The sequence below is a fragment of the Arachis hypogaea genome, chromosome 15 (genome assembly GCF_003086295.3).
Source record: "Arachis hypogaea cultivar Tifrunner chromosome 15, arahy.Tifrunner.gnm2.J5K5, whole genome shotgun sequence".
NCBI lineage: Eukaryota > Viridiplantae > Streptophyta > Magnoliopsida > Fabales > Fabaceae > Arachis > Arachis hypogaea.
Window position 1 is genome coordinate 121,402,216 of NC_092050.1, and position 144,179 is coordinate 121,546,394.

At 36.6% G+C, this 144,179-nt stretch overlaps 9 protein-coding genes across 23 annotated transcripts; 3 read left to right on the forward strand and 6 right to left on the reverse strand.

Moving 5' to 3' along the window:
- Positions 1-11,165: 11,165 nt before the first annotated feature.
- On the reverse strand, positions 11,166-17,741 carry LOC112750543 (uncharacterized). Of its 2 annotated transcripts, none has more exons than XM_025799314.3 (8): positions 17,516-17,741; positions 17,294-17,390; positions 16,378-16,503; positions 16,114-16,272; positions 14,008-14,126; positions 13,202-13,393; positions 12,766-12,856; positions 11,166-11,352 (listed from the first exon to the last, which is right to left on the reverse strand). In XM_025799314.3, the coding sequence occupies exons 1-8, from the start codon at positions 17,677-17,679 to the stop codon at positions 11,272-11,274; spliced, it is 1,029 nt and encodes a 342-aa protein (XP_025655099.1). In that variant the 5' UTR covers positions 17,680-17,741; the 3' UTR covers positions 11,166-11,271. The 2 variants fall into 2 exon arrangements, with proteins under 2 accessions (XP_025655099.1, XP_025655100.1); XM_025799315.3 differs by having other exon boundaries at positions 17,294-17,387; positions 17,516-17,717.
- Positions 17,742-17,773: 32 nt separating this feature from the next.
- On the forward strand, positions 17,774-20,656 carry LOC112750544 (large ribosomal subunit protein uL15c). Its single transcript, XM_025799316.2, has 4 exons — positions 17,774-18,083; positions 18,165-18,510; positions 19,206-19,357; positions 20,226-20,656. Exons 1-4 carry the CDS (start codon positions 17,976-17,978, stop codon positions 20,445-20,447), a joined length of 828 nt encoding a protein of 275 aa, XP_025655101.1. The 5' UTR covers positions 17,774-17,975; the 3' UTR covers positions 20,448-20,656.
- A 469-nt stretch (positions 20,657-21,125) lies between these two features.
- Positions 21,126-28,448, reverse strand: LOC112750545 (pyrophosphate-energized membrane proton pump 2). Of its 13 annotated transcripts, none has more exons than XM_072216698.1 (19): positions 28,098-28,448; positions 27,749-27,839; positions 27,496-27,642; positions 26,311-26,619; positions 26,020-26,129; positions 25,768-25,902; positions 25,042-25,166; positions 24,788-24,921; positions 24,291-24,583; positions 24,013-24,216; positions 23,044-23,085; positions 22,741-22,826; positions 22,453-22,532; positions 22,312-22,372; positions 22,147-22,186; positions 21,908-21,994; positions 21,728-21,813; positions 21,521-21,598; positions 21,126-21,320 (listed from the first exon to the last, which is right to left on the reverse strand). In XM_072216698.1, exons 9-11 carry the CDS (start codon positions 24,387-24,389, stop codon positions 23,068-23,070), a joined length of 321 nt encoding a protein of 106 aa, XP_072072799.1. In that variant the 5' UTR covers positions 24,390-24,583; positions 24,788-24,921; positions 25,042-25,166; positions 25,768-25,902; positions 26,020-26,129; positions 26,311-26,619; positions 27,496-27,642; positions 27,749-27,839; positions 28,098-28,448; the 3' UTR covers positions 21,126-21,320; positions 21,521-21,598; positions 21,728-21,813; positions 21,908-21,994; positions 22,147-22,186; positions 22,312-22,372; positions 22,453-22,532; positions 22,741-22,826; positions 23,044-23,067. The 13 variants fall into 13 exon arrangements, with proteins under 13 accessions (XP_072072799.1, XP_072072801.1, XP_072072805.1 ...); XM_072216700.1 differs by having other exon boundaries at positions 27,732-27,839; positions 28,098-28,439; XM_072216704.1 differs by lacking the exon at positions 25,042-25,166.
- Positions 28,449-29,964: 1,516 nt separating this feature from the next.
- On the reverse strand, positions 29,965-31,434 carry LOC112750546 (large ribosomal subunit protein uL15c-like). The gene is made up of 2 exons (XM_025799326.3): positions 31,270-31,434; positions 29,965-30,395 (listed from the first exon to the last, which is right to left on the reverse strand). The coding sequence occupies exons 1-2, from the start codon at positions 31,417-31,419 to the stop codon at positions 30,174-30,176; spliced, it is 372 nt and encodes a 123-aa protein (XP_025655111.1). The 5' UTR covers positions 31,420-31,434; the 3' UTR covers positions 29,965-30,173.
- A 21,725-nt stretch (positions 31,435-53,159) lies between these two features.
- On the reverse strand, positions 53,160-54,322 carry LOC112748794 (protein FAR1-RELATED SEQUENCE 5-like). Its single transcript, XM_025797037.1, has 2 exons — positions 53,303-54,322; positions 53,160-53,216 (listed from the first exon to the last, which is right to left on the reverse strand). The coding sequence occupies exons 1-2, from the start codon at positions 54,320-54,322 to the stop codon at positions 53,160-53,162; spliced, it is 1,077 nt and encodes a 358-aa protein (XP_025652822.1).
- Positions 54,323-57,361: 3,039 nt separating this feature from the next.
- LOC112748795 (protein FAR1-RELATED SEQUENCE 5-like) lies at positions 57,362-61,224 on the reverse strand. Its single transcript, XM_025797038.1, has 3 exons — positions 61,156-61,224; positions 57,745-59,003; positions 57,362-57,377 (listed from the first exon to the last, which is right to left on the reverse strand). The coding sequence occupies exons 1-3, from the start codon at positions 61,222-61,224 to the stop codon at positions 57,362-57,364; spliced, it is 1,344 nt and encodes a 447-aa protein (XP_025652823.1).
- Positions 61,225-62,514: 1,290 nt separating this feature from the next.
- LOC112750547 (zinc finger protein JAGGED-like) lies at positions 62,515-65,503 on the forward strand. Of its 2 annotated transcripts, XM_025799328.3 has the most exons (5): positions 62,515-64,269; positions 64,352-64,431; positions 64,514-64,633; positions 64,736-64,814; positions 64,875-65,503. In XM_025799328.3, coding segments are annotated over exons 1-5 (648 nt in total). In that variant the 5' UTR covers positions 62,515-64,267; the 3' UTR covers positions 65,242-65,503. The 2 variants fall into 2 exon arrangements, with proteins under 2 accessions (XP_025655113.1, XP_025655112.1); XM_025799327.3 differs by having other exon boundaries at positions 64,736-65,503.
- Positions 65,504-90,130: 24,627 nt separating this feature from the next.
- Positions 90,131-91,015, forward strand: LOC112748797 (uncharacterized). The gene has a single exon (XM_025797039.1). The coding sequence runs from the start codon at positions 90,131-90,133 to the stop codon at positions 91,013-91,015; it is 885 nt and encodes a 294-aa protein (XP_025652824.1).
- A 20,368-nt stretch (positions 91,016-111,383) lies between these two features.
- On the reverse strand, positions 111,384-112,804 carry LOC112748800 (protein FAR1-RELATED SEQUENCE 5-like). The gene is made up of 2 exons (XM_025797043.1): positions 111,436-112,804; positions 111,384-111,397 (listed from the first exon to the last, which is right to left on the reverse strand). Exons 1-2 carry the CDS (start codon positions 112,802-112,804, stop codon positions 111,384-111,386), a joined length of 1,383 nt encoding a protein of 460 aa, XP_025652828.1.
- Between the last annotated feature and the right edge of the window lie 31,375 nt (positions 112,805-144,179).

The window sequence follows — 144,179 nt, forward strand, 5'->3', positions numbered from 1 at the left end:
TTTGATGCACATCTTGCAATTCGATGCTAGCCAAATGGTTTAAAAACTTGTTTTCAAAGGTACAAAAGCATAGGAATTGACTCCAACAAGTTTGAGATCAATCCTAAGTATTTTGAAGTGATTTTAAGCCATTCTTTAAGGTTTGCATCGATGCACACTCATCTTGCATCGATGCAAAGCATGCAACGACTTGCTGCATCGATGCAAAGATGTTTGCATCGATGCAACCTAGCTGAAAATTCAAATTTCAGCTTCAAAGACACATTTGCATCAATGCAAAGTGTTATGCATCGATGCAAATGATTCAAAAACATAAAAAACGGCTAGTTTTGACAAAACGGCTCCATCCCATTAACTCCCCAACGTTTCTAAGGTTTGGGGAGTCTATAAATAGATGGATTGAAGCCTTATTTCATACATGTGAGTATTTGCAAACTATCTTGTTTATATTCTTTCATTCTACACATTTTTAAGGTGTTATAATACACAATTTGAGAGAGCAATATCAATTGGTTCAATAGTGCTAAACTTGTAATCATACACTCTTCTAGAGAGTACTCATTTCATCTCAACAATTCTTTGAGAATTGTTTTCTTGTAACACTTTGTAAATTGGAGTGTGATCTCCAAGGTTGAGTCAAGAGTTATAAACACTATAGTCGGTGAGGATACCAAAGAAGTATACTAAGTACTCAAGGCAAATCTTAGAGAAGGTATCTCTAAGTGGAGTGGGTTAGTATACGAGTGGTGATCATATACCGTGAGGTGTTAGAAACTAAGGACTCGGATTGTAAAAGGTTTTGCGCGAGCACCTTGAAGCTTGGCAATAGTGGAACTTCTCAATAGCGATTGAGAAAGAAAGTGGACGTAGGACAAGGATTGTGCCGAACCACTCTAAATAGCGTTTGCATCTCTCCAAACTCATCTCTTCAATATTATTGTCTTTTACCTTTGAGCAAATAAATTGTGATCGAAAAGTAGCTTCGTAAGTACTTAAGGAATAGCTTAAGTCCGATTGGTGAAAAGCTTGATCAATTTATTTGAGTTGGTGTCTATTGGAAAGTAAAAGCTCCTTATAAATGCTTAGCAATTGAGTTAAGCTCTTGGAAAAATACTAGTACAATAACACTTTTATATATTGTCTTTAACTTTTGCAAAAAGATTCATTGTTGTTGCAATACTCAATTCACCCCCCCCTCTTGAGTAATTGTGCATAGGTTCTACAAATTTGGTGCAGAATTTTCAAACCACAACTTACTGACAAGTGCATTGGGTCATACCAAATAATAAACTCAGGTGAGTGAGTGTCGATCTCATGATTATTAATGGACTAAGCAAGCAATTGTTGATTAATTATTCTAGTTAGACAAGTTAAAATGAGAGTTTTGAGTATCAATTAGCATAAAAGACTGTGAGTTAAGAAATGCAAACAGTGAATGGTTTGAAAAATAGTATGAGAATAGAGTTAAGGCTTGAAGATGTTTAAATTTCTAGATTAGCATTCAAAGTCAACTACCTTGATTATGTAAAGATTGAGTTTATGGAAAACCCTAGGTGATTGAATTCCTGTTCCTAGGCAATTCAATCTCTTCAAACCCAACCAACCGTTAATCCCTTGATCAATCAATTTTATTAGAGGGTTAAGTTAAAATTCTGATTTATAAGCCACACAAACCCTAAGAACCCAAAAATTATGCGATTATATATCATGTATCATATCAAATCCAGACAATTAAGGAGTTGTGAGAAAGGGTTTCAAGCTTTAATTTTAGTGATGTAACTTTTTCAGGATTCAAAAGAATTCAATTTAGATCAGAGTTATTTCCCAATACACACTAATCCGTAAGGTAAAGAACAAAATCAATTCTTAAATATAAATCAGTTCAAATCCCTACCTATGGCGGAGGAGACCTCAAGTAACGTAACCAGGCCAACCCAGAAGCCAATTACACCCATGGGAAGCACGAAAGAAGCACTGGCTAAGACTTTCATGGAGATGGGGCATACAGGGCAAGTGTACTAGCATATGAGTTTCAAGCTTTTGAATTAAGCTTTGTCAAACCCTAAGCTGCTACTTAGAAAGGGGGCGTAGCGGGTAAGGCAAAATAAAAGGTGTCCGCCTAGACTACTGCCAAGGATAGGAAATCTACTCTATCTATTGATGCGGGAAAGGTTGTTGAGAAGGGGACATGTGATCAATTTGTTCTCCTTTCTAACCGATCCTGCATTAATCAAGAGTATAAAGACAAATAATTATTAATTCATCAAAGTAAACATAACTCCTAACCTTAATAGTGGAGGTTTAGCTCATGGTGCAGAGAAAAACATAGGAGTAAAAAAACTGTAAATTACGGAATAAGGAATCGGAAAAGAGAAGCTCTCGCAAGGGCGAATCTCTTTCCTATTTATAGTCCTAATTGAAATTGATTTAAAACTTAAATTAAAACCTAACAAATATTTTATATTGATTTATTTGATTTGAAAATAAAATAGAAGGCCTTCCGTGATGTGTTGTACGCGTGTGGTCCCCACTCCGATTTACACTCTCTACGCTAAATGCCGATGATCTGGCATTTAGCACCACCATTCCAGAATAGTTTGCATGCAAATCAATGGTCCCGATGCTAAATGCAAGTGAGGTGGTGTTTAGTGCCACTAGGCCAGAAATCTTGCACGCTTTACGAGGTCCTCGGCGCTAAACGCTGAGTCGTGGTATTTAATGCCACCTGTTTAGAGAAGAATTGGTCTTGTTGAGCCTGCGCAGTCGTGCGCACATGCAATAGATGCATACACATGAAGTTTCTTGGTGTGCTAGTGATGCGTACGAATGCATGATCTATACGCATGAGCCTCCTTTGCTTCTTTATGAATTTTCACCAAATCTTCATCTGAATGCTACCTGAAATCAACAAACAGCCACAAAAACTCAAAGTAGTATCTATTAGGGTATAATTCACTAAAATCCTCTAACAAATCCACAAAATACCCTATAAATTACATAGAAAAGACACTAATGATGTTCACGAATCATTGGTGCAGAATCATCTTTAATAATTGAGCTTGTTTCATGCTCAACTTCTCCTAATTCTTCAACCACTTCTTTCGATTCATTGATCTCAACTTCCTCCACTTGTTACAACTCATGCTTCAACTCCTCTTCTTCCTCTTGAGATTCCAAGCTCTCTTCCACTCTACATGCTTCAATTGAAGTTGGTTCTTCGGATTCACTCGTGGAAGTTCTTGGATTATTGCAAGTGCGTAATGAAGCTAAGCGAGATAGAGCTTTGGCTAAGGTAGCCATGATATTTCCTTGTCTCTTTTGGGTTTCTTCTTGCTCTTGGAGGAACACTTTGAGTGCTTCTTCCATTGAGGGTTATAGAGAAAAAGAGGGTTCATCAATGGGGAGAAGGTCTTCATATATGGAAAGTAGTTCATATTGGTAAGAGTGTTAAGGTGGTGTGTATGAATGTAATTGTTCAAGAGGTTCATGAGAGTATTGGTGTTGGAATGGTGGTGGTTCTAAGTATGGCTCATAAGGTTGCTCATAAGGCACATAAGGTTGGTGGTATGGTGGATATGAGTTATGATTATATAGAGGTGTTTGGTGGTAGAATAGGGCTTGAGAGTATTGTGATTGAGGGCAATGTTGAGGATAGAGTTCATATGCATATGGTGGTAGAGGTTCATTACCGTAGTAAGGCCCACTATATCCATTAGATTAGTATGTACTATAGGGAGGATTATGCTTATAGTAGTACGGAGGAGGTTGTTACCATGAAGGTTGTCCATGTGCATGTGGGTCCTCCCTTAATTGATTTTCATCCTATAATGCGAACCATCATTAAGGTTACCATTTCTTCCAACAATAGTTACAACCAGACTCCAAGTTAAAAGGGTGAGAATTTATAGAAAAGAGAGAAAATAAAAACAAAAGATATCAAGAAACAAATAAAAACACACTTCTAACTACTAACAAAAATTAATAATTGACCAAAAAGCAAACTATTTACGTATTCACAGTAGCCAATAACAAGCACACATTGCAATTCCACGACAATGGCACCAAAAACTTGATGAGGGCCAAATGTCGGTTTAGAATTTCTCAAAAAGAATTGCTTCATCAATAGTATAGTTCCAAACTAACAAATGACCCTAATCAAAGTTTAAATGATTGTACAATTCAAATCAATAAAAAACGAGAGTTTTAAATTCTGGGTTGTTCTTCCACGAAATCGTAGTGAGTTGTGCGTATCATTGGCTATGAGAAAAGAAAATTTTGATGTCAATTGACAAGAATTTAAAAGACAAGAAAGTAAAGAAAAGGGAATTCAAATGGCAAAAAAGGTCTTGGCAAGGGTTGGGAGTAAGGTTTTCTATCCTAGTCATTGACCACAAACATGACAATTTTGAAGAGTTAATTCCACTTAGTCAACCCTAACATCGAGGGTAAGTCAAATAGGCATAATTGATCTTAATCCACAAATCCTAACTAACTCACTAATTAGCTTAGTAAAAAACTAGCATTAGTAGAAACAAAATCAATTAACAACCCTAAATCACCAATCAATATTGGACATCAATGACTCAAGGTCACTTAAATCATCAATCCCAAGCCAAGAGTGTGAAAAACTACTCAATAACTAAAAGAGGTATTTTATCAAACATTTGAAAGGCATAAAAAAATGGTAATTTGCAATAATTAATAAAAAAATATAACTAACCAAAACAAGAAATCAATAACAATAATTCAAATAAGGAACAATTAATATGAAAAACATCAATTGCATTAAAGAAAATTGGAAATTAAACAAGAGAGTTTATAAACTAAAATTGACAAAATAAAGGAACTAAAAAGTAAAACTAGACAAATTAGGATGCTAGAACATGAAAATATAAAGAAAACTAAACTAAAATAATGATCAAAACCTAAAACTAAGAAGAAATTAAACTATGGAACCCTAAATTCTAGAGAGAAGTTGGAGCTTCTCTATCTAGAATTCTATGCTAAAACATGATAAAAACCTAAACTAACACTACTCTAACACTCCTTGCTTGATCCTCCCTTGGTCCATGCTTCAAATGCTTAAAAATGAGTTGGATTGGGCCCAAAATTGGCCTGAAATCGCGATCTACATGTTCACTTAAGTGAATCACGTGCAAGAAGTTGTGCGTACGCATCTGCCATGCGTACGCACAACCTGCACAACTTGCAGATGATGCGTACTTGCAAGGGATGCGTACACGCAACTGGGCAGATTTTCAAAACTCATTTTCTTCATAAATTCTCCACTTTTGCATATTTTTTCTTCATTTCTTCAATCTATTCTTCCCTTAAAAATCTTGAATCACTCAAACAAATATATCAAGACATTAAATGGGAGAAAAGTGAATTAAAATTGGTAATTTTAAGTATAAAAAATATGTTTTTCACAATTAAGCACAATTAGAGAGAGATTCACAAAAACATGCAATTTTAATGAATAAATGCAAGGTAAGTTAATAAAATCCACTCTTTTCAAACAAAAAATAATCGTAAAATATGAATTTATCATCATCCCATGTGGTTTACTGGTACAATCTGTATGGATCTATTTGGCCTTTTTGGATTCCTTGTGGAAGTGAATGTTTATTTGGACCATGCTTTTGGGCCATGGTACGAATAATTCTCCTGCTTGTGACTGAGTTTATGAAAGTCGGACTTCTAGCATAAAAGGTTGTCATGTTGTTGCCATTTTTCTTATTTGTTAAGTTGTATAGATGCAAAACTTCTTACTCTGATAGGTCGGGTAGTAATTTCGGAGAACTCGACATAATTTGATGAGACTGTTGCTTTATCTTTTCATAACTGTTCATGCACCTTTTTAGTTTTCTTGGTAATTGTGCACAGCATTTAAAACATGATAAAATTATCTTTTTTCCCTCGCTCACATATATATTTGGTCTCTTTCTTCTTTTTTTTCTTTTCGTTTCATTTGGCAAAAACTTTCCCTCTTCCTATTTATTAGAAGCTCTTCCTTTTCGTCACCCTATCGTGTTCTCTTCTTTTGCTTTTAGGTTCCCCTTTTTCTTCATTTCTATTAGTGCTTCCATGGTTTTTGAGCATTCTTTGTGTGTTTCTTGCCACTTCAATTTTAAGGTTGGTATTTTGTATCGTCAAATTGTAATCATGTCCCGAGCTAGGTTTTATTTTTTCAAAATTACAGTAGTTTATTAGGCATGTTCAGTTCTCAGCACGGAAATTACCAGAACATTATTCTTTTTTGGCGATGATGAAAATTTATTATGTTAATTAGATAATTAAGCATACAAAGTAGCATTATTAGATCTTAGTGAGCAAGAAAAGAATAGGACAATTAAAGAAATAACTTACCTTTTATTTTAAAAAAAAATTAGGTAGAATTCACCTAATTAAAATACAGAAAAGAAAAATAGGCGATTTAAAAATAAAACATTTTTCTTATTATTGCCGCAATACTTGATTTGAACTGATTATTAAAAAGAGGGTCACTCTAGTGTACAGATACAATTTTATTCAGATTTATAGATTTACATAGTTGAAGGACACGTGTAGCAGATGTTTAGAAATCCCGATAAGCTTGTCTGAATTCTTGTAAAGCCTTGTTGAAGAGTGCAAGCCAAGTCGCTTTACATATCCTCCTACTTTTCTAATCGACCGACAAGTAACGTGATTTTTTAGCATGAATTGTTGTTCATATCATGTGGATTACTTTTTTTTTATTCTTTTCATCTAAAATATTATTTTAATATATAAATCCGGTAAAAGAATGATGCGAGATCTGATTCCCACAGTCATGTCCATAAATTATTATTATTATTATTATTATTATTATTATTATTATTATTATTATTATAAAATACAAAGAGTTAGTTACAATATACAATGAGATGTTGGACTTATTTAAAAATTAAACATAAGAGTTTTATTAAATAGATGGTACATGAAATTTTAATTCAATAAAATCTAAGACATTTAACATTATATAATATAACTATAAAATAAAAGTTACTGTTTTAGTATAATAAAGTGGAGTTCAAACGAAAAATTTTAAAAATGATTCAATAGATGTTTATACTCTATACTAAATATAATATTTAAAAATTAAAAGATTATCTAATTCTTTTATGAAATAATAATTAAAAAATATATTAAAATATTTCTTCTATTTTAATTTAACTATCTCTTTTCTGTTATAAAAATTCTTTAAGACATAGAAAATAAGGAGTTGAATCTATAGTATTCTTTTAAATTTGATCAATTAATTCTTAAATAAAAAAATGAAACTTAGCTTTTCTATCTTCACTCTATAAAATTAATTATGCATGAGACAATTTTATTTTATCTTTTAAAAAAAAATAAAAACAAAATAAAAAAGAGAAGAAGACACAACTATATATCCTTATTCAACTATTTTCTTGTGCCATGTAGCCTACATGTAGTCTCCACCACAACAGTGGTAAAATTTTCAATATCTTTTCAAATATTATAAACACTCATTTTCAAGGATCCAATATAATCTTATCAGAGACAAACCAAACTTCTAACCAATCTTAATTTGGTTAGGTACACTCTCTAGACTTATAATACACTAAGTGCTCACCCAACTTAACAAGAGATACATCATAGATACAAGATTTAAAACAGAAATATAATAAAAAAAAGAAATTAGACATAAACTTTGGCTTTTCTCTTTAAGTATCTCTCTTTGCTCTTTTTTTTCTATAATTTTTCTTAATGTCTCACTTAAATGCCTTTTGTAACACCCTCACTATCAAAAGTCACGCTTCCGGCTACGCTACTCTGATAGCAAGAAGTATTACGACTACTTTACATACTAAATATTAAAATAGGAGCCTATGACTCGACACTGTATCGCTGATTTCTTTGAAAAACCAGAAATAAATACTTTATCTTAAGAAAAATACAAACCGGCATAGATTCATATACAAGAATCCTTACATAATAATTCAATATATTATACATATAAAACATACAATTTCTATCCCTCTTACAAACTTGTAATAATAAAGATGAGGGAAGAAAATAATATAATTAATACAACAGCATATAAACCAAACGCATTATAACTCTTCTTAATGCTTCTTCATCTGGTTCCTGAAAAGGTAAAGCTGTAGGGGGTGAGAACCTAACCACACGGTCTCACCACGGTGTTACAAAGTTGTCATAAAAAGATATTTAATAAGAAAACTATTTTCAAGCTCAGTGATTATCATTACCTTATGAATCTTTTAAAACCAATAGGAAATCGTTAAAAACTTTTTCAAAGAAATAATGTTTAATCTTGTAGAAGTCCGAAACCTTTCTTTTTTTATAAGAAAATCTCAATCAGAAACCAGCCACGCAATCAAACAACACAGTCATTAATTCAGCACCAAAGTTCATTCTCAAATAATGTTTAAGAACTAAATCTTTTTAAACAATTACTTCAAACAAAACTTTCAATTTTATAAAATTTCGTCAACATCTCCTCTAAAACTCAGATTCTGCCACCCTTTTTGGGTCCTAACCAAACCAAACCAAACACCTGTTAATTAGTCAAATCACTTCCAATAACCGTTATCACAACAACAGCACTCAACCCAAGAAAATTACAAAATCCAGAATTCAATCAACCAATCCTATAAATCACAATTTAAACCGACTTCAACCAACAGCATCAATCAATAGTTAAGAATTCTCGGTCTTCTTAAACAGTTTCAAACCAAACCATCCCTCAAACACTTAAAGTCTATTATAAAATTATTCAATATTATAAAATTAAGTAAAATTTTTAATTTAATTATCAAAACTTAATTTAATTACTTTTAATACAATAATTTCTAAAAATAAAGTCTTTAATGAATTAATAAATTAAAATTAACTCATAATACTATTTTTCGAAAATTCTGGGTCTTACACCTTCTTTATTGAAGTGAAATAAATAAAAAAAATAAATCTTACAAACAAAATATTCAATGATAAACTATGATGGAGATGATGTTGAACAATTCTAAAATTATAGAATGAACCAAATTCAACACTCTCATATATCTATCTTAGCAGAATATTTCTTTGATATATCTTAGCAGAATATTTCTTTGATATAAAAATATTTTCCAAAATATTAAGCAAAAACAATAGAAAAACTCTCAATGAAACTCAAATTTTCATAAGAATAACATACAATACTTTTAGATTATCAACCTATTAAAATTATGTTTGTCATTATCAAAATTATTATTATTATTTACGAAACTCAACAAGTTATACATAAATAAGTATTAAGATAATTATTAAATTTTATTAAAAATATAAATAATAAAAACATATTAAAATATTTTTAATAATATTTTTCTTATATTAATTCTTTAATTTTTAAATTTCTCTTTCTATTTAATAATAATAAAAATAATATATAAAAATTAATTAATGACCTTTTAAAATTAAAAAATGACACTTAATTTGCAAAAAAAAAAATAATAATAACTAATATGAATTGAAGAGAATACTAAATACAAGTGGTGAAGTTTTACACTGATTCACTATAAATAATATATGAGTGTATAATTTTAAATTCTATTAACTCATTAATTTGAGATTTATCATAAAGGTGCACTGATCAACCTACTGTTATGACTTCTCTTTTACTATTTTAGATAAAATTATTGACATTTTAGGTTAGGTGAATAACTGATTTAATATCTTATTTAATTTTTTGTGTATATTAATATGTACAATATAAATAAAATAATTTTGGACTTAATACGTTAAATGTTAGTATATTAATACAAACAAATATTAATACATTTAAAAAAAATAAAATAAAGAGTGCAGCACTTTGTGAAATTAACTTCTTGTTAAAAATAAAAACAAAAAACAAAAAATTAAATAAATGATAATACACTTTAAATCTAAAAGTTTAAAACTTAAACCTTACAAAATCATAATAATTATAACCCTAAACTTAAATTCAAATCCTATACTCTCAAATCTTAAACTATATAAGCTAACCCTTACCCCCTTAAATCATAAAATTTCATACTCTTAAAGTTAATTTAGTTTATTTTAGAGATATAAATTAATTAGTTAATTTTATTTTTAAAAATTTTCCCCACACAAAGAAGTAACAAAACATGGGATTGAATTGCAAGGATTGCCGAAAATATCTCATCCTACTAAATGCTTTCAACCATCTTCAATATAAATTAAAAGAGAATTGGACTATAACTAAATATACTATACTTATTGCACTATAATCAGAAAATAAAATGGACAATTTGATACTTTGTTGATATGTTCCACCCAATTGTCATGGATTTTGATCCTCTAAATTTTAAATTTTATTTTAGAGAATAAAATATAATTTTCTATTATTTATTTTATAGGTGGGATCAAGAGAAAATATAAAAGAAAAAATATTTAAAGATAAGAAATCATACTTTATCCTCTAAAATAAAAATTCAAACTTTAGAGAATCCAAATTCAAACTATCATACTTTTAACTAAATGTGTTTTTAATAAAATATTTATTTCATAGTATGACTTTTTTCTAAATTTTTGTGATAATAAATATTTTATTCAATAAATATATTTCATTAGTTAATATTTCAATTATATTACACAATATAAATAAACTGATTATTGATTTATTACAAAATAATTATTTCAATAAACTCAAAATATATACATTAAAAAATTATTAATTATTATGTATTAAATCAGTTGTGAATAGATTTTTTTAATATATCAGAATAAAAATTATTGATCTCAACTTAATATGGTTATTTAAACGGTGAACAATTTTTTTATAATATTAAAATATATAAAATCGTGTATTCCTTATTAAAAGGCTTGGTTATAAGGCTTTACTATCTCACATATGACTCCATCACAAGTATCACTAGCCATTGTTAGGACAAGCTCTGCCAAGCTTAGTCAAGCTGCTCCCTACACAAGGAAAGAAGAGCTAGGTGTCGAATAACCATTCCACAAATGAGAATATCTTTATCTCTTTATGAAATAACATCTGTATGCTATAATCTACCTTAAAAAGAATATTGTACATTAAAGATATACACATCTCAAAGTTAAATAAAAATCTATTCTTCCCATATACCCAATCTGGATTGTTATACTCTGACCAAGAATGAAAATTAATCATTTTTTTTATTAATGTTTCATTGTAAATAAAAATCTCCATAGACTATATTGTGAAATAGTGAATTCATTACGTTACGTTGTTACATTGTATCTTTAGTTTGCTGAAATTTCTAGTGGAACGCCAATGGCAGGCTCTATAAACTTTGCATCTGGTAACTCTCTTGATAAAAGATCCTGCATTGGTAAACATTTCAAGACAAATCATTCACAGAAGATAAAGCCAAATCAAAAGTGTTACATAACCATTGTAATTAGCCAATTACAACTACCTCTAGAGAAACTTTAATGATACATTCTATACATAAGACCAATACCATCCCAAATCATTTGTAATGAACCGAGTCATTATGCCGTTGTTCTTACAGCAATACTTTCATTGTCATTGTACATGAGAAAATCTAAGGGTATTACTATGGTAAAGAGGACAATTGGATGAAAAGTGAAAATTGTTTGTTTTACAATAGAAAAAATATTAAAAAATAAAAACATCATGTGCAATGCAGACTCCCTTTAATAATTTAGTACAATCTTCACTTTTCACCAAAGAAATTCTTAAAATCTAATCTTTCTGTTTCATTTCATTTGCTGAATTTAATTTTGATACACTCTCAATGTCAAGTAATTTTACACATGCATCCAATTACGTAACGTCATATTAGTAAAAATAACTACCTTACATATTAATAGAGTGAAAGGTCATCCAAAAGAACAGATGTGATTGCATGACTTTACACTGTGTATCAAAACTAAACTCATCATTTGCTACCGATTGTATTAAGATACGATGATCCAATGATATATAAAAGGTAATAGCGACATCCAAAATAAAGGTAGTAACCTTTAGTAATAAAAAGTGGTATTTTGAATTGAATTTTAACTCCAAAAGAAACACCAAACTATTGTAAGAGGTTTAAGCCTCTATAATAGGGTCTATCATGTTCACTAGCTTTTTTATTTAAATAAAAAAATTCCCTATTTTAGAATTTAAATAAGAATAAGAAATTTACCAATTTGCGCATTTAGTGTCATTTTTGCTGCTAAAATGATACATTCCATTTTCGGTTTTTCAGTCTACGAAAATGGAGAAGGGAAAATGAATAAAAAAAATTCCCTCCCATTTTCGGTTTTTCATTTTCGATTCTGATGCCTGCAAAAATGAATCGAAAAATTCCCTCCCATTTTTGGTTTTGATGGCTGCGAAAATGAACAAAAAATTCCCTTCAATTTTCTTTTTGGTGGCTGTGAAAATGGGAGGGAATTTTTTGTGCTTCATTTTCGTTGTCTATGCATGCAAAAATGGGGAGGCAAATTCTTTCACATATTCCCTGGGCAGCCACCAAAAACCTTTTCCAAGATAAATTGGTAAATAAAGAATTTTTCTTTTTTGAAAAAAGGGCCATGTCCCTATCCTGATTTTAACACCAACCATAATGATCAACCACAAGGCCACTTCTTTTCCAAGTAGTTTCCTCCTCCGTGGTCTCCAATATGTTATTGCTACTTACGTAAAGGAAGCAAATTCTTTTACATGCAAAACAAAAATGATACATTGAGCAAATTGTCAACAGAAACTGAAAGAAACCTAACCTTAAATGATTCTATTGTTCCTTCAGACTGAACTAAGCTTGCTAGTACTCCTTTGCTATCTAGGTCTCCATTTTTCATTGGCACAATGAACCTATTAAACAAACGGAAAAGAATCGAAGTTGTGTAAATCGAAATAGGAAAATCCAATTGAACTTTCCAAGAACAAAAATTGATCAGAACTCAAATATATCATTCCAAAAGAAACCAAACTACGCAGCTAAAGGAATTCTTGGATGATATTGTTAATTAATGAGTAACTACAAAAGTACAAATTGACTTAATCACTTGGATGATTACTTACTTGTACAAATTGACATTCAATTCAATTTATTTATTTAGTAAATTCTGGTTCTATTCCTACTAACCAAAGTTACAATTTTGGTGATGTATTCTCTTGACCTCTCCGTGGTTATCTCTTTAAATACGAAAATTTTACCTGGCTTGCAGCAGCTTAGCAAGTTTCACAGCATCTTCTTGTCCTGAAACCAGGGTGAAATTCGGCAAAAGCTGCTTTATCACCGGCGTGATCACGATATCTACCTTTTCCTTCTCAACCAGATTTTGATTGTACACACAGTGAGGTTCATAGTAAAGAGACAATTGCCCCTGTGGAGATCTAACAATATACCTACATAACACATGGAGCAGAAAATGTTAAATTCTGTTAAAATTTGAACGAAAAGAAAGGGGAAAATAAGCTTAATGGTAACTAGTGGATCAATAGGCTCTAACAGGCCTATTAATCCACATTTTTTATTTGCTTTAATGAAATACAAAACTACTACATGCACACCAACAATCAGCCACTATGTATTCATATATAAATACATGTATTGTTTAACTCATTTTCAATGTATATTTTGGATTTCAACATATATTTTATAGGGATGGCTGATTTGGTATCTGATTTTTTGTGTATAGCTAGCATGGTTGAATTAAAAAGTATAAATGAAAAAATAAATTATTAAAATTTAGTGTTAAAACTATTGGTAGTTATTCTATACTATCTTCTTTGGTAGTAGAGAAGTAGAAAATTAGAGTAGTTATCTCTCAATGCCAGTGAAGGGGCACAATGGGACAAAAGCAATTGTAAATTGTAAGGTAGTTATTCTATCCGAATTCCGTTATTAGTAGGGACAACACCACATTTTTCTTGTATATACAACCAAATACATAAAAGCAAAAGCAACAACATAAAAACGTAAAAGAAGAAAAAATGCTCGAAAAATTTACAGTATTTACCCGTTCTCAGGGCGTTGCCAAGGAGGTCCAAGAACTGGTCCTGCTGTAGCCTTAATGCAGATGTTGGAACCATTCTTTGATTCAATAACAGAGCTCTCTCCAGGTTCAACATATGTAACCTGAAAATAGTTAAATTACATGGAAAGTTTAGTGGCAATGACTTGTCAACACTCAACTAAACATATGACATAAGGCTTTGTATATACTAATGGGTACAATTACGTTCTTAATATAGAAAGGATACAACGATAAGCATAATCGAACGCATTACAATAAACTACATGTATTTAACAGTTTAAAAGAATATATAACTGAATGCACCAAGACACTATTTTCTGTGTCATAATGCTAAAACTAGATTAGGGTACAAGTGTATATTCATGTATAGAAGTTTGGGACGACAAATTCAGCAAGTATTTTAAGCATTGCGATTATCTTTTCCTGTCGAGAACAATGCTAGAGAGCAGAAAAAGATTGAGACAATTTTCGTGGTTTGTTGTTCTGCGACGCCGAGCTATATGTTCCCAATACACACAATGTAGAGAAGAATCACTGATAAAACCTATACTTTACATGGGTTGCCACATAAAATCGGAAATTGGTATTTCCCGGCCATCCAATATGGGACTCATGCTTTAGGCATCAGTATGATAAAATTTGTATCTTTACTTCCCTCTTTCTTGTCACCGTTTGCACATTTTATGATATGGATCAAGATCCTCTAAAGTGAGGAAGTTAGTAAAGTGGTAAAGTGAGGAACACATTTCATGGAAGTTACAAAATCAATGATGATTAACCATTCACCTTAACATTTTACCAACTTCCTCACTTTAGAGGATCCAAATTCTTATGATATAATGTTATCATGTTACATGCTCCTTTTTTCCTATGAATGATCCCAGAGCAGCACACTTTGTGGTGTGTTTCATATAAAAAAGAGACATAAAAAGGGAAAATCCTCATTCCATACTGACTATTTAGAGAAAGGATGCATGCATTGTCATCATCTGCTATTTACAGTCTTTAATCATCACACTAAAACATTTTTGGACAAGTTTAAGAAATGTCCTCTGTCAAAGAACTTCCCTCCCTCCTTATACATGCAAGTATTTTACTCAGGAAACACGTATATACATACGAACCCCACGAAAAAATAATGTTAGGACTCACTACACCCATTGTAGCTGCTCTACCTCAAAGCCACTACGACTTCCTAATCCTACCTTCAATTATTTTTAACTGAATAGCATAGCATTTACTCTTCATTTTAATTTTGATTTTTGAAAATCATGCTTCTTATTGAGTAGTACAATCTTGTTCTACAAAGAACTATGAGAAAAATGGGAAAAAAATATATTTTTCTACTATAAGCCAAAGATCCTGAACAGTCTCAGGATGCCAAAAGGTCAAAGAAGCACTTTTTTGCTAGTCATGTGAGTACCCAGAATAATATTCATTTGTTGTTTCAATAGATGTTGCTACTCATTTTCAGGAACTTATAAATTCACAGGAGATGACCACCATTCCAAGTATACCAATATAGACAGGTACTTGTGAAGTCCCAAAGCTAAACAGAAAAGGGGCGGAAATTGGGACAAAATTGACAAAATTTGTGAAAATTTGACTATCAAAATTATAATATGGAAGTGTACAAAAGGTCTTTTAAAAGATATGCATTCCTCTGCTGAAGAAGGTATTCACAACATGAAGGAAATAAAAGAGGGAAATTGTTTAAATTTTAGAAAATAAGGAAGATAGAAACAGAAAGATATTTATTTAAAGGTGTAAGGTTCTAAATTCCAGTGCTTCCTCCTCATTCCGAAGACGGAATGCTAAGCAACATTGATATAAAGATGTTTTACATTGCAGTACCTCAGAGCACAACAAATGGCTATAACAGTAAAGGTTCTCTTTCAAACCAATTTAAACCACCTCAGTATAATCATATAATTTACCAAGTGATATCATATCAATAAAAAGCTTCAAACCTGGTTTTATTTCCAACCAACCCATCTATATAGATTAGATATGCCAAGATGAAGCAACGGAAAGGTTTAAATTCAAACATACATGGTACAGTTTTAACTGAATGGAATACTTACTTACATTGTTGAACAGAGGATCAAGCAAAGTTTTGGCGTTAGGAGTTGCTATAACTCTAACATTTGGGAATTTCTGAGAGAAAGGGTTCAAGGTCTTCAAATGGCAATGATCATCAAGGCTTTGTGTAATGAGTAGGCAATCGATTTCAGGAAGATCACTGAGCTGCACTACAAAATTACATACACCAGTGAGAAGGAAGAAAAAGAAAGCACCATAACAAATGGGGAAGCAGTAAGTATTAAGTAACTATCATCCATCAAAAGATACCTGGAACTTCTTTAACACTTTCTTAGCAGCATCATATAGCCAAGGAATTCCAAAATCCAAGTTACCAACCAAAATTGGATCAACCAATATGTTAGCCCCACCAACATTCCACAGCCAACTATTTCCCTGAGAGCCAAACATCACCCATGTCAAAAGAGAGAGAGAGAGGGGAGGGGGGTATGTAAGTGTAGATATAATGCGCGAAATACCATGCTGAGTGCAAACTCACACCCAGGAATAGATCTTCTCAATTTTTTCTCCTACATGGTGTTGTCAAGTGTGATCTCTTACCATACAAGATTCTTCTCTCACATATTTTCTCTTAGTCTCACGTAAAGTGTATCGTAAGAGATCATATTTGATAACACCACTTGAGAGCCATGCCCTTCACACCCCCCATCTACCATTGGATGGGATGTGAGTTGAAATGCACTTCTGCACTTAGAGCACGTCTAATTCATGCTCTAAAAAAATATTCAAAGCCACTTGTTTAAATTTATAAAGTTTAATACAAGTTACAGCAAAAGAGTAAAGACTAAATAAATCAAAGTGAAAGTGATTGTAGATACTCTTGGAGCACATAATAAGAATGCTATGTTGTATGCAATAGGATCATGAAAGTAAACATCACTGATTTTTTAGTTAACAATGTTAACTTTTTCAGCTAGAATTATTAGTAGTGTTTCCAAAAAAATATTATAATATTCCCGGGCATATAAAAATTAACTAACATAGGAATGTTGATTCTCATATTTTGTAACATTCCAGCAATTTTTAATATTAATCTGTATGCCAAACATCATCAAATAGGATTTTTGGGAAAGCTATGCTAAAAAAATAGCATTCAAACGAAAGTGAAAAAATAATAAATAAATAAAACTTAAGGCAATTGAAGGGAAAGAACCATAAAACCAACCTCCAAATATGTCAGTTTGAAGACCTCAGTCGCAGAAAAACTCGCCCCAACGGCGCTCCCCTCTGAAACAACAGCAGAAACAGTCCCACTCCACCTGCTAAAAAAACCAAATTTATAATTCCTAATCTGAACTAAACAGAAACATTGAAATCATGGAAAAATGCTGTTTACAACTTTCTAATGCAAAACTATAATTAGAGAGACCCACAAAGCTATAATTACCTGAAAGAAGTTGAGGTCTTGAATGACCTAGAGGTAGAGGATCCAATATTTGGTACAAAACGATTGGATGAGAAAACGGGGTACAAGAAGGGTGGTCTTGTTCTTGAGGATTGTTGATAAAACGGTTTATTAAGAGTGAGTGAATTGCAGTGAAGCGTGGCCATGGTGGTTGATGATGGTCTTGAGAGCTTTTGAGAGTTCGTTGCCACTGTGAACCGCTTCTTATGTACATTCGTGTTTCGTCACGTGATGACATATGAACGTGAATGTGCCACATGTCGAACTATGACTCAAACATCACGGTGGTGGTGAATTCTGCTTTTTCTCCGAGGCTTTTCTATTAAATATAAATATAAATTATAAAAGAAATAATTAAATAAAGAAAGAAAAAAGTGGGAAAAGAAAACTTATCCTATCTATCGATGAAATTATTGTGAAGCGTGTGGAGTGAGTGATAGACATGGCAGTTTCAGCTTCTCTAATTCCGGTATCATCCACCACCACGACTTCGCTCGCATTCGGCACCAGAAAGCCACCCGCATTTCCGTCTCTTGCTTGTCCATTCAAGGTGGCCACCTGTTCTCTTCATTACCGCTCTCTCTGTTTCCTTTCACTCCATGCTCATGTATTTCATGGCTTCAACTTGCAGGGATCCCTCAAGAAGTTGAACTCGACACCATGCGGCTACACGGCAACGCTCAGGGTGCAGCTCAGAAGACCCCTCTCGGTGGTAGTGAACAAGGCGGCTTCTGCCCCTGCCCCTGCGGCGGGGGCTTCGAGCGTGCGGTTCAGGCTTGACAACCTGGGCCCGCAACCGGGTTCGAGGAAGAAGGCGAAGAGAAAGGGAAGAGGCATATCGGCAGGGCAAGGCGCAAGCTGTGGTTTTGGGATGAGGGGTCAGAAGTCACGGTCTGGCCCCGGCGTCAGGAAGGGTTTCGAGGGTGGTCAGATGCCCCTTTACCGTCGAATCCCCAAACTTCGAGGAATTGCTGGCGGTATGCTATTATGTTTAAAATATAAAAGCTTTATGTTTTATTTCTACAGAATAGGGGCTTCTAGATTGGATTTCATTAGATTATGACCTGAACCTCAGAGAGATGTTCAAGGCAATTTTGTCATTTCTGCAATGCAATTATTGCAACTTAGATGAGGGCTACAAGAAACAGTAAATTATGATTGCCATGTATAGCTTAATCGGTTTTTTTCATTGCATCTATTGCATGGTGAGCTTTGATCCAACATGGTAACTAAACAATAGAGAACATTATTAATGTATCACTACTAGATAGAGTGTAATGCTAGATTGTTCACTTCTGTTGGTAGACCAATAATCTGGTGGTTGGTCTTCGCCTAACAAGGAAGGTTATTTCGGGTGATGTGCTGCATGGAGTTTTTTCTTTCTAGCTGAAAATAAAATCCCAGTTAAGAGAACTGCTATATACTGGTTTCATATGCACTGTTTATGTCTAGCTGTGTGGTTCTACCTTCATGGCTCATAACCTTTTGTGGAGTTGGCCATACTGCGCCTGGTTCCTACAACCGGATCATGATTTAATCAGCGCTATCATGATGTTATAGTATCTAATAAGGAAAGCAAGTATTCTTGCAACAGATAATTTGCATGTGCATGTATCTCTTCCGGAACCATTTTTTGATGCCCCTTTTCTCCCTTCTCTTCTCTTTTGATAAGGTATGCGTGCTGGGCTACCAAAATATGTCCATGTAAATCTGAGGGACATAGAGGATGCTAGATTTAAGGATGGTGAAGAGGTGTCTCTTGAAACTCTAAAGGAGAAGGGTGTGATTAATCCATCAGGAAGAGAAAGGAAACTTCCTTTGAAGGTACAGATCATGTATTGATTCAATTGCATATAAATCATGTGGCATATTTTTCTCTTACTTTCCCTTCTTGATGATTATTTTTGTAATGAGTTAGGGTATTAGGATATATGATCTTGAACAGCAAATGAGGATGCCACATTTTCTTAGCACAATCTACCATAAAAGAACTATACCATTTTCATGCTTAGAGTAAATTTCCTTGAAATTTCCAGATGTTCTTGGATCAGACTCATGTTTAATGGATTTGTCTATAAAGTCAAATTTTAAATGACATTTTAGTGGACATGTCAATGACCTGAAACTCTAAATATGAAATATCCTTCCCCTATCCAAATCGATCTTTGATAGGAGACCAAACACTTGAAAAAGATTGATATTGAAATAATGAGATCTAATGACATTTCTGTCACTGCACAGTGAATTATTAAAGGATCATTTTCTACAGAAGGCAACAAAATTTGGGTGAACCAACTGTATTTTCACATTGACATTGCTTTCAATAATATTTTGAAGAAGCCATTTGAAATAACTCTAGTAATTAACTTCTATTCTTCTGAAAGCATATTGGCTAGTGTTTAGGGACTGAAACTATAGCACATGGAGCACCATGCATTTGTTGATTAAATTCTAGCGTATTCATATCTGTAATATGCAAATGCTTTTCTGGTTTTCCAAGAAGCACACCTTTGCAACAAGTGTATTTAAGAAAGCCTTTGCTTCGAGTTAATGATGCAGTGAATTTAACTTCTTCTGGTCCAGAATCTTGTTTTGACTTTTGATAGATCAACAACCTGTACAAAGTATCTGAGATAGAGATTACGAAAGAAGAAAGAAAATAATGTGTTGCAAACTTGTGCTTTTGTTTCAGATTTTAGGTGAAGGAGAGCTTAGTAAGAAGTTGACATTTAAAGCCCGTGCTTTTTCAACATCCGCAAAGGAGAAACTAGAGAGTGCTGGTTGTTCCCTCACTGTGCTTCCTGGCCGTAAGAAATGGGTTAAGCCATCTGTTGCTAAAAACCTTGCGCGTGCTGAAGAATACTTCGCCAAGAAGCGAGCTGCTGCAGCTGCATCTGAACCAGCTTCCACATGAAGTTGAAACATTCATGTGCATCACATGTAGAAATCTTGTACGGTGAAAAGTAGTTTCATAGGAACCACCACATGTTTCACGTTCTTTAGTATCTATGTGCTGCTTCATTTAGTTATTTTTCTACATAAAGGCAGTAATTCTTTGTTCATTTTGCATTGTAATGTATTATTATGCAAATTCAGTAATTCAATGTTGTATACCTCATTAAATTTTGTCCAGCCATCACCGATTTAGTTTTGAAAAGTATAAAGCATTTTTAAAAAAGAAAATGTAAGTTTTTTTTTTTAAATCATTGATTCAGGGTTAACGATTGGGGGTTGTAGCCTGTTTAGTTTCATAATAATATAAATGAAACCATTGCATCTGTGACAACTAGCCGTAATGGATTAAGATAACAAGATATTTTGCTGTTTCTACTTTCTTGTTGAAGGTGGATGTTGATTACTGAAAGTTCCTCTTACTATTGCCACTAAAATATTAAAACTTTACTTATGTTCACTCTTTTAGAAATGACAATCTATCATTTTTTTTAAATTTCAAATTATTTTTACCAACAATTATTATTATTGTACGTAATATAAATACACTAAAATTAATTAATACAAAATGAAATATTTCATTAAATTCAAAATATTTATACACAAATTTCTCTTGAAAAGTAATAAAGCATAATACAAATTTAAACAACACAAATATTACAAAAAAAAAAGAATTTAAAAGTAAATCTACATTATATATTTAGAAAACAAAATGGACTTTGTCCCAACATGTTTAGACCAAAATGCCAAAGTGTGTACTCCATTTGCCTGACCAAGTCTTTTATTGGTGTGGTGCCAAAGACAAGATCCTGGTTCAACAGAATAGCTGCCTCTGCTACAATAATAACCATATATCATTAACACAAGTAAGTAAAATCATCAAAGGATCACTAGTCAGAACATTAAGACATGCTAAACCAAGTATCTGATAACAAAACAAACTTAGTGAGATTTTAGAACATTAAGACATGCTGAAACACTAGTCAGTGATATCAGTTAAACCTATCAACAGTTCAGTGCAGTTAGAAATCACACCAGAACTATCTCCCAAGAAAAATGACCAGCATTTTGAGCAGCTATTCCTCTCTCAAAGCTTTGAATGGCATACAAGTCCTAACAGATATACATAGAAAAAAAGAATAGCAAGATGAATACTTGATTCAACTAAGGTTTTCAATGAGTTGAAATAATATATTCCAAGGGATAGAGTAATGTTATTTGGCAAGGTAAAAAAGTGCTTACATGAGCTCAAGGACAAGTGCAGATGCTCCGCCTCCGCCATTGCAGATGCCAGCAACGCCATATCTCCCATTCTTCTGTCTCAATACCTAAAACAGCCGAACCCAAGTTGGTTCATATACATGCGAAAGTATGTAAGGGTGAAGGAATAAGATGCTTAGAGTAACCAAGATAGCAATTTACCCCTATTAATGTAACTAGGATTCGAGCCCCGCTGCAACCCAGTGGATGGCCTAATGATACAGCTCCACCATGTACATTAAGTTTGTCCTGCATTTAATAAGAAATGCATAAATTATATACAATATTTAGTCATGTAATGGGGCAGAATGAAGGAATCAAATTGGAGAAGCAGCCATGCTAGCCAAAAGAAAATGTCAGATTAATGTGCAAAGAACTAGTTTAGTCACATGAACACTCACAGGACTAAGACGAAGAAGCTTCTGATTTGCAAGAGACAACCTGTATAGAAGAAATTAGAAGAACAAAAGATAAAGGAAATAAGAATGAATGAGTAAAGGGTGCTGTATTCCTTATAGAAAAAGCTTCATTTATTTCATAATAATCAATTTGAGAAGCCTCTAGACCAGCATTTGATATAGCTTTTGGTATTGCAAGGGCAGGAGCAGTTGTAAATAATTCAGGTTCCTGTAAGAATCATTTTGATTCAGCTCTACATGATCATATTTATCAAGATCAAAACAGTTTAGAATAATCAGTCACAAGACCTGAGCCGCATCCGCGAATCCTCTTATCTTTGCTATTACATGCAATCCGAGCTCACGTGCTTTCTCTTCACTCACTAGCACTATCGCAGCAGCTCCATCATTAGTCAAATCCATAAACCAGTTCATTATCAATAAAAGGGCATGCACTTGACAACCTTGTGATTGCTTTATCACAGTTTTCTAGAATGGTATGATTAAAACTAATCGAATTTCTTGCAATGATGCATGGAACCATTCCCATGAATTCACATAAGAATAAAGAATGCACTCTAGATTTTAGAGACAGACCTTATGCTAGAAGCATTGCCAGCAGTCACAGTACCACCATTCGGCTTGAAGTTTGCTCTAAGCTTCTTTAACTTTGCAGCATCAAACTAGCCACAAGAACAATAATATAGATATCAATCAAAATGCACAAGTCTCCACCATAATCCAATGCCAAGCAAGTCAGAAAGACCATAAATCAAGTAAACTGCGAATCATAAAAAGTCAGAAGAACTTCTGAACTAAATAACAGAAGTAATCACACCAACATTAACCATTGTATGATACCATATTAACAGAGCTTAATTTTAGGGTGTTCAGAAGAACCTTAACCTTGGCGGTACCAAAAGGCTAGATGCTGAGATAACACTGAAAACACAAATAACAAGAACGTTAAATCAATAATTGCACCATTAACATCCTTTAAACACAAGAATAATAATCCCTTATAAGTTACTAGTACTATATTAATTCAAATAAATAATAAATGGTAGGGGGTTCCACATAGTACATAAGAAATGATAAAGAGTGCTCTAACACTAATGATCATTGTCATTATGCGAATAATAAAGGTGCATGAGCTAATAAAGATATAAGTAGTAATATAATATATCCATGAAAAAAAGATATAATAATAATATAATCGGCAGTAACTGAAAGTACACTTGTGGATAATTAAAGAATTCTCTACTAGGCCTTTAGGTTAGAGTATTTAATTTATTATTTTAATATGATGTATTGTAATTGTTTGACAAGTATCCTAATGCATTATGAGAAAATTATAATAGTAATTGAAAACTTAATTTTAGGGTATTGCACTAGTGCCTTTGTTGCTTATTTGTCTTCTTCTTCCAATCAACTCTCTAGACAAGTTTTCATCATCTTGTCGTATATAGGTGGCTACTTAACGCTCAGTAACCCGAATCAACTAAATTTGAGAAAATTGAATGAGAATTCTAAATTTTCTACTATTATAAAAACCACATGAAAGTTATATTAATGCTAAATTGTTCTGTCAAAAGACTATGGATGAAATACCACTTTTGTTTTAGCCAGGGATGCAACCTACAGCAATCGACCTCATCCTCTCTTACAGAATCCACAACAATCAACTTTTCTCTATTTGATAAAAAAGATATAGTTGTTCTACGTGATTCACATCACATTTTATATCAACATTTCATATTGATAAACCCAGTAACCGAAATGAAGACCAGAATTCAATAAAAGGGAATATAAATCTAGAATATTTGTGGGAGCAGGACATAAAAAGTTAAGCATAGGAAATAGAGTTACCTGAACCATTTCAGGGGGGCCCTCATCCTTTGCAAGCACCCACTTTGTAAGATATATAGACACAAGGAAGCTGAGAATACAAATAGAGATGACAAAGACAATGATGGGAGATGTACTGGCTCCCATGTAAAAGATAGCCCCAAATCCGAGGAGCAAAAGAATGAATAGAACACGGACATTTATTCCCAGGAGAATACGAAATATCTGCAGAAAGATGGGAGTGAGAAAATGGTTGAAATTAGATGATGAAGGAAGCAGTGGTAGTGGAGTTAATTTACCACTGGGGTGTAAGGTTTGGTGCGCATGTTGGGGAAAGTTCTTGGCCTGTCGTGGTAAGGCCCCAAAGAACCAGCCTCCTTGTCGTCATCGATCATCATGCCGTGGCTGGAATTGACCCTGCGCAGCGCGCGATAAGGATTGTACTCACCACCAGATTGGGGCAAGTCACCCCCTGACCCCAGTCGCTGAATTTTGAATTCCCTTTTTTAATCCCACACTCACTCTCCACAAACTCTTACTCAGAATGCAATGCAATGCACTTGCTTCTTGGATTCCTCCCTTGTTCGCTTCACTATTTCATAAAATAAAATAAAAAAGTAAATAATAAACGCTAAATGGATATATCGTGAACCATTTGATTGCCATTCTAATTACAAGAAATTAGATAGAATATGCAGTAGATCTGAAGTGATCGGCAACACGATCTATGCCTAAGGGAGTGAGTGAAACCATTAATCGTAACTGAAATAGAAATTGGAAAAGATCTAATACTTACGGGTGTCAAGAGTGGTGAATCCCAATTGACCTTCAGCTTCCTTCCTTCCAGTTCACAGCAAAACAGGAAGGAACCTCTCCTTTATTTCTCTTCTCTTTTTCCCTTCTTTGTCTGTGTCTAATCACTGTTACTAACTGAGCACGAGCAGTAATAATTATTAATACTAAAATCGTCGGTTTTGTTAACAGGACAAGATATTGAACAACTCAACTAAACTCAACAGAAGAGAGCCTGCGTTTTCAAGTGTCACTCACCACTCAGCACCGAACAGAGCTAATTATAAGATAACTTGCAAAACAGTATTGTAGTAGCATGATTTCTGTCAAGATTAAGGTAACTCTTCATCTCTCACATAGATGATAATGCATCGAACATAAACCTAAACCATCAAACTATTAGCCACTGATATTTAAAAAGTACTCACAAGATCAGCCGATCAGGGATTCCATGAAGGCCTGAAGTTTAAGTTTCTTACTTTCTTTTCAAAATAATCAAGCAACTGGAGCAAAGCTATAGGAAGGTATATGAGGAAATTAAAGTTCAACATTAAGGCATATGGAGCTATCAAATCAATAATAGCAGGTGCAAGTATGCATTCTATTCGTTTATGATACAATGAAGGACATTCTTTACATTTAAGAAGGGGGTAATTCCATCACAGATTGCTCTTCTCAATACAGATGTCAAAACAAATGTGAACTGTGTACTAAAATTTAAAAACATCAAAACCTTTCTTTGATTAAAATTTAAAAACACATTATCAATATAATGATGGTGCATGGCATTCCCACGATGATGATATTCTTATGACAAATCGATAAAGGAACTCATTTACACATGTTTTAGTCAAAGATGAAAACTAGACAGTACAATGATGACAATCTTAGAACTACACAAAGCAAACAAGAAGCAGTCTAAGAATGTAAATTTTAGCTTCCAAATCATTGAACCACAATCCATTGGAAAAGAGCAATACTTACAAGCAATTGATAGTACTCAGCCTCCCGCAATAGTTCATTATATTCAGAGTCCTCCAGAATGGGAACCACACCATCTCTCAACCAATTAAGAATGTGATGGAAGTGCTTACCATCCATGTCAACAAAGACATATCCCTGCAACCAGTCATTGCAATTTTCACCAAATCAATAAACAAAGCCAAACGTGCATAATTGAGGAAACCATATACAAGTATAAACAAAGAAACAAAGAAAGACAGAATTTGACATTGCCTTATCAGAATCTAGGAAGAGAGTATGGCGACCACTGAACATAGTAGCCAGCATTGGATGAGGCTCCCGCTGAGTCAACGTATCAGTTGTGGTGCAGAATTTCTTGCCCCCTGCAAAAAATTTTCACGAACAAGGACCAAAATACATAATTATGACAGATATTCATCTTTCCTCAACCAAGAATTGAACGGTCCAAACTCCAAAATAATAAATTCGCAATTACATAAAATCCCTAATTCTAGAGAATTGGGGAAAAAAAGATTGGAATGAATGAGAGGATAAGAAACATACCGATGTGAGGCGAACGACAGAAGGCGAATGGGATTCGGAGTCCTTCATTGTAAGCAGAGAAAGAAAGAGAAGGAAGAGTATTGCAGTCGCAGGACTCACACCAAAACTACGAGCTCAAGCTTCCATGGCACAACACTGACACTATTTTTTGGTTTTCCGATTTGGATCAAAGGAATCAGGAATTTACAACGCAGATCTGAGGTGGAGGAATAGAGATGCGGTTTGAATGAGTGTAGGACGATGGACAGCGGCTGTCAGCGGTGGCAAGGCCTATGGCGGTGATGGTCGATGATGGAGGGAAGTGAGTTCCTTTAAGGTAGTGACGGAGGGAAGTGAGTCTTCTGAAGAACCAAACCCCAACACAGGAACAGTTTTTTTTTCTTTTTCTTTTTCAATGAATTTAGTAAGGTTTTGAGAACCGAACTGGTCATCGAACCGTTTTAGTTACTGGTTTATTAGTTTATTAGTTCAATTGGTCCAATTGTGATTCAATCGAAAAAATCGTTTTAAAATAAAAAATATAAAATAATAAATAAATTATAAATAAACATTTTAAAATATAATTATAGTTTAATATATATCTTAAACTATCTTCTAAATTTAAAACACTACATGAAATGTCATCGACCAAAACCATATGATCTTATTAAAATATACTATAAAACTAAAATTAAACATAGAATTACAAGTCATTATCTAGATTTTCAATGATACAAAAAATTAAACAATTTTGATTCCAATAAATCAGAATAGAAATTGAAACTCTATATTGGCTGACTTGTGTTTCATAACCCTCTGGAAGTTTGATAATGAAAGAATGAACATTGGCTACTCTTGTAGCTTCTTCAATCTCAACTTGGTCAACATCAGATCTTTCTAAGAGCATGTTTTCTCTAATTGTTATCGCAAACAAAGCCAGTTCTTGACTCACTAGTCCTATTTGCTGCCTCAACCATTTTAGCTTCAAACTCTTAACATCATTCCCATCTAGCAAAACTTGTCTTACATACAATTTCTTCAATTAATTACTGCACATAACATACTATACCATATCATATGGCTTTTGATTAATATGCATAACTTCAGTTCCAAATTTTTTAACAAGCAAATAAACTACATACTAAACAAGAATGCAACTTTACTTAGCCATCACTCAAATTGAGAAATTGTAACTTTTAAGTTTACCTGATAGAATCTCTCTATGAGGGACACAATCATGCTCTTTTCAGAGCCGCTGCTGAGTAATCCTCAGTGCAGATGAGTAACCTTGCAATGCTCTATTCTCCCTAACAAATGCCAACAGCCCAACACCACTCTGATTTGAACAATAGTCTGCAAAAAAAAAAAAAAGCCTCAACATCATCAACAACAATCACAACACCACCCCAGATGAAAAAAAAAGAAGCTCCCAAGATTAATACTTTGGTGTATTATTGACCTGTTCAACAATGTTGCCTGCTGGAGAAAGAACTTCTTGCCTTTTAGTAGAGAGCTTGGCCAAAGTGGTGTGTGAATGGCTCCAATGACAGCTATAGAGTAACAAATCCATTTTTAGCAATAATTTCAACAACACAAAATCAATTATTTGATTTCCATTCACAATTTCACATTCAGAAATTAAAAAAAGCAGCAACAGAGTATCAAATTCATTTTTAGCAATAATTTCAACAACACAAAATTAATTATTTGATTTTCCTTCATAATTTCACATTCAGAAATTAAAAAAAGCAGCAACAGAATAACATAAATCAATTATTCAACATTATTATTACAAAAAAAATTAATACCTAAGCTAGAAGCTGGATCCTGGAAGGCTGGAACAGGGCAGAGCTGGCGAGGGTATGGAAGTGGTTGGGGACAGTGGCTGGGAAGATAGTGGCCGACGTGGTGGTGTGGAACAGAGTTGCCACCGGCAGGAAGTGACTGCGCGACGGAGGCAAGAGGCGAGACCGGCGATAGTTGATTCGATTTTCGAAGCTCAAACGGTGGTGGCTGGACAGACGTTGCGCCGTTGCCTTCGAAGCTCGAAGTTGGGACGGCGGCGGTGGCTGGACTGCTGCTTCGCGTTGTGGAGGCTAGAGACTAGAAGGAAGAGGGGTTATGGAACTTAGGGTTGCCATCCCTGCACAGCGAAACACAGCGTTTTTGTTAGATTCAAAAACAGGTCGAGTCACGGTTCGGTTCGACCGGCCGGTTCAACGATCCAACCGCGATTTACAAATTTGTCGGTTTTGTCTTCTGTCTGAATCATAATTGATAGCGGTTTGTAGTTCGAACGGTTTTCAGAACCTTGCAATTTAGTTTAGGAAAATAGGAAAATGTTTACTGGCAATAATAACAATGGTCGTTATTAATTTAAAAAAATAAATATAAAAGTAAAAAAAATAATAATTTAGTGGCAATAATAATAAATTAATAATTGCCATTATAACATATATTAATAATGGCAAATTTGTAATGGCTACAAAAATATAAGTTAAATAAAGGAAATAATAGCTATTGTATTATTACCGCTAAAAGTTTGTCGCTAAAAATAAATTTTGTTGTAATGAATCATGATCCGGTTGTAGGAACCAGGCGCAGTATGGCCAACTCCACAAAAGGTTATGAGCCATGAAGGTAGAACCACACAACTAGACATAAACAGTGCATATGAAACCAGTATATAGCAGTTCTCTTAAGTCTTAACTAGGATTTTATTTTCAGCTAGAAAGAAAAACTCCATGCAGCACATCACTGGAAATAACCTTCCTTGTTAGGCGAAGACCAACCACCAGATTATTGGTCTACCAACAGAAGTGAACAATCTAGCATTACACACTATCTAGTAGTGATACATTAATACTTTTCTCTATTGTTTGGATGGAAGTCATTCTCATCAAATTTCAAATATGAAAAATTCCTAGGCTTTCAACTTTTAAGAGAAACTTAATAGGTTATTTTAAAAGCGGTAAATGACACCATAATGAGGAAAAAAAGTGAGGGAAAAACGTTGTACAAAAGCAACAAACTAATTGAACACCAAAATTTTCAACTTGAGGTTATTTTATAGAGAGCATAGGAAAAAGAAAGGGAAAAGTAGAAGAGGGAAGGCTTCTAGTTTTGGAAGGAATAAGGACCATAACGTTGTAATTTAAAGTTGTATTTGGCAACAGTAAGAAAAGCAGTGTTCCTGACGCATGGATTCTACTAGGTTTGGAAATTGGAATGAATTTTGCATCACTGAACAAGGAAACTTGCACCTAAGAGGAACTTTCAGTAATCAACATCTACATTCAACAAGAAAGTAGTGTTAGTGTTGCAAGTGTGAGGAGTGTTGAAGTTAGTCCCACATAAAAGAAAGCAAGGAAGAGTGAGAGTTTATAAGATGAGAGATTCATTAACTTGATACTTTAAGGTTTTGAGTTAGATGTGATGACATCAAAGAAAGCAAGGAAGAGTGGGAGTTTATAAAATGAGAGACCCATTAACTTGATACCTTAAGGTTGTCGAGAGCTCCCCACACAATGATTTCATTTATATTATTATGAAACTAAACAGGCTACAACCCCCAACCGTTAACCCTGAATCAATGATTTAAAAAAAAAACTTACATTTTCTTTTTTAAAATTGCTTTATACTTTTCAAAACTAAATCGGTGATGGCTGGACAAAATTTAATGAGGTATACAACATTGAATTACTGAATTTGCATAATAATACATTACAATGCAAAATGAACAAAGAATTACTGCCTTTATGTAGAAAAATAACTAAATGAAGCAGCACATAGATACTAAAGAACGTGAAACATGTGGTGGTTCCTATGAAACTACTTTTCACCGTACAAGATTTCTACATGTGATGCACATGAATGTTTCAACTTCATGCGGAAGCTGGTTCAGATGCAGCTGCAGCAGCTCGCTTCTTGGCGAAGTATTCTTCAGCACGCGCAAGGTTTTTAGCAACAGATGGCTTAACCCATTTCTTACGGCCAGGAAGCACAGTGAGGGAACAACCAGCACTCTCTAGTTTCTCCTTTGCGGATGTTGAAAAAGCACGGGCTTTAAATGTCAACTTCTTACTAAGCTCTCCTTCACCTAAAATCTGAAACAAAAGCACAAGTTTGCAACACATTATTTTCTTTCTTCTTTCGTAATCTCTATCTCAGATACTTTGTACAGGTTGTTGATCTATCAAAAGTCAAAACAAGATTCTGGACCAGAAGAAGTTAAATTCACTGCATCATTAACTCGAAGCAAAGGCTTTCTTAAATACACTTGTTGCAAAGGTGTGCTTCTTGGAAAACCAGAAAAGCATTTGCATATTACAGATATGAATACGCTAGAATTTAATCAACAAATGCATGGTGCTCCATGTGCTATAGTTTCAGTCCCTAAACACTAGCCAATATGCTTTCAGAAGAATAGAAGTTAATTACTAGAGTTATTTCAAATGGCTTCTTCAAAATATTATTGAAAGCAATGTCAATGTGAAAATACAGTTGGTTCACCCAAATTTTGTTGCCTTCTGTAGAAAATGATCCTTTAATAATTCACTGTGCAGTGACAGAAATGTCATTAGATCTCATTATTTCAATATCAATCTTTTTCAAGTGTTTGGTCTCCTATCAAAGATCGATTTGGATAGGGGAAGGATCGATATTTCATATTTAGAGTTTCAGGTCATTGACATGTCCACTAAAATGTCATTTAAAATTTGACTTTATAGACAAATCCATTAAACATGAGTCTGATCCAAGAACATCTGGAAATTTCAAGGAAATTTACTCTAAGCATGAAAATGGTATAGTTCTTTTATGGTAGATTGTGCTAAGAAAATGTGGCATCCTCATTTGCTGTTCAAGATCATATATATCCTAATACCCTAACTCATTACAAAAATAATCATCAAGAAGGGAAAGTAAGAGAAAAATATGCCACATGATTTATATGCAATTGAATCAATACATGATCTGTACCTTCAAAGGAAGTTTCTTTTCTCTTCCTGATGGATTAATCACACCCTTCTCCTTTAGAGTTTCAAGAGACACCTCTTCACCATCCTTAAATCTAGCATCCTCTATGTCCCTCAGATTTACATGGACATATTTTCGTAGCCCAACACGCATACCTTATCAAAAGAGAAGAGAAGGGAGAAAAGCGGCATCAAAAAAATGGTTCCGGAAGAGATACATGCACATGCAAATTATCTTTTGCAAGAATACTTGCTTTCCTTATTAGATACTATAACATTATGATAGCGCTGATTAAATCATGATCCGGTTGTAAGAACCAGGCGCAGTATGGCCAACTCCACAAAAGGTTATGAGCCATGAAGGTAGAACCACACAGCTAGACATAAACAGTGCATATGAAATTAGTATATAGCAGTTCTCTTAAGTCTTAACTAGAATTTTATTTTCAGCTAGAAAGAAAAACTCCATGCAGCACATCACCGGAAATAACCTTCTTTGTTAGGCGAAGACCAACCACCAGATTATTGGTCTACCAACAGAAGTGAACAATCTAGCATTACACTCTATCTAGTAGTGAACAATCTAGCATTACACTCTACCAATGAATTTGCCTTGTGAGTACATGTGAGTATACAGCAAATTCATTGGTTCAATATCAAATTCTTAAATAAAATTTAAATCTATGCTTAATCCGTCATACTCGAATGTACTAAAACATATGTAAGAAATAAATAAAAATTCTAAATTCTTAAAAAAATAAGTTTAAAAAATAATTTGACAGTCAAAATAATTGTAAAATGTTATTTAATTAAATATTGGTTCTTCCTTACTAATTAAATATTGTAAATTTAACTATTTAGTTTTATTAATGAAACTTTGTTTTTTAAAATATATTGTTAGGATTTTTCTAACAGCTATATTTATTAAAACTTTTAATTGAAATCAATTTAATTTTTGTATACTAGTCAAAATAATTTTAAATTATAGTGCTACTAATAAGGTTTATTAAATCTAATAGTTACAGTTAAATCGTAGCATTGTAGTTGACATCAAATTGTGTTCAAGCTTTTTCAAAATCTTTATGCTCATCACTATTTAATTTGTTGAACATTAATAATTTTTCTCATAAACCGTGACAGCCTACATAGGTTTATGAATTTAAAAAATCCTTCATAAATAGGTAACAATGGTTAGCTCCTACAGATTACATAATAACAAAAAAGGACATGCAGGTAAGGAATTTTCAATTGTTGCAATCACGTAAAGCTTTCCCCCTTTTATTTATTTGAGTACATTGCCCTACTCTTTATATTAGAAATACATACATAAGAATCTAATGAATAAATTTATCATTATTTTTGTCCAAAAAATATAAAAAAATTATGGTATAATAGTAATAATAATTTTTTTGGATGGAGGACTGTTATGTCTGACGGAGGAAAACGTTGAGAATTGATCGGTATATTAATTTTCTTTGGGGACTAAAATGTCCGATTTTAAAATCTTTGGGACTGATCTGGGTAATTACTTTGCCGAAAAATGAATTAAGACTTTGTCTGTCGAAGTAAAACCTTAGAGATTGATCTGTGTATTAATTTTTTTTAAAGATTAAAATGTCCACTTTTAATTACGATTTTAAATGAGTTTATCGATTTTACGAAATTTGTACTAAGTCTGACGATTTTACGATTTAAATCTTGTTAAGATTTTACGTTTTACGTTTTTTATTTACTTGTTCGATTTCACGTAAAATCTCGATTTTCTCTACCTACTGTTAATTTATTCTCCCTTTTTCTTTTCTCCGGGTCGGTTTATTTGTTTTTGGGCTGGGCACAGTATCGTATTCTCACTTGCAGTTGTTTTATTCCTGAATCTCAACTCTCGTGCAGTGATTTGGGCTTTTGATGTTTTTGGGCTATTCCTCCTATTTTATTTTTCAATAAGATCCAGTAGTTGGTCCTGATATATTGGGCTTTTAAACGTAAGAGAAACCATTCAACGTAAAAAAAAGTTAAACTAAAAGAAAAACAAATAGATGAAACATGTATTGGACGCAAGAAAAACAAAATCATACGAAAACAATCAGTTATTTTTATAAAATATATAATAAAAATAAAATAAATTAAATAATTCATATATTTATATAAATATATAATGACTGATATTTTGTATCTATATAATATTTTTAAATAAGTCATGTTAATCACTAATTGGATTTGGATGTATTTAACGTCATCCATCCTAATCTTTGTTGTATTATGTTTTTGAAAGCACTATTTGACTACACTAGAGAGCACTAGTTATTAAGTTATTATTTAAGAGTTTAAGCATATATATTGGCTTAGAAAATACGTGTTAGCAGGCAAGAATAGCACATAGATAAAACCTGGGAGATAAGATGAGGCAGGTAACAAACTAGCATACTTAAGCGAGAGCTCTTAGTAGTTAGTAGGTACTGGCATCATAAATTGAGTATAAATATAGAATAGGAGAAGAATGACACCTCTTATTAGGTTGGTGTTGGTGAGTGTGCCCTCGGGGCCCGAGTGTGATTACCCTATGTCCATACCTAGCTTACTTAGAACATACCATTTCAGGATATTTTTCCAAGTTCATCATACTAGTTAATCCACCCCAAATATATCATGTCATTTTTATTTAGCTTCGCATCGTAGGGCGTGGTAAATTAAATGTCACCCAACACCATCATGACATATGCGTTCTCTTAAGAGGTACACACTATGCTTGTTTAGCCCACTGTAGTTCTTTGTTTCAGCAAATTGAGGTTACTGTAGTTGCAATTCTTAGCTTGGAGTCCATTTCTAACTTCATTTACAACCACCACCCAACAAAATTAACCACTTTGCTATTCTGGATTTCTCAACTTATATTGTAAGTAGATAGATTCCCTATAAATTTTGTTGATGTATGTCACCTTTTTCTTATTTCTTATTTTTGCATTCATATTCTTATATTTAGATATTCGTAAGGCTAAATTTTTTTTATTATAAATTATAAATGCGTGTAAATTAGGACTGGTAATTGGTAGGGTAGAGTAGGGTTTAACTCTATTTGCGAGTTGAAAATTTTATTAAAACTCTATTTTACTTTATCTGTAGGTCGAGAATCTCTCAACACTAATTATACCTGCATCCTAAAGTTCTAAACCCTACCCTACTCTATTCTACTGGCTGAAATATCAATTTTTTTCAAAACAAATATAAAATTCAATCATTCCAAATTTTATACATATTAATAAAATAAAAAATAAAAAATTAATGCTTTAGATTACTAAATTAACTAATTAGTCTAGTGGTTGTTCATATAAGGACTAATTTGATGAAAATGACTCATGTCTGAACTTTTAAGGACTATTTTTATTATAAAAATTTTTTTTACATGTCAAGTGCATTGACCTGCAATGTGGCGTGCCATGTGTCATTGACCTGACACGTCAACCAATCATCTTATGACACATGGCACTTAACGTGACACGTCATCATCCAACTGACGGAATGACTAATTTGACTTACATTTTATCTTTAAGGGACTAATATAACTAAAAAAAATTATTTGAGGACTAATTTAAAGAATGAGTGATCTTTTCGGGATGAATTTGAGTATTAACTGAGTATTCTTAGATTATTATAATTTAGTGGAACCAAAGACAATAGAAATTATTTAAAAAAATGATTATTGAAGATCATATCCGAGTCCTATGATTGTTCTGATATGCATGCCGAAAAAGTTGAAAATGATTTTATATAGGGGGGTTTAATTATATTTGTTCCCGGTTGGGAATGAAGGCAAGCTACGATAGAGAAGAAGAGATAGGAAGTGGTAACATTATGGTGAAAACTATGGAGCTAGATATATATTAGGAGGAGAAGCTACTTTTATAAGAATGAAAAAATGGCTATATGCAAAGGGAAACTGCAACCGAAATTTCGAAGTAATAACTAAACAGCTATTCGATCACAGAAAGTTAGATGGAGGCTGAGCCCCCAATGAAGTGGCAATGAGGGAGGCACAGTACTCATTGCGGAAGACTAGTGAGTAGTGAACAATATAATAACCTAACTCTTTGACCTCCATTTTTGGGGGTCAATATATAATAAGACCAATCAATCACTACTATTGATCCATATGGTAATGGGCACATAGGGGATAAAGACAATTATCTGATTCTTCTTCTCACCATATACCAGCTTTCATTTCGTTTCGTCTCGTAACTAATTACTTCCAAGCTCATCAATTATTTTCTTACCATAATACTCTTCTCTCTTCACCTTTTCCTCCAAACATCCCATTCCTTCTTGTGTTCTTTTCTTTATGTTAGTCCCAACTCCCAACCAAAGTCACACCAGATCGAATCACTCCATATTCATTCATGTGAAAATAATAACTAATAACTACTAGTTATTAAATGATTCCACATGTTTTATTAAACTGTTTAATATATAATTATATATACATCTTAGCTATTATCGTCATTTTACCAAAATAAAAATAAAAAATATTAAAAACTAATACTTTTTATTAATTGCATCATTAGTTTATTTTTATACTAATAGGATTTAAGATTTAAAATTATTTAAGTTGGCAAAATATTAATCAAATAAAAAAAAACAAAATTTATTATTTTTTATCAATATTTTTAACTATTGGTAATACTTTTTGTTTAACAGTCTAATAACATATTTTTAATTTATACTTTAAACATGGTTGGTTAATTACTAATAAAAAATAATAAATTTTATTAGTCAGCGTTCCTCTAAAAATAATATCCTTAATGCTTAGACATCAAATTTTGGAAAAATTACTATTATTCTTTAAAAATTAAAAATATTGTACATAATACTTTAATTTCCCTTGGAATTTAAGTTATTATTATCGAATAACTTTAAATTACAACATTAAATTACTGCCTTCGAAAAGATTAATATGGACATACATAACAAAACAAAATGTACATATATACAATAATAATAGTTAAACCCAAACTTTTTATTCCAGGTATAGGACTAATTTTATTTCTAGTACTAATTTATTTTTTTAAGTTTTCTTCTTTGAGAATGCTAGTTGTAATTTGGAACTTTTTTTAATTATATTTCTTGCTATTACTATTGACCCAAATAATCCTACACTTAGAACCGCTTGTTCGTACCAACAAATACCCAGAAACATAAATACTAACTACTTCTTCAATAATGATAACTAATTTTTTTTGTATGTGTTAAAAGTGAACACCAACATATATTTACAAGATGAATTATTAAACAAAAATGTTACATGCACATAAAACAATAATGATAACTTATTTTTTATATATATTTTGTATAAATATTGATGCTTAGATAAAATAAAACTTTATTAGCTTGAATTCAAAATTTTAGGTTCCAATGGTTATTGTATCATTTAACATTAAAGAGAAAGTAAAACTAGAACAATGTGATTAGGAAAATAAATTATGTTTGAAGAAAAGCATCAACATCCATCTATAGATGCTTTTCGAAAATAGATAATGAGTGGTAACTTGAAATTGTCTTTTAACTAGTCAAAGAGTTAGAGAGTTTATAATAATTATGGAACATGGTTGAAATTCCATTAATACATATAAAAATTTTCACCTGCACAGCTCCTATTGTTAGCTGGTTTTACTAGGTGGTAGGCTACATTGCCATTTGCATACCAAAACAAAAGAGGTTTGTTTGTTACTAATATGTCAGGTCCTTTTCTTTAAAATTTCATTCATTGTTTCAATGATTCATTTATTCTTTTAACTTAATTTGCAAAAAGATGTTTATCAAATAGTCTTGTTCCTGAACTCGTAACTAAAAGCATGGGAGTTATTTGCAAATAAATACACATCGTTGTCTATTATTTTTTCAGCAATTATTATTGCTTAGAAGTTATTACTCAATGTTACTATTTAATCAGGTACCAAGATTAACCGTACATATGAATATAAGTTTAAATTTGGTTGAATTAAGATTGGAAATGGATACTTATTTTCTTCAATAATTGGTATCAGAACATTCAAACCAAACTCAACTACCATGACTCAAAAAGCAATAAACTTAAACAATAAACATGAAGTAAATAAGAACTTCACACAAAAAATAACTACAGACCCAATTAAAACTAAAACAATAGCATTAACTATTAAACTAAGAATATTAGACTGCTGAATGCTGACTAAAAATATCAACCATCATAAATTAAATTGTTTATCCTTGAGACTTTCTCAAACTAAAAACCCAAGACTTCGTATACTTGTTTATATAAGCAGGATATTGTGGACACATGATTGTTGGGAGTATTACAAGTTAGCACCTGTTATTAGAGTTATTTTGCTTAGCAGATAAAAATCATGTAGTATTGTGCTTATATATTGTATGGTCAGGAAAATGGATGAAGATTAATTACATAAGTTACATTGGTTTGTGTCACAAGATTGGAATGTATGATTGTGGGGCACGGATTCGGTGTGCCGAAATTCTTTGGCACACCAGTGCACATGATACTTATGTTTGGCTGACCGGTGCGCCATTTGATGTTGGCCGTCGGATCTCTCTGCTTTTTCAATCCAATGGTAGAGATTATTCTCTCTCTCCTCCTATGATTGGTTAGTGGTTTAGGTGTGTCAGAGGGGTTAGTTTGTAAAATTCACTTTGTAGCTGGTTATTTTTGTTACAATAAAAAATTATTTGGGTTTATGTAGAATTAGTTTATCATGTTTTAAGAACTAAATTAATGGCTGTTAGTGATTCTGTTTAACGCTAAATCATACATGATAGAGGAGGGTTGGGAGGGAAGGAAAAGCGCCATGGACGTCGTTTGACGCATACAAGATAAGCTGCGATGGATACGTATCCGTCACTCACCCGTCAATGGAGTAATGGAGTTGCAAGAAGCTTTCTCCCGCGGAGTCACACTGCAAAGCTGCCTGCTCTCCGAAGTGCGGCCTCTGTCGCGACTCGTTGGTTCGGAGGATGAAGATCTGCATAGTGTCCTCGCCGGAGATGGATTCGATCACCGTCGGATAACAATGAGTGATGTTTCGGCTAGATGTATGGCTTTGCCGGAGACGTCCAACAAGGAAGGATCGAAGCGGCGCGGGGATGGTGGGCGAGAGGATGACGAAGGAGAGGCCGATGGTGTTACGGGTCGGGCGGGTTAGGTTAGAACACAGTTGGTTGAACTTGGGTCAATCGTGATGGGCCTCTGGACTATTTTTTTCCCTGAGATGCACATTTTTTCTGAAACTAATGCTGGGCTCAAGTGTTGGGCTATTAAAAATGTTGGTGCGGTGTCGAAAGAGGCAAAGAAAGGAAACGGTGAAGGGGGTGAAGAGGTGCGGTCTTTGTCGCCAGACATGGCATAATCGAGTTTCCTGCCACTTAAATCCCAGCAGCAGAATGAACACACAAGAGGGTGCATCATACTTTGGTGGTGAGGGCGAAGGTGAAACTGGCACAAGGGAGGACTCGTCTGAGGAGGATGAGGTAAGACTTTGTCAACAAATTTGTTTAGTCGTCCTTTTCAATTAATGTATTGACTGTTCATCGATTCGTAGTTCATGGCTAACTGAATGTATCGTTGTAGTTGGCATGGGATGATGCATCGGATGTTGCCTTGGACGAGGGTTATGATTCACAGGGCACAATTTGGTAACCATTCCTTATTTTTAGTGCGCTCACAGCTCAATCCAGTGGGAACGTGGGTCTTCAAATTAGGCAAAGGTTTGGTGATGCAGCAGGTGTTTTAGAAGATCATGCGTGATATTCTATGTTTGGACAAACAATGGGTAGCTATAGAAAACTGTTTTGGACTGTTATACTTCCAATTTGACTATATCCAGGCCGCTATATGTCGTTATTTTGTAATGCGCTATATTTAAATTGGAAATTATTCTAGAGCATCCATGGTGCTGTATGAATTGAAATTGCAAATTAGTGTAGAGAGCATCCATGGTGCTGTGTGAATTGAAATTGTAAAGTAATCTAAGGAACACTGATATTTTGAAAAGTACTTAGTTAAACCGTCATAAGATTGTATTATGTACAAAAAGAGTTAAGTCTAGCAGTTGCAACACATCAACAATCACAACACATAAAGTTGTTGCCAAATCAGAAAAGGCAATCCAAAATAACATGGTCAGCTTGTTCATAAACTCAGTTGGATTCATTCAATATCAACAAATTGGACCAACAGCTCCACGTCGGGTTGGTCCTGGAGATCTCAAAGACAGCCAGCTTCTCCATAGTTACGTTGCACTTGCGCAAGAAATCCGCCCATCCTCCGCCGATGGTGCCACAATTGCGCCTTCTATTGCCCCCGTATCTGGCGTAGTCCGCCCGGACGGAAATCTCCCCCGCTCTCAGAGTGACCATGACATCATCGCCGACGTCGTCTCCAAAGTGCGGCACATTTGGCTGGGAAAACCAAAAAACGAGAATGAGATGTACTTAAAGGCATGTGTAACATGAATGCAATGTGCATGAAGTCAAGAAAATGAAACGGCAACTATTGATGATGGCATTATGAACAGTTAGCATGCAATTGGGTGCTTGTTTCCCAAAACATTGGATATTGAAAAACAGCATACGAGGCATTACCAACAAATTTGTGTAATTAATTTCAAGTCAACCACGGCTCCTCCAGATAACCAACCATTAACAATTAAGCAACAGCACAACACAGAAGACGTGGACTACTTACAACGGCACATAGGCCAACAAAATAAGGACCAGGAAAACAACAACACTTACTGTGGACCACCTAGGCCGCCACATTACTTTCAATAGAGGGAACAGCAGGGGAACAAAACAGATAATGTGGACCCCAAATACTGCCAACGTAAAAGGTGTATATCTAGTGGAGAGGGAAAGTCATTACCATGAAGTGGACGCGCAACAGCCTTTTTGTGATGTGCATAATGAAGTAGGGGTGCTCGGACTGAAATGTCTGCTCCACCTCAACTGCAGCTGCGCTCCTGGGGACATTGATGCACCCCGTTCGACGGCGGGGCTTTTGAGGAGCGCGTGGACGGTTCCTTGGCACTTGGGGGGTGTGAGGTCGTCGGAGTCATCACCGGACATAGCATACGTCCTCTCCACACCCGGTGACTGAAAAATGCGAACGTTGAAGTCGTCTCTGCCCCTGTGCTTGAACAGCAGAAGGTTAAATGGTTGTAGCTTGTAATCATGATAAAACCTTTGTCATCCCCTCTTGAGAGTGATCTCTTTCCACCCCTTGGGGCTGCATGCAATCTTGTAAGTATGGTCTGACCCGTCGGCGACCGTGATGTAGATATGGTTGCTACCCTTAAGGAGGAGACCATTGGGTAATGGTAGACGCTGCAGATATGGGCATACCAAGACACAGCGTAAGAGATAGAAGAAAATGCAGAGAGCAGAGTCAGAAATGAAGGAAAGAACAGAAGAGCAAGTTTTAACCTACCATCGGTCGCGACGGCTCTCCTGCCGCTTTGATAACCCTAACGACGTCACCTTTCGCGTGTTCTTCGGCCATTTTCTCGTCCAGGCACCAACAGAGAAGAAGGGGATATTCTGAGTTAGGAAAACACCAATAGAGTGGACAGCGTGTGAATCGAGCGGATATGAAGGGTGAATCCTGTCTAATTAATTAATTTAGTCAGAGTTCCACCCCTTAGAATTGTGTGCCATCACCCTTCCATGAAGTCTTCTAGAAGCCAAAAGGTTTCGTGCCTGATGGGTCAGATGGGAATGTTTTTTTATTTTTTTTGGTTGTGTTAAGCGAGACTTTGGATTTTAAAACAATTTTGTCCTGGATCCGTCTCCATTAAAAGGCCATAACCAATCGGTATGCACAAAAAAACTCATGGAACCATATATTGTGGGCATAAAGGAGGATATGAGTACGTAGTGGTTAGTGGGCTCAGGTTATTGCGTTGGCCTGGCCCATGAAAGCGTAAATCATCCCCTGGCATTTAGTATTGTCCTTTTCACTACACGAAAAAAAAATCCTCACATGGTCGGAAAAATCCTCACATGGGAAGCTGCTTGGAATACTTTTTTTCCGTAGAAAATGAGTAATTAATGTACTTCGTTTATTTTCGGAAAAATAAACGATTTACGTTTAAACTAGTTCAATCGAAGAAAAAAAAGGAAGAGATAATTATTTAGTTACATAATAGCTTTAATTAACATTTAGCGTTAATATAGTTTTAAGTTTATTTTTCAATTTCAATGCTCAGCTTTAATAATTACGTCTATGATCTCTTCGATTCACGTGCCAAACCCACAGACGGAGCATCAGTTACAGTGGGCGTAAATGAAGGCGTATGTGGCAGGGTACCTGACTTATCCGGCGTATGTTTAGGAAATATTTATTTCAATTTAAATCAATTCAAACTATTACTAATAAGCAAGGAGATGAGAAGATATTGATTGTTAACTGCATCTGGATTAAACGAATTTATACTGGCTATGAAGTATAGAATATTAATCTTCCGAATCAATAGCAATCAAAATGGAAATAACTCAGAAATTTTGTTCTTTTCGTGTGATAATCACTGACGAGGAAGGATAAACCGATTAACAATTGAGGATAAACAGATTTTTAATATCGAACCGATGAAAGTAGATATAATAATCGCTACAGACTTTTAATTAGCATTTCATAAGAACAAAAGGACGACCAAACAAACAAACCAGATGGATCATTCAGAGCTTCAGGCCTCGGCAAAAAACCAAAACAACATAAAGATATCACCCATGTGCACCAGGTCAAATACCTCCGTCACTATGTTCAATCTGCACCGGTTGAACGCCTGCTTGGGGGGCCAAAGATTTCTCCTTAGCCTCGAAAACATTGACGACCCTTTGTGCCAGGTCACGCCATTTTGAGCTTTCCGCCATCATCTCGTTTGCTTTGTCATACATTCGGCGAACGGTCGCTTCACAATGTTGCTGCTCCCTGCGCAACAACTTCTCCTCCCGGCGTCGTGCCTTCTCCTCTTCCTCCAGTTGATCCTCCTTTTTCTTCAACTTGACCATTAAGTTCACCCTCTCGGACCTGGCCTCGAAGAGTTTATCTGAGATTTTTCGAAGCCTAGCCTCCCAAATTTCCTCCCTCCTGACAAGTTTGGCCTCAACGAGGTCACAATCCGCGGACTTCTCATCTGTACGGACGATGTCGATCAGAGTGGACATCGGGTGTTCTGCGAGGTCGACGGGACTAACGGCGTAGTCGGTGACGGTCTCCTTCGACATTTTCTCGATAGTACACAGAGGAGAGAGCAGTGGATGGTGGCAGAAATAAGGAGGGGGATAAGGATAGACGGAGAGGTTAGAGAAGGAGTTACACAGAGAAGAACTGGGAAAGAAGCGATAGGAGGGATAGGGTTTGTCATTAAAGGGCACGTATGCATATATAGTGTAAAGTGGGAAGCTGCTTTGAATACCTTTTTTTTTTGTAGAAAATGTGTAATTAGTGTACTTCGTTTATTTTTGGGAAAATAAACGATTTATATTTAAAGTACTTCGATGGAAGAAAAAAAACAGGAAGAGATAATAATTTAGTTACATAATAGCTTAAATTAACATTTCGCGTTAATATAGTTTTAAGTTTGTTTTTCAATTTCAATGGTCAGCTTTAATAATTACGTCTAGGATCTCTTCGATTCACGTGCCAAACCCACAGACGGAGCATCGGTTACAGTGGGCGTAAATGAATGCGTAGGTGGCACGATACCCGACTTATCTGGTAAGGCGTTTTACAGTATATAATCTCCCTCCCCAGCGTTCCCTCATCGCATCTGGTCTTCCATGCTAACAACGCAAGATAATTCCCTATTTATGTATCAACCCCTCAGATGAATTGTTTTATATTGGATGATTTTCATCCCCCATTTTTTGATTGGGACTGTGAACTATCTGATACCGTCACATTTAATTCATAAAAAACAGCCCACAAAACTGGTAAGTCAATGGGGAGTCGCCGAAAAGTGTGTTTTGTGTATGTTTAGGTAATATTTGTTTCAATTTAAATCAATTCAAATTATTACTAATAAGCAAGGAGATGAGAAGATATTGATTGTTAACTGCATCTGGATTAAACGAATTTATACTGGCTACGAAGCATAGAATATTAATCTTCCGAATCAACGGCACTCAAAATGAAAATAACTCAGAAATTTTGTTCTTTTCGTGTGATACTCACTGGCGAGGAAGGATAAACCGATTAACAATTGAAGATAAGCAGATTAATTTTGTAAGCCGACACAGAGTCACCGCATTCAAAGGTGAGTGGCCGAGAGACATGTCTCTTTAGCGCGTTATAATTGTGGGGGTGGGTTGTCTAGTTCCCTGACGGAGCGGCCGCTTGTGTGATTCGATCGCATATGCGGCAAGTAGGCTGTCATTCCGGAAATCCGTCGCGAGTACGTATGGACCAAGTGTAATCATTGTTTGTATTCCGGGTATGTTTAGATTATGTTTTTCCAATGGATTGATGTGTATCGCGGTTTATTTTACTTAGTAGAATGCATAGGGGAAACGAAAATTATATTAAAAACACAGTGCCAATGCAATCAAATCCACGCTACAAATAAGGCTAAACAAATTAATTGAATTAATTATGTTCTCCAGTCGTGAAGACAGAAAAAAAAAAGGGTCAGCTAGCGACTTCGATCGGAAAAAGAAAACCAACAAAACGATCACGGATATCAGCACGATGATCACAACCCCACGCCTCCTCGTCGTCGCGACACTCGCAACCATGTTGTCTTCCATGTCCATAGAGGCTGCAATGGCAACCTCGAGCTCTGCCCTTGTTTCATGCACACTCTGTTGCAAATGACGCAGCTCGTCTAGGAGTTCCTGTCTTGTCTTCTTCAACTCTGTGTTCTCACTTCTAATGCACTCGTTCGTTTCCAGCAACCTGCGAATGACATCGGAATAATGAGCCGGGGGCTCTGGATCGTACCACTGAAAGAACGAGCATTTCCTGCTGGTTCCGTACCCAGAACATCCATAAAACCTTCTGCCTGGATAGTTAGATCTCCAAGCGGTTCTGATTGGCGATGTCACGCCACAGTGACAGCGAGGCGTCGGTGCATCGACGGAGGAGGAGCTTATGGAAGAGGATCCCTGCATTGTGTGTTCAATAGTTCACGGGGAGAGTGAAAGAGTGGATTTTGAAAAATCAGTGCACAACGAGGGTTCATATTTACCTCTCTGCTAATGGAACCATGTCCTTGCATTCCAACGGTCTTCTTGTTGACTGACACCTGTGACGCCAACCTGGCAGGGAACGGTCGATTAAAGCCCCTAGCCACAGGGCGGAGGCATCTTCCCCCATGGAGTTGTTAGCTGACGATTCAAATTTCAAACCATTAACATTAAATATGTGGCCTGTTTTCTCCGTTTGGTATAATCTTTCTCTACGAAAAATGTTACAAAAAAAATAATTCATACGTATATATCTTTCTACTGTTTTGAATCGTTTCGGACTGCTGGCCCAAAGTAACGTTTTAAAAAAAAATAAAAAAGGCTTTCCATGGTCATTATTGCGGGACTCTTCCCAATGCAATCGCCGTAGGTTGATTGAAACTGAAATAAAACAAATTTATTGTCACCTAATCTCTTGTTATTCATTGAAAGACGATGTTACTTAATGAGGTGTTTCATATTTTTTTGTATTTAAGGGGCATTTACGTTTTTTTATGTGACGTGAGTGACAGACCCATCATGATGCACAGCCGCGCGCCAGAGCGATAAGGAAGTGTATATTACACGCATCTCTTAGTTGTTTACTCCATTTTGTTCTGGACGTTCTAAGTCACGACATTTTAAAAAAAAAGCAGAGAAGGAAAGCAGCTGAGATTATGGCAACTCAGTTGGCGGAGTCGTTGGGTGAAATAGGTGTCCAGGTCTTTTCGGACGATATATTGATGGAGATATTCACCCGGACAGACCCGAAGACGGCGACGAGATGCAGAGCCGCAAACACAACTTGGCGTGTCCGACTGTCGTCCGACAAGTTTAGGAGGGACAACACGATCACAAACATCGGGAAACACCAGAAGGTGTTGCTCCAGATTGGTGACCAGGAGACGCACTGTTCAAGAGTATATTTCTGTCTTGTGGACTGTCTACACGGAGGAAGAGTACCCGCGCCAATGCCAGAACAGCTGGGTCATCGTGGATGGTGGAGTGTCATCGGCTCCGATTGCGGTATGATCTGTGTCCGGTATAGCCGGGCTAGTTTTGATACGGGTCTGTTGGTATGGAACCCATTGTTGTGAGTAGCTCGGCAACTGGATGATCCGACAGACACCCTATGGAAACAGGCCGTTATCGGATACGCATTTGGTTATCGGGCGGGAGTTGAAAATTACTACGTCGTCCAAATTTCAAAGAGGCATCTCAGAAACAGGTTTTTGCACTGCAATGTTTTCAATTCCGCAGATGGATTCTGGAAACACGAGTACATTAACGATTTGCATCTCACTCATCTCGGTGCGAGCTCAGTCTTCCACCTTGGTAAGGCCTTGTGGGTCAACTGGGGAGGACGTGATGCCACGGTTGCAACGCATGTGGTTGTTCTGGATGCATGCAACCTTCTATTGAACAAGATAAGGATAAATCGTAGCTCAATTCAGCACGTGCAGGCGATGCGTGTGCTCGACGGCATCCCACATCTGGTCGGCTGTGAACGATCCCCGCACGGACTATCGACCATATGGTGCAAGATTGACTTGGAGTCAATGTGCGTGGTCCCATTCATCAAGCTAGGAGTTGGTGGTCAGTTGGGTGTTCCATGGAATCCTGTGACGATCATGGGTGATCGTATGATCACAGTACGAGAAAATATTCATAGACGGGTAGCAACAGGTGCTAACGGTACCTCTGTGACGGAGATTTCGTTGGATCAGATTAATTTTGTTAGCCGACGCAGAGTCACCGCATTCAAAGGTGAGTGGCCGAGTAACATTTCCCTTCAGCGTTCTTTAATTGTGGGGGTGGGCTCGCTAATTCCCTGAAAGAGCGGCCGCTTGTGTGAGACGATCACGTATATCTGAATTTTTTTTTAATATTAGGTCTGTATTGGTATAATTCATCAAAGTTCCAAGAAATTGTATTTAACATCTTTGTAACAATTAAAAAAAATCAGCGTTTACATTATTATAAGTTATTGATTCTTATCATTTTGGATTATTAACTTTAACGCGTCATTATTAATTTATTATGTAGAATAAATAATAAGAAGAAAATAGATCGTTCTCCTTGTCTTATTTTTTTTGTCTTGTTTGATATCGTAATTCAGGATTTCTGTTAACTTTTTTTTTGTCCTATTTAAAATTGTTACTCACAATTTCTTTTTATCCTACACCAAAACATCATAATATTAATAAAGTACACCAATAATAAACTAATATAAAAAAAATTTAGCATATTCGTGTAATCTATCAAAATGTCAAATTAAAAAATATAAATCTTCTATTTTTTAAAATAAAAAACTGCATCAACGTTTTGTATTTAATAAATTTAAAAATTATTTTTTCATAGCAAACAGCGGTGACGTTTTATGTCTCTTAAAAAGTATAAAAAAAAATCAACCCCTTGGCCTTACACTTCACGTAATAATAACAATGTTAAATGTTCTCATTAGAATTTTTGTCATTTTACTTATTAAGTTTTTATCCTTTACATGCCACACAATTTAATTACAATAGATTTTAATATCGTATCGCCGTGTGCAGACGCTACTGATCTCATGCAATGGCAGGTCACATTTTGCTATGTTAGGAAGCAATTTGCAAAGGCTTGAACATTGGACGGCACCCGAGGTTGCCTAACGGGTGCAATTTTAAACGCATGTGATGCATCCTGCCTCGATGGAGCTGACCGTCTTCATAGTCCAAGGAAGGTGTCTGCAGACCCAACTTTTTGACCAGGCAAAAGCTAGCCGATTCCATCCTCTTCACAAATCAAGCCATCGCCAAAACACAACCATCCCCACGCACAACCAACGCGGACCAACCCATCGGATGCCGACGACCGATACTGCAACTAACAATGGCCGATCATGGGACACACGTGTATTCAACAACGTGAACGACGACACGGCCCAGGTACGATTGTGGTGTATTGGCCTGTTTTGACTTTTTATTTATTTATTTTTAAGTTATGCTTATGTTGCTCCCGAATCTACTGAGTTAGTTGTATACCACAACGTACTAACAAGCGCCCAATGCCAGGAGGACCAGAGAACACCGAACCCAGACGACAACACTTCAAACGACGCGTTGCTGGAAATAATGAGAGAGGTGCTCGAGAACACAAAGGTTGGTAACACCCGTCTCAATTTCCGCTCTAACTGTTTCGGTAACTCCAACCATCTGACAGATCTGTTACGATTTTCCATGGAAGAACACGCAACGCCGAATGGACAGGGTCGAAGCGGAAATGGTGACGATTCGGTTGTTGGTGGGCGGTCTCAGAGAGCCTATCACCGAGGCGCAAAAGAGACCTGCGAATAAAGTCAACGCAACGTCCGATGGAAATCGGATTGAGAAACAAAGAATACCGGTCGCTGACAGGGAACACATGCACAACCCGATGTCACGCGCCTCCATTCCCAACTGTAGACAGTTGATGCTTCCAGGAGCGATTAGGAAGAGACTGCATCAGTCGTCTAGAAAAAGCAGCGGCGAAGACGTCGACATATCTGTTTACGATGACGACGACGATCAGAAACGGGCCATGTACCCAAAGATGTGCAGGTCAAACACGCACGGCATCGAACATGGGCCAAAGGGTGGCAAGGCCACATTCTTCTTCACTCGATTAAAGGAGAAGGTATACGGGGGTAACCGGGCAACTATATCGCCCCAACGAAGCAACAATGCCGACAACCCGACAGGGCACAATGGACTGCAGCCAACGCAAAACAGAAAAGGTAGTTTTCCCTTTAACACGATGATGTCATCCGACGAGAGCTCATCGAAGCCGGAAAGCGGCCACGGACGGACAGCCGACACCTATAAGCAGATCCCGCGACGACCCCGTCAAACTTGACCAAGAAGGGAACAAACACCACCAACGCATGGCCCATCTCTCAGCACGATATGGACATCTGTAAGTACGTCTACGACCATTATGCCGACCCCACGTAAGTATTCAATCTGAACATCAACGACTGAATCTGCCGTGTGGCGTCATTAGTGCCGGAGGGCCGCAGTTAAATTGGGCTAGCGTGTGTAACATCTTTCATTTGTTGACGGCAGGGAGATCGTTGTACGTGTCGGGTCACAACATGCAACTCGTTCTGACATGGGATGCCTGTTAGACAGACGGCAACCAACTGCGAAGGCATGTGGCAATCCATCATATCCTCTTCAAATTAATGGATTTTTTTCCGCTGACCCGTGTTTATTATTTCCATTCGAAGTCTGATTTTTTTTTGTGTTGGGTATGATTTGCAGATAATGGAGTTGTTCACGATCATGGTTGCATCGGAGGGAGAAACCGATGGAGATCACCCTCGAGCGGTGTGGTGCTTGCATCCTAATTTTGCGGTACGCCCAAATCCTAATTCGGAAATTTATTTGAATGCATAACTATGATTTAACGTTCTCTGTTTTAACATGAACCATGTATCGTTGACATGCACGGTGACTTGTTTCAACTTCTGAATACTCCCTGAGTAACCAGGCCGATGTAATGGACGGCGTCCACCCTGAAATTTTGGCGCAGCGATACGGCAATGACCACATACACCCGACAGAAGACCTGCGCCTTGTAAGCTACCGACCGATAAGATTATTGTACGCAAGTTCTGAACCTGGGCGGAGTGAATTATGACTCTCTTATCGTATTCGGCTTTTTCCATCAATCGCAGGTTTATATGCCAGTACTGGAAGAAGACTGTGAGAAGCATTGGTTCTTGGCTGTGGTTGACCTGTCGGAGAGGCAGGTCTTCCAATTTGACACGAATGCAACTAAAGAATCAAAGGCAAGAAGGAGACGTGTCATACAATGCATGGTAAGCGACGCACATAGGTTAATTCAGCGTCCTATCCGAATACGCTAATATTTATTATCTTGGCGAATCTGTGCCAGCTGACTGCGCTGGATGGAATCGTTGCAACTGACGGGTCTAAAAACTCACACTCTAAGAGCGCTCCGAGTTTTCCAGTTTGGACATCATGGCCGCACCGGGAGTGCCAAAAAACAGCAGCAGTACAGACTCTGGCTTTTGGGTCATGCAGTGGATGGCAATGGGACGGAGGTTCACCCATGCGGTGTTGCCAATTGTAAGTTAATGCTTGCATACAGGTAGAATGCAATTGCACTGTGTGTCTCTAATAAACACCGCGTTGACCATTGCAGCTGGACGAAGAGAAGATCAGGATCAAAATGGCAATTGCACTGCTAACGGGAAGATGCAACGAGGAAAGTGGTGCATTGCTTGCGAAGGCGGCGGAAGCGGCCAGGACGGGGGAACCGTGTCTAAGAAACGTGTGAAGGGGCCGAATACAACGTTTTTTTCCTTCCACTGCAATTTTTTTGGTTTTTGGATGCATTGATACCGGTTATGTTATGTGACATTGTTGGGTCTCCTCAATGGACAGACAGTATTCGTGGGCTGATTATATCATTGGCCATATATCCTATAACTGTTATTGTATCTTTATGTTGGGCCCTTTATGTTATATCATGTTATTTTCCAGCATGCATATTCGCTGAGGATGATCGGCTGTGTCATCACCACCATGCATCAAGTTTTTCGATTCCTCCGAGCTTCGATCGGAGGTGGAATTGACATCGGCGGAGCCATGAGTTTTGCCTTGGATGAAGAGGAGAGTAGCTTCAATTAGGGTCGGGCATTAGGGGTTGTGTCGCTATGCGAGTTCCGTTTCTGGGTTTTGGGTCGAGTCAGTTTCTCTGGCCCAACACCAAGTCCAAAAAAAATGTTATTTTCCAACATGTCAAAAAAAAAAAGTTATCTTCCAAGAAAAAAAATTTAAAAACCGTAAATATACCAAAAAAAAGTAATTATGAACAACTTACCTGCTTCCATCGCCTAGATCAATCCGTCCATCCATCGCCAATGCAAGGCTGCCAATACGAAGTGACTATTCGCTGACCCACGCAATGGAATAAATGATTGAATGATAACATTTAATTAAGGCTATGCTTAAATCTTGAACTCATTCGGTGGTTAGCGCTTTTTTTGAAATCCGGTTATTGCCCTTGGTAATTGCACCAATATTAATGTCCCATTAATGCCCAGTCTAATAAGGTTTAATAGTTATTTATTAAAAAAAACTTAAAAAGGCGGGAGTTGTCTCGCCTATTTAACGTGCGTATGTTTCTCATTTACCAAAAAAAAATGCAAACTTTTCGAAGAAGGGAAGCCATTGTTGGAGACTCAAAAACTTCCGGTAGTAAAGAACCGAAAACTATCAAAGAAATCACAGGCGAGGTATGACAATGTCGACGCTCGCTGATTTCCGCTTCTTCAGATTCATAATCCCCAACACGGAGAATCAATTTGTAAGTTTTCATTTTTTTTGTTCTACTACCATATCCCCAAGGCCCGCATGCAAGCCCACATCAATATCGATTTCTTACTCGTGTAAAGAATGCTAGCGCCCTTCTCCAACGCTGTCCGGGAGAACATGAGCAATCCCGTCGAGATAAGTACCACAAATGGTCAGTCGTGGAGCATCTCCTGGGTTGTCGAGGAGGAGCATCCGCATCGAATCGTCTTCACCGGAGGGTGGCGAGCCTTTTACGAACACTACCATCTTCGAATCGGTAACACAATGCTATTTTCGTATCACCAACCAAAGTTTTTCTATGTGGCCATCCATGACGCAAGATACTGCGAGATCAACTATGGAAGGTAACAAGATTATTCTAGCGGGTTTTCTGTATGCACTCGGCTAAGGCGTTTGTTTTATGCTGTTTTACGTTGTACCAGAAACTTGCGTAACGGAAGTCTTCCAGCAATCCCCGCACATGGCAACTATACAGTCCAGTTCTTCGCAATAATCCCGGTGAACGACCCTGATACACTGGTATAGACGCCAATTTCAATTCCTTTACTACCTGCAATCATCAATCCATCCATGTGTGAGTGTGACACATTGTAAACCTTTTTTTTCCACCATCCGCTACAGATGCTCCCGCTACGCTTCTCGTGGGATTATAGCCGGTCCCTACCGCGACCCCTGACTCTAATAACGCCTACAGGACATCGTCATCGCGTGGGCTGGAATATGGAACCTAATGGAAGGATCGTGCTTCATGGAGGATGAGATGCTGTCCGGAAACACTACGGACTAAGAGATCAGTGGATGGTGCTGTTTCGTTATCACGAAGCTCAAAACACCATGTATGTCATGTTCTTCAACGGCCATACAATGGAAATCAACTACTTGGCCCATGCGGAGCCGGGGACGGACTCCACTTGTATAAGCTATCCGACGGCCCCCAAGTCAATGCACATAGCCGATGGGTTCAGATCGACCAATCCGTTCTTTGTCAGTCCAATCGTGCACCGCCTGGCAACCTGTTTTCTCGTAAGTGTGCCGACAATTATTTTTAACGGCAACTATTTCCGGTACTATTGTTCTATTCAATTATTTCATTGCTCTCACCCTAAAAAATATGTCCTCGTTTCCAGTCGAATGTCCCCCTCTGCCGGGAGTATACGAGGATAGCCCAATTTCGATTACCAACGAGAGGGGCGCTGGACCGTTCAGTATACGCACTATGTCGGGAGGACGAACGGATGTTTTGGAATGGGCTGATGTGCCTTAGCAACAGCATGTCAACTAAGACACGGCCATGTGTGTGTCTTCAAGCGGCTGGCGCCGCAGGACTACTGGCTGCATATATATTGAGAACTCCTGTATCCTAAACCCCCCAGCCACCGCCCCCCAACCCAATCAAAGTAACTCGATCGGTCCATGGTGTTTTCTTGCCTCAGTTTGTCAAATACAATGATGCAAGCTGCATGTCCATATATCTGTATCTTTAATCTACATTATATTTCCAGGCATACAATTCTACCTTGCCCTCATTAACTTATGCTTTAGATGATAAACACGATAATCGTTTCTGTTGTTAATGTGCGCGTAGCATTGCAAATAGACTGATCTCCCATATTAGAAATGTATGTCAATTAGTGCCTGTGAAGTTTGAATGTAATTTGAAGATGTGAATCTTGAATGTAATTCGATTCACTTTACCTACCTTTTGTATGTTTGAATTTTGAATTTTGAAACTTCACACTGACTTGTTAATACCCTAAAAATGAGAATTAGTAGTGGTTGTTTATTGATTTAGAGTTGTTGCCGTGCTTCATTTAGTATTGATTCAGATTTGTTGCCGTGCTTCATTTAGTGCATTTTATTCATCACGTCCGGTGTTTTAAGCGTGTGTTTTAAATTACATCCAGAAGCCATGATCCTTTACAAAGAATTTCAAAACCGCGATTGAACCACATGGATTTTCCAATGAACACACAAGGTAGTACAAGACGTAACCAGTTCCGAATGTCTGCTGCAAAGAGGCGGACGACGAGAGTTTTTTTAGGAGACATCCATCTGAATATCCACTAAACGTTACAACCAAAATATCCACATAAACGTTACATACAAAATATCCACTTACCATACAAAAGCCAACATACCAACGAAAGCCAACATAGCAAAAACTTGTTTTAAGGTCGACGACATATAGACGGTTCTGTACCCAGATGAAATGGAGACAATATTCTGTGTACGGCTATAGCCTACCGGAGAATGTGAAAGGATTCGACCAACCTACCGTTGCAACACACAGTCGTGACGAAGGAAACCCAGCCTGCGTGTCACTATCGGAGCATTAGAACGAAGGAATCTTGGCGGTCGCATACAGATCGCCGGATAGGTTATCATAGAGCTGACTCCAATGTGAAAAACAAATGATTAGAACCATTTAACAGGGCAGAAAACTTAACTAGATCATCTATAAAGCGACTAACCCACCATGTCAGTGTCCATCGAATCCATGTCATCTGCAACTGCGCTGGATGACTCCATTGTGCGGCGGTCTGGAAACGTCGTCCTGTTGTGTCCCACCTCCCGGCACAAACGACATCGCTGGATTTTCTTTCCACCATGAGCACCGTTACCCTTTGTATTGCGCCTGGGTGGATTCCGCGCCGGGCCACTGCCACCCTCGGTAGGTGGCCCCTCGGGTGGAAAACTGGTGTCTCCTGCATCTTCGTTCTCGAAGTGCTTCAGCATCAGCATGGCAATGTCTCTTGCAAACTGGAACTTTTCAGTGTTGTGACATGCAATCTTGCACACTTTCCGGTACCAATCCATCAGGCACCAGTGTTGTGTCAGTTGTACAGAATCCCAAATCACGCCCATCGACTGCACCGCCACAAGCTTTGCATCCTTGGTCCATCTCGGCAATATCAGAGACCTCGGGATCTCATGAACATTGTTAAGAACAAGCATCGCAATTATATGTTCACAGGGGACCCCGAAACATTCCATTCTCATGCATGTGCATCGGACCTCCCTCGTATCAGACGTTGTAACAACACGCCAATCCTTTCCCGGAGTGCCGTATCGAGAGACGGTGTGGATAAAATAGGAACCATTGTCTTCAGAGTTAACCACCCTCATTGCACAGGCCCTGTCAAGAATGGGAACAAACAAATAAAATATTGCACGAGTGTAGTTCTCGGCTGCACTCCGCTCCAGCTGTTTCAGGTTGGTGGTCATAACAGGGTCACCCTTTGCACACTCAAAATCAGCCTCCAGCTCCTTTGCACGCACGAACATCAAGCATCGATGGAAATGACGTAAAAACTCAGTGTAGCTGTATCGAGACTTAATATACCGTGATATCACAGCGTGCAAGCCCTCGCACCTTGATGTTGTTCGAAATCCGGCAAAGAACTTTCCCCGTATGTGTGCTGTGGCCCAACTGTGCCTTCTCTCGTACATGTCCTGTACCCATTTTTTATCGGCGACGCCAAATTTCTCAACCATCTCAAACCACTTTCTCTGGAATGTTCAGACCTCGTAGTCGCCAAGCATGCAATCCCTAAAGTTTGTCTTCTAGCTTGATAGTGAAATGATGAATTTTTTAAAAAGGGTCTTCTTCTGGTGTTGTGTTGTAGTCTTCAATTTCTTCTGGTTCAGCCGTGTTTCATTGGTCTGCTGGCGGTCTGCTCTGCTCATCTCCTCTGCTGAAGGTAAGTCCAGTTAAAAGTAGTATTGAACCTTGATTCTGCTGATGTTGTGACTGAAAATATTAGTTTTTATATCTGTTTGACTATATTAGTGTTATTAGCTTATGCTTTCTTTTTATTCTGTTCCAATATTTTTTTTATACTTTTGTGTTTGTGAATTGAGTAAAGTAGGTAACTATTTGATCCTTAGTAACATAGAGATATTGTTTAAATTCTGTTAATAATTTTGTGTATTTTACATTGCATTAATCTAGGATAGTTTATGCTGCTCTGCTCATCCGGCGTTGTCCTTTGCCTCTGCTAAGTTCTTCAATCTTTATTCCACTTGTTTAACTTTTTTGAAAACTATAATATATTTTGAATCAAGTACCAACTTTTATTGATGTGCTTTCCTTTGTGTAATTGTATATTAAACGATGTTGCTATTTTTTTATTTCATTTTTCTAATTTTATCTCTGTTAACTTTATTGTAGATTGCGTAACATAATGGCTACACGGAGATTGACAAGGGCTGCTGCATCTGGTTATACACCACGAGCACCTGCCACGGCCCCTGCAGCGCGTGCTCCTACCCCCGCCCCAGCCCCGGCAGCCCCTGCAGCACCTATCCCAGCCTCTGTAGCCCCTGCAGCCCCTGCAGCATCTGTCCCAGCCCCGGCAGCCCCTGCAGCCCTGGCAGACCCTGCCCCAGCCCTGGCAGCCCATGCAGCCCCTGCCCCAGCCCCTGCATCATCTGTCCCAGCCCCGGCAGACACTACTTCAGCACCACCCACTGCCCCTATTGATAGGCGTATTGGTAAAAGGGGACCTTCGCGTGGGATTGCAACAAATAGGGTTATCAAAACAAAGACAAATGGAAAATTGGAATTGCCGATCTCTTTGGAGAACTTAGCTCCTAATGGCATCCATGCTGATTTGTTTGCATCTGAAGTGGGTATCGTTACAAGACAAAATGCTCCTTTGGATGTAGAGAAATGGAGCCAAGTTGGAGATGATGTCAAGCAAAAAATATGCGACATCGTTTTGGTAATAGATATTTATATTTTCTGTTATTCAGTTTATTATAGAAGTTATTTCTGCTAACTAACTTTGACAAATCATTTGTAGGAAAAGTTTGATATAGCTGATACGCAAGTAATGCGCAATATGATTTTAGCTAAGGCTAACATATGTTATCGAAGTTGGCGCTCAAGATTGCGTGAGCACTATGAGTTGTATCAAATTGATGAGGAGCGCCTTCAAAATCCACCAAACAATGTTCTACCGGAGACATGGGAGACTTTGGTGTCCTACTTTGGAAGTCCTTCTTTTCAGGTTTAAAATTTTTATTGTGACAACCATTGAGGTTTTTTTTATGTTGTTTTGCTATTTTAGGTCAATGCAAATTATTATAGCTGACCTCCTTTTGTCTTTTGTGAGTTTGGTCTTCTATAGGAAAAAAGTTTAAGAAACAAAGATAATAGAAAGCATCATATTGTACCCCATATTGTTGGTCGAAAGACATTTCAAGTTGTTAGACGTGATCGGATAAATAGTCTTAAAGTTTTAATTTGGTCTTCTATTTTTTGCTATGTCATGTTTGCACTTAACTACATGCTATATTTTACACTTCCAAAAAATTTGCAGCGCCATCCTAGAACCGGTGTCGAGCCTGACATTCAAGAATTATGGCAAATTACTCATCAAAAGAGTAATGGAGAATGGGTGAATGAAAAAGCTAAACAAATTGATGTAACATTCTTAAGCTTTTCCTCTTTTTGTTGCATGGAAGTTAAATATTATCTCCATTTTCAAATTACAAATTGGATTGTGTAGGATGACATTAGCACTATGCTTGATGACTCCTATGATTTGGAAAATCCTCTCACTCCAAATGAAGCTTTTCTAATTGTGAGAGGTGACAAAAGTGGTGCAAGTTATGGCATAAAGGCTTCAAAGTCTAAGTTAAGGATTCAAGCACAACTTCAAGAGGCAATGCAAGACCGTGAGGAGCTAACAAAGGAAATAAATGTGCTCAAAGAAAAACTTGAAGAGCAACGAACACGGCAAGAGGAAGAATTAGCTCAAATGAAAGCTCAATTGGAAGCTCAACAAGCTATTGTCAACTCTCTCATAGCGCGCTTTGACAATGAAACAAACTAGACCCTAAAGGTACTCCTAAAGTTGCTTATGTTTTTAATATATTTTTGTAGATGATTCCCATTTTATATTAGTATACTTTAATTTGTATATGGATCTTTTTATCACATTTTACTTGTGTCATGGTTGAAAAATGACAAATGTCCTATTGATTGCTTTGATAAATTTGGTTGGGTATGGCTGAGACATAAGTTGCATATTGGTTGTGTTTGTTGGAACCGTGAACGGTGGAAATATCCAATTTTTAGGGGAGGTTCTGCCGAATTTTTTATAAACATTTTGGATAAAACTTAGTGGAAAAATGATAGATAGTGTTATATCTTGTTTCTAACTTTTTGGTTTCGGTTTTTCTTATTTACAGGAGTGCTGAAAGGGTGACCATATGCAACCTTGAGGGCTCAAGAATGTTTTGATGCATAGAGACACTAATCTATGTTAGAACTTTTATGTTTTGGTTGAACTTTTATGTTAGAACTTTGATGTTTTGGTTGAACTAATCTATGTACTCACTAGCTAATGTTATTTTGTTTCAAGACAATTTTAGCTAGAAGGATCTTGTTTGACTTATGTATGTTTTTGCATATTAAATAGATGTAAACTAGCTTATTAAAAGCGTTATTATATTAGTTAATTTAAAAACTAATTTACTAAATTATGCACGTAATTTGTAATAAAAATAAAGTTGTTACAAAATAACTTATTCGCTTTCGTAACTGAAGAAAAAAATGTTACCAAATCATGTTACATTTTGTAACAAATTTTTTTGATAGAAAAAAAATTTACTGTCACGAAAAATACCTTCAAGATCAAAATTTGTTACCATTTTTGTAACGGCTTCTGGTTTTTTGTATCAGAAAAAATTGTTACAAAATATGGTATTGAATTGTAACAGTTCCATTTTTCGTTACAAAAACTTTTTGTAACGGGACTTACTGCAATGGACCCTTTTTTTGTTACAAAAAACTTTTGTGTCAAAATATCGACGTTTTGTAACAATATTTTTTGTTACAAATACGCCTTTTTTCTTGTAGTGTGAATTTGGGCTTTCCGATGTTGCTCGTGGCGTTTTGGAGTAGATGCCAAGCGCAGAGTCGATGGTGAGCCTCTGGAAAAACTTGCTCGATCGCAGACTTCATTTGCCTGTCATCGTCGGTTATTATGGACACGGGAGCCTTCCCTTTCATTGAAGTTTGCAACTGTTGAAGCAGCCAGACATAGGTCTCTTCTTTCTCGTCTGCCCCCAGTGCAGTGGCAAAGACAACCGTTTGGTTGTGGTGATTCACACCGGAGAATATTACAAGAGGTGAAAGGTAAACGTTTTTCTTGTACGTTGCATCAAATGCAACCACGTCTCCAAACACCTGGTAATCAATTTGGCTGGTGCCGTCACACCAAAACAAATGTTGCAACACGCCCTCACCATCAACAACTTCCTTGTAGTACAGTGCTGGATCATTTGTCTTGCACTCTCGGAGATACCTTAGGCACGATTCCGCATCTAGGCCACCCTCCCTTCGTTGCTTCGCATTTACATTGTGCATGTCCCTTGTTGTGTACGGGACATTATGATACCCGCCGGCTAGGCTCGCCATAAAATCGTGGATTCGGGAGATGCTAATGCCCCCTTTGCGCATGTCGTTCATCTGCTCGATGTCCGCTTCGCTCATCCTCCGATGGCCTGGGAGCATGGAAGAAAATCGCAACTCAAGAACGTGGTGGTTATGCGCGTCTGAAAAGTACGCAACGTGCCAACGTCCTGATTCATCGTCCATGTGGAGTAGCATCCTTGCAGGGCATCCACAACGTGTCTCAGCCCTCGGCCTCTTTTGCCGGTTAGGCATCGAGTAGAACTTCGGGGATCGGTACCCTTGTCGGTGGCACACGAACTCCTGCCGTATCCTTACTTCGCCACGTTTTTCGCTTCTGGAACGTCTCGCCCCGAAGCCATGGTGCTTTGCATATTGCTGGTAGAACTCAAATGCAATGTCAACATCTGCGAAATTAAATCGGAGAACATCCTCCTCGCTCAAGTTCAAAAAATCAATCCAACCTAACGACTCCACGGAATCAACAGCGTAAAACTCGTCTTCCGCATAATTGTCAGACATTCCTACGGCGCCGTCCAAACTGTCTTCCAAATCAACCGCATCCCCATTGTCGACATCGGCCTCTGCATGATGGTTGTGTTCTGTTTCATCTTCCTGAAAGTCGTACTCGTCCGACTCCATCCCTACAGAGCCTTCGCCCTCAAACGATCCAACTCCGTGCTCTGCTTCGTCAGACATTTCTGGTTCATCGGCGACACGCACGCCCCCAGTGGTATCTTCATCCCGGCAAACCTGTGCCAAACAGCAACAATGCGGTAATTTAGCGAAACACGCAAAATTGGGGGATGTCCTCCAAAGAAAATTGTAGTCCTATGAGGAAGAAAAAGGGGGATATTTGTAAATCAAGTGAATGGTGATAATACAACGGGTACCTTCTTTCGATTGATGGAGACGGCGAAGCCATCAACTGCCGAAGACAACCGACGTCGTCAGAGGTGAGGCTGTTTGTGTGCTTGCATCCGCCTGAACAGACTCGTTAGCACTGAGTGGGGTGGGAGAAGAAGTTAGCTCAGTGTGAAGGTTCCAGTCGTTGTCGGTGGTGGAGATAAGAAGAGACGGTGCGATTGGGTCAGAGGGAAAGGGGAGGAAGAGGGTGCGATTGCGACGGAGGGGAAGGGGGAGGAAGAGGGTGCGATTGCGACGGAGGGGAAAGGGGAGGGAAAGGGGAGGAAGAGAACCTGGGCTGGAGGAGGAACTTAGCGGCAGTAATAGTTGTTAACCAAATGCTGATTGTCCACCTAATTCTGACCATTAAATTAAATGTATTTATTTTAAAAATTCTAAAAGTACCCCTCTAACTTATACGAAATTGTAGAAAAGACCCACCAAAATAATACATTTTTATTCCTACCTCCTTCGGCTGATCGGTGTGCCAAACAAGAAAATGATATTTTGGTGCGCTATGTATAGCCGCGTACCGAATCCGTGCCCATAATTGTAGTGATGCTTTCACTATATATATATAGCCTCAGCCATCTCTCTCTCTTTGAGCATTTCCTCCTTTGAACATTTATAACATAATATATAAATATAATAAAAGATATTGTTTAAACAAATAAATTTATCATCAATAATTAATTGAATCTCTAATTATATGTGATTCATTTAAATTCTATGTCTATTTATTTGTTTTACAGTATTATCGAATTCGGTAAGATAGAAATTTTTCTATCGTAAATTAAAATTATATTTAAAAATTTATGATTAATTAATAAATTATTACATATTAATAAATTAATCACTAAATTGGTTAAAATTAAGTATTTTATCTCTATCTTTTGCAAACCTGTCTCAGATAAATATCTATTTATGTCTTGGTAGTTGGAATGTAAATATTCTTATTAATAGTGGACACTGTACTGCTTGAAGTAAAGAGAGAAGATATAGAGCTTCATTTTAATTCTTTAACACTAGAAATCTTCTACTAAAAAGCTTAAGGCAGCAATTTTGTTTGTTACTTTTAATCAGCTAAAGAATTATGGTGAATATTATAGTGCCTAAGACATGGTGCCTAACTTACTAAAAAAGGCAAAGAAATAATATTTAATAAATTTTAAAAATTTTAAAAATTTTATTTTTATTTTATATATTTTATTTTTTTAATTATAAAAGTAAGTTAGACAATTTAAACACCACAATAAAAGATACCATAGAATCCACCAAGAATTATAGGCCAAATTGTGGCTACTTTAATTAAGCATGCATGTGGAAGTGTGCTTGAGGTCAAGTTTGACCTATAGAAGAAAATTTTGAATACTTGTTGCATACAGGGGTTTTTCCTTTCCAAACTATATATCGGTTTCGCAATATAAAACTATATGGTCAGTTATATTTGGGATATTAAGTTTTAAACTAAAGCTATTCAAATTGTTTGATGCTGTTGATGATGATTTATTTTTGGGTTAAGTACTGAAATCGTCCCTAAGGTCTGGGGTGAAAATCAAAATCGTCCCCGACCTTTTTTTGTTATTAAAATCATCCCCAACATTACAAAACGTTATAAAATCGTCTTTTTTTACTTTAATTTCTTTTTATTGACCAAATTACCCTTAAAATTAATAAAAATAAAATTAAAAAAAAAAACCCAACACCCCCTCCCCCAACCCCCATCCTGTTTCCGTATCTCCCTCTCTTCCTTTTCATCTCCTTCTTCCTATCCCTCTTCGAACCCTCCCTCCCAACCACAACTCCAATTCTTCCTCTCTCTCTTTTCGCCACCGTATCATCTCCGCCCCCACCTCCTTCTCCACCTTTTTAGCTTCTCCCTTTCCATCACCAACCTCAACCCTTCCTCCATTAACGTTGGCCTCACCTTCCTCATCTCCTTCTCCACCTTCTTCTCCCTTTCCATCACCGACCTCAATCCTTACTCCTCGACGACAACCATGTTCTCTGACTCTTCTTCGGCGCCGACTCCTTCTCCGTCGCGCTCTTTCTCTCGCAGCGCCGGCATGCGTTCTTCCTCTCACAGCGCCACGCCTCCGTTCTGCCTCCTGCAGTGTTGCGCCTCCGTTCTGCCTTCTTGCCGTATTGCTCCTTCTAGATTCAGATCTATTCTTCTTCCTGTTATGCTTCTTTGATTCTCTGTTTTGCTTCCTGGAGCTCACCACTTTCCATGGGGATCGATGCGGGTAGGAGGAGTGAGGTCAGTTGGGAGAGGTTGGGAAGGTGGAGAGCAGAGGGTGGTGGGATCGATAGAAGCGTCTTCGAATTTGTCGTCTTCAGCCTCGAATCCCTCTTTTTTTTGTTCTTCAGAAAAAAAAAATTCTTTCTTTTTTTTTATTTTTTTAATTTCTGTTGCTATTGAATTTGGATCTGAAGTTGCAGATGATGATTGCTGAATTGTTGTTAAATTTAAAATTTTTGTTGATTTATTTTGTGGATGTTGTTGTTGATGTTGTTCATTTTGTGGTTGCTGTTGCTAAATGTGTGTTAATGTTGCTGAATTTGTTGGTTAATTTATTGTTGCTGTTGTTGAATTTAGTTTGTGGGTGTGCGATAGTGATTTAGAGAGAAGGAAAGTGTGATAGTTCTGGAATCAATGGTGATGGCCATGAGAAAAAGAAGAGGGAGAGGAAGAAAGTTGCCTAGATGCAGAAGTTATGAACAGAAGCTGATAAGGATGATGAAGATGATGCATAACATGATGCGTAGGTGTGATAGTGAGGGAGTTACGGGAGGGGAGAGGGGGGGGGGGAGTTTGCTTTAATTTTTTAATATTAATTTTAATTATTTTTATTATTAATGAAGGGTAATATGGTAAAAAAAATAAAATTGAAGTGGAAAAGGACGATTTTATAACGTTTTGTAACGTTGAGGATGATTTTAATAACAAAAAAAGGTTGGGGACGATTTTGATTTTCACCCCAGACCTTAGGGACGATTTCAGTACTTAACCCTTTATTTTTCATGTAGTTTTAATTAGATTCAAAATCTGATCAAACTGCATGATTAAACTCTTAAGTACGTACACCCCTCAGCTCAAAATTTAATTTAGCAAGATTCCATGTCTTTGTAATTTTTGTTACCTTGTTTCAAAACATACTACAATTTAATAGAATGAAGCGAATTGTGAAGGTTCTTGAACAATGAAAACGTGCACTTTTGATATATTTTGTTATTATTGCATTGGCCTAAAAAGAGGTTCTGATTTTGTGTCGTTTATCTTGAATATTTCCTTGTCTCCCTTGCAGTACAAATAATGAAGGGGTTTGGTACCCGTTTACATAAAATAATTAATTAAGCAGGTATTAATAATAATGTCAGTTACGTTACGTTGAGTCATCATAAGTGAAAGAACTTTTCAATTAAAATTTTGACTGCTTGAAGTCGAGGACTAAAGGTAGTGGAGGCAACATGATGAAGACAATTTCCTCTACAGGTTTGTAAGTTGCATTGTTAGACTTTCTGCACACACAAGAGATGTTTGTTGGATTTACTGCTTAAAATATTGAAGGACCACATGAAAAGTAATCATATATATACACACAAATACACGTACACTTGCAAGAGATCTTCAGAATTCAGATAGATAGGGCGCGGTCATTGCATGATTCTTTATAAAATAAAATCAAGTCAAATAATTATTGTTATTTGTGTATGTGTATGTGTGTCACATAAATTAAATAAACAAATGATGAATTGAATCCACGGCCTTCATTCATAGTACAAATTAGCAGCTAGTCAATGAGGCTAGTGTGGTCCATGAATATCACCTGATTTTAATGCTTACCCTTCTTTTTCCTTTATATCCATTTCAGGTGTAGTAGTGTGAAGGCGAACGAACCACTATTCAGTTCATCACCACTGGCTTGTGGACAATATTGCTTCTAACTATCTATTCTTCTGCTTTTGCCATTTACAAATAGTCAAATACTAATACCTACAACTTGCTTGCTTTCAAAGCTTGCTTTAACTTGCCCAGTTTATTTATTAAGCACCTGCTTTAACTTAAACCATTATTTAAGTCATCTCTCACAGCTTTAATTAATCAATGGTCCCAACCCCATTATTTTATTTCAAACAGTTAAGCTACTGCTTTTGGCTTTTATTTGCTACCAATTTCACACTTTTTTTCTGATAATTATCTACCAAAATGAAAGGATTAATTGCAAAGCATTATAAGTTAGAATTGTCCTGATGATGAATAATGGGATAGAGAAGAAAAATTGAAATGCACTAGCTAGGATGTGTATGCATATATACATAGAGAGGAGCAGTGAAAAGGACTATGTATATGTGATGTAAGAGATATAGCATAAGTTTCAAAGAATAAAACAATAGATGTGGGGTTGAGTCTATCTCAACTTAGATTGCAAAAACCCTAATGATAGATACTGATAGCAACCGTTCGTTGAAGCAAGTCTAAGTCCCCTGGGTAGAATTTAACACCCCAGAAAGGAGGCATTGAACATGCCCCCCTCCTTTTAGCACAATAACAACGCAAATTGTTCACGTACCCTATATAAATGCCTTCTTTCATTCTTAGGGCAAACTTTAATGCTCAAACATGTGTGCTTTGCCACCCTTTGTTGGCAAAACCATTTTTCTTTTCCATTATTTCAATATCAACCTCAGCTCTAGGGCAAAAGAAACTATATAGAGCCAGAAAAAGTATATATAATTCTTTGGGCTTACTTCCCTAAGTTTCCAAACTAGATTGGAATAATTAGTAGTAAACACTTGTGATTAAGCGAGCCTTCAATTCCCACACTCACCCACTCTTTTTAAAGTCACGAGACCCACTGTCCCATTGTTCGTTCAATTGTGTGTGTGGCGTGGCAGAGGAATTGATAGAGAACTTTCAAAGCTCTTTATCTTCTACCATCACTCAACTAGCCTCTATATCGCAGTTCCAAACTGAAAGTGTGTCTCGCAAAAGCTTTTAGTTCTATCTTCCCTTCATCTGAAAGAAAGAAAGAAAAGAGGAGTGCTGGCTGGCTGGCTTGCCCCTCATATTTATATATATTTTCTGTCTCTCTCTGCGTGTCGGTACCATGTAGGTCTTCCCCCACTACTACTACTACTACTCTATCTCTGGTTCTTTCTTCTATTCATGTGATGACTTGTTTCCTTCACAGGAGACCAGACCTTAACAATTTGCCTGATGACTACAATAGAGATCATGGCAAACAACTCCTCCAAGACACCTTCTCTCCCGGTAAATACTTGTCCTAGTCTTATTTTTGTTATACTAGCTAGGTAGGTGAAACATATGTGGAAGTTGGTTTAATTGGGTGCAGGTTGCAGGAAAAAGAAAAGCGGAAAAGAGGAGTGTGGGAAGGTGTATGAGTGTAGATTTTGTTCCCTCAAGTTCTGCAAGTCCCAGGCTCTTGGGGGACACATGAACCGCCACCGCCAAGGCTACTCTCTACTCTATTTCTTGAAACTTTAAAGAGATCAGAGGGCCCTGCTAGCTGCTATTTGCTTCTTTTTATTTATTTAGATTATTTGATTTTCATCAGAGAGGGAAACAGAGACGCTGAACCATGCCCGTCAGCTGGTGTTTCGTAACGATCATCATCAACCTCCACCTCACTTAGGGTATGTTTGTCATTTCCATTATTTCCTTCTTCCTCTCCTTAATTCATCTTTTGAATTCAGATGCTGTCAAGACCCAACTCTCAGATTCCCAAGATACTTCTCTGCGTCATCCACGTCATCAACCGCTGCAGCATCTCATCATCAGCCCTATCTATACGCTTCACCATCCAGGCCACCGCCGGTCTCCTTCCCGGGGGCTCCTCACGATTACTACGTGGACCATGTCCTCAGCACCGCAGAGTCATCAGCAGGAGCAGGAGGAGGCAGTTACACGTGCATAGGTGCACCGGTGGTGGGACAAGCAGGGAAGGAGAGGGAGCAGGAAGGGTCGCTGAATTGGGGAAGATCATCATCAACATCGGGATCACAGCCTCATCATCGTTTGGATCCTCCTTCAGCGATCAATCGGTTTCAAGATGGGTTCTAATATAATATATATGAGATGAGATGAGATTCTTTGTTTATTATATATATTTGAGTAAGTGATGATTATGAAATAGAGTTGTAGTATGCTATGCTATGCTATGCAGTATGAGAATGAGAGAGAGACATAACAAGACAGATGGGGTCATGACTCATGAGTGAGAAGAGAGAGAAAGTTATCACTACTTTGTTTCGTTTGCTTTTCTTTTCTTTTCTTTATCTCAACAGTGACTTGGCTGCAGCTTTTGAGCTCATGTACACGCTCAGCTACTTTGGCTTCTTCGTTTTCCTCTTCTCTTCTTCTCCTCCTTCTCCTTCTCCTTCTTTCCAACTTTAACAACTAACTAATAAACCATTGTATGTATAGCCTTATTATTATATTCATTGAATGTGTGTGTTGCCCTTTTCTTACTCTAATTGGTGGTGGCTTTCGCAGTTTCACTTTCACTACCTGAATCTTTGCCGCTTCCTCTTCTTCTCTCTTGCTCTCATTCTAATTTCTTGAAATGCTTATGCTATCAGTGTCACACATGTCTGCACAATTAGGGTAATGACATACACACAACTCCGACTCCTCTTTAATTTAGACCCATCTTGCTAATTGGGATCCATGCTTATAACAATCAAACCTGCCAAACAGTGGCGGAGCTTGAAACAAAATTTTGGGGGCCAAATAGAAATAATTGTCAAGGTGCTTTTGATATGGACTTCACTAGAAATAAGTTTGTCTAACCTCATCTCTCTGATTTGGGTGATATTGTCAAATTTGAAGCCGTTTTCTAGGGTCTCGTTCCAAAGAATTAAGGTCAAACTTATCGGATGCAACTCTTTAAACTTTTGAAGGTTATATCTCGCTTTTTTGTGATTCATTAAAGTAGAAGAACTATCTACATGTGTTGATATTGTAAAAGTTATATGTTCTCCTTCTTGAATATTAGCCTTCCTCTTACAAAATACATCAATTCTTTGATTTTTCACAATTATTTTATATAAAAATTTGAATATATATCCTATAAAATATGTAGAAAAGAAGTTAGAAGCACAAATATTAAAATTTATAATATTTATTGATTTTTTTATTAATTTATACAAATACAATAATATCAATACTTATTGAATATTCTAATTTTTTTATCATATAAAAAATAAATTAAATAAACAGTCAAATATAAAATAATATTAAATTACATAAATAAAAAATACCTAATTTTTATATTTGAACTCGAAGGTAGAGAGAGTGTTGCTTATTGAATAGAGAGTTGTGAAATACAAATACACTCGGTTCGGTCCAAATCCAACATGTTTTAAATGTTTAAAATTAAAAATTATTGTACAATAAAAGCAAGAGATGAAGATTAAACTTTGGTATTTTAAGTCATAATAAAGTATTTGAGCCAATTGAACTATTTTTTATTTTTTGAAGAAGTACTACTAATTTTTTTAACAAAAGTTTGGGGGGTCATAGCCGCCCTTGTCTCAACTAAGCTCCGCCACTGCTGCCAAATATCTCATTTTCTTCTTAAACCACAAACCTTTTATCTCTCAAATTTTCTACTTGCACACAACATATAGTAATAAAATCAACCTCTTATATTTGTTTTCAACATTCGTGAATGAAACCAACCAAAACTACCATCAAACAGTTTTGTCACCGTCATCTTTGGTGCTAACGTATAGTATAGATACACAAATTTTCATTATCCATATCTTGAGTAATGAGCTTATGTAAATTAAATTTCCATGAGATAGATGGTTAAAAATTTTATATATTAAAAATGTTTTGATAAAAAAAATATATTGATAAAAAATTGTTAAAATTTATTATTTTTTATTTTATTTAATATATTATATAATAAATAAATACTAAATAAAATAAATTTAAACTGTTTAAGCGGATTATTTTTTATTTTCTTAACATATTACTGCTTATATATTTGTGTTTTGTTGATATAAAGAGGGAGAATGAATACAATTTCTAAGATAAAAAATAAAAACATATGATAAGTTTTTCTTTTCCTAATTAATATTCTTTATTAAACTGATTTATTTTATTATATATATAAATGCGAGAACTAAAATATAAATATATAAAAGTCTTAACCATCTAATAAAAAATATTCTCCCTCAAACAATAAATTCTTAAATAAGGTTAACTTTTCTAAACCGAATCTTGCAAACACATTGTTGTAAATAGAGCTTAGTTAGTACAAGTATGAACTTTTATTATTTGAACTTAACAAAAGCCTGCGTTTTTAATTTTGGTTTGGGGCTCAATAGCCATGCAGCCCATGCTTTAATTATTTGGATAAGACTTGCTGCTAAGTATTTATCAACCATTATAAAAAAAAGTATTTATCAACCATTATAAAATTAAAAGCCTTGTTTAGATAATAAAAAAATATATTTTATACTTATAACTATTTTATAATTGATTTTCTATCCAAAGTTTATTTAGATTTCTAAACGAGAAATCAAATATATAGTGCATAGATGGATCCCATCGATCCAAAGAAACGAAACTGATGAGATATCCAACGAAAGTTCATTTATTTCTTGGTCAGATAACGATTTTGATGAAAAGGAATCAAAGATTCAATCACTACTTAATGCTTTAGTTTTAGTTTTAAATAATTTTATATTATTAATTACGAATTTGGGCTATATCACTACTTGAGTCCAATTGAAGGAAAAAACTTGTCTAGCAAATTGAAACTGACATTGATAGTTGTGTAAAAATAATTATTAATGGTAAAAATAAACTCAAAAAGTACCACTGGCTGATCTGGTAATCTCGCATTTCAAGCTCATAAATAAAAGATAGTACTAAGAAGATAATAATACTACTGTTTAGTTTAGTTTGGGTTCTCCGTATCTTGAGACTAGAAATTATTAATTTGAGAGCAGTATAGTATAGTAGGGTAATAGCAATGTAAGGGTGTGTTTGGTTTTGAGTTAGAAGAACAAGAAGTACGTTTGAATGCATTGAATGCGTTTTTTTTTGTTTGGATTATTTTTTTTAAACGCCAACGTGATTTTACATTTTTAACGTGTGTTTATAAAAAGTTAAAAATTGTAGTTTCTGCGTTTAGATAATCAAGTTAGGATTGAATTTATTTTGTTTTATCAATTCTATCCTTTATTTTCTTGCTTGTAGTCCTTTTAGTATTCAAATATTTTAAATATATAATTATATTTTTTATTAAATTTTTACTTTTTATTTTGTATAAAAAAATATTTTTGTTTGACTTTGTTAAAATTTGTAAGTGTAATTCTTGTATATTAATTTATTATTATAATTTTGTTATAATATAAATTATTGATCCCATTAAAAAGAACAAAATAAATAAAAAATTAATTATAACTAATAAATAAAGTCATGAATAATTAAAATTATAGTTTAAAATAGTATTAAATAAAAGAGTACTGAGAGTATTAAAAAAATTATAAATAATATAATTTAATAAAGTATATTTTGATATATTTTTTATATATTATTTTTATTTTTGATATAAAAATATATTTTGTCAATTTTTATTATTATTTTTATTTTAGTAAGTAAATATTAATTTTATTATAAAATTAATTAATAATATTTATTTAAATATCTAAATTAAAATGATAGAATAATATAAAAAATTTATTTAATTTAATGTCTATTTTAGTAATTTTTTATTTAAAAGTAATTTTGAGTAGTATAATCCAAACAATATTTATTTTACTATAATCCATTTTGATACAAAGATTACAAAACATAAATCATTTTAATACAAACTTACTTTTCATTAAAATTAAATTTGCAAAATTAATTTTATATAAACTCCCATTTACAAACTGAAATCCAAAGACACACTAATAATCTAACCTTTTAAAAGGTCTTATATGCCTATAAAGAGGAGGTAGTAGCTAATAGGTAGCTGTTGAGGTGATTAGATAGAACCCAAAGATTACTAAGACACTTCAGGCAACCTAAGATACATAGGGTTGAATTTCTAGACCAAACCCATTTTTGGACAAACCATGAGCATGCATGTTTGTGGGGACAGATATTAGGGTTCCAGGTGCTTAAAAGTACAAAAAACTCAAGGATTGGTGGTGAGTATGAATCAATAATATAATAGCTCTATGCATTAAGCTATAGAGTTTAGGATGGAGCTACAAGACAAAAAGATACAGACAAATTGATATTGGTGATGCCAATTGCCAAGCCAACCATGAGTAGAGCAGTTAACAGCTATAGCAATTAGCCCTAAGTCCTAACAATCAAAGCTACTAGTAATTAACTCACCATCTCATTGTAATTGCAATATTAGCTTTATCTTCTTCATTCATGCCTATCTGGCTCCTTATGTAGCCACTAGCTTCGGTTCATTCAGCTTATCAGATGCACCACCACAGCACCACTTGCATTGGCTTCTCACCTTCAACACTTAGGAATTTCTTTTTGAAATAAATTAAATTTTTTTTATTTCCCAAAACAAATAAAAATGTGTGTGTGTGTGGACATACAAAATAATTTTGTTTTTATTCATTCCTTCTACAATATATTTATCTTTATTCTTCTCTTCTACACTATATTTAAATATTTTAATATAATTTAAATAAATAGAATATTTATAAAATAACGTGTGAATAGGCCTGTTTTAGCATTCATTTTATTTTTATTTCTTGTAATAAGTTCTAGATTATTTGTTTAACTCTTACTTTAGAAAACAATTGTATTCATAATAATTTTACTTAAATTTAAATTATATTAATTAAAGTAGACTTTAAAATATCCTAAATATAAAATTATGAATACAAACTTAAATTACAATAAATTAAGATATTTAAATTAGATTAAAATATTTAAATATGATATAATAAAAAAATAAATATATTATAAAAAATAAAAAATTGTCTTTTACCAGACACTCACATGCAGATTTTTTTCTAAAATAAAATAAAAAATTAGTATTTTCTCAAACACGATCGTTAATTGTTGGACTTTAATTCTCCTACGATTTTTTTTGGTATTTGGGCAAGTTGAACTCTATAAAAATGAACAAATTTGCCTTCACCCCATTAAACTTTATAAAAATTATAGAGTTCGTCTTATTTTCTCCCAAACTCTCCCTTTAAAATTTTCAAATCACATATTTTTAATCTATATCATCGTCTCCAAAAGAGTATATAGATCTAAAAACAATACATAAGAGTACAAAAAAAATACATAAACAACAAGCATGACTTTTTTAAAAAATTTTTTAATTATAAATTTAAAAAACAAGCCATATTTAACAATGACAACAATTATTATCGTCTCCAAAAATATATGGATAGAACAGAATAAGTCATATTTAATAAGAACTTTTTTAATTATAAATTAAAAAAATAACTATTTCTAAAAAATAAAATACGACTTATTTCTGTGTACTCTTATGTACTCTGAAATACATAAAAAAATACAAAAGAGTATACAGAAATACAGAAAAAAATAAAAAATTGTCTTTTACCACGCGCTCACATGCAGACCACACTTTTTAGGAAAAAAAAAATAAATTTTATATATAAAGATGTTTTTATTTATTTTGAGAAATAAAAAGTTCTTTAATTTATTTCAAAAAAATTCACACTTTCACTCTCTCCACTAATCATGTCACATCTTCGGCACATTCTTCTTACATTCTATTTTTTAATTTTAATTATTATTTTAAAGTGATTGATGTCTCAAATGTTTTTATAAATGTTTTTATATTTATGGTTGCTTTTCTGCCTCTCTATACTATTTCATATGGTACTGATCTTATAGGGTCAACTTTGTAAGAGAAATTATCTATGAATCCGTAATCAAACACACACTTATATATACAGTGTACTGATATACTTGAAAGTTTATATATATATATATATATATAAACGATTGTTGAACCAATGCTTTCTCAACTATAAATAATACTGTACATGAGATAAAAGAATCCTAGCTAGTTGAATAATCAACTCTTCCAATGATGGATGGCGTATCCGCTATGTATGTCAGTAGAGACAAACGTGAATTAAAAAAATGGATTCCATTATGACAAAATGCATATGGAAGAAAAGCTAGAAGCAATTACTCTTCAAGATGAAATGTTCTAAGTGTACTAGATTAATAATACTGTACTCTTAACTTTGAGTAACCCACTTCTGTGGTGTTTGACAAAAGAAAAAAAAAATGTATTCCAAGATCTATAAGTTTTTTTTTACTTGATATATATTTTGCATGTGTGTCTCCTTATTCAAAACTTAGAAAACATAATGCAAATATATGACTTCTTTTTTTTTTTTTTGGTGACAATATATGACTTCTTTTGAATACGTACAAATTTATCACTCTTATATTTTAGTGAGCATTTATTTTAAAATATTATAATTGAGTATTATAAAATACTTTGTTTATTTAGCGTCACGAATAGTTGAAAATTGTTTTAAATATTCTCAAAATAAGTTCTTAGACAAAAATATAATAATTAAGATATAATAATAATTTTATATCTTAATTTTTGTTTACTTGACATGGGAATATCAAATATTTACCGAGAAAAAAAATTATATTTTAAGTAAGAAATTATTTCTGATAGTCAAATTTTAAAATTTCAAACAAATATAAAATAATATATTTCTTTAAATAATACTTAAAAACAATTGATTTTTTTAGTAAAATACTAAATCAATCTATAAAAAAATTTTAGTTAAACATTCTAATTCTCAACAAATTTTAATCATCAATCAGTCTCTAAATTTTTATTTTATTAGTCTCAATGTCAAACTATCCACTTAAATAGAAAAACTCATCTTAAAATTTTAAAAGATTTTAGAAACTTACATGTCTTTATTAAATAAACGAGGATTATTGATTTGTCTAATTTTTTATTAAAAAATTGACTTAGAGATTAATATGCCAAACAAAATAGAAGGTTAGAAATTGATTTAGTAATTAAAATTTCTAGAGTTAAATTGTTCAACTAAAAATTCGTTGAGAACTGATTTAACATATTTTTTTTTTAAAATGTTCAAGTAAAATACAAATTTTCACTAAAAGAAAATAACCGGCGGATCTTTTTTATGATCACATAAATATTTTTGGTGATAAGAAAATGTAAACTTTAAATGTTAATAAACCCATTGTCTATTTTTAAAATTAAATAATAATTATTAACTTGTTCGATAAATATTAATAAATGTTAAAATATTAGTAAAAATTCATAATTCTTGTAATGATTAAAAATTCTCATTTTTTTTCCATATATATATTTTGGTTTTACTGTATATTTTTTTACCATATATATATTTGATAAGAGACAAGATTGAAAGTTCACTTATTTAATGATAAAAGCAGTTTATAAAAGAAGGCATTGGAGCTTTAAAGAGCATTAAGCCCCACAAAAAACACAAACAAAAATGGAAAAGGAAAAATGGGAAATGGTACAGAGGATACAGGCTTTGGCTCACAAGTCACTGAGTCTCTCCGGGTCCCCCTACTTTTTCATTTCAGTACTTTTGTATTTGCACAAACTGATCAAAAGACATTATCAAATTGCAAACGCATAATCTATAGTCTTTGACAAAAGATATTCACAACACTGATAAAAAAGACAGTACATATGAGATCAAATTTTTCTTTGATCCTGATTCCTGAAACACTGATCCCCAGTAAAACTACCTTCGTTATACCTCACATTCCTTTTTCAACAGAGAATCCAAACATCGTTTCTTCATAGCTAGCTTAAACACAATAATTAATCTTGCTATGTACATATGGATACATATTTTTCTCCGTTACGAAATTTCTATGGTTGCAATTCACTACACACTTTAATGCATGTAATCATCCTAGTCAGTCTAATGTACTCTTCAGACTTTAATGCCTCTCGGGATCAGAGAGAGAGAAAGGGCTTTGAGATGCTGTTGGATCTTGGTGATTGATGAGTATAATATAGGGCCACAAAACTGAAACAGCTTGAGAAAGAGAGCAATGCAGGGCCTTAGTTATATCTTAATCTTAAATGCAGTAAAGCGGAAAAAATTTGAGAAAAAGGTTTTGATTTTTTAATATATTAAAATACCCCTAATTAATTGTAAAAAAAGTTCTGTTTAGCATTGTTAGTGTGCATAATAATAAGAGGCAAAGAATAATAATTTGAATAAAAGAATTTAGAAGAGGTTTGATATTATAAAAGTTGATGAAGAGACAGAAGCAGTAGTTTTGGATGTCACCGACTGTTAATAATAATTATGAAACCGTACATGAGATAAATAAATGAATGAGAGAATGTTTAAAGTGGTGAGTGAGATCTATCTGTGCAAATTAAGTGCTACTTTAATTAATCTTTCATCTTCTTCAATCTATCAACCCTTCTTTAAAAAGAAAGGGCAGCCTGCTATACTCTTTTTTTAGTTGTTTCCATCGTTCAAGAACTCGTGAATTAAAAAGAAAAAAGGTAGAAGAAATCATGAAGATGCTAGCTTATCCTCTCTTTCTTGCAGCTTTCACAGTAATTTTCTCCGTCACTTACGCCGTGCTTTGTCTTGCTGCGTGCTGTGTCACAATTATTATTTCTTTCGTTTATATCTCTCTACTCTCTGCCCTTTCAAACAAACAATAATGTGTCTTGCTTTTCTTCAATATGCCACAACTCATCTCACTTGAACAAAATAATTTGCTTTTAACATTAATTAATTATGGCTGCCAATCAATTTTGAATTCATAATGTCCTAAACTTATTAAATCCCTGGTTACTGTAGCCTATTTCTAGTTTTATTTTTTTGACCATTGTAAATTATTTATAAATAAAAAAAAAAGTGAAGTTCTAAATCTAATAGATAGATAGATAGATGTTTTTATATAAATATTATAAAAAAATCTTTTATATATATATATATATAGTTAGTAGAAATATAAATAAAAGCTTGAATTATTTATAATACATGGATTATTCTTGTATTAATTTTTTTTACCGAAAATAAAAAAATTGAAACCCGTAGTTTTTTAGGTAAGTATGGAAAGATTATGTTATTTGAATTATAACTCATTGGCTGTTACATTTAAAAAATTTAATTTATACTTATAACACCAATTATATTTTTGTCGCATAGGTTAAAAAAACTATAATAGGTGATTATATTTTTTTAAAATGAGATGGCACACAATTAAAATTTTGTACACTAATAAAGGAAATGCAAGTTAGGAGATTATTATTTTTTAGTCAAAATATTAGTCACCTAATTGAAGCAGAAAACTGATTTCATTCGAGAAGTGTATTAATTAATTAATAAAGTCATTAGTAGCTACATGCAGAAGTGATGTTGAAAGTGAGGATAATAGAGATGCAATATTAGAGAGAAAGAGAGAGAGAGAGCTTTCAGGTTCCGTCAGTGTGTTGTCGACGATGAACATTATGCAATAGGAGAAATGAAGAGGAAACATATTCACCGAATCTGTAAAGAAACCTAAAATCCTTCGTCACTATCTCATCACTTGTCTTATAAATTTTAGAATATAACCTGCATTTGAAGGTTGGGTGCCTTAAAAAGAGACAGCTGATGACTGCACCTGAGTTAGCAATGGTGGTCCATGCAATAATGATGCTCACATTTAAGATCATTCAATATGCATTAACAAATAATACTTACACTATTCAGTATGAATTATTAGGATCGCGTGTCATGTCCTTGTTCTATATTATATGTTTTTAATATACACTTGTTCTAATAAACACATATATTAAAGTTATTAATTAGACAATTTATATAAAAATTTAAAGTTTTAATGTATTTATTAAAAGAATTTAAAGACACGTATTAATTAAACCGTTTTTCATTATGTTTTTGCATTTTTACGAAATACAAAAATATTTAATATCTTTTTAATATTAAACAAAAATTCAACTGTAGAGAGCCAAATTTTTTATTTTAAATTTTAAATTATAAATTCTAACTCTAAATTTTATACTTTGTAAAAAGTAAAAGTTAAAAAAATAATTTAAAAAAATATTAATTAATTAAAGATTAAATTTTTATACTTTAACCATGCATATAATATAATGTTTAATTTAGTTTTCGTTAATTATGTGAGAAGGTTTTTTTTAAAAAAAAAAAAGAAAAAGAAAAAACATCTACTGATATATATACAGGAACTGTCTAAGGTGTAGTAGCTAGGTGGTGAAGACCTTAGGAGTTTTTTTTTTTCGGTTTTTTTAAGGGTGATTTCTTTCAAATCTATGGTAATTTTGTGGGTAAGTTACCTTTACACATGTGTCATTATCTCAGTCATTGATCAAAAAAATTTTTAATCTTTCATTAATTGATTCATTAAATACTTTTACACTACATTGTATTTTATAGTATTTACATTATACCACACTAAGTATTTATACTGTAACATAAATGGGTACAATATACAAATAATTGATTTTACAAATTCCTCCCCAAATACCATACAAATTAAAACCTTTTCCAAATACCATTTCAATGTGTACAACTTCTTCTTCTTCTTCTACCTCTCAAAATACAGTTCGAAGGAACTGCTTCTTCTTCAACCTCACTGCTTCTTGTACCCTTGTATCCACTACTCCTTCTTCTCTACCCTTCCTATAGATGATGGGTGTGATTTTTCTGGCGATCCACTCGAAAAACCTTCCCCTAATACCCCTGTAATGTCCACAGATTCCTCTTCGACCTCACTGCTCCTCCAACCATTCCTGTAGGTGAAGCGTTTGATTTTTCCGGCGACTCACTCGCAAAACCTTCCCTCAAAAACCGCTTTAATGTCCACAGCCTCTTTTTCTACCTCATTTTTCTGATTTCTTCGGTGACTCATCGTTAGTGAATCGACTTTTTCGAACCCCATCGAAGATCCTGCCTACTGCTTCTTCGTCTAGGGTTACGCGGGTGTCCTTTATTGTGACTCACAGGCAGAGTGAAGTATTTACGAAACCGTTGAAGAACGTAACTCATCCCCTAGGCAGAAAAGATTCCGGCGACCCACGAGAAAAACCCTCTCGAAAAACCATTGTAAGGACTACTGTTTCTTCCTGTAGCTAATTCGTTTGTTTCAGTTGTCAATTTTAACAACCAAATTTGCATGATTTGTTCTGTTATTCACTTTCTTTAATAACCGTTCATCGAAGTAGATTGTTTCAATTTTGAATGCAATAGTTGAGAATATTTATTCATGGTTGTGTTTAATGTTAATCAGATTGATGGCCAGTGATGCATGCTCCTCAAACACGAGACGAGGCATAGTCGAAGCCGGCGGACAACAGGAACTGATAGCTGGATATGCAAGTTCAATTTCGCTGCAACCTGGGAATGTAAAAGATGGTGTGGCCCCAAAATACTTCTGCGAAAAATATGCCATCTGTTACATGTCTAAGATAGACACTAACCCGAATAGGCTATTTTTTGGATGCCCATTGTTAAAGGTAAGCACGCAATTCTTCATGTATGATCACTAAGTTTATGCTAAATTTTGGTTGATTTTGAATTTTTGGAATGGAGGTTTAGAATATAAATTTTGGTTATTTTCCCTAGCTCAAGTTGTTGTGGATGTGATTTTGAATTGTTTGGAATGGCATGCCTATTGGTTATGAAAATGATTTGATTTTGTAAGCGATTTGCTGTTAAATTGGGTTGATATTGTATATAATTTGATATTGGTGCTGGTTAATTTTGAAGAATGATTGAGGCATGAATTGACATAGAACCTGATATGATATAAAAAAATTGCTTTAAAATTTGAAAGGATTTTTAAGATTTAGCCTTTAGGGATTATTTACAGTCACATATGTGGATTAGATTGAATTGGAGTATTTTGTACAACCATACATTCATTGTGTTCTATTTGATTTAGGTGACAGAAGCACATTGCAAATTCTTTCTCTGTGTTGATGACCATATTGTAAGGGTCAGAGAGGGGGAGGCTACAAGGGGATCGAGTGATGGGAAGCAGAATCATGTTGAAGAACATTTCGGAATGGATAACCTGATAGCACATGTAGAGGAAAAAAATAGTAAACCTAGAGAAGCTACTGAACAGGAAAAGTATACAAGGAGAGTTGAGGAAGAAGACTAGAGAAGCAGCTGCAAGAGAGAAGGAGGCTTCATCAACAAAGTCTAACCATTAGATCAAAACCGGAACCTGAAGCACCTCTATTAGGTTGAGAAACTTAAGAATAATTTCCTTCTTTCAGAATTTTTCTGCTAGAATGTAGACACACAATTGCTTGAAGCTTTTAAAGCAAAAATTGTCGATGTCGTTTATTTGATATGGGCAACATGGTTGGAATTTGATTATGTTTTACCTATAGATACGTATATATTTTATGGTATTTATTTTTGTGACTTAGTTATCAAAGTTCCCTACTAATTTCAGTAGCATATGAAGGCTAATATGTTGTAGTAAGTCAGCCTGAATACCAGAAAATAGCAACCTTTTTATTAGTGAAACGAATGCTTAAGATTGCAGTCATGTTATAACTCAATCTTCGGCAATTCTGTAAGAGTAGGAAGGAGAATGGCATGACAATATACACCGATGATTTGGTGACTTCCATGACAAATCATGTAGCCACCACAATAGATAATTGACAAGATCTGTTTTTCTTCTTATATACTAGTGTGCAGCATAAAGTTTAAGTTGTCAGAGAATGAAGAAGCTGAAAGTAAACTAGAATGTTATGTTAGGCTTTGGAAATTTGTTGAATTGCAACTTGTTAGTCAAGTTTAATTGCTTTCCTTTCAGAAAATTTCCTACATAGGTTTCCAAATTTCTAATCCCTTGAACCTAAATAAATCTTAACACTTGTAGTTTATTTGATCATGATGAATGACCACTGCTTTGTTCTAATACACATCAATTGTTCAGCAAAGGAGAGCAGCTATGATGCTTAAAATAAGCTAGCCTGTCTGTTAACATAATGGATTTTAAAGGCTTCATCTCATCAGGTATTGAAGTTGTAGATCATCATCTTTATACCCTTGCACATGATGTATAATACTCCAATTGAAAGATCTGACTTTTTAAAAAACCATAACTTCCCATTATTGCTGAATCCTTTGTTTGCTCAATTTGTTTGACTTTATTCACCCCTTCATGCACGTGATTGAATTCCTATTACTCTATATGCCAAAGTAAATGAACGAGTGCTAATGGGTTGATCATTTCAGAGACGTGGCCGTGGAGGTAGAGTGCAACCTGGAGTTTGTTTATGGAGTGCTAATGGCTTATTGCAGGTCTTACCAAGTTACCATGTACTGGGTTGCTCTGTTTTTCTTCTTATAAAGTAATATTCAACGAGTATATGGCTTATTGCAGGTTTTACTGTGCACTGGGCTAGGTTCTGCCATCGTCCAACAAAGCAGTGGTGTATACAATTGTTCTCCTGAAACCCAGGGCCATCATGTAAGTTTGTCTTGTAACATTGCCCGTTTATATGTCTGTTTATATGTCGTCTTTTTTGGTCGAATCGTGTTACATAGGAAAACTTTGGTCGAATTATAGGTCGAATTGTCTCGATTCACGATTATCCCGGATGAGTTCTGGTTAGGTATTAAGGTGTAACATAGTATATGATCAAAGGTCATCGAAATTTTTTTCCCCAGCATTAGTTACTTTAATTAACTGAATATTTAGTCTTTCTGTCATACTTGGGATTGGGCTCGGTCAACTAACCTGGAAAGACATTTATTTTTTGGTAGTTCAAGTCTCTCTAAAAGTAAAGTGGGCTATCTATCAATTTGGGCCAGCTACAAAAATAATTAGTTGATAATTCAAGTGAGGATTAATGCAACAACTGGCTTGAAACCGGTTAAGCCCAACTCTCTCCGGAATTTTAAAAGAAAACCAAGTTTTTCCAGGTAACTATTTATTCCATTCATGTGTGTGTTAACCGTTAATTTGATCAATCTTTTTTTGGAATAGCATTTCTTGATTGAATATTCGCGTAAAATGTTAGTAGGTTAACTGATATTTCTCACATAATCCCTATACTAGGATGGTTAGAAACAGAATAACACTATTATAAATCTCCTGTACATGAGGAACACTACATGACACATCGAATTAGATAGATTGAAGTTGTTATGCAACCATTTCTCTTAATTTTGGCTCTTTCAAACCAATGTAAAACATACACTAGTAAAGACAAACTGAAAGAAAAAACACTAGGAATTAACCAGTGTCATAACAGTTCTGGGGATTTCATTAACAAAAAAAAACATAATTAACATCAACCGGAATACTAAACATAGAGTTTCAACCAAGTTCCACAATACATGTAGTCAGAGTAGATCTAAATGTCAATTATTTCTAGACAGGAAACATCCCTGTAAAATACTTGAGTGTAGACCTTACTGTGATCGGGTGTGGCATTTCTGGGTATCGCCATGCCCTTCTCACCAATAGATTTCTAGTGCCATGTTCGATGTCATATTCTGTCAACACAAGCTCTCTGTACCTGTAATTGACGAGTAACTCTCTTTCCTTTGAATTGTTCACCAACAAAAGTAGGTTATCATCCACGAATAGTATTGGATTTTCTCTGATGCTTCGACTCGCAAACCTACAGTATTGCTCTAATATTCTGTTTCCACTGTCGTCTTCATTCAAGTGCCAAATTGTTGCGACATAACCAAATTCATTGTGTGTATGAGCGAGAAGTGAAACTTTTTCCTTGTGGGTTAGTAAATTGTGAACGGTATATATTGCACCTACTGGAATAGACACCTCACTAAATGATTCATCTTCAACACTGTAACATAAAACAGACTTGGGTGTAGCATAGCTATCTCCTGTACCAGTTATCCAATACGCATGACCATTATTAAAAACAGAGTTAGGGTCAATTTTTTCTACACCAGGGAGACAATCAACGCAGTGAAACCATGTAGAACGCCTTGAACAATATCTAGAGAAAAAAACGTAGGCATCAGCTATGTCCCTTTTGCACATATGTATGATTGTGTATGCATCTGAGTTTGGTACATGACCGAAACCATATACTGGGAAATACGATCTACCGTGGTCCCTGTGGGGGTCGAAAATTTCTCTAGAGCATTGTGTTGTCGGATTCCATACCAAAAATCTTGTTTCGTCTTGTTCACGGGAGAACTTGAAACATATGTTCCCGTTTGACACTCCCACAATACGAAACCACCCATGGATGCCAACTCCGAAAGGTTGCTGAACATGCACTTCTTCTCCAGAAGCAGCATTCACTATATATAGTGAATCTGAACCCATTAACAGTTGTGGGTATCCAACATGAAACAAAACATGTTGATCTAACACTTTCTGCCTTCGCATGTGTTGTATGCATGTCTCTGGTTGGCGTAGCTGTCGGTGCCAGAATTTATTCAAGCACATACATCTCCCTACAGCTTTGGCACTACTTCACAGGAAGATTTCTTGTAGCAGTTCATCCGGAATAATCGGCAAGGGAAGTTGGAATTTAGTCATTTTACTAGACGCGCGTTTCGTAGTCTTGATTTTCGGTTGTGTTTATTTTGTAGTTTTTGTATGGTTGAAGTCTGTTGCTCTCTTTTAAGTAATGAACCTAAATTTCTCTAACTTATTAATTGTGTGAGATGTTGCATCCAACGAGAATTGATGTGGCAGAATATTGTATTTACCAGTGTTATCGTAACCAGTTTGAACTAGGTGTTGTGTACCATTAAATTTGTCTCGTCTACCAAAGTTTTTGCCTATCCTAGTAAATAAATTCCGTTGGAATTCCAACATACTCCAATAAGCTTATCTTTGATTTTTTGTTTATTTAGTTTGAAATTAGAAGCAGCCGCCAATTTTCCCTATGTGTCTTGCATGTGTATTTACCTTATCTTGCTAAGTTTTATTTTGCTAATATAGTCACTCATCTGTTTACTTGATTTTCAATATTGTTGGCCTTATCACACCATTACAACCCCTCATCCTAAAGAAAACCATGTTACTCCCAATTTAATCATTTTCGCAGATTCAGCATAAAGTATTTCCAATACCTAATTAGGATGTTACCAGTTACCACTGCCACACCCTCATCCATGTAGCCACAGGAAAACAACAGTCAAGTTTTTCACATGAAAAAGTATTTGTTACCAAATTTTCTTACAAATAATGACTGGAATAAAAAAATTCTTCTGATGGTAGACTTGTGTGAGAGTTGATAAAAAATAAACCAATAGATGTATATACATTAACAAAATAACGATTTCCAACACGATAATTTATATTCAAAAAATTAAAGCTATTACACAGAATACTAATCGAAGATGTCCACAAAAGTAAACATGTACATATAGACATGGCTACCAAAACACTATTACAAAATATTAGTTCACCAATAAACCTTAAACAAATTAATTTGTCATGTTCTGTCCTACGATGATGGTGTTCTCTGGTTCACAGATGAGTCGGAAGAGTCATACGGCAAATTTCTTCCATACCTCCTACTAGGTCCTGCCACTGCACCTCCCCCCTGTTGACGGCGGTTGAACCTGCAGTAATTTTGGAAAATTTATTATACAACAATGAATATAAAAAAGGCTGTAAATTTAATTTCCTAAGTAAACAAGTTATTGTTACCTTGACTCGTGAGAACGCGGTGGTGAACCTTGTTGCCTCCGATGCTGCCGGCGTAATAACCTTTCGGTCTCAAACGCAGCCACCTGTGCATCCTTGTTGAAGTGTACCTTGCATCTGTCCGTCAGCCACTATTTGATTTGGTCCGGCAATACGTTGGAGGCATATATCTCATTAACGGCTCTGGACATTTCTTCCGAATGAGTATTGTCCCATGCAAGCATGTAGAAGATACCCCAACCTACGTAACTGAGTTCCAGAATAAGCCGTGGAGTTGGTCGATAGAGAGATCTTATCCTCCCTATGTCGGCTGCTTTGATCCAGTACTTATCACCGTCTCTGTTTGGGTGGATATGGAGACAGTTGTCTTGTCTGTCTATGAAGTAGAGATCACTGGTTGTAAAGAACGAAAAGTTCCATACAATGTGCTGTGAAAACCTTACATCTTCCTATAGTCAGAGAAACAAAATTAGATGTTAAACAGATTTTGAAAAAAATTAGATAAAAAAACGTAAAAAGAAGTAGCGTCTGCGGTGTCTGAAATAAACTTACATCTGTTGGGAATAGGTTTAGGACGAAAGTCTGGTCAGGGCATCTTCTTACGTTCCTTAAGGCATTGACGTAACTAGCCACCACGAACCAAAAAATGAAAAGTCAGCATTGTTAAAAATAAGAAACCATGGAAGGACAGAACCGAAAGTTGAGAAGTAATCAATGTTAAAAAGAACAAACCATGCAAAGACAGATGGTCATGTATGTGAAAAAAAATTGAACAAAAAGCAGATAATAGTTATATGCTTACCGAAATTCTGGCTCCATCTTTGTTTGCTAAGATTAGTGACTAGTTTCTGAAGTTGATAGGTGCGGTGAGTGAATTAGAAGAGGGTTTAAAATATTGTTGTCAAATGATTTTTTTTAGGAAGTCAAGTTTTACTTTTAAAAAGGGTAAAACCAAACGTCATACCGGTTGGATATGAAGTTGAAGGGATATCTTAAAGCCATCCATTAGGATTCAAACCTCATCACTAATCAAACCTTTTCGAAAATCTAAACTGAATAATAAATACACATAATAAACTCTATTTGAATTGTATTACTCTTGTTTTGGTAAAGGTAAATGTAGTTTAATAACCATTCATTGGTATACGTATCACTAAATGAATAAACATAACGAAGGTTACACAAAATAAAATAAAAAAATATAATAAGTTTAATCTTGTGTTTATATTTAGGTAAATTATTGAAATCATGTTTACTTAATTGATTTACAAAATATAGGAAATCATTCAATCCTTTTTTTATTAACATAACAAAATGTGGTGTTCCATTCAAAAATTAACATAAAGTACTTCAAATAACATAATCATAATTTTTACGACCCAGTAGCTTTTTCTCAATCAGTAAGTGCAACACAAAACCCAAATCGAAAATTAACATAAAGTACTTCAAATAACATAATCAGAATAAGTTATTGCAAGCATTAAAGAATTAAAAGTCTATGCAATGGACACAACTATTTTAATGCCTTAGGTATAAATAACTCAGAGCATATTTCCTATCCCCTTAACCAATCGCTCTTCCTTTTTAGATATTTCGTTGTAGTATTTCTTTGCTGCCTCAAGGACTTCCTGGGATTTCAAATTGAACGGATTCATGACCAGATCAATAGCCAGCCGTAATCTAGTACTTTCATTTACATAAGCGAAAAAAAAATTCAGACGCATAGGTTAGATTAAAATTTTGAGATAATATATGAAAGCATGAAACCAATTTTATTTTATAATTATCTTAATATTGTAGTTACTCCTCCATTGGCACTCCCTCATCCAGGTTGTCACCCAAACTCCACAATCATTCCTTGTATATTTAAAAAAAGTTTATTGAAGTCTATAACCAACTTAATTTCTAAGGGTACATTATCATAGCAGATGGAATGGTACTGTAAAAAATATTATCTTCCTTAACCAAGGCTGGCAGGAAAAGCAATGTATAGCACAATAACAACGTCAATAAATATGTTAACGGTCTCTTTTAGTTGTGCAAAAGGAAAATTTTTTCATCACACGTTAGCAAATTCATTGATGTCTCTCAGTAATTCAGAATTCAACAAGCAATAAAAACTTATAAGGTTTCTTACGAGTCATCGTTTTGCTCGCCAATCTCTGCAGGGTGTATTATATGATATTCCGAAATTACTGGTCTGTGTGTTGTTTGGTTAGCATAGAAGGTCGAGTCATCAAGCATCTCCTCAATAAACAGTGCCTGTAATCAAAGTAAAATTTATTTCAAGTGTCAAGTCCGCTGCCTGTTCAAGCAATTTAGAATTTATTTCCGCCTATTAGAAATTTTGAAACACTACCATTAGCTTCGCACAACGACGGTGCCTGGTTCTGCTTGAGACGCATGGTTTAGAATCCAGTAATATTAGGTGTCTTTTTTCAATGTCAATTACAAGCAGGTACCAGTGCATGTTATCCTCATTCATTGGAACAAAAATCTAACAAAAAAATACATAAATAAGTTATATTGGAATAAGCATTCTTTACTTACATTATCATATATTACGATAATTAAATTAGAAACTTACCTTGCATAACGATTCAAACTCTCACATGTATTCCTCAGCGTAATAGCGTTTCAAAGTCTTTGGGGGAGTGAGTCCAATTAAGGGCAAATTGCTGAAATTTGATTTTTCATGAACATGTATAAAATCAATGGAAACCAGGAGATGGAGAATCTCTTAATGGTTTTCACTCACTGAAAATGTAGTTGGTAAAAACCACAAGCAGGGAAAACCGGTGTCCTTGCGTGCATCACACATGAGCATGCTTGATGTCAGGTTTATGATCTGCTTTATCGTTCGTTGTTTGACGGCCAATAAGAAAAAATATAAACATATATTCCCTTATTAAAATTATTTTATATGTTAGGAATTTCATTTATGAAATTAACGAATGCTAATGCCTGAAAAATCCATACCTCATCCACCAATGGTTTGTTTGGCAGTAGAGTATACATGACTCTCCTATTAGCGTGCCACAAGTTTGTTTGTGAGATTATCTCCAAATTCAATTCTTCATCCTCCAGATCTGAACCAAAGACGTAGGTTACGACTAAAACTTCATCCTTGCATAGTGCGATATCAGCTGGGGGACGGAACAGAACAGGCGTCCACTGATAAAACGAAAACTAAGCCGTTAGTTATTAATAGTTAATTAGAACAACAAATCTTTAACACTTACTTAACATGATATAACCCACCGCAGGTATCTTTGCGATTTCCTTCGCTAGTGGCAATTTTCTGTCAGCCGGGTTGAAGTAGCTAACATATACAGCCTTGTCTAAGCTACTCGTTATAACTGGTTCTGTAGCTGTCTTCTTTCCAGTACCATCATCGCTGAACAAACTTTGGCGAATAACATAATCATCTGGCGGTGTTTGTTCATACTTCGGAGACATTGAACAACACTTTGTAGCTATATGCGATATTGAATCCGCGGCTTGATGAATGCTGGACATGTTGGATCTAATCTTCTTGGAGGAATCCAGATTTCTCTCAAGAGTACCGGATGGCATGCTGAATCCACTCATGATCACAGGCATTACTGTAGGGTTGAAGTTATCGGGCAGACCATTCCGAAGATTAATCGTTTGTGGCATAGTTCCAAACACAGGATAACACGTCTTGGTCTGGGAAGCAATCAGGTTTGAAAGTGTATTCATCATCGTCGACATTTGTGTTACCACTTCTTTTAGGGAACCTTCTACGACTGTAGTTTTACCGAAGTCATCGCCTATCTCTTTGCCGGCTCCACCGTTAAAATTTATATGTAGTCGCTGGTCATGCATGGTGCTTTCTCGGAGACTATGAAAAACAAAACTAAAAAATATGAATACTTTATATTCGGAACCGGTTTAAAAGGACATTACTAGTTTGTCGAAATATAATTTAATTCTAACCTTGATGACAGTTCTATCACTTCCTTGTCGACAACTTTTCTTGAGATTTTTCTACTTTGTTCTTTTTTGGCTTCGTCGTCTCCCTTTTCTATTTTTTGTGTTGAGCGTCGCTTCTCTCTGGCAGCCATTGGGTGTTATAGCTGTTTAATTTTTTTATTAAAAAAAAACATGAAAAATACTGCAACATGTACAGTTAATGAGTTGCACTCCACTAGCAAGCACAATTTCTTAAAAGAATAACAAACATGGTAGGTTGTCCCTACTATTCAAAGGAGTTTTGACAACTGATTGATATTTGGTTGTAGACCTCTAATATATGAGGCAGTTTACGTATCTAGTTTATATTCCTAAAGTTTTGCAAAAAAATAATTTACATAAAACTCTTTTTTCTGATTGGTAAAAGATAAGGCTCCAACCTTTTTTTTATTTTTATTTTTGTTGAGTCGAAGTCTCCATCTTTTGGAACTACTTGAAGTTATTCAGCTCAATACATTAGTTTATTTACATTGATGTAGTCAAAGCTAATAAAAGTTTTCTGGTAACCGTCTATTTTTTTTCTTTAACCAATCGGTTACTGGAAGATTTGTTTTAATTTTCGTAATGAATGCTTGTCTCCATTAAGTTTAATCAATTACTTCTCATAAAGTAATATGCTCATATAACAGAATTGTGTTTATTGTTATCTCTTATTATCACACACCCGGTCAAAGATTTAGTCCACAACAAAGTTTAATGCGACGGCTAAACACTCAAAAAGGTTAGTATGAAAATCATACACGTATTTGCTGATAGCTCGAGAAAAGGGAAATTTTTTTTCCATTTCCTATGAGTTATATTCCTTTTCATTAACTACGTGTATAACATTACCTGTCTCCCACACACTTCTTTGCTTTTTCGTTTGTCATGGACACTCATCATCTAATTTATTGCCTAATGACTTTTTTGCTTTCCACCTTTAAGCCCGTTGCCTATTACTTATAGGAGACTGAACTTCCCATCCCTCATCGCAAAGCACTTCCTTCCCCGAAAGAAAATAACGAAACTTACAACTAACTATTAGTAATGTGTTTGGAACTTTTTTAGTATAATTGATAGTAGCATAACATTGATTCTACTCACTAAAAAACTGGAACCATTAACTCGAAGACCTTATACCTAGTCACTAAACAGTACATATTGAACCGTACGCATTGAACCGGAAATCGACAAACCATAAACCATAGGCACGAACCCATTCAATCTAAAATATAGTAACTAGTCCGTGAACCCTAGCCCGTACGCATTGAACCGAAAACCGGCAAACCGTAAACCATAGGCACGAAACCATTCACTATAAGACCTAACGACCAAACCGTGAACCCTAAACCGTACACATTGAACCAGAAACCGCCAAAAAATAAACCATTAGCACGAAACCATTCACTCTAAGACCTAGTCACTAAACCGTACACATTGAACCGTACGCATTGAACCAGAAACCGGCAAACCATAAACCATATACACGAAACCATTCACTAAAAGACCTAGCGATCAAACCGTGAACCCTAAACCGTAAATATTGAACCAAAAACCGCCAAACCATAAACCATAGGCACAAAACCATTCACTATAAGACCTAACGACCAAACCGTGAACCCTAAACCGTACACATTGAATGGGAAACCGCCAAACAATAAACCATGGGCACGAAACCATTCACTCTAAGACTTAGTCACTAAACCGTACACATTGAACTGTACGCATTGAACCGAAAACCAGCAAATCGTAAACCATATGCACGAAACCGTTCACTATAAGACCTAACGACCAAACCGTGAACCCTAAACCTTACACATTGAACCGGAAACCACCAAACCGTAAACCATAGGCACGAAACCATTCATTATAAGACCTAGTCACTAAATCCTACACATTGAACCATACATATTGAAGCAGAAACCGCCAAACAATAAACCATGGCCACGAAACCATTCACTATAAGACCTAACGACCAAACTGTGAACCCTAAACCGTACACATTGAACCAGAAACCGCCAAACAATAAACCATTGGCACGAAACTATTCACTCTAAGACCTAGTCACTAAATCGTACATATTGAACCGTACGCATTGAACCGGAAACCGGCACACCATAAACCATATACACGAAACCGTTCACTAAAAGACCTAGCGATCAAACTGTGAACCCTAAACTGTAAATATTGAACCGGAAACTGCCAAACCATAAACCATAGGCACAAAACCATTCACTATAAGACCTAATGACCAAACCTTGAACCCTAAACCGTACACATTGAATGGGAAACCGCCAAACAATAAACCATGGGCACGAAACCATTCACTTTAAGACTTAGTCACTAAACCGTACACATTGAACTGTACGCATTGAATCGAAAACCGGCAAACCGTAAACCATATGCACGAAACCATTCACTATAAGACCTAACGACCAAACCGTGAACCCTAAACCTTACACATTGAATCGGAAACCGCCAAACCGTAAACCATAGGCACGAAACCATTCATTATAAGACCTAGTCACTAAACCGTACACATTGAACCGTACACATTGAAGCAGAAAGCGCCAAACAATAAACCATGGCCACGAAACCATTCACTATAAGACCTAACGACCAAACCGTGAACCCTAAACCGTACACATTGAACCAGAAACTGCCAAACAATAAACCATTGGCACGAAACCATTCACTCTAAGACCTAGTCACTAAACCGTACACATTGAACCGTACGTATTGAACCGAAAACCGGCAAACCATAAACCATATACACGAAACCGTTCACTAAAAGACCTAGCGATCAAACCGTGAACCCTAAACCTTAAATATTGAACCGGAAACCGCCAAACCATAAACCATAGGCACAAAACCATTCACTATAAGACCTAACGACCAAACCGTGAACCCTAAACCATACACATTGAATGGGAAACCGCCAAACAATAAACCATGGGCACGAAACCATTCACTCTAAGACTTAGTCACTAAACCGTACACATTGCACTGTACGCATTGAACCAGAAAACGGCAAACCGTAAACCATATGCACGAAACCATTCACTATAAGACCTAACGACCAAACCGTGAACCCTAAACCTTACACATTGAATCGGAAACCGCCAAACCGTAAACCATAGGCACGAAACCATTCATTATAAGACCTAGTCACTAAACCGTACATATTGAACCGTACACATTGAAGAAAAAACTGCCAAACAATAAACCATGGCCACGAAACCATTCACTATAAGACCTAACAACCAAACCGTGAATCCTAAACCGTACACATTGAACACGAAACCATTCACTAAAAGACCTAGCGATCAAACCGTTAACTCTAAACCGTACACATTGAACCCAAAATCGCGAAACCATAAATCATAGGCACGAAACCATTCACTATGACACCTAACGACCAAACCGTGAACCCTAAACGTTACACATTGAACCAGAAACCGCCAACCCATAAACCATAGGCACGAAACCATTTACTATAAGACCTAGCGATCAAACCGTGAATCCTAAACCTTACACATTGAACCGGAAACTGCCAAACCGTAAACCATAGGCACGAAACCATTCATTATAAGACCTAGTCACTAAACCGTACACATTGAACCATACGCATTGAACCAAAAACCGGCAAACCATAAACCATAGACACGAAACCATTCACTAAAAGACCTAGCGACCAAACCGTGAACACTAAACCGTAAACATTGAACCGGAAACCGCCAAACAATAAACCATAGGCACGAAACCATTCACTCTTAGTCCTAGTCACTAAATCGTACACATTGAACCGTATACATTGAACCCAAAACCGCCAAACCATAAACCATAAACCATTCACTATAAGACCTAACGAATAAACCGTGAACCCTAAACGTTACACATTGAACCGTACACAGTGAACCGTGAACCCTAAACTGAACACATCGATAGCACTAAAACTCAGTTTTGGTTTAAAGTTGCTTAAGCTAAATAACTTGGTATGATTCATAAAATATGGGGAGGTTTACCCAATTTAATTTCAATTTCTCCTTATTAGATAAAGTTATCGCATGTTCTATTTCAAGAAGAAACTATAAACCGCACCTAGTGGTATCCATAATACTATATACCTGTATACCATGTAATTAAGGCCATTAAATAATATTCCAATTAGGTAGGTGATGGTTAGTCTAGGACTACGAGCAAGAACATGGTGCAATAAAGTGGAGACCATGCTGCATGCGTACAAGAAGGAGGCAATGAGTTGGTGGTCTACGCATAAAAAACTACAACTACAAACTATATGCTTACAAATTCTACCCCATACAACATGGATACTAGAAGGAAGCCCTCAAGCATGGCAATCGAATGTTTGGAAATGTTCCATGGAATCGATCGAACTGCATTCAGGATGCTGACACAAGTCCTTCACCGTGAAGTTAAACAGTCCTTGATGGTCATGGCATTTCTACTGTCAATGGAGACCATGGGACTGAGTGGTATTGTGCAAACAGCCATAAAAAAGGAGGGCTGGTTTATGAACAGTCTTGCCGAGGAATGTGTCATCTGTTTACAATGCCTACTATCTTCAGAGTTCTCAGGGGTTGTGGAGAAATCCAGAAAACTCGAAACCCTCGGACACGTGCTAAAAACTGAGCTCACCTTATACCAGGTTCATAGGATGAGATCCGTCCTCCTAACGATAATTCCCGATATCCTCTCAAACATTTGCTCTAGAATTCTAGGCGACATAACAATGGATGCCGTGTGGTTGGAGTATCAGAGGAATCCTAAAAGACTATTGCGTTTCAACACACAGGACCAGTGCATATCAGTTGCACCAAAGGCATTGAGTAGACATAATAATGGCCGAGGATTGCATATGCAACAAGGAGGAAGGCAAACTGAGCAAGATAAGGGAAAGCAAAAGTACGTCTGCAAGGAGCTGGATGACGCGGAACGTCCAAAGACACTGACCGTATGCTTCGGTCGAGAGTCCATGCCCACTGCAGATGGCATTGCTGAGTTTTTCTGCAACTTGTTTGGTCATGTGGTTCAAAGGGTGACAGTCATGCCTCGGAGGGACAAAGACTCGGGTGATTTTGCTTTCGTTCTTTTCAACGACGCATCAATCTCACGCATTATCATGGGGGACAAAAATGTTGTTCATCATACCATACAAGGCATGAAAAGTTGGATCAGATGGTGGACATGAACACATTATCGCTGTGTGAATTAGTCTACAATAGACGATAAAGGTTAGTGTCATTTTTTCAAAATAATTTAGTTACACTAGAATCTTTACTTGTTAAGGGAGCTGATTTATACGTTATATGGTCATTTTTTATATCCAAGTTAAATTATCTTTCCATGTTACCGGATTTTGTTGATAAAATCTTGATCAATCTGGTTCCTTATTCGGCTGTGGTCATGAAGTTTAAATTGGAAATAACAAACCCTATGACCATTAATTAAGTTCATGTCGTTTGGAGTCCTTCACCATCCACCTCCCAAACATAAGATATTATGATGTACTTGAACTTGTTGGGACTAACGTAGGAGACATACCGGGAATGTTTTTTGAAAATATATTAGTTGAATATCACCTTTTTTAGTTGGACATTTTGAAATCGGACTGGTGTATGTGGCAGACACTTTGTGTATAAGTTTTTAGTTTTTTTCGTGGGCCCTAAAGCTGTTGTTAGAAAAAAATCTTTCTAAAACATAAAGGATTATACATTATGTCAAAAAATTCCAATTGAAATTTAAGTGGGCCAGTGACAATATACTTGTTTTGGAACTCTAGTACATTTCCTTTTTGTTTTTTAACTTTTTAAAAACCAAAACCGGGCGAGTGCCCCAATTAACAAATAACAAAGTGAAGAAATCAAATAAACCCAGCATTCTTGAGGGAATGCAATATTGTGACAATGATTTTGTTATGGCCACAAACAAATCTTAAACAAGAAGAATAGCTAAACCTCTAAAATTCTTTTCATGGCAAAACTGATTGTTTAACAGTTAACATGAAATTTTTTTTCTGTTAAATGCTTAACCTAATCGATTATTTTCCCACATACTATTGTCATCATATATGATATGTGCAAACAGTATCATTTGTATTCAGTAGCAGTCACTATTTGGTCGATACACTGCTTATAACCAAACGTAGTCGCAATAAAATAGAATGCAAGATATGCACCATAAATACAAACCATAGAATATCACAACTGGTCACCAAATGTCAAACACAGAACATCACATACAAAATAACACATTCAGAATAACATTTTGATTAATTACACTACACAGGAAATTTTAAAGGTCTGCATAAATATGTTAAGTTGACCCCTGGTTGACGGACGAGTCAGGAGAGGTCTCGGGTCGCTGTCGCTTACTAGGACCTGCCTCAGCCCCCCACTATGTTGCCTCTTGTTTACACTGTAGTTGAGTTAAAAAAATTTAGGCATAAAACATGAAAACGTGAGAAATTAGACCAGAAAATAGTGGTCAGATGTTACTAACCCTGACTGCTGAGTATCGAAATATTGCTGTTGTTGGCTCCAGCGGTGATTCCTAAGGAACATCTCGGTGTGGTAGACTCTAAGTTGGGCTTCTTTGTTGAAGTAAACACCGCACACCGAAGCTAAGCGTTGTATAATATGTTCAGGCAACACCTTCGACGCATACAGTTCATCAAAGACACACGGAGGTTCATCTTTCCGGTTAATGTCCCTGACGATCATGTAGAATACTCCCCAGCCAACGTACCTAAGCTCCACATTCAGCAAAGAACATCATCTATACATGCGTCGTATCCTCCCTAAATCAGCTCCCTTAATCCAGAACCTGTCACCGTCTCTCTTGGGCGTGATGTGGAGGCAATTGTCTTGAGTGTCTATTAAATAAAGATCAGTGGTACTGTACCACTTGAATAGATTCACGATATTAGGTGGGAATTCAACATCATCCTGTGGCGGAACAAGACAAAACCATGGCAAGTTAGTTTTCCAAATGTTTTTTAACAGAATCATAACAACGAAAGAAGGAAAAATTGTGGATATACGTACATCTGTTGCAAAGAGCCCGAAGACATAAAACTGGTTGTACGATTGTTGTATGTTCCTTAATGCATTAACATACCTAACCAACATGAAGAAACAACAACAAATAAAACACAGGGGACTGAAACCTAAAAGAAGGGAGTAGCCAAACATTTTGTGACTCTTTATTTACTTATTCTCTGCATGCAGTTATTTAAATATGCTCGATTTTATTCTTTACAGATACGGCTGCTATCAAAGGAGGTAGTAAAAATTGAAGAAGATGCTTATCGGAATCCAGGCTCCATTCTTGTTTAATTACTTCGAAGATGGCTGTGGTTGAAGGGAGGGAGATGCCAAGGAAGTGTTCAGACGAAGAATAGTTGATTAATGAGTGTAACTTTTTTTCTGTTCAGTTTTTTTTGCTATGTTACTATGTTAGTTGAGAATTTATTAAACCTTTTAATGTAAAATTAATCCAAAAGTCGAATCAGTGGTCGAGGGTACTTATTATTAGCCAACTCTGTGTTATCCTAATTTTTGGAAAACGTAAAATATCCTTTAATTGATTGATTATCAAAATATTTTGGAAATGTGTCGTTTATAAATGTGCAGAGATCCCCTTTAATTGAATCAGAAAATGTTTTCAAAATGAAATTGTTATCCATTGCTAATACACGTTGTTGTTAAATACTAGTAGGTATCAAGAAAGCAAGTAATCAAATGATTTCAACATTTTAACTTACCCAGTTACTTTTGCCTCAAACATGAAAGATTTTTTTAGTTTTATGTAGGTTAATAATTTTCATTGAAGAATTTAAATTTAAACACTAATAGTTATCAAAATAGGTAGTCACAGGCATTTAAAAAAAGAAAAAAAGATACCCAGTAATCAAATTATTTAAAAAATTGAATTTAAATTTAAAAATTTTAAAACGTTTGTTTCGAGTTTCTACCGGTTATATTTTAATCTAGCATTAATTTCGCTAATAACAAATGTTGAAGAATTTAATTTTCAAAAGAAATAGTAGTAGTTACGTATAAACCGATTAATTAAATTATTTTATTTAAGTCATAAAATGTGTTCCAACAACTTTGCAAACCTTAATTGGGTTAATAACAAACAATTAATAATTTCATTTTTCTAGGATTTCTTTTTTTTTGGGAGGTAAATTAAATTTTATTTAGTTTTTCGTTGAAAACGGGAATCGATGGAGAGGGATTTACGGAGAGTTATTAGGATAGAACGGAATATTTGTTGGAGATTATCGAAAAACGCAAGGTTTTAATAGCTAAATTAAAATTTCAATTTTTTTAAACGCCGCGTTTTAATCCCTTATTTTTTACTTTATATTTTTTTTTCATTCACAAGCGTGTAACATAAGTATTCTTCAGTAATCACTATTCACTTTCCATCTTCCTTCACAAAATACTCCTCATAGTAACCCTAACCTAACACACAATTTGCTGCTAAAGGTATCAACTCCAACAGCTTCGTCTCAGAGAAAATGTCAAACAAGGTGAAACTCTATCCTAACTCTTATCCTGATAGTGATCGGTTGTTAATCATCATCTGCATGTAGTGTCAATGTAGTAAAAATGTAATCGTTGTAAAATCAAAATAAGACAGTTAACCTTTTTTAAATGAATGGGTGACTGATTTGGGTTTCTGATTTGTTTGTCTGAAAAGGATTTTATGCATTTAGGTTTGATTAAGATTGTTCTGTTAAAGATTCAATAGATCACGACAGTAAACCATTTCAACAAAATATAGTTGCACTGTATGTGAAAAAATTGAACCGCTTTGTTTCCAATTCCAAAAACATGCATGTGTGTTGATTTTAAATCAAAAGATTCAACTGTATGAGTTTTTTTAAATGAACTCTGATTTTGTTCCTTTTTGAACTTGATCACTGTGTGACACTTGCCATAGATGACGTCTTCGAAGGACAAGGGTAAGAGAGTGCAAGCGATGGATCACGGTACCACATAGAACTACAAGTTGAGGTTTCTAAAGCCAGTAATAAGGCCATCAATGTTCAAACTGGTAATTAACATCCCTTGACTACACACCTCTTAATTTTAAAGTTTTTGCAATGCTATCGATGTTTTGACAGAACTTGACCTATGTTTAACAGTCATTACCTATAACTCTCAATGAGCTACCAAACCGTACCCCCTACCTGGACCTGGTTGTGCCTGACGGAAGGAATAACCCCTGTCGGTGCTTCTGGACGCAACTCCAAAGTGGCAAAATTGCATTGACTCGTGGCTGGGAGGAGTTCTACCAGATGTACAAAATCAATCTGGACTCCATGCTATATTTCACACACAAAGGAAACTCCAATTTCTAAGTCCGGATTTTTGATTTTGGTGGCATTGAGAATTCATACCAACTCCGTGATCCTGAAGAACCACCATATGTAAGGACTGGTAATTATGAAATTACAAAGTGTATCAACATCCCTCCTTCAGCCAGTGCTAGAGCGGTGGTGCACTAATTATGAATCACACTTTTCATAACTAGTACCACTAACCAGCAAGTGCACTGGGTCGTCCAAGTTATACCTTACGTGAGTAAGGGTCGAATCCTACGGAGATTGTTGGTTTGAAGCAATCTATGGTTACTTTGTAAATCTTAGTTAGAAAGTCAATTATATTGATCAGTTGAATTGCGAATAAACAAGAGAGCATGGATTAAAGGTTACTTGTTATGCAGTAATGGAGAATATGTTGGAGTTTTGGAGATGCTTTGTCTTCTGAATCTCTGCTTTCCTCTGTCTTCTAATTCACGCACGCACGTCCTCCTATGGCAAGCTGTATGTAGGGGAACACCGTCGTCAATGGCTACTTCCCATCCTCTCAGTGAAGAATATGCTCACATGCTCTGTCACAGCACGGCTAATCATCTGTCGGTTCTCGATCATACTGGAATAGGATTCTTCATCCTTTTGCGTCTGTCATTAACGCCCAGCACTCGCGAGTTTGAAGCTCGTCACAGTCATTCAATCATTGAATCCTACTCAGAATACCACAGACAAGGTTTAGACTTTCCGGATTCTCATGAATGCCGCCATCAGTTCTAGCTTATACCACGGAGATTCCGATTAAGAAATCTAAGAGATACTCATTCAATCGGATATAGAACGGAGGTGGTTGTCAGGCACACGTTCATGGTTTGAGGAAGGTGATGAGTGTCACGGATCATCACCTCCATCACAGTTAAGCGCGAATGAACATCTTAGATAGGAACAAGCGTGTTTGAATGGAAAACAGAAATACTTGCATTAATTCATCGAGACACAGCAGAGCTCCTCACCCCCAACAATGGGGTTTAGAGACTCATGCCGTCAAAGAGTACAAAGTTCAGATCTAAAATATCATGAGATGCAAAATAAGTCTCTAAAAGCTGTTTAAATACTAAACTAGTAGCCTAGGTTTACAAAAAATGATTAAACTATGATGGATGATGCAGAGATCTACTTCTGGGGCCCACTTGGTGTGTGCTGGGACTGAGATTTAAGCAATTCACGTGCAGAGGCCATTTGTGGAGTTGAACGCCAGTTTTTGTGCCAGTTTGGGCGTTCAACTCCAGCTTTTGATCCTTTTCTGGCGCTGGACGCCAGAATTGGGCAGAGAACTGGCGTTGAACGCCAGTTTACGTCATCTATCCTTGTGCAAAGTATGGACTATTATATATTGCTGGAAAGCCCTGGATGTCTACCTTCCAACGCAATTGGAAGCATGCCATTTCGAGTTCTGTAGCTCCAGAAAATCTACTTTGAGTGCAGGGAGGTCAGAATCCAACAGCATCAGCAGTCCTTTTTCAGCCTGAATAAGATTTTTGCTCAGCTCCTTCAATTTCAGCCAGAAAAATACCTGAAATTACAGAAAAATACACAACTCATAGTAAAGTCCAGAAATATAAATTTTTCCTAAAAACTAATGAAAATAGACTAAAAACTAACTAGAACATACTAAAAGCTATATGAAATTAACCCCAAAAAGCGTATAAAATATCCGCTCATCACAACACCAAACTTAAACTGTTGCTTGTCCTCAAGCAACTAGACAAATAAAATAGAAGACTAATAGGTTGAGAAGCAATAATATTTCAGAGTTTTTGAGTGAACTCAGATTCTAATTAGATGAGCGGGACTAGTAGCTTTTTGCTTCTGAACAGTTTTGGCATCTCACTTTATCCATTGAAGCTCAGAGTGATTGGCATCTATAGGAACTTAGAATTCAGATAGTGTTATTGATTCTCCTATTTCAGTGTGATGATTCTTGAACACAGCTATTTTATGAGTCTTGGCCGTGACCCTAAGCACTTTGTTTTCCAGTATTACCACCGGATACATAAATGCCACAAACACATAATTGGGTGAACCTTTTCAGATTGTGGCTCAGCTTTGCTAAAGCCCCTAATTAGAGGTGTCCAGGGTTCTTAAGCATACTCTTCTTTTTGCTTTGGACCTTGACTTTAACCGCTCAGTCTCAAGTTCTCACTTGACACCTACACGCCACAAGCACATGGTTAGGGACAGCTTGGTTTAGCCGCTTAGACCAGGATTTTATTCCTTTAGGCCCTCCTATCCACTAATGCTCAAAGCCTTGGGATCCTTTTTATTTGCCTTTGCCTTTTGGTTTTAAGGGTTATTGGCTTTTTGCTCTTGCCTCTTGGTTTTAAGAGCTTTTGGCTTTTTCTGCTTGCTTTTTCTTTTTCTTTCTTTTTTTTTTGCCTATTTTATTATATATATATTTTTTTCTGCAAGCTTTGTTCTTTGCTGCTTTTTCCTGCTTCAAGAATCATTTTTATGATTTTTCAGATTATCAATAACATGTCTCATGTTCATCATTCTTTCAAGAGCCAACATATTTAACAGTCTTAAACAACAAATTCAAAAGACATATGCACTGTTCAAGCATTCATTCAGAAGACAGAAAGCATTGCCACCACATGTTACTAATTAGAATTTTTCTTATTAAAAACTCGAAATTTTATTGCCTCTTATTCAAAAGATCTACTATTTTATTCATGTTTGCTGATGATGAGAAAAATAGACTATAACTTAATTGGGGATAAAATCAAAATAGACACTAATTACTACTAATGATCATGTAATGAAAACACAAACATAGATAAGCACTTAACATAGAGAAAACGAAAAACAGAGAAAGTAAGAACAAGGAACGAGTCCACCTTAGTGATGATGGCATTTCCTTCTTGAGGAACCAATAATGTTCTTGAGCTCTTTTATGTCTCTTCCTTGCCTTTGTGGCTTGATTCCTAGTGATTTTTGGTATTTCTTTCCTCAGTTACTTCCAATAATTATGTGGAGGGAAGTGCATCCCCTGAGGTATCTCAGGGATCTCTTGATTTGCAGCCACATGTTCTACCACTGAGCTATAGATCCTTCACATAATTGTTTTACCACACCAAACTTAGAATGTTGCTCGCCCTCGAGCAAAAGAAGAAGGAATAGATGAAGAAGAAGATGTGGAAAAAAACTAGGATTATGAGGAGGGAAGGTGGGGATCCTGTGGGGTCCACAGATCTTGAGGTGTCAAGGCATTTACATCCCTGTACCAATTTAGGCATGCAAAATGCCCTTTCACACAACTCTGGGCATTCAGCGCCAGGTTGGTGCCCATTTTGGGCGTTCAACGCCCATTTACTAGCCATTTCTGGCGTTGAACGCCAGAACCATGCTTGTTTTGGGCGTTCAGCGCCAGGATGTTGCCCATTTTGGGCGTTCAGCGCCAGAACCATGCTCTGTTCTGGCGTTGAACGCCAGACAGGTGCTTCCTCTAGGGTGTGATTTTTCTTCTGCTGTTTTTGATTCCGTTTTCAATTTTTAATATTTATTTTGTGACTCCACATGATCATGAACCTAATAAAACATGAAAAACCATGAAAATAAATAAAAATTGGGTTGCCTCCCAACAAGCGCTTCTTTAATGTCTTTAGCTGGACCTTGCTGAGCTTTTAATCTAGCTTCAACCTTGAGCACTCTTGCTCAACATTGCCTTCAAGATAGTGCTTGATTCTCTGTCCATTAACAATGAACTTCTTGTCAGAGTCAATATCTTGAAGCTCTACATAACCATATGGTGATACGCTTGTAATCACGTATGGTCCCCTCCACCGGGATTTCAATTTCCCGGGGAATAGCCTGAGTCTAGAGTTGAACAGCAGAACCTTCTGTCCTGGTTCAAAGATTCTAGATGACAGCTTTCTATCATGCCACTTTTTTTATTTCTCTTTATAAAGCTTGGCATTTTCGAAAGCTGTGAATCTGAACTCCTTTAGCTCATTTAGCTGGAGCAATCTTTTTTCTCCTGCTAATTTGGTATCAAAGTTTAGGAATCTGGTTGCCCAGTAGGCCTTATGTTCCAGTTCCACGGGCAGGTGACATGCCTTACCATACACCATTTGGTATGGAGAGGTCCCTATAGGGGTCTTGAATGCTGTTCTGTAAGCCCACAGAGCATCATCCAAGCTCCGTGCCCAATCCTTTCTACGGGTATTTACTGTCCGTTCTAGGATTCTCTTTAATTCTCTGTTAGAGACTTCAGCTTGCCCATTAGTTTGTGGATGATATGGAGTAGCCACCTTGTGGCGAATTCCATACCGAACCATGGCAGAATAAAGCTGTTTATTACAGAAGTGAGTGCCCCCATCACTGATTAGTACTCTAGGGACACCAAATCTGCTAAAGATATGTTTCTGAAGGAACTTCAGCACTGTCTTAGTATCATTGGTGGGTGTGGCAATGGCCTCAACCCATTTTGATACATAATCAACTGCCACCAGAATATAAGTGTTTGAGTATGATGGTGGAAAAGGTCCCATGAAGTCAATTCCCCATACGTCAAACAACTCAATCTCCAAGATTCCTTGTTGAGGCATGGCGTAACCATGAGGCAGATTGCCAGCTCTTTGGCAACTGTCACAGTTACGTACAAACTCTCGGGAATCTTTATAGAGTGTGGGCCAATAGAAGCCACATTGGAGGACCTTGGTGGCTGTTCGTTCACCTCCGAAATGGCCTCCATATTGTGATCCATGGCAATGCCATAGGATCCTCTGTGCTTCTTCTCTAGGCACACACCTACGGATTATTCCGTCTGCACATCTCTTAAAGAGATAGGGTTCATCCCACAAGTAGTACTTTGCATCATTAATTAATTTCTTCTTTTGTATCCTGTTGTACTCCTTGGGTATGAACCTTGCAGCTTTATAGTTTGCAATATCGGCAAACCATGGTGTTTTCTGAATGGCAAATAAATGCTCATCTGGAAAAGTCTCAGAGATCTCAAGAAAGGGGAGGGGCGTCCCTTCTACTGGCTCTATCCAGGACAGATGATCAGCCACTTGGTTCTCTGTCCCTTTTCTATCTCTTATTTCTATATCAAACTCTTGCAGAAGCAACACCCATCTGATGAGCCTGGGTTTTGAATCCTGCTTTGTGAGTAGATATTTAAGAGCAGCATGATCAGTATACACAATCACTTTTGATCCTACTAAGTATGATCTGAACTTGTCAATGGCGTAAACCACTGCAAGTAATTCTTTTTCTGTGGTTGTGTAATTTTTCTGGGCATCATTTAAAACGCGACTAGCATAATAAATGACATGCAGAAGCTTGTCATGCCTCTGTCCCAATACTGCACCAATGGCGTGATCACTGGCATCACACATTAGCTCAAATGGTAACGTCCAGTCTGGTGCAGAAATGACTGGTGCTGTGACCAGCTTAGCTTTCAGCGTTTCAAATGCCTGCAGACACCCTGTGTCAAACACAAATGGCGTGTCAGCAGCTAGCAGATTGCTTAGAGGTTTTGCGATTTTTGAAAAGTCCTTTATAAACCTCCTATAGAATCCTGCATGCCCCAGAAAGCTTCTGATCGCCTTAACATTGGCAGGTGGTGGTAATTTTTCAATTACCTCTATTTTTTGCTTGATCCACCTCTATTCCCTTGTTTGAGATTTTATGCCCAAGGACAATCCCCTCAGTCACCATGAAGTGACATTTTTCCCAGTTTAAAACTAGGTTGGTCTCTTGGCATCTTTTCAGAACAAGTTTCAGGTGATCAAGACAGGAGCTGAATGAGTCTCCATATACTGAGAAGTCATCCATGAAGACTTCCAGAAATTTTTCCACCATATCAGAGAAAATAGAGAGCATGCATCTCTAAAAGGTTGCAGGCGCATTACATAGCCCAAATGGCATCCTTCTATAAGCAAACACTCCAGATGGACATGTGAATGCTGTTTTCTCTTGATCCTGGGGATCTACTGCAATCTGGTTATAGCCTGAGTAGCCATCCAAAAAGTAGTAATAATCATGACCTGCTAGTCTTTCTAGCATCTGGTCTATGAATGGTAAAGGAAAATGATCCTTTCTGGTGGCTGTATTGAGCCTTCTGTAGTCAATACACATGCGCCACCCTGTAACTGTTCTTGTAGGAACCAGTTCATTTTTTTCATTATGAATCACTGTCATGCCTCCCTTTTTTGGGACGACTTGGACAGGACTCACCCAGGGGCTATCAGAAATAAGATAAATAATCCCAGCCTCTAGTAATTTGGTGACCTCTTTCTGCACCACTTCCTTCATGGCTGGATTTAGCCGCCTCTGTGGTTGAACCACTGGTTTGGCATTATCCTCCAATAGGATTTTGTGCATGCATCTAGCTGGGCTTATGCCCTTAAGGTCACCTATGGACCACCCAAGAGCTGTCTTGTGTGTCCTTAGCACTTGAATAAGTGCTTCCTCTTCCTGTGAATTTAAAGCAGAGCTTATGATCACTGGAAAAGTATCACCTTCTCCCAGAAATGCATATTTCAAGGATGGTGGTAATGGCTTGAGCTCGGGTTTAGGAGGTTTTTCCTCTTCCAGAAAAAATTTCAGAGGCTCTTTCATGTCCTCTGAGTCCTCCAAATCAGGCTGAACATCTTTAAAGATATGTTCCAACTCTGATTCGAGACTCTCAGCCATGTTGATCTCTTCTACCAAAGAGTCAATAAGATCAACTTTCATGCAGTCTGTTGATGTGTCTGGATGCTGCATGGCTTTGACAGCGTTCAACTTGAACTCATCATCATTGACTCTCAGGGTTATTTCCCCCTGTTGGATGTCAATGAGGGATCGTCCAGTTGCTAGGAAGGGTCTTCCTAGAATGAAAGTAGCACTCTTGTGCTCCTCCATTTCCAGCACAACAAAGTCAGCGGGAAAGGCGAATGGCCCAACCCTGACAATCATGTCTTCAATCACGCCTGATGGGTATTTAGTGGAGCCATCAGCAAGTTGGAGACATATCCGGGTCGGTTTAACTTCGTCAGTTAAGCCAAGCTTTCTGATAGTGGATGCAGGTATTAAGTTGATGCTTGCCCCAAGATCGCATAAGGCTATCTTGGTGCAATTACCTTCTAATATGCATGGTATCAGAAAACTCCCAGGGTCTTTAAGCTTTTCAGGAAAGCTCTTCAGAATGACTGCACTGCATTCTTCAGTGAGGAGAACTCTTTCTGTTTCTCTCCAATCCTTTTTATGACTCAAGATCTCTTTCATGAACTTGGCATAAAAAGGTATTTGCTCGAGTGCTTCTGCAAATGGAATCTTTATTTCAAGAGTCCTGAGATAATCTGCAAAGCGAGCAAATTGCTTATCCTGTTCCTCTTTCCGGAGTTTTTGAGGATAAGGTATCTTGGCTTTATATTCCTCAACCGTAGTTGCTGCAGGTTTATTGCCTACAGAAGTGGTTGAAGAAGCCATTTTAGAGGGATTGTTATCAGCATTTGTGTGTGTCTGATCCCTCACTGGCAATTGAGTGCCAGAGTTAGAAACTAGAGTGACGTTAGATGCCAACTCCTTGTCTGTTCCTGGCGTCTGAACGCCAGCATTGTGCCCATTTTGGGCGTTCAGCGCCAGATCTTGCTCAGTTTGGGCGTTCAACGCCAGATCCTTGCCCATTCCTAGCGTTGAACGCCAGTTTTGCCTGGTCTGGGCGTTCAGCGCCAGCCTTCCACCAATTTTCTGGCGTTTTAGTGCCAGAATTATTTTTCCCTGGGCTCTTACTGTCCTCAGGTGAATTTTGGGTGGTTTGCTCATTCCTTAGCTTTTTGTTGCCTTGAGGTGGGGTATTTAATGTTTTCCCACTTCTTAATTGAACAGCTTGGCATTCTTCTGTTATTTGTCTTGACAGCTGCTGCTTTGTTTGCTTAAACTACTCTTCCATATGTATATTAGCCATCCTTGTCTCTTGTAGTCTATCTTTGAATTCGGCTAATTGCTTTGTTAGGAAGTCCAATTGCTGATTGAATTCAGCAGCTTGTTTCACAGGACTGAGTTCAGCAGTTGCTGTTTTAACCTCTTCTTTCATGGAAGGGTCACTGCTTAGGTACAGATGCTGATTCCTGGCAACTGTATCAATGGGCTCTTGAGCCTCTTCAATTGTCTTTCTCATGTGGATAGATCCACCAGCTGAGTAATCTAGAGACATCTGAGCTCCTTCTGCAAGCCCATAGTGAAGATGTCTAACTGAACCCACTCTGAAAACATTTCAGAGGGGCATTTTCTTAGCATCTCTCTGTATCTCTCCCAGGCATCATAAAGAGATTCATTATCTCCTTGTTTAAAGCCTTGGATGTCCAGCCTTAGCTGTGTCATCCGTTTTGGAGGAAAGTATTGATTCAGGAATTTTTCTATCAGCTGTTTCCATGTCCTTATGCTGGCCTTAGGTTGGTTATTTAACCACCTCTTAGCTTGATCTTTTACAGCAAATGGAAATAGTAATAGTCTGTAGACATCCTGATCTATTTTTTTATCATGTACTGTGTCAGCAATTTGTAAAAATTGTGCCAGAAACTCTGTAGGTTCTTCCTGTGGAAGACCGGAATACTGGCAACTTTGCTGCACCATGATAATGAGCTGAGGATTCAACTCAAAGCTACTGACTCCAATGGAGGGTATGCAGATACTACTCCCATATGAAGCAGTAGAGGGGTTAGAATATGATCCCAGAGTCCTCCTGGACTGTTCATTTCCGCTTAGGTCCATGATGGAGAAAGGGAGATGATGTAAAATAGAGAAAATATTTTTCTTTATTTATTTATTAATTTATTTCGAAAATAAAATAAAAATAAATAAAAGTGGGTAAAGATTTTCGAAAAATTGAGGAGAGAGAAAGTGGTTAGGAAGTTTAAAAAAAATCTGAATTTTAAAAATTGATTTTCGAAAAAGATGCTTTAAAATAGAGAGAAAAGATATTTTTAAATTTTAAGAAGAGAGAGAAAAACAATAAGATAGCACAAGATTTAAAATTTTTAGATCTAATGCTCCTTGTTTTCGAAAATTTTTGGGGGGAAAACACCTAGGAACACCAAACTTAAAAATTTTAAGATCAAGACACAAGGAGAACTCAAGAACACTTTGAAGACTCACAAGAACACAAGAACACAAAGGAAGAACACCAAACTTAAAATTTTTTAGAAAACCAAAATAAATTTTCGAATTTTTTTTTTTGAAAAATTAACAAGAAAACACCAAACTTAAAGTTTGGAACAGGATTTAATAGAAAAAAATATTTTTTTAAAAAAGATTTTAAAAATATGATAGCCAATTACCATGAACATAAACACCACGTTCTAACTAATTGAGCTATAAATTTAAAGTGTTTTAACAAGGGATAAATAATAAAAGACTCTAAACCAAAAAAAGAAAAATTTTTCCTAATCTAAGCAACAAAATAAACCGTTAGTTGTCCAAACACGAACAATCCCCGGCAACGGCGCCAAAAACTTGGTGCACTAATTATGAATCACACTTTTCACAACTAGTACCACTAACCAGCAAGTGCACTGGGTCATCCAAGTAATACCTTACGTGAGTAAGGGTCGAATCCCACGGAGATTGTTGGTTTGAAGCAATCTATGGTTACTTTGTAAATCTTAGTTAGAAAGTCAATTATATTGATCAGTTGAATTGCGAATAAACAAGAGAGCATGTATTAAAGGTTACCTGTTATGCAGTAATGGAGAATTTGTTGGAGTTTTGGAGATGCTTTGTCTTCTGAATCTCTGCTTTCCTTTGTCTTCTGATTCACGCACGCACGTCCTCCTATGGTAAGCTGTATGTAGGGGATCACCGTCGTCAATGGCTACATCCCATCCTCTCAGTGAAGAATATGTTCACATGCTCTGTCACAGCACGGCTAATCATCTGTCGGTTCTCAATCATACTGGAATAGGATTCTTCATCCTTTTGCGTCTGTCACTAACGCCCAGCACTCGCGAGTTTGAAGCTCATCACAGTCATTCGATCATTGAATCCTACTCGAAATACCACAGACAAGGTTTAGACTTTCCGGATTCTCATGAATGCCGCCATCAGTTCTAGCTTATACCACGGAGATTCCGATTAAGAAATCTAAGAGATACTCATTCAATCGGATATAGAACGGAGGTGGTTGTCAGGCACACGTTCATGGTTTGAGGAAGGTGATGAGTGTCACAGATCATCACCTCCATCACAGTTAAGCGCGAATGAACATCTTAGATAGGAACAAGCGTGTTTGAATGGAAAACAGAAATACTTGCATTAATTCATCGAGACACAACAGAGCTCCTCACCCCCAACAATGGGGTTTAGAGACTCATGCCATCAAAGAGTACAAAGTTCAGATCTAAAATATCATGATATGCAAAATAAGTCTCTAAAAGTTGTTTAAATACTAAACTAGTAGCCTAGGTTTACAAAAAATGATTAAACTATGATGGATGATGCAGAGATCCACTTCTGGGGTCCACTTGGTGTGTGCTGGGGCTAAGATTTAAGCAATTCACGTGTAGAGGCCATTTGTGGAGTTGAACGCCAGTTTTTGTGCCAGTTTGGGCGTTCAACTCCAGCTTTTGATCCTTTTCTGGCGCTGGACGCCAGAATTGGGCAGAGAACTGGCGTTGAACACCAGTTTATGTCGTCTATCCTAGTGCAAAGTATAGACTATTATATATTAATGAAAAGCCCTGGATGTCTACTTTCCAACGCAGTTGGAAGCATGCCATTTCAAGTTCTGTAGCTCCAGAAAATCCACTTTGAGTGCAGGGAGGTCAGAATCCAACAGCATCAGCAGTCCTTTTTCAGCCTGAATCAGATTTTTGCTCAGATCCTTCAATTTCAGCCAGAAAAATACCTGAAATTATAGAAAAACACACAACTCATAGTAAAGTCCAGAAATATGAATTTTTCCTAAAAACTAATGAAAATAGACTAAAAACTAACTAGAACATACTAAAAGCTATATGAAATTAACCCCAAAAAGCGTATAAAATATCCGCTCATCAAGCGGTTGCCGCAAAGGTCAAAAGCAAGTGGCCTTTTTTTGTGATGGACCTAACTGCTCGCATGATGTCGTCGCGATTGTTGGTAAGCGTTAAGTTGTTGCAACATTTTGGTTGAAATATTATTTTACTGAAGAAAGCATTAAATTAGCTAATACTAACTGAAATTTCTTGTGTTATAATCAGCCGAACGTCCCTCATCTCAGTCACTTCACTGTTCAGAGGCACCCTATAATCCTTACACATGGCCACATACAGGTCGAAGCTACATATACAAGGTACAGTGGAAAAAGGGATGGTAGCTTCGGCGTTATTTCTGGAGGATGGGAGATCTTTGCTTCATTATGCAACTTTAAGCCAGGTGGTGTGGGGGTCTTCGAGGTGATATCAAATGAGCCAGTGACGATCATCCAGGTTCGATGCAGATAGGATGCATAAGGATGAGTAACTGAAGGCGTAATGCCCCTGTGTTTGACCTCTTTGTCCATATATCATGCTAAGACTTTTTTCGTATGTTTAGGAAGTATTATATGTTTCTTGCTTGTTGAACAATTATATTGACTTTTTTTGGGTGTTATTAAGTTGAAAACAAATTTCGGTATTAACTAAAACAGAATCGCATTCGCAAATATTATAGGTTTCTGCTCGTTTTTTAATTGACTTTTCCATTTTAACTTGATTGGACAAAAATTAGTTTTCTAAGTACAAATGGCAGAGTTGCCTTATTTTTTTTGAAGTAATTCCAGAATAAATTGATTACTTTGTTGGCCTTTACAAAAAAAAAAAAATCTGGCTCAATCGGTGAGGAAGACAACAAAACCTCATATTTTTGTAAATGAAACTCTCTTAATATGTTGGGTATTAAATTGACCATTTAAAGGGGGATTTTTTTAAATTGGTTTTCTTGGACCTTAAAATGTTAAAGAAAAAAAGTAAATCAAGAAAGATGAAAACACCGCTAATGTTTAAAGGAAGCCATATGTCACCAGTTAATTTTTTTTTTTGAACTTGGTTTAATGAAAAATGTTTTTCTTTTTGGTACATGAACAGAATATTAAAAACTTAATTCGGCCCAATCAATGAGTAAAATAGCCCAACCGTAGTTTCTTTTAATGACTCAAGGCTGGGTAATTTATTGTAGTTGGGCTTGGATCTCAGCTGGGTTCCAGGTCTAGCGTGGAGTGTGTACTTTTTTTTTTATTTCTTAAGGTCCTTAAGCAGATGTAATCAGAGGGTGATCCAGAATCATAAACAAAGTAGGTAACCGCATACTTTGATATCATCATCCTATCACCTCAGCCATATCATGTTTGTGGTGGCTTCTACCTTTAAGGCGTTCAACCCTATATCTTCATCGTAAGAACTCCTTCGTTTTCCCTTCGATTAACATGTTTGACTTTGTACATTATAAGTTATAAGGATCTGTGTGTTTCTCATTTGCTTTTTTTTTAATCACCTTGAAATTAGATGGACAGGTGTTGAAACATTGGAAACTACACAGAGAAGGTTGTGTCTAGTGCGAAAGGAAATTGATGAAGAACCTAATACCCAAAGACTACAGGATTCGTAGCAGTTTGGTGGATCTCTTTATTTTCGGGTATGTGAATATTTGATTTCTTTGCTTTAATGATTACGAAATTTCTGTATATGTTATTTTTGGCGTCGTTGTTTGTGCAACCAGGTTGATTTTTAAGTCATTTTTTAGGCCACCTAATTATATCCAGAAACACTAACGGATGAGGTACATGCGAACAATAGTGAAGATGATGGTCAATAACCTTTGCTGCTGCATGAAGGATGTATGAAGTCTCGATATACCCATACTGGAACACATGTAAGCTTAATCACCATTGAATTGTAATTGGATTAACTTGTACTCTTAAAAACCACAAAATATCCATGCTTTAATCCTAGTAACTCATTAATTCTGTGCCAACCTTCATTTAACCAAACACTGATATCTTCTTTCATGCTCCATTTTCCTTTTATTTTATCTCCGGTTGGTAGTTCCAACGATATCAGATTTCATGGTTGTCTATGACATGTCTTACAAAGCACGAACTAGCAACTGATTTTGTTTTACTAGTAGTTGCTTAATATTAATTAACGCAGAATGTCATTTTGGAAATTATTCTAACACATTCTCAACTACATGCATGAGGGGTGATCCATAATCGTAAACGAAGTAGGCCACCGCATACTTTAATATCATCATCCTATCTCCTCAGCCCTATCATGTTCGTGGTGGTAAGTACCTTTCGGGCGTTCAAGTGAAAATCTTCATCGTAATAACTCTTTCATCTCCCCTTGGATTAACATGTTTGACTTTGTACATTATAAGATATTAGGATCTGTGTGTTTCTCATTTGGTATTTTTTTTAATCAATTTGAAATCAGATTCAAATGTATGAAACATTGGAAACACCACGGAGTAGGTTGTGCCCACTAGGAAAGGAAATTGATGAAGAACCTAAAACCCAAATGCTAAAGGGTAAGTAGCAGTTTCGTGGATCCCTTTTTTTAGGTTTACTGAATTAATTGATTTTTTTGATTCATCTATTGTGTATAGTTGTCGTGCTGAGTTTTCTTAATATCATGTCATAATAGTCAACAATGTTACGGATGCTAGATGACTACATTTTGGAAATATTCAAGCTCTTAATCCCAGGAAGCAAAACCCTGCCTATCAAAGTAAAGTCATGCTATAGTCAAATAGCTGATAACATAGAAAGATTCGCTATTGTTCAACTTAAAGGAAATGTCCGCAGTGTTTCAAACATTTATTGTTCCTAATGTTAAATTCTGTCAGTATGTAAGACTCTAAAAACTTCAAAATGTTATTGAACCTAATAATCGAAACTATGATATGAGCGAATAAAAATGTGTTTGTGTTTACGAATTTTCTGCTTCATATATCTATATATATTTCAAACTACTTTCATACACAGTGTGCCATTTTCCCTTAAATAAAATTTTCAATGAATATAGGAAATTCATAATAACAAAGTAGATTCACAACCTCAACGTTACAAAAGAGATTCAAAACCATCTATGAACAATTCAACCTTGGAGACTACAACCCATTCAATCTAATAATTTGGTTGGTAAATCAAATGCACTAAGAAAGGAAAAAAATCAATTAACACAACTCTATTTTTTCAACTATATTGCATAACCACAATGGTAGGAAGTCCTTACCCCAAATGCAACCACAATAAACTGCAACTAAAATACAGCAATGTAAGCAAAACACATGCATATTATTCAACATTATTGTCATCATAATGGACTAAGTAGGAAAAAAAATCAATTTACATAACTCTAATTGATCAACTGAATTGCATAATCACAATGGTAGCAACTCGTTACCCAAAAGTCAACCACAATTTACTGCAACGAGAATACAGCAATGTAAGCAAATCACATACATATTATTGAACATAATTATCACCCTAATAGACATATTCATAGTTAACGTAAATAACTACAACTTAAAACTCCTCAATACCAAGCAGTGACAAATACATTGCGGTCAGTAAATCAGGATAGATCATGCTTTTAGAACCAATTATACTTGCATTGCACTAAATTCAGAAGACTAATTCCTTCAAATGGTCAAAGTGTCCTATGCATCGACGCGAACAATACCATGTACGATCCTTGTTTGTTGCCACAAGGCAGTGACGATGGTAACAGATCTCGGACATCGATCTGCACATGTCGTGTGTCACATTTATCATCAATGACATCATTAACGCATTCATAGTTCGTGAATGAATGTCTCTTGTCCTGCTGTGACTCCTTCACCTGCTGATAACATCATAATCCCCAATCAGAAACTATAATCATGCATAAAACCATAATGGTCATTCATCGCAAAGTGGTTAAGAGGATTTTTACGCATCACACCTGTGTTAACAAGTAGAGATTTTTATTGAAAACACCATTCGTGGACGCGATGTCAATTGATTCACTGCTTTCATGGAGGCTCCGCTGTTTTATAAATTTTTTTTAGACAAGAAGAACGAGATCTTCATTAATTTACCCAGTTCATGACACGGAAATTAGATGTTTATATTCAAAAAAATTACCTCAACAAAAGTGTTGTCTTTACCCTTCCGGTTCCTCATACCCGTCGCCGTAAACTTCCTTGTTCCACCCTTTTTAAAAGGCTACGCAAACAGAGGAGCATTCACATAGTTTAATGGTTTTTAAAGGGACACACACCGAATGAGATTTTCACAGCAGGTGCCTATTTAGAATAAACAAATCGTACCTTGGTATTAGGTCCTGAGTGGTGTTCGGACTTAATTGAGAACGACCTCGAAGAATTAGCAAAACTTTTTGGACTAAAACCTGAGTCCTTGGCTGATGCATTGCCGTATGATCGATCGCGAGGGTTACCTTCCACACTATGCTGCATCAGATTTGGACAGCGCTTGTAGTAATGACCGTACTTGTGGCAATTAGAGCATGCTCTCTTCTTCCTCCAAGAAGACCTCTTGGAAGGGGCTCCTTTGCTTTTGACAACAAAGGGATCGTTGATGCCTTCCATGTTAACATTAGGAGTTGACTTGCCTTGTTTGCGTGACTGCAGGCGGATAACTAAATTGACAAGTTCAGACTGGACTTCATCAAAGTCTGCAAGATCCTTGCAAGCAATATCACACAGCTTGTTGCAATTCGATGCCAATGCTCCAACTCGAAACTTTAAGAACCTTTCGATGTCATCCTTCACAGGCATTTTTGTGCTAATAAATTCGTTCTTTGCATTCTTTGTCCACCTTTTGTATATCAACGAATCTGGAAACTCAAGTATGTTTTCGAACTTCATGGCACAGAAGATATGACTACAGGGAATACCACGTGATTCAAACAGCTTGCACGAGCACGAGAACAGATTCTTACCTCTATCGACTTCCACCCGTCGATCTTTGGCCGGGTCTCCGGGAGCAGTCACACTGAACTCTACCTTGTCCAAGGTTGTGCTTAGTACCGTTATATTCAAAGCCCCTGCCCTCTGAATCTCATTACGAATTTCTTTGAAAATATTTCGCGTGAAATAACTTGATGCAGATCTTTCATATACCTCCAACGAGGTAATCATCACTGGCTCTGAGCATTGAGACTTAAAGTCAGCTATTAATTCGTTGTTTCTATACTCCTTTAAGGCCCTATCCAGGTTATGCATGAAGTCAATGAGGGTGTTCTTGCGATTAACATAAAATCTGATGAGAGAATTTATACCTTCACACTGTGATGTCATCCTTATGTAACCGAAAAACTTATCCCGGAGGAAACAATGGGACCACATCTCACGAGTTTCGTACGTCTTTTCCATCCAGGTACTGCCAACAAGGTTGTGCTTATCCAAAATGGCTGCCCATCTCAGATCAAAGTCTCTCTGGTCGTTGTTGTCGTATATAAGACCCTTAAAATCACGCAGGAAATTAGGATTCTTTATATTTTCACATGCATTTCTCTGCAGATGCCATCCGCATAACCGATGGGTCGCATCAGGCAGAACATTCTTGATTGCATCTCGCATGGCAAGGTCTCCGTCAGTTATTACTGCTTTTGGACTTTTCCCACCCATCGCTTCAACAAAGGTTTCCAACAACCACTTATACGTCTCTGTGGTTTCGTCGGATAGTAGGCCGGAGCCGAAGATAACAGTCTGCCCGTGATGATTGCATCCAGAGAAAATGACCAAAGGCTTGTTGTATTTATTCTTCTTGTAGGTTGAATCAAAGGCAACAATATCTCTAAAGCAGTGATAGTCGATAATTGACTGCCCATCTGCCCAAAAAATATGCTCCAGCCTTTCGTCACTAGTGAACGTATACTTTCCAAAGAACAGCGGATCGTTGTTTGACTTGCCAATCAAATAGTTTATTGCCGCATTGGCATCCCCGTTTTTAACTTTTTCCCGACGATAGCGATCGATGTGGTTGTACAAATCTTTCCGTGTGAAGCCAGCATGACGATATCCATCCTTCTGGAATGCAATATACCCCATAATATGGCAGCTCTTGACACCAAAATTTTGAAGATTTTCCACTTGGACTCTATCAGTGACAGTTAGACGACGATTGGCCGGTACCAGATGCGCAAATTGGGGTGGCGTCAGATCGTGGTTGTGAGATTCCACAAAACATGATACCTTCCATCTACCGCAGCCGTAGTCAAGCTTTACCCTAAGCCGAGCTGGACACTTGGTTCGCATTAGTGACCTTGCCTCCCTTGATCTATCATCCATATCAAGATACCTCATATTTCTCCAGCCCTCTTTGTTGCAAACAAGTTGCCTGCTAATGATTCTACCTTGATTATCCCTAACCACGTCGTCCTTCCTCATTACAAATCCATGCCAACAAGAATAAGCGTTATAAAATTGGCAAGCCTCATCCTCTGTCCTAAACTCCAGGTTCCAAATATCCTCCATCATTAAATCCGCTATTCTTTTTACACCACAAACTTCTTCACTCTTGCTAGTGGAATCCAGCGAATCCACATCGTCGTCATCAGCATCATCTTCTGCATTCGGTTGATAATCGAAATCATCACCCAAATCATTATCAGAATTATTCTTAACATCATCCTCCTTTATGGACATAATTTAACCCCTGCCATAATTTTACCAAAAAATGTCAATAAACAGAGCCAATGGCAGCAACTACGGGAAGCTAAATTAAGCTGCATGTAAAATTAAATGAACCAAAACCAATTAAACTAACCCAATTATTTTCGACCCCAGTATTAGCTTTTAATTTGAATTCCCCAAAGCTAGCCACAGCATAGAACTGGATAATGTAACTTAATTTCCAAATTCAAGGATAGCAACCCAACACCCTAAACAGAGAACCGTTTAAAAGGCATAGACTATCATCCAAATTAAACTAATCTGGATTAAGAAAAAAACTTAATCGGACATACCTTGATGACAACCAGAGGTTGAGCTTCAACGGATAAAAAATGCACTGTCGGAGTCGGAGGGAGGTGACCTTTACCTAATCCGACGCACCTAATTCGAAGGCAGCCGAAAAATGAATGTTGGTAAACCAGCTTCCAGCAGCCACAGCTTCGGATCTAGCAGAAGTTCTGCTACAAATTTCTCTACCGGAGCCACATCAGTTTAGCGTTCGCCCTCTCCTCAGTTGACGTCGACGCCAATCCGACGAAAGCAGAGTACCAGTTCCGGAACCTGTTACTCGAAGGAGATCATTCTTGCTAAATGGACGCTGGGTATAGAACGAAGGCGAAAAAATCAAATAGGGTTGGGTAGTGGGTTCTAGGATAACAAATTTCAGGGTTGGGTAGTGGGTATAGAACGAAGGCGAAAAAACCAGTGGGCAGTGGGTTCTATGCGTTTTCCAGGAAGTGAAACATGAATTAAAGGCTTGTGAGACATGCATGTTGAATTTCAGAAAGTGATGGAGGGTATTTTATAAAATGAAAAACAAGTTAGAGATTATAAATTATAATTATAAATGTTCCCCAATACACTATATAGTTTATGTATACAATAATTAATGTAGTATTTGTTATAGTATATGTTCATTAAAGGCTTTTGCTATTATCAATGAATGCATTAATGAAAGGTTGAAAATTTTCTTGATCAATGGCTGAGATGATGACACATGTGCAAGGGTAACTTACCCACAAAATTGCCATGGATTTGGAAGAAATCACCTTTTTTAAGAAATAATGTGGGTGTAAGTGCAGCATGCACTATAAGTTGTTGGTACCAAAGACTCTAAGTTACGTCAGTCATCTTTTCAATTCATGCAACAATTTCATCAACCTCCTTCAAACAGAACTATCAGTGTGCATAGTATATGAAACAGCTCTTGCTAATGTATATTGATGAATCCATTGAAAGAATACACGAGCACATAGTAGATAAAATATATAATGTTGTTTCAGAAAATATTATACTTAATTTTGTAGTTTTACTTAAACCCAATGAAGTTGAATAGAGTTTGTTGCATATTAACGGGTGAAGAGTAGTTAATGGAAGACAATTAAGTGATGGAAATAATTGAGAGAGACACGCGGCAGGGTTGAAAGGTTGGGCCGGCCATGGCATGCAGAGTGGTTGGAACGTGAAGGTGAAGATAGATGAGTGAGTAGCCATCACTTTCCCTCTCTGGGCATTGAGCAGAAGCAGCAGCAACAATAATTATAAGAGTTAGTTGCAATGCAGATAGAAGGGTGGACCATATTGTCCAACTTACCTTAAACAGAAAAAAAGGGTATCCGATAAAAGCTAAGCCCCCACAGCCAATGCTATTGATCCTAATATCACGGAGTTTCACTGCCTGTCGGATGCATGGCCCTACTGCTTCCATTGCATCTGAAGCTTAGTTCTTGTGTTTGTGTGTGTCCCTCCCCCTCCCCCCTCAAAGGGTGCGAATTCATTTATCATGCAACTATTCAAAGGATATCTCTCTATTCCTTGTTTTCTTCTCTCTCATTCTTGTCTTTTCTGTCTCCATTCATTCACACTGCTTCTTCTGCTTAACTTTACTACTAGTTAAGTAATTCGCCGCATCAAATCACGTCGTAATTATCAAATTCAAATATCCACACTACAACACATATCAAAACAGCTTTCTTGCTACCTTCTCCTTCTTCCATTTTAAGAATGGTATATAAACCCTAAAATGCTCATCATATTTAATATATATATTATCAAAATGTTATTTTACTTTTAATTTTTAAAAATTAAGTAGTTTTTTATGAATATGTTTTTTAGAATTAAAAGTTTAATATAATTTTATATATTAATTAATATTTAAATTTAGTTGTACCTTTTACTATAATGATTTAAATTTTAAAAGTAATTTCATCATCAAATACTATTGTTGTAACTTTTACTTAATATAAACTATTTTATTTTATTATACCGAATATAATTATTAAGAATAAATTTTTTTGTCAAGTTACACCTTAATATACACATACACCTCTCTCCTTCCCTCCCCTCCTCTATCTGTCTATGAGTTCTGTATAACTATTTTCTAGTCATATGTAAGATTTAAATTTGGTACACTTCTTAAGTTAAGTATACATAGATACCGCTAGAGTAAGCCTTGCAGTTTATTATTACAATATTTAAAAAACTATCTTTATAAAAAAAATAAACAAATTAAAAAAATATAAACTTTATCAAATCCATTTTTAATAGATGGGTGCTCACATACATGTCCATATGATACATAGATTTTTTTTTGTGGTATTATTAAAAAAAAAAAAAATAGAAAAAGAAGGATCCACAAATATATATATATTTTTTCTATATCAAAGTATCTTCTTTTTTCTTACGATATCCTTCAACTCGACAAGTCAATGACTAATTTGTCGGATATCGGAGTTTCATTAAGAGTTTGTCGTAGGTCAATGTGTTGTTACATGCATAAGGCGAGATTCGAATGCTCAATACTTGTTTAAATAGACTAATGAACTAACTACTAAACCAACCCAACTTGATTAGCATCTTTCTTCTTTTTTTTTTTTTTTTTTTTGCTATCAATGGTATCCTCCAATCCAATAGGCAAAGGATTAATCTGTCGCGAGTCGGAGCTCCATTGACCAGCAAATTAATGAGCTAGTCACTTAACCAACCCAACTTGGTTACTATGTTCGTTTTTAATAAACCTAAAGTCTCATCATTTAAATTTCATGCTAGGCCTGTTAGTGTGATATGGCCCAAAAAGGAGTATATATATATATATATATATATATATATATATATATATATATATATATATATATATATATGGAGTCATTTAGATAAAGACGTTTAAAATATTTTTTTAAGATATTTTTTAGTAATTAAAATTTAATACATATAATTGATAAAATTGTGTTATTTTTGTCAAAATTAAACTAAATAAATTAATTTGTCAAAATCGTGTTATTTTCTACAATATTTTTATTATAGAAAATGACTAAAATACTCTTATTATATATATACATATATATATATATATATATAATAGGAGTATTTTAGTCTTTTTTTGTAATAAAGATATTGTTATCATTTTTTATAAAAAATAATATTCATTTAGACCAGTTCAAAATTTGATTCACCATTTGTTTTTTGTCAAATTAATTTGTTTGGTCTAATTTTAACAAAAATAATATAATTTAATCAATTATATATATTAAATTTTAATTACTAAAAAATATTTAAAAGAAACATTTTATTATTTGAGTGGCTCCCATATATATTGTTGAAACACTTTAAATGATATAAAATATGTCATTAAATGTTAACAATTGTGATGTCTTATGTAGAGCATCTTTTGTATTGAATGATGGGTAGAGGTAGATATATATGAGTATCGAAGTTATTTATTGAATTTGTAAGTGCTCAAACTGAGTGATGGGAGAATATGAAGCATGGTCTAAAAGAGAAGATACAAAAGAAGAAATAGAATTGCATGCACCCAAATGCATAAGAAAAAAGAACGGGACAAGAGGGGCAGATCCAAACCGACCAATGGAAACATGTCCGTGTTTTAAACGAAATACAAGACGAAAACAACCCTTCATTTCAGCAAAATCAATGTGGCTTCTTTCTTTCGGTGTAGAGTACACATCACGCGGTTGAGTTCAATTCTCGATCACCATTGTAGATGGATATATACTACCATGCATGCAGGCCCAGATTTAGAAATTGACTATTGAGACCTACTATTGCTTTTTTTAACTCTCTTAGCTTCTTCACTTTTATCATATTCTAAACCGTCAATTTCCTTTGTCTCAATCATTTTTCTCGAAATTGAAGGCAACGAACTAGTTTATTCAAATAGATAACTCAAAAATGAAAGATGTATTACTCTTATAAATTATTTAGAGATTATATTCTTGAAACATCTAAGATTTGTAATAATCATATCATTTTTCTTTGCTCTAATTTATTTTGTTAATTAGTTCTGATAAAAGGAAGAAAGAGGAAACTTATATGCAAATGTAATAATATTATAATGGACAATATTACTATGCGTTATAACTTTAAATAAAGGATAAAAATGATTTTTTTTATAATAAAAAAATTATATTCAATACACACGTTACTTACAAATTTAATAATTGTCGTTAGAACTCATTAGCAAAATTAGAACAAAAGAAATGATATGGTTATTACAGATTCACATCTTTCAAAAATATAATCTTTAAATAATTTATAAATATGATATATCTATTAATTATTTGGAGTACTTAATGACATTTTTGATAAATGTCATTACTTCTGTATAAGATAGGTTAGTTTAGAGATTAAATAATCTAAATTCAAACAAAAAGATTTTGAGTTTTGTTTCGTGGGTTACTTGAAATTGAGTTGTTTTGAACTTGAACGTAAGGTTTAAATACCGTCGAATGATTTGTTTGACGTTTTTTCCAATAAGGATGAATCTGTCCGAATTGTTTGTGAGCAAATTAAAGGTAGGGCAAGTCTGCAAGGGATTCCGATGCTTAAATTATCAAGAGTTTAAGCAGATTTTTTAATAAATTGGGTTCGAAGAATCTAAATATTACGTCTTTTCGTAACCGTTTGCGCATCTTTTCAGTTACATTGGTAACCGTGCATGTCATTAAATGAGGGTAAATATACCGTTTGTCCCTAGTGAATATATATAAACATTGTCATTTTTTCTTTCTTCCTTTTTCGCTTCGTATTCATTCTTCTGCTTCCTCTTTCTCAATTTTTGATCTTCTTCACTGTGATTATATTTTTGTTTGATCCTCTTCCAAGTTTTCTCTAACTTTAAGTTTTTGTTCGAACAAATGTCTGGGGATTGTTCATCACCACTGTCGCAGTGACTTCCTCCTTCTCTTTAACAAGGTTGATTTTTTCTTCCTCTTTATTGCTTTTTACATGGTTGATGTAGCTTTCTTTAGTATTCTTAGCTTGTAAAAGATTGTTTTCCTGCGAATATGGGTTTTCGCGGCTTGTTCATAGGAGTTCCTATCCTTTTTCCTTTCTGCTTTTATCCTGAACCCTTCTTCGTGAACCTTTATTACTGTTTGCAAGAATTTTGTGAAATTTGGTAGAAAGAAATTTGTAGAATTTGTTTCAATATGAATTTGTGACTTTGATGCTAAATTTTCTAGGGATTTTATCTTGTCCCCAAATGGTGCCATTTTCGTTTAGAGTGATGGCACCATTTTCCGTTCTAATGGAGCAAGTTGAAGGTCCCAAAGTTAGGGATGGTCTGACCTCTTTTATATGTCGTTTGGTTGTGATATGATACCCGGCTTGTAGTTTATTGATAGTGACAAAGCTCTATTTCACTTTTGTAAGTATAATTCTTTATGTTTCATTCGGTTATTCTCAGTATATCGTCTAAGGTTTCTCCAGGTTTAGATTGGGTAGATATTTTCATCCTTTCTGTTGTCCCTGTAGTTGATAATGAATATGTAGAAATGTTCTGTAGACAGCATAGACTTTGTAATAAGACCTCAGAGGATGAGAGGAAGTATGAATTACCCCCGACCCAGAAGATAGGATTTGCTTTCCCCGACTTAGTAACTCGAAAAGTCATTTTCTTTTCATGTACGACTGCCTGTTTACTAGGCTAGGGGTTACACTTTCTTTTTCTGATTTTGAGACCAAGAGCTTTGATATATGTAAAGTAGCTCCCTTTCAACTCCACCCTAACTCATGGGGTTTTATGAAGTTTACCAACTCATAAGTCGGGAGCTTGACTTTTCTTTGTCTTCAAAAATTTTTTTTATTTGTTTCAACTCACCAAGCCTTTTAGCTCGAAAAAAACAATAATGGCTCTCTTTTCGAGCTATTTAAGGTCGGAAAGTTTTTTTTGTCTTTGATGAATCTTTTCATGACTTTAAGAACTACTAATTTAAGGTTAGGGCTGTTGAGGATGTGCGTCCTTTGTTTCTTAATGATAGGGACGAACCTGCCTTTAGGTTGTACTGGGAAGAGATCTCCACCGTTACTAAATATAATATTAAGGATTTGGATGAGGTAGAGGAGGCTATAATGGCTTTTTTTCCAGGAGTGTTGGGGTCGAACTCCGAACCTTAACACAAAGAAGTTCTTGATAGACAAGCTGAGCTATGTCCGTATCGAATTAGGTAGTTAGCTATTCTTTTTGTAGATACTTCCTTTATGTGTTGTTGGATTATCTAACCTGGATCTTTCTGGTTTTGCCTTTTGTAGAAAAAATGACAAGTGATTGAGAAGCCTTACAAAGAGTTCAGCAGGCCAAGAAGAACGTTGCTGCTCAGGCCATCTAGCTGAAGGAGCCGGCAAGTCGGGTGATACCTCCTCTCCTTCTAAGTCAGATTCCTCCTCCTCCTAATTAGTAAGAATTGTCCTTTCGTCTCCTCTACCTTTGAATGCGGAATCTTTTTCCGGAACTAGGGATGTCAATGGGGCGGGCGGGGGCGGGGGATGCCTCTCTGCTCCCCGTCCCCGCCCCCAGAATTTATCCCCATCCCAGCTCTGATTCCCGCCATGGGGGGATAATCGTCCCCATCCCCATTTCCTGCATTCCCCGTATTCTCCGCGGCGCCCCATTCTCCATCTCCCTATGTTAAACATTTATATGAAAATTATAGTGGAAAAAAAAATTACAAAACATTATTACAAACATATCTTATCCAAGATTATAAGTCCAGAAATACAACATAACAAATTATAGTCCATAAGGGGGTAAGCACTGAGCAGGAAGAGTGGCCAGTAACGACTGGCGAGGGGGTATGCTGCTATAGCTGTGCCTGTGGACACAACTATAGGGGATTGGGAGTTTTGAACTTTTCTGGAGAGTTGGGGCTTCGAAACGGCGCTAAGTGGAGTAGTAGGAGAGAATGGAAGACATTCAATAAGGTAGGGTTAGGGTTTTCAATAAGTGAAATTACTAAAAAGTCCCTATATATTAGAAATAAATTCAGGGTATTTAAATAAACTCAAGAATTCGGAGAATTATCGGGGACGGGGCGGGGATCCCCGTTCGGGTTCCCGTGCCTATCTCGGGGGGATTTTAGCCCCCATCCCCATCTCCACGGGAAAAATTTCCCGTCTTCAGGTCCCCATTCGGGGCAGTTCCCGCAGGGATCCCCGCGCTTCGGGGAATTTTGACACCCCTACCCCGAACAGTTCTGCACGTGCCTTCCTTTTCCGATCAGGGTTTTCGGAAGTGAAAATCTCCTTCTTCCGATCTCAGTAGTGTCCACAATAAAGACTTTAAAATCATTTCTTTTTTTGAGGAGCACATCTTTTCTTATAATCATATAAGTATTGATGATGTTTTTCTTAAAAAATATTTAGAGGTGCTTGCCCGAGGAGGTATCTAGACTGCAGGGGTGTGCTCCGCCCTCCTAAAACAATTGCAGGCAAGTCCACTTAGCTCTATTCAGAGGGAAGTGACCGATCTCCAAGATGAGGTTACTTCCCTTCGGAAGATCAAGTCAGAGTTGGAGGCTGAGAATCAAGAGACTCTGTGAGAGGGTGAAGCAATCCGAGGCTGCTTGTGGCTTGGCCGAGGGGTTGCTGAAAAAGGCCAAGGAGAGTTATACCCGTGTCTTTGGAGAGAAGCTAGATATGAAGGAGGACATGGCTAAGGTGAGAGAGCAGTATGTTGTTCTGGAGGAGTCAGTGGCTGTGGAAATGGATGAGTTGATAGAGAACCTAAAGGCTCAATTCCAAGTTCTAGCTCCTGAGGTCTACCTTTCTCCTATTGACCCTGATAAAGTCGTGATTGATGGAAGGATTATTTACCCTAAGGCCGAGTCCACTCCTGCCAAGGACCCGAAGACCTCCGAAGGCATCCGAGCTGAGGAGACACCTGTAGATTCTTTCATCCCGACTTCTGAGACTCCTCCTTATATTCAAGCAGATGGGGGTAGGCCCTATGGTTACTGATGAGCAAGATCCTCTACTTTTTTATTTCAAAACTCTTTTATATTGAATGGCTCGATCTGTGGGTCTTTTTTAACACTTTTCATTGTAATAAGTTAGTTTGAATATTTGCAGAATATTCCTGGTTATAGAGTTTTGCCCTTTTAGGGGCTTTTTGAAGTACTTTAGCTTTTGCATATCACACTTATTTTGAGGTGAAAAAGTGTTTTTCGTAGAATTAATTGACTTGCATGTTTGTGCTTTTGTTTACTTTTTTGTGATTATTTAAATATCACTTAACAAACTTTTTATCATATGAGAATGCTATCTTTTTTTAAGAGTTGGTGAGGACTTTCTTTTACAACTCAATTGGTCAAGTTGTTTTATCACGTTGGATACCCTATTTGAACGAAATATTATAAAGTCGGGTAATATTTCGCTTTCATGATGTCAAGAACTAGATCCGACCTTAATAAGTCGGTATTGTTTTTATCAAGTTACTTTTGCGATTCGTTTTAGTCTTGTCTCTTTTGCTAACTTGTTCTTGTACAAGTAGTTTTATAACGTCGGGTCATAATCTGCTTATATAACTTCTTACACCGATTTCGACCTCGTCGCTTTATCTTTCCAACCATCTAGGTTGAGCAATGATTTTTGCACTTTATCGAGCTTAAATCGGTGCGTATAGATTAGAAGAACAATTAATTGGTAGAAAATGAGATAATAAATTAACATTGATGAATAATGATTTACAAATGCTATTTTGCGACTAAGAGTTTTTCTATTTTTAACTCCTAACCCTTGCTATGATGCCTCGTTAAAACCCTCTTTCAGGAAAACTCTTTTTCAGAAAAAAAAAAACTATGAAGTCGAAAAAAAGAGTACACCAGGGAAAGACGTGCGTTTTTCTAGCTGTAGTATCTCTTCATATTGCATGCATTCCACGACCTAGGGAGCTCATTTCTTTGTAGGTCAGACACTTTGTAGTAACCTTTTTCCAAGACTTCAATGATCTTGTAAGGTCCTTTCAAATTTGCAGCCAACTTTCTTTCGCCCGACTTCTGTACTCTAATGTCACCTGATCAATATGAGGTCGTTCATGGCGAAGTTTTTTTTTTATGACTTTCTTGTTGTACTTTCTGAACATCCTTTATTTCAACACTTCCTCTCTTATCCGAGCTTATTCTCGGACTTCTGGGAGGAAGTCAAGTTTTTCTTTTTGAGTTTGGATATTTTCTACTTCATTATAGAACCTTACCCTCGGGCTTTCTCCAGTTAATTCAATAGGGATCATGACTTCTATGCCATAAGCAATTCGGATCGGAGATTCTCTCGTTGTGGAGTGGGGAGTTGTTCGATGTGCCCATAAAATTTGGGCGAGCTCTTCAGCCCATGCTCATTTTGCATGTTGTACTCCTTTTTTGAGCCTATCCAATATGACTTTATTCGCAGCTTCTACTTGTCCATTGCCTTGAGGGTGCTCTACTGTTGTGAATTGGTGCTTAATCTTGAGGCTTGCCACCAAGTTTCTAAAAGTCAAGTCGGTGAACTGAGTAATATTGTCCATAGTAATAGAGTATGGGAACCTAAATCGGGTAACAATGTTTTTGTAGGGGAATCTCCGACATCTTTAGGCTATAATGGTTGCCAAAGGTTCTGCCTCGATCCACTTAGTGAAATAATCAATCCCAACTATAACATATTTGACCTGTCTGGGTTCCTGAGAAAATGGTTCGAGCAGGTCCAAATCCCATTTTACAAAAGACCATGGTGAGGTGACATTGATGAGCTCTTCTAGTAGCGCCACATGAAAATTGGCATGCATTTAGCGGGGCAGACACTTTTTATCAAAGTCGGCCGCTTCCTTCTACAAGATCGATGACGAACGGATTCCTTGTGTGATAAAGAATTCACAATTATATTCTCGTTGAAAGTATAGCTTCTAAACCAATAAAGTATCCTTTCGTGCAAAAGTTTTGGTTGTCACAAGTAACAAACCCCTAATAAAATTGATAACCGAAGTATTTAAACCTTGGGTCGTCTCTCAAAGAAATTGCAGGGAAGTGTGCTTATAATTGGTTACGAAAAAGTATATTTTTTTGGGTTTTTAAGATAAGAAGCAAGAATAGTAAATGGTAATGAAAATTAAATGACTAGAAAAGCTCTTGGCAAGGAGAAGATTAATCGGAAGTTTTGTTGGATTAATAGCAATAGGTTGTTGTTTCTACTTAGTTGACCCCAACGAATGAAGGGAAGTCAAATAAGTTGAGAGCTAACTTCTATTCACAAGTCCTAATCCTCTCCCTTGGGAAGGATTAGCGTTAGTGACTAGAGAGCCAGCCAACAATAAACCCAATTACATGAATGTAATGCTCACAAACATATAAGAAGAAGACATGATAAATTAAATAAAATAGGAAAGAAAAATTAATTAAAGGTAAAAGTGATTCTTCGCATTAATAAATCCCAAAATGCAACATCCTTATCTGAATAGGGTTAATAAGTAATAAAAAGAGTAAAGGAATAGGAAACAAACTAGAATAATAAAGACTTCAATGGAGGTAGTAACTCTTGTAATATCCAACTCAAAAATATAAAACTACGAATCCTAAAACTTAGAGAGAGGAGAGAGCCTATCTCTCTAGAAAACTACATCTAAAACCTAAATTGTGAATTATGAGATCTGATGAATGAATGAATGGATTCCCCCAATCTGTAGCCTCTAATCTGTATTTTCTGGGCCGAGAACTGGGTCAAAAACAGCTCATAAATCACTTCCAGCAATTTCTACATTTGCAGTACATCGCGTATGTCGCGCGTACGTGCCAGGTGCGCGTGCGCGCCGATGGACTTTTTGCCAATGTGCGCGTTCGCGTCAAGTGCGCGTGCACATCGCCTAGCTGCATGGCCATTATATCAAATTGTATATCGTTGCGAAGCCCTGGATGTTAGCTTTCTAACGCAACTGAAACTGCCTCATTTGGACTTCTGCAGCTCAAGTTATGGTCGATTGAGTGCGAAGAATTCAGGGGTGACAGCTTTGCAGTTCCTTCAGCTTCTTGTATTCCTTCCACTTTTGCATCCTTCCTTTCCATCCTCTAAGCCATTCCTACCATGTGATCTCTGAAAATACTTAACACACATATCAAGGCATCAAATGGTAATGAGAGAGGATTAAAATTAGCTAAATTAAGACCAAAGAAACATGTTTTCAATCATAGCACAAAATCAGGAAGGAAAATGTAAAACATGCAATTTACATGAATAAGTGTGAGAATAGTAGATAAAATCCACTCAATTAAGCACAAGATGTACCACGAAATAGTGGTGCATCAAATCTCCCTACACTTAAACATTAGCATGTCCTCATGCTAAGCTCAAGAGAAGCTATAAGAGAGTGAAGAAGAATGGTAGAATGTATGAAATGCAACCTATCTATATGAATGCAACTAAATATAAAATGCTTCTACCTACTTGGTTAAAAGTAAATAAATCTTTCAAGAAGAAATATGAACTGGATTTCACTGATTCAAATTATAAAAATGAAGTACAAATAGACTTGCAAGAAGAAGATAGCTCATGAAAGACGGGAACAAGGAATCGAGCATCGAACCCTCACTAGAAGTGTATACACTCTAATCACTCAAGTGTTTAAGGTTCGATTCTCTTAATTCTCTACTAAGCTTGCTTTCTAAGACTTGCTCTTCTTCTACCAATCAACAAAAATTTAATGCACAGATATACATATCAAGAGGTCTTTTAAGGGTTGTAATGGGGTTAAGGTTAAGGTAGGATTGTATTTGGTCAAGTGGACTAAAATCTGAATCCTTAATTAACCTAAACTTCTCACTTAACTTAGGACAATGCATGTAATCATAATATAAAGCCTAACTACCCATTAACTATGTTTACCACATATTCATGCATCCGATTTTGAGTATAACTCATATGCATTTCTATCATTTACTTTGGGGCATTTTGTACCTTTTTATTACTTGCTCTTTTTCTTTTCCTTTCCTCAAACTTTTTTTTTCTTTCTATTTTTCTTTTATTTTGTCTTTCTCAATGCATATGATTAAGGTATTGCATGCATAAACATGTGTTTAACATTCTTTTTCACATTTTATCAAGAATATACAACATCCAATTCTCAAACCAAATATTTTCAATCCCAATTTCTCCACACTTAATTCATGAGCACTTTCACTAGTCTAAGCTAGGTAAGGATTCAAATTAGGGACATTATTATTTTTCGCTTAGAGTTAATGATGTGCTAAAATAAAGAACAAATTGGGTAAAATAGGCTCAAATTGGTTTACAAAGGATAATGAAAAGGTAAGGCCATATGGGTATGTGAGCTCAGTGAAACAAAGGCCTTAATCATATAAGTACATGCATACATCAAACAATGAAAATATAGAATCAAGCAAGACAAAGATCACAATTTTAGAGAGAACAATACACACCAAAAATAAAATATTGGTTGATAAAATGCAACCAATTAAATAGGCTCAAAATCTCACGGGTTTTGTGTGTTCGAGATCTAAACCATGTTCCAAAATAAAATTTTTTCAAACAAGTTTAACAAAAGTTTTAATTCAAATTAGTGAAATGCTATAAAAAAGTTTCTTGAAGAAGAAATTATTACTTCAACCAAGCAGTGGTAGAATATGCACAAAATATAACAACATGCAATCAAATATGCAAATGCGACAACTAATTTAACAAAGAAAACTAAACTTTGGTGTTAAGACAGGAAGTAGTTACCTGCGGAAGTCGGTATCAACCTCTCCACACTTAAAGATTGCACCGTCCTTGGTGCATGCTGAGATGTGCACATGGACAGGGGTTGTGAGCTACAACTGCTGCTCTTTCTTTAATGGATTGTACAGATGGACTTGTTGTTCGCCCCATTTAAAAGCTGTTCCTTTTTCTTTCTTGATGGCCATCCTGAAATAAGAGAGAAAGAAAAAAGAGTAACCCACAAAAAAAGATAGGAAAACAAATAGAATATGGGTGGATTGATGCCAATTAATGAGGATCTCAACTACATGGTGGCTACAACATGCAAGTGAGAAAATAGTAGAAGCAAATGGCATATGCATAGTGCAGAAATTGCAATAATGGGGGGAGAGAGTGTGGGTAATGAAGGACAATATAAGTGCATATCAATGCAAATGGAATACAAGTGTCATAAAATTAGCATTGACTTATAATTAATAACACCCAACAGTTTAAAACAAGTCACAAAGCACCAAAATAATTCAAGAAAAGATGCAATAGTTGAATAAGAACATTTAACACCAATGGGAAAATAGAAAATTAGAAAAGAAGAAGAAAATATGAATAAAATTAAAATGCAATGAAGGAAGGTATGCAAATGCAGTATTGAAAAGAGAATGAAAGAGAATAAGGATGAGAAGGGAAGAGAGAAATTTGGAAGCTGGCGGCGCAATCGACGCGCACGCATATGGTACGCGTACGCGTGCATGGAGGGAAAAGAAAAGGCGTGGAGGCGCACAGTGCGCGGACGCGCACGCAGCAGGGACGCGTATGCGTCGGTAATTTTGTGCCTCGAGCACAGTGCCAGCCCCAGTCCAGCATAACTCTCGGGTAAAACAACGTTTTACGCCGATATTCCCAACCACACGGAAACGGCAAGGGCATGGACGCGTGGGTCGCCAAAAGTGGACACGGCGCACACGCATACAGTACGCGTGCGCGTGGGCTGGATTGTGCCTAAGGCACGTTGCTTGCCCAGCTCCCGCGCCACTCTCTGTTCAATCTAACCCAAGTCGCATCCATAAGGGACTCGGACGCGCACTAGGCGCTGACGCGTCGATCCCCTTTTTTTAATAAATGCAGAATGCATGTGAAGATGCAGAATGAATGAATGAAAGAACATTAATAAAAATAAAACAAAATAAAACTAAGAATGAAAATGGACGATCATACCATGGTGGGTTGTCTCCCACCTAGCAAAAGTAATAGAAGGGAAGTCAAATATGCTTAATTAGCCCACTTGAATCTCCTTTTACCTAGAAACCTTAACTAGGCGTACGCGTAAATTAAAGTAATCTTCCTGATACCTCAATTCTTCCATGGGATATTTTCTTGTTCCTTAATCCAAAGCCCCAAAAAGATACAATCCCATAATCAATAATAAGCACACTTCCCTGCAATTCCTTGAGAGACAACTCGAGGTTTAAATACTTCGATTATAAATTTTATTAGGGGTTTGTTACTTGTGACAACCAAAACTTTTGCACGAAAGGATTATTTGTTGGTTTAGAAGCTATACTTTCAACGAGAACTTATTTGTGAAATTCTAGACCACGCAAGGAATTCGTTCGTCAAAATGGCGCCGTTGCCGGGGATAACTAAGTGATATAAGAAATAAGCCTAAAACTAATAGAAATCCTAAATCCTAAAACCTAGAGAGAGGAGAGAGCCTTTCTCTATAGAAACTACATCTAAAACCTAAAATTGTGAATGAAAGTTCCGTTTCCTGATTCCTCCACTCTACAGCCTCTAATATGTGTTTTTTGGGCCAAAAATTGGGTCAAAAATAGCCCAAAAATCGCTTCTGCAGTTGCAGTACGTCGCGCATGTCGCGCATACGTGCCAGGTGTGCGTGCGCGCCGATGGACTTTTTGCCAATGTGTGCGTGCGCGTCGCTTAGCTGCATGGCCACTATGGCAAATTGTATATTGTTGCAAAGCCCCGGGATGTTAGCATTCCAACGCAACTAGAACCGCCTCATTTGGACCTTCGTAGCTCAAGTTATGATCGATTGAGTGCAAAGACGTCAGGGCTAACAACATTAGCAATTCCTTCAATTTCTTCTGTTCCTTCCAGTTTTGTATGCTTCCTTTCTATCCTCTAAGCTATTCATGCCCTGTAATCTCTGAAAACACTTAACACACATATCATGGCATCGAATGGTAATAAGAGAGGATTAAAATTAGCTAAATTAAGACCAAAGAAGCATGTTTTCAATCATAGCACAAAATCAGGAAGGAAAATGTAAAACATGCAATTTATATAAATAAGTGTGAGAATAGTGGATAAAATCCACTCAATTAAGCCCAAGATTTTTCACGAAATAGTGGATAAAGTTGACACGTCCGCGTCCTTCATGAATGCGTATTGGGTTGGATTGACCAGTGAGTTGCGCGGGAGCTGGGCGAGAACCGTGCCTTAGGCACAATCGAGCCACGCATACGCGTACCGTACGCGTGCGCGCCATTTCCACTTTTGGCGACCCACACGTCCGCGTCTATGGCGCGTCCGCGTGGTTGGGGAAAATCGGCGTAAACCATGTTTTCCCGAGAGTTGTGCCGGCGCGGGGTTGGAATCGTGCAAATGGCACAAACTGTAGCATCCGTACGCGCACTAGACGCTTCCGCGTCCCTTCCTTCTTGCGCGACGCACGTGTACGCGCGCCGTCCGCGTGCGTGTCGATTGCGCCGCCGGATTCTCCCAATCCTAATTCTCTCTAATTCTTTCTTCTTTCGTCCTCCTTTCCCACCTTCTTCTCCTCCTCTCTCATCCTTATTCTCTTTCATTCTCTTTTACTTAATTCATTTGCATATTTTCATTCATTACATTTTAACATTGTGCATGTTTATATTTTCTTTTCTAAGTTTATTATTTTTCTATTGGTGTTAAAAGTTATTATTCAACTATTGCATCTTTCTTGCATAATTTTGGGTGCTCCTTGACTTGTTTGCTATTTAGTTGACATGTCCTGTGCTTCTATTATTTTCTCACTTACATGTTGTAGCTACCATGAAGTTGAGAACCTTATTATTTGGCACTAGCCCACATATATTTTATTTCTTTTCATATCTTTGCTTGTGGGTTCTTTCCTTCCTTTTTCTCTTCTTTCAGGATGGCCACCAAGAGGGAAAAGGAAAAGTTTCTAATCGGAGCAATAAACAAGTCTGCCGCACAATCTTTGGAGAAAAAAAGCATCAATTGGAACCACCCGTCCACTTGTACATCTCTGCATGCACCGAGGACGGTGCAATCTTTAAGTGTGGGGAGGTCGATACCGACTTCCGGTGGTTAGTTACCTTCTTTTCAACACCATTGTTTAATTTTCTTTGTAGTTCATTGTTGCATTTGCATGTTTGATTGCATGTTTGTTTGATTTTTGTGCATATTTTACCACTGCTTGGTTAAAGTAATGAGTTTCTTTTCAAGACCCTTTTTACAATATTTCACTAATTTAAATTAAAAATTTGTGTTAAACTTGTTTGAAGCTTGTATTTGGAACATAGTTTATAGCTAAGAACACACAACCTGTGAGACTTGAGCTTAATTATATGGTTACATTATTTAGCCATAAATTTTTATTCTTGTGTGTTTTCTTCTCTATGATTGTAATCTATATTTTATTCCATTATATATGTCCATTGTTTAGTGTATTTATATGCTTGCATATGATTGAGGCCATCATTTATTGTTAGCTCACTTATCCCAAATAGCCTACCCTTTCAATCACCTTTATTTGCCACCTTGAGCCTTTTAATCCCCGTTTATTCTATATTTTACCACATCACTAGCCTTAAGCGGAAAAACAATTAATTACCCCAAATAAATCTTTGGTTAGCTTAAGTTAGAGATTGTGTGTCAATTAAGTGTGGGAAACTGTGGGAACTTGGGTTGATGAAAGTATACAGTCATTGACAAAATATTGGAAATTTGGGTACCTACTCATGTGATACCAGAAAAATTAAAAACTCATGTGCATTGATATGTTATGTTTGCTTCCAAAAAAAAAAGAGAGAAAAACCAAAAATATTCAAATAATTAAGTAAATAAGTGAATAAGGGGACAAAATTACCCCAATGTTAAGTTTAATAAACGATCAATGCATATGTGATAAAATTAAAGAAAAGTTGATACATGAGTATGTAATGCAAAAGTGAAAATTTTGGGTAGCTAGGCATGATTTTAGAGTTACATAGAGTGTGTATGTGTGTTAGGTGAGAGCTTAGGTTAATCAAAGATTCATATTTTAGCTCACTTGACCATACATATATCATCACCTTTACCTTAGCCCCATTACAACCTTGAAAAGACCTCATGATGTTTGCATTGGTATACTAAATTTTTGTTGATTGGTTAGATAAAAAATAAAGTTTTTGAAAGCATGACTAGAGAAGAGTAGAGTGGATTAACCTTAGACACTTGAGCGATTAGAGTGCATATACACTTCCAGTGAGGGTTCAATGCTTGATTCTATGTTCCCTGCTTTCATAAGCTATCTTCTTACAAGTTTACTTGTCTTTTATTGTGTAATTTGAATTAGTGGAATCTGATTTATGTTCGTCTTGGAGAATTTGTTTACTTTTCACCAAGTAGGTAAAAGCATTTTGCATTTAGCTGCATTCATATAGATAGATTGCATTTCATACATCTTACCATTTTGCCTTCACTCTTATAGCTTCTCTTGAGCTTAGCATGAGGACATGCTAATGTTTAAGTGTGGGGAGATTTGATGCACCACTATTTCGTGGCACATTTTGTGCTTAATTGAGTGGATTTTATCCACTATTCTCACACTTATTCATGTGAATTGCATGTTTTACATTTTTCTTCCTGATTTTGTGCTATGATTGAAAACATGCTTCTTTGGTCTTAATTTAGCTAATTTTAATCCTCCCTTAGTACCATTAGATGCCTTGATATGTGTATTAAGTGTTTTTAGAGATCACAGGGCAGGAATGGTTTAGAGGATGGAACGGAAGCATGCAAAAGTGGAAGGAATACAAGAAGCTGAAGGAACTGTAAAGCTGTCAACACTGACCTCTTCACACTCTATCGATCATAACTTGAGCTACAGAGGTCCAAATAAGGCGGTTCTAGTTGCCTTGGAAAGCTAACATCCGGGGCTTCGCAATGATATACAATTTTCCATAGTGGCCATGCAGCTAGGTGACGCTCACGCGCACTTGACGCACACGCGCACATTGGCAAAAAGTCCATCGGTGCGCACGCGCACTTGGTGCGTATGCGCGACATGCGCGACGTACTGTAACTGCAGAAATCACAGGGGGTGATTTTTGGGCTGTTTTGACCCAGTTTTTGGCCCAGAAAACACAGATTAGAGGCTACAGAGTGGGGAAATTCATCATTCAACAACTTTCATTATTCACAATTTTAGTCTCTAACCTAATCCTTCCCAAGGGAAAGGATTAGGACTTGTGAATAGAAGTTGGCTCTCAACTTGACTTTTCTTTATTTGGTAAAGGATAACTAAGTAGAAACAACAACCTATTATTATTAATCTTGGGAAATCCAACAAGGATAGAACTTCCGATTAATCTTCTCCTTGCCAAAAGCTTTTCTAGTCATTTAATTTTCATTACCATTTACTATTCTTGCTTCTTATCTTAAAAACCCCAAAAATATACTTTTTTATAACCAATTATAAGCACACTTCCTTGCAATTCCTTGAGAGATGACTCGAGGTTTAAATATTTCAGTTATCAATTTTATTAAGGGGTTTGTTACTTGTGACAACCAAAACTTTTGTACGAAAGGATTCTTTGTTGGTTTAGAAGCTATACTTTCAACGAGAACTTATTTGTGAAATTCTAGACCACGCAAAAATCCGTTCGTCAAAATGGCGCCATTGCCGGGGAAGTGCAAACGTGTGCCTTATTATTGGTTATTGTAAATATTTGCTTTTTGCTTATTTGTTAGTTTTTGTTAGTTTAGGACTTAGTTGCTTATTTTTACTAAGTTTATGTTTTTTATTTTCTTTAACTACTATGAATTCTCACCCCTTTGGCTATGAGTTTAGTTCAAATTATGTTGTAGGGAATGGACACTACAATGAGAATATGCATCAATGTTGGGAGGAGCCATAAGGATTTGATCAACCCTCTTGGAAACAACCTCCACCAACATACTATAACCAAGAGCCATTCCAAGAAGCATATCAAGATGACGGCTATGGTGAGCACTCTTTTGACTACCAACAAGCACCACCATATACCTATGAACCCCCTCCTCAACATAGGTTTGAACCACCACACTCACAAGCCCCTTTTCACCATTCACCTCCATATGACCCTAACCCATATCCACCATACTAACCACCTTATGAGCCGAATGAACCATACATAGAACCACCCCAATTCCAAAATAATTACTCTCATGGACCACCACCTCCATATTCACCATCTCCATACCCTTACCAAGAAGATCCACCTCCATATTATGAGCCCTTTCTCCCAACAAATGAACCCTCCTATCCACCCCAAAACTCCATGGAGAACACACTTACCTCTCTCATTGGTCTCACCTCTAAATTCCAAAATCTTATATCCTGCATGGACCAACCCTCTACCTCTAACAATCAACCCTCAAGCTCTAGTGCACTTCCTCTTCAACCACATAATGATCTTTCCATCCCATCACCACCCTTCATGGAAGAGCACCCACATCCATCAATCCAAGAGCAGTATGATCCCAATCATGCTACTGACCCAGAACAAGAGAGAAAGGATCGGTTTTGCGAATTCATACTTCAGAAGAAGCTAGAGGAGGCGGTAGAAAAGATCCTTGAAGGAAGTTGTCAAGAGATGGAAGGCAACAAGAAGGAGCTGGATTTTGTACTAGAGCAAGAGGAGAAAGCCGAAAATATAGAAGAAAAGGAAGTGGTTGAAAATTTAGGAGATGTGAAACCTCCATTTGAACCTCAAGTCATGGAGCCTCCTTCCAAGACGGTTGAATTTGATGTTGAGGAGGGTGTACAACCTCAAAAGCATATCATGGTTGAAGACTTGGAAGCGGTTGATCATGAGATAGGTTCAATAATTAATGAGTTTCTACCTATAATTGAACTATCTCCCATTGAACTAGAGGAAGAGGTTAATGTTACAAAAGCTTGCAAAGAGGTGGAAGTTATCAGGGAAGAGCTCAAGGGCATGGAGCTAGAAATCACCTTGCCAAAGTTGTTAAAGACCTCTCCCCCAAAGCCATCACCATCCATTCCTTCATTCAAGTGGGTAAATCTTTCATCTCTAAGCTTAATTAGCCCACTTGAATATGCTTTGCTTGAGACAGATGGGCAACTTAGAGCTCTTTGTGGCGTTAAGAGTAAGAGGGAGATGGTTAGTGGTAAGAGTTGTCCTGCAAGGTTCAATATGGTTGCATACTCCAAGTTGAAATGAAAAGGTTGGTGTCGAGCTCAATTGAATGGGTCTAGGAAGTTGTTTAGACACTTCAGTGAGAATTCAAATTTCTTGCCACCTGAATGGAAGCTTGAAGATCAAGAAGAAAGGGTGATGACCAATAAGGTTTGGGACCCTGGAATACACCTCAACCTTCCTCAATCTTGGGGCCTTGTCACTTGTTTACATTTGCTTGGAAGCTTGATGTGCCTAGTTTGGGATCCCAGAGGCTACTGAAATTGCAAACATTGGTGGGGATTTTTGGATGAGTTCAAGCACAAGCCACCATGACAAGGAGCTCACCACATGTCCAACTTAAGGACTTTAACTAAAAGTGCTAGGTGGGAGACAACCCACCATGGTATGATCGTTTCTTTTCATTCTTAGTTTTATTTTGTTTTATTTTATTAGTGTTCATTCATTCATTCATTCATTCTGCATCTTCACATGCATTCTGCATTAAAAAGAGAGAGAGAGAGAGAGATCGACACGCCAGCGCCTAGTGCGCGTCCGTGTCCTTTGTGGATGCAAAATGGATTAGATTGAATAGAGAGTGGCGCGGGAGCTGGGCGAGAAACATGCCGTAGGCACAATCCAGCCCACGCGCACGCGTACTATACGCGTGCGCGCCGTTTCCACTTTTGGCGACCCACGCGTCTGCGCCCTTGGCGCGTCCACGTAGTTAGGAAAATTGGCGTAAACCCTGTTTAACCCGTGAGTTGTGCTAGTTCAGGGCTGGTAATGTGCTAGAAGCACAAATTTACCCATGTGTACGCGTCCTTGACACGTGCGCGTCGTTTTTCCCACATGGACATCCACGCGTGCGCGCACAGGATGCGCATGCGTCGTTCGCAAGGCTGGCCCCCTACCCAAAATGACCAGTGAGTTGTGCGTGTGCGGGGCTGGACTCGCGCTAATGGCAACCTCTGAGGCACGCTTCCGCACAATGGACGCTTCCGCGTCCTTCCTTTTTGCGCAATGCACGTGTACGCGTACCGTACACGTGCGCGTCGCTTGCGCCGCCTCACTTAACTTGTACGCCGCCCAGATTTCAATTATTCTCTCCTCCCACATCCTAATTCTCTCTCAATCCTAATTCTTTCTTCTCCTCTCCTCTCCTCCTTATTCCGTTTCTTTTCTTCTAGTTGTTACATTTGCATACTCACATTCATGGCATCTTAACTTCATTATGTTCTTCTCCCTTCCTTTTCTATATTTGTTGTTCTCACATCGGTGTTAAACATTTTCTTACTCAACTATTGTATATTTCTTGCATTATTTTGGGTGCTCCTTGACCTGTTTGCTATTTAGTTGACATGCCCTGTGCTTCTATTATTTTATCACTTATATGTTGTAGCTACCATATAGTTGAGAACCTTATTATTTGGTACTAGCCCACATATGTTTTCTTTCTTTTCATATCTTTGCTTGTGGGTTCTTTCCCTTCCTTTTTCTCTTCTTTCAGTATGGCCACCAAGAGGAAAAAGCAAGAGTTTCTAACTGGAGCAATAAACAAGTCTGCTGTACAATCTTTGGAAAAAAAAGCATCAGTTGGAACCACCCGCCCACTTGCGCATCTCAGCATGCACCGAGGACGGTGCAATTTTTAAGTGTGGGGAGGTCGATACCGATCTCCGTGGGTTAGTACTTTCCTGTCTCAACACCAATGTTTAAATTTTCTTTGTTAAATTAGTTGTTGTATTTGCATGTTTGATTGCATGTTTGTTTGATTTTGTGCATATTTTACCAACTACTTAGTTGAAGTAATATTTTTTTTTCAAGAAACTTTTTAGAGTATTTCACTAATTTGAATTAAAACTTTTGTTAAACTTGTTTGAAGAAATATTATTTTGGAACATGGTTTAGAACTCGAACACACAAAACCAGTGAGATTTTGAGCCTATTTGATTGGTTGCATTTTATCAACCAATATTTTATTTTTGGTGTGTGTTATTCTCTCTAAAATTGTGATCTTTGTCTTGCCTAATTCTATATTTCCATTGTTTGATGTATGCATGCACCTATATGATTGAGGCCTTTGTTTCAATAAGCTTACATACCCATATGGCCTTACCCTTTCATCACCCTTTGCAAACCAATGTTGAGCCTATTTTACCCCTTTGTTCTTTATTTTATCTCATCACTAGCTCTAAGCGGAAAACAATAATGTCCTTAATTTGAATCCTTGATTAGCTTAGAGTAGTGAAAGTGCTCATAAATTAAGTGTGGGGAAAGTGGGTTTGGAAACGTTTGGTTTCCGAATTGAGTATGTTAGGCTTTGTGTGAAAATGTGAAAAATATTGAGGACATGTTTATGAATTTAATATCTTAATCATATGCATTGAGAAAAACAAAATAAATAAATAAATAAATAAATAAATAAATAATAAATACAAAGGAAAAAAAAAGAAAAGAAAAAGAGCAAATGCTAAAAGGGGACAAAATGCCCCAAATTATATGGGATAGCAATGCATATGTACTGTACTCAAATTTACCAAGCATGAATATGTGGAAAACATAGTTAATGGGTAGTTGGGCTTTATATTATGATTACATAGATTGTCCTAAGTTAGGTGAGAAGTTTAGGGTAATCAAGGATTCAGATTTTAGTCCACTTGATCAAATACAATCCTACCTTGACCCTAACTCCATTACAACCCTTAAAAGGCCTCTTGATATGTGTATTTGTGCATTAAATTTCTGTTGATTGTTAGATGAAGAGCAAGTCTTAGAAAGCAGGGTTAGTAGAGAATTGAGAGAATCGAACCTTAAACACTTGAGTGATTAGAGTGTATACACTTCCAGTGAGGGTTTGATGCTCGATTCCTTGTTCCCAGCTTTCATGAGCTATTTTCTTTTGCAAGTTTACTTGTACCTTATTTTATGATTTGAATTAGTGAGATCCAGTTCATATTTCTTCTTGAAGGATTTGTTTACTTTTCTCCAAGTAGGTAAACGCATTTTGTATGTAGTTGCATTCACATAGACAGGTTGCATTTCATACTTTCTACCATTCCTCTTCACTCGTATAGTTTCTCTTGAGCTTAGCATGAGGACATGCTAATGTTTAAGTGTGGGGAGTGACACACAAGCGCTAAGGGTGTACTGGTAAAGATTCTCTTCAAGAAAACCACGTTGTAAGTATAGCTCTACCAACAACAATCCTCGGGGGTCAAATTTAGAAGAGGGATTTGGTTGTCACAAGTTCAACCCCAATAGAAATAACCGAAGTATTCAAACCTCGGGTCGTCTGACAAGGAATGGGCAATCATGTGCTTCGACATTGGTTAGAAATCCGGGGTTGTGAGTTATAAGCATGAAAATAAATGGGAATCTTAACAAACAAGTAGTCTTCAAATGCAACAATTAATTCAATCAACTAAGCAAAACATAAGCACTTTCAATGAATAAACAACATTCCACTTAATTCTATTGTAACCCAAACAAGAAACTACAACTAAAGCAATTGGTTGAGAAAGTTGATTTCAAGTATGAATAATAAAGGTAACTCTTGGCTAGGTTCAGGAATTGGGATCACCATCCTTGTCTAACAACTATACCTTGACAATTATAAGGAACCAAGCTCATTAAGTCTACTCTCAAAGTCTTAAGTACGTGATATCTACCCCTAGACTTGAAGTACGTCAAATGGCCCTGATCACATCAACCCATAAGTCCCAACCTACCTACCATAGTAGCTAGAATCTCGATTTAACTCTTAAAATCTTCCGATATTACGATTTTAAATGAGTTTATCGATTTTACAAAATTTATACTAAGTCTGACGATTTTACGATTTAAATCTTGTTAAAATTTTACGTTTTACGTTTTTTATTTACTTTTCCGATTTCATGTAAAATCTCGATTTTCTCTACCTTGCTACCTACTAATTAGATTAGTAGTGGGTTGGCGTCAATGAGTATCAAATTGACCACCTAGGGCTCCCAAATCATCAAATCCATTAGACCCAATGACTCAAGTTTACCCAATTCCCTTGACCTAGGCCAAGAGTGAAAAAGACTACTCCATAATCAAAGTAAATAATTCATCAAACACTTGGTAAGCACTAACAAAAGGCATGTTCAAAATTGCAATTAAATTGAATTCTACAAATACCCACTAACAATTATCAACATACAATCATCCAAACTACTAGACTAAACATAGAAATCATCAATGTAACATCAACAAGTCAAGATTCATAACATTCATGAAATGGGTATAAAATGATAATTGACAAGAATTCATAAACTATCACAAGATATAAGCAAAATTGTAACAAGAAATTCAAATTGAACAATTAAAACTAGTAATTAACAAGATCCAAGTTGCAAATCAACAAGGGAAGATCAAATTAAAACTAGATCTAGAGAGGAACAAGGGTTTCTCCCTCTAGAATAACAAAGAACCTAAAACTAGCTAAACTTATGTTCTAGTGTAAAAATGAGTGATCTCCCTCTTTCCCCTTGCATCCTTGGGTCTTTTTCCATGCAGAAACAGCTTGAAATTGGGCCTAATGAGCCTCAGAAATCGCCAGACACGATTTCCTTTAATGAGGTCACGTGCAGCCTTCCACGCGTGCGTTCCATGCGTGCGCGCGCGCCGATTGCTCTTGCGATCTACGCATGCGCGCCAAGTGCGCGTGCGCGTCGATAAGAATCTCCTGATTTGCGCATATGCGTCCATCCTTGCGCACTGCTTCCAGCCCATCCCATCCACGCGTGCGCGTGGAGTGCGCAAGCGCGCCGATGCTGCTTTCCCAAGATCTCAATTCTTCATGTTCCTCCCTTTTGTACATGCTTTCTCCATCTCTTCTAAGTCATTCCTACCTTATAATTCCTGAAATTACTCAACAAATACATCACAGCATCGAATGGCAATAGAAGAGGATTAAAATATGGAAATTTTAAGGCAAAATAAGCATGTTTTATATCATAGAGCAATATTGGGAAGTGAACACAAAACCATGCATTTCTTGTGGATAAGTGTGGGAAATATTGATAAAATCCCTCAAAATAAGCACAAGATAAACCACACGATCGGGGTTTATCAAATCTCCCCACACTTAAACCAGGCATGTCCTCATGCTTAAAATGAAAAGACCAAAGATCATGGTGAGAAAGGTTTTATGAAATGCAAACTACCTAAGTGGATGCACGCAACTAATGTAAGATTATCTATCTACTTGGTTAAGAGTAAATCTATCCTTCAAGAATACATGTGAGCATATAGGGTGAAAATAGTATGCAATTTATGAATCCTACCAAATTGAATATCACTAAAGAGTGCATATGACTTGCTAAACGAACGCTTGTGAAAGCCGGGAACAAGCATTGAGCATCGAACCCTCACCGGAAGTGTATCCGCTCTATTCGCTCAAGTGTCTAGGATTCGTCACTCAATCTCCTCTTAATCATGCTTTCCAAGATTTGTCTTTCATCTAACAATCAACAATTACTTAATGCATACTTACAAGTATCATGAGGTCTTATTCATGGGTTGTAACGGGGCTAGGGTGAAGGTAAGGATGTATATGGTCAAGTGGGTTTAAAATTTGAGTCCTTGATCAACCTAGGATCCACTATACACGTAGAACAACCTATACAACTACAATATATTCCTAGCTACCCTTGAATTTTACCCTTTTTGCATACTCATGCATTCTTTTCAATTCACACCCATATGCATTGTTTTTATTACTCTATCTCGGGGCGTCTTTGTCCCCTTTCATTGCTTTCTTTCTTCTTTTTTTTTTTATTTATTTTATTTTATTTTTTTAAGCATCCTCCTTTCTTGGGGTTTCTTTGTAAACCCAAGCGTCAATGCATACAGTTTAATCATCCGCCACATGAACATGTTCCCAAAATCCTAGAATTTTTCAATTGCACTACAATTATATACCTATATATCTACCCGAATTTCCTAAGTATACCCTCCTAATTGAATGCTACCCATCCTAACTTACCTAAGCCAATCAAGGATTCAAATTCAGGGACATTCATGGTTTTTCACTTAGGGTTGTTGATGTGCTCTATTTAAGAACAAAAGGGTTTATCAAAAGCTCAAAATTGGTTAGCAATGGTAGATATAAGGGTTAAGGCTATTTGGGAGAAGTGACTATTGAATTGATGGCCTCAATCATGTAAATGCATTCATACACAAAGCAATGGACATATAGAATCAGACAAAGCAAGGATCACACTCATAGAGAGAGAGATATGCACACAAGAATGAAAATAATGGTTAAAAGATGTAATCATACAATAGGCTCAAAACTTTCATGCTTGTATCCTTAGCTCAATTACTATGTTCCAAAATACATTCTTAGAGCAAGTTTACTGCAAAAATTTTCAGAATTTTTGGTAGGTCACCCAGAACACAGTTTCTTGGAAAGAAAGTTATTGTTTTGACCAAGTAACGCTATAGAAACTAACTATCATGCAAATGGTATTTACAAGCAAAAATAACTACACATGCAATATATAAAAAGAAAAATAAATCCATGGGTATTGAGGGGAAGAGAACGTTACCCATGGAGATCGGTCGGACGACCTCCCCACACTTTAGAAATTAGCACGGTCCTCCGTGCTACGAATAATACGCAAGGGACGGTCGGGACCAGAGCCTTCACTATCCCCCTCATCAGAGCTCCCATCACTCGGGTCTGAGGTGGATGTGAATATTTCGGGTTCCTCCATGCTAGGGGTAACAAAACCCAGAAGCGTCTTGATGTAAGTATATCGACGGTGGTTGCGCCGCTCATATCTATTAAGCTTCCGGTGAAGATCTTCTATCCTTTGATGTGTGGATCTCAGTGGTGGTGATGATGAGCTAGAAGGAAAAAAGAAGTAGCGGGGTCATGTCGAGGCTTGGTTTGTTCATGGGAAGGTGTAGGTATTTTTCGCTTGGGACCACATCGCCCTTAGCCGGAACCATAATCTTCTTATCCTTGGCTTCCTAAGAAACACCCGCAGCAGCAACTAAGTCAGACACCAATGCTGGAAATGGCAAATTACCCCGGTCCTGAACTTGACTCATCGCTTGCTTGACAAGAGGCGGAATGTTCACCGGCTTCTCCGTGAGAACACACCAAACAAGCAAGGCAAGGTCCGCCGTGATGGACGACTTGTGGGTGCTAGGCAGCATATAGTGGGATAGGATTTGGGCCCAAGCTCTAGCTTCCACAGTGAGGAAGCGAGCGTCAATGCTCTTGGGCCTCATCCGGAGTCGACCATGGATCCAAAATCCTTCTGGTTCAGCAATGACTCAGAGAATCGAGTCCCAGTTGAATCCATACTTCTCACGCTGACGTAAGACTTCTTGGTAGCCAACCATGTCACTTGGCACTGGTAGGACATTAAGCACTTGCTGAATAGCCTCTTTTGAAACTGAGACTTGCTTCCGGCGCATGTACACCGATTGAAGAGAGGGAAGATGGTAGTTGGTATAAAGTTCTTCCTCCCAAGAGAGGTTGATTTCTCTTGGTTTTCGCAAAAGAAACTCCCATCCTCGTTGTTCAATGCGGGGCAAAATATAAGGAGCAACCTTGTCCGGCGGAGCGAGTAGATGCTCGGGGTGATAGTTCCTTACCGCTATGGAGGGGAACATAAGTTCACAGAAGCGGTTAGGGAACCTTGAAGGATCTTTCGCCGGCTTGCCCTTGTCATTCTCATCAATAGGAGCGGGTGTCTTTCCTTTCTTCGATAAGGGGTTTGGCTCCTATTGAAGAACGCGCCTTAGAATTTGATTTTTGGGGTGCCCTCTTTGCGGCTGATTTCCTTGGAGCTATCTCCTTGCCTTTCTTGGTGGCCATCCTAAAAAGGGAGAGAAAGAAGGAAAACATTAAACCCAAGAATTAATTTCACAAAAGACATGCAAGTGAATTGTAATGCCCGTGGTAGATGTAAAAGCAAGTGTCATAACACTTGGCATGGGATGCAAGAGGGAGTAATGCATGCAATGGCATGAGAAGAGTAGTCTCAAGCATCCATAATAAAAAGCAAGTCATGTTCAATGATATCTAATTGGCAAGTATCAACTCTAAGCACACAAGTTAGACTCAATGCATCTAAGGGAAAGCAAGTGAATGAGGAAGGAGCACCAAATGGAGAAATATATGGCTAATTTGAGCCAAAATAGTATATGTGCATTTCCTCGAACACTTAGCGTACAATAATCAAGCAATGAGTAATTATGAGATACTAAACCAATTCAAAGGCCAAAATGGAACATCAATCATCACATAGACATCACACAATGGTAAAAGTGTGACAAAAGATCTAGTAATGCAACTAAGCTCAAATTCAACATCCATGGAGAAATAAAGAAAAGAAAAGGAAAATAAGCAAACAAAAAGCAAGAAACATCGTCATGCAAGTAAAAGAGAGACTAAAGTAAAGCAATAAGAAGCAACTAACTAGAAGAAATAATGTAAGGGAAAATGGAAGTAAAGGAAAAGAAGAAACAAAACCTTGATGAGTATGAAGGAACAAAGTTGAACCTTCTTTTGTGAGGATGATAGGGAAAATAGGAGAAGTGTAGTGCTACCGGAAAGAGTGGTTGTCACCGGTGAGTGACCGGAGACAATGGTGGTGGATTGTGGAAGAAGAAGAAGAGAAGGGAAATGATGGATTGAGAAGAGAAAGAAACTAAAGAAGAGAAGGGGTTGAGAGAAAGGAAAACAGGGAAAGGCGCGAAGGCCTTAAATTGACTCGCGCAACCGGCGCGCGCGCGCAAGGTGCGCTGGCGCATCGGTGAGAGTGCTAGCAGATGGCGCGGGCACGTCAGTGGCGCGCGCGCGCAAGAGAGGTTGTGCCTCAGGCACAAAATTTACACAAAGTTAGCATAAGTCTCTGGTTTTTGTACTAGAGTGAGTCAGTGAGGTAGGCGCGCGGGCGGGCACCCTGCGCGGACGCGTGCTTGAGGTGTTTCGCCACTGGCGCGGACACACACTACGTGCGGACACGTGGGTTTTGGCACAAGGTTGGCCCAATTGTGGCACAACTCTCTAGTTTTTGTACCAGAGAAGTCATATTCGCCATTGGCGCGCGCGCGCACCGTGCGCTAGCGCGTCGATGGTTAAATTGCCAGAGTACGCGCAGGCGGCATGTACGCGGACGCGTGAGTGCCTGGCGTGAGTTGGGCATGAAGTGGGCATAACTCTCGGGTATTTGGCCCAAGAGTGGGGATTTGCTACTGGCGTGCGCGCGCACTATGCGCTGGCGCGTCGGTGCCCTTTTTCAAAGAACAAATTTTTGTTTTCTTTGCTTTTGCACACCCTATCTACAAGAGCATTCTTCCTACCTAATAAAATCAGCAAAACTAACATTCCTAGGCATTCAATTAGTCATCAAACGATCACAAAACTCACAAGAAATTAAGAATACTAAGAAGATGGTATAAACAAGGAAGATCTTACCATGGTGGGGTGCCTCCCACCAAGCACTTTTCTTTAACATCCTTAAGTTGGACGGTCCTTTTCTTAAGCTTCCTCTCTTCTTAGTACATCCTCCAATATGTACACTTCTAGCTCTCTTGGAGGCTTGCAACCATGATACTTCTTCACTCTATGTCCATTCACCTTGAAAGTCGCTTCACTTTTGGGATCAAACAACTCCACCACTCCGTAGGGCATCATCTCCTTCACCTTGAAAGGTCCTTCCCATCTAGAGCGGAGCTTGCCAGGCATAAATCGGAGCCTTGAGTTGTAGAGGAGGACTTCATCTCCTTCTTGAAAGTCCTTCTTCCGAATGTGATGGTCATGGAATGCTTTAGTCTTTTCCTTGTAGATTCGGGCATTCTCATATGACTCATTCCTCAAGCATTCAAGCTCCTCTAATTGTAGCTTCCTAGCTTCACCCGCCTTGACTAGATCCATGTTGCACTGCTTTACCGCCCAATAGGCTCGATGTTCAATCTCCACCGGAAGGTGGCATGCCTTACCATAGACAATTCGGAAAGGGCTCATCCCTATCGGAGTCTTGTAGGCCGTTCTATATGCCCATAACGCATCTCCTAACCGGAGGCTCCAATCCTTTCTTTGTGGATTGACCAATTTTTCCAAGATTCTCTTAATTTCCCGGTTGGACACTTCCGCTTGCCCATTTGTTTGCGGATGGTAAGCAGTAGCAACCTTATGCGTCACTCCATAGTAATTGAGCAATGCTTCTACCTTCCTGTTACAAAAGTAGGATCTTTGGTCGCTCACGATTGCTCGTGGCGACCCATAACGGCATACAATGTGATTCCTTATGAAAGAAACAACTGTATTGGCGTCGTCAAGGCGGGTAGGCACAGCCTCTACCCACTTTGACACATAGTCAACCGCTAACAGAATATACAGATACCCACTAGAGTTGGGAAACGGTCCCATAAAGTCAATGCCCCATACATCAAATATCTCACAGAACAACATAGGTTTCTGAGGCATTTCATCCTTTTGGGATGCGTTTCCTGACTTCTGACACTGATGGCAAGACACACATAACCGGTTAGCATCCTTGAATAAGGTTGGCCACCAGAATCCACGATCCAACACTTTTTTAACGGTCCTTTGTGGGCCAAAGTGGCCACCACATTCGGACGAATGACAAGCTTCAAGGATCGGTTGGAATTTGGATTCCAGGACACATCTTCGAATTACTTGGTCCACGCCTCTCTTCCACAGGTGAGGGTCATCCCAAATATAGTATTTGGAATCACTCCTCAACTTGTCCCTTTGGTTTTTCGAAAAGTTGGGAGGGAAGATTCTTGCAACCAAGTAGTTCGCCATCGGGGCAAACCAAGGAAAGCTATCCGACACAGCATACAAACTATCCAATGGGAATGAGTCATTGATCGGAAATGGATCAGTTTTTAAATTCTCAATGCGGCTTAAATGATCCGCAACCGGGTTTTGAGATCCACTCCGGTCCCTAATCTCAATGTCA

Coding starts and splice junctions, on each gene's coding strand:
- LOC112750543 (XM_025799314.3), bottom strand. CDS start 17,679: ATGGCCACGCTTCACTGCAATTCACTCACTCTTAATAAACCGTTTTAT. Junction 13,394..14,007: donor TGGCAACGCCCTGAGAACGG/GTAAATACTGTA, acceptor TGTGTTATGTAG/GTATATTGTTAGATCTCCAC. Junction 12,857..13,201: donor GCTAAGCTGCTGCAAGCCAG/GTAAAATTTTCG, acceptor TTTGTTTAATAG/GTTCATTGTGCCAATGAAAA.
- LOC112750544 (XM_025799316.2), top strand. CDS start 17,976: ATGGCAGTTTCAGCTTCTCTAATTCCGGTATCATCCACCACCACGACT. Junction 18,084..18,164: donor CTCTTGCTTGTCCATTCAAG/GTGGCCACCTGT, acceptor TTCAACTTGCAG/GGATCCCTCAAGAAGTTGAA. Junction 18,511..19,205: donor ACTTCGAGGAATTGCTGGCG/GTATGCTATTAT, acceptor TCTTTTGATAAG/GTATGCGTGCTGGGCTACCA.
- LOC112750545 (XM_072216704.1), bottom strand. CDS start 24,389: ATGATGATCGATGACGACAAGGAGGCTGGTTCTTTGGGGCCTTACCAC. Junction 24,217..24,290: donor CCAAACCTTACACCCCAGTG/GTAAATTAACTC, acceptor ATCTTTCTGCAG/ATATTTCGTATTCTCCTGGG.
- LOC112750546 (XM_025799326.3), bottom strand. CDS start 31,419: ATGCGTGTTGGGCTACGAAAATATGTCCATGTAAATCTGAGGGACATA. Junction 30,396..31,269: donor AAAAGAAACTTCCTTTGAAG/GTACAGATCATG, acceptor CTTTTGTTTCAG/ATTTTAGGTGAAGGAGAGCT.
- LOC112748794 (XM_025797037.1), bottom strand. CDS start 54,322: ATGGTTGAGAAATTTGGCGTCGCCGATAAAAAATGGGTACAGGACATG. Junction 53,217..53,302: donor ATTCGATGGACACTGACATG/GTGGGTTAGTCG, acceptor CATTGGAGTCAG/CTCTATGATAACCTATCCGG.
- LOC112748795 (XM_025797038.1), bottom strand. CDS start 61,224: ATGCCGGCGCTGCGAGAGAAAGAGCGCGACGGAGAAGGAGTCGGCGCC. Junction 59,004..61,155: donor AAGAAGAGTCAGAGAACATG/GTTGTCGTCGAG, acceptor TGTTTGGCACAG/GTTTGCCGGGATGAAGATAC.
- LOC112750547 (XM_025799327.3), top strand. Junction 64,432..64,513: donor CCAAGACACCTTCTCTCCCG/GTAAATACTTGT, acceptor AATTGGGTGCAG/GTTGCAGGAAAAAGAAAAGC. Junction 64,634..64,735: donor CATGAACCGCCACCGCCAAG/GCTACTCTCTAC, acceptor GATTTTCATCAG/AGAGGGAAACAGAGACGCTG.
- LOC112748797 (XM_025797039.1), top strand. CDS start 90,131: ATGGATACTAGAAGGAAGCCCTCAAGCATGGCAATCGAATGTTTGGAA.
- LOC112748800 (XM_025797043.1), bottom strand. CDS start 112,804: ATGTCCATAAAGGAGGATGATGTTAAGAATAATTCTGATAATGATTTG.